This window comes from Oncorhynchus gorbuscha, linkage group LG14 (assembly GCF_021184085.1).
Source record: "Oncorhynchus gorbuscha isolate QuinsamMale2020 ecotype Even-year linkage group LG14, OgorEven_v1.0, whole genome shotgun sequence".
Taxonomy (NCBI): domain Eukaryota; kingdom Metazoa; phylum Chordata; class Actinopteri; order Salmoniformes; family Salmonidae; genus Oncorhynchus; species Oncorhynchus gorbuscha.
In genome coordinates this window covers 53423398-53564210 of record NC_060186.1, presented here as the reverse complement: position 1 = coordinate 53564210, position 140813 = coordinate 53423398, and the positions used below count along the sequence as shown (strand labels likewise).

The 140813-nt window shown below is 43.8% G+C and overlaps 1 protein-coding gene across 1 annotated transcript; it reads left to right on the top strand.

Annotated features, from left to right (window-relative positions):
- Positions 1–20946: 20946 nt before the first annotated feature.
- On the top strand, positions 20947–121189 carry LOC123995105 (transcription factor HIVEP2-like). Its single transcript, XM_046298436.1, is given in 12 exon segments — positions 20947–21084; positions 21613–21678; positions 89137–89320; positions 103048–103122; positions 103226–108343; positions 108581–108732; positions 111113–111288; positions 111574–111675; positions 112114–112628; positions 112630–112812; positions 112814–113047; positions 118640–121189. Coding segments are annotated over 8 exon segments (7068 nt in total). The 5' UTR covers positions 20947–21084; positions 21613–21678; positions 89137–89320; positions 103048–103122; positions 103226–103465; the 3' UTR covers positions 119468–121189.
- The last annotated feature ends 19624 nt before the right edge of the window (positions 121190–140813 follow it).

Here is a 140813-nt window from a genome sequence, read left to right as displayed (position 1 = left end):
TACATGTAAAAATAAATCAAAATATCCCTCCGCTGACCCCACTTTGAGAACCCCTGCTGCATGTTACAGTAAAATAGTATCATCATTTGATGTGGTAATGGATCATAAACATGGATTTACAACTGAACATAATATTAAACATTCATAATAGGATCAGTCACCCTGTTGCAACAACATAGTTTGATTTACAGTGTGCAACAACTAGTAGCACCTGCTTGGCTCATGGCCCATTATGTTTCAGTGACTAAGTCAGAGTACAAAAAACTTGATCTGTGGGAATACCCTGAGGTGTCCTTGGATTCATAAGTCAAAATGTTAGACTCATGCAGATACTCGTACCAGCAGCCCTGATTTCACCATCTAGGATCACTGTGCCAATGATGCAAGATAACTCAGCAGAGAGATGCTGTTCTAACATGCCGTTTGAGGTCAAGAGCACAGGTTCTCTCTTGTTTCTCAAGAGGAAAAATAGCTTCTGTAAGTGGGTGCAGTAGCCAACCATGATCTTTTTTTGAATAACTGCATATGATTGTGTTATAAACATGATTGCAAACACAGTCATGCATGCTAGGACAGACTGAAAAGATTTGGCATGGATCCTCAGATCCTCAAAACGTTCTACAGCTGCAGCATCGCGAGCATCCTGACTGGTTGTATCACCGCCTGGTATGGCAACTGCTCGGCCTCCGACCGCAAGGCACTACAGAGGGTAGTGCGTACAGTCTAGTACATCACCGGGGACAAGCTTCCTGCCATCCAGGACCTCTATACCAGGCGGTGTCAGAGGAAGGCCCTAAAAAGTGTCAAAGACACCAGTCACCCTAGTCATAGACTGTTCTCTCTGCTACCGCACGGTAAGCAGTACCGGCAGTACCGGCAGTAACAGCTTCTACCCCCAAGCCAAAATACCCCTGAACAGCTGATCAAATGGCTACCCAGACTATTTGCCCCCCCCCCTCCCATTCTAGGAAAGGCAGCTCTCTGTTTATTTTCTATGCGTAGTCACTTTAACTATACCTACATGTACATATTACCTTGACTAACCGGTACCCCCTGTATATGGCCTCGCTATTGTTATTTTACTGCTGCTCTTTAATTATTTGCTACCAACGATGCAGCAACAATGCAGTTTTAAGAAAAATAAGTGTTAAGGGCTTGTAAGTAAGCATTTCACTGTAAGGTCTACACATGTTGTATTCAGCATTTCACTGTAAGGTCTACACATGTTGTATTCAGCATTTCACTGTAAGGTCTACACATGTTGTATTCAGCATTTCACTGTAAGGTCTACACATGTTGTATTCGGTACATGTGACATATAACATTTGATTTGATTTGAGATACACTATATATACAAAAGTACAGTATGTGGAAACCTCTTCAAATGAGTGGCTTCGGCTATTTCAGCCAAACCCGTTGCTGACATGTGTATAATATCGAGCACACAGCCATGCAATCTCCATAGACAAACATTGGCAGTAGAATGGCTTTACTGAAGAGCCCTGTCATGTTTTGTCTTATTTTGTCTTGTCATTTTGCTTTTCCCTCTGTTCGTTTTCCCCCTGCTGGTCTTTTTAGGTTCGTTCCCCTTTTTCTCTCTCCCTTCCTCTCTCTCTTCTCTCTATCGTTCCGTTCCTGCTCCCAGCTGTTCCTATTCCCCTAATCAATCATTTAGTCTTCCCACACCTGTTCCTTATCTTTTCCCCTGATTAGAGTCCCTATTTCTTCCCTTGTTTTCCGTTCCTGTCCTGTCGGATCCTTGTCTATTGTTCACCGTGCTCTGTTTGTGTATCGCCCTGTCGTGTCGTGTTTCCCTCAGATGCTGCGTGGTGAGCAGGTGTCTGAGTCTGCTGAGTTCAAGTGCCTTCCCGAGGCAACCTGCAGTTCAAGATCGAGTCTCCAGTCGGTTCTCGTCATTACGAGTGGAGATTGTTTTATTTGATTGTATTTTTACTTTACTGGATTAAAGACTCTGTTTTCGCCAAGTCGCTTTTGGGTCCTCATTCACCTGCATAACAGAAGGATCCGACCCAGAATGGACCCAGCGACTATGGATTCTCTCTACTCTACTCTCGAGTTCCAGGGAGCGATGCTCGGCAGACACGAGCAGGAATTGTCTGCTGCTCGGCATGCCGTTGAGACCCTGGTCGCTCAGGTCTCCGACCTCTCAGGACAGTATCAGAGTCTTCGTCTCGTGTCACCAGCTACTTCCGGTTCTTCCGAGCCTCCGGAACCTAGGGTTAATAACCCACCATGTTATTCTGGGCAGCCCACTGAGTGCCGCTCCTTTCTCACCCAGTGTGATATCGTGTTCTCTCTCCAACCCAACACATACTCAAGAGAGAGAGCTCGGATTGCCTACGTCATATCACTCCTTACTGGTCGGGCTCGGCAGTGGGGCACAGCTATCTGGGAGGCAAGCGCTGAGTGTACTAACAATTATCTGAACTTTAAAGAGGAGATGATAAGGGTTTTTGATCGCTCAGTTTTTGGGAAAGAAGCTTCCTGGTCCCTGTCTTCCCTATGTCAAGGTAATCGATCCATAACGGATTACTCTATAGAGTTTCGCACTCTTGCTGCCTCCAGTAACTGGAACGAGCAGGCGTTGCTCGCTCGTTTTCTGGAGGGACTCCACGCTAAGGTTAAGGATGAGATTCTCTCTCGGGAGGTTCCATCCAGCGTGGATTCTTTGATTGAACTCGCTATTCGCATTGAACGACGGGTAGATCTTCGTCACCGAGCTCATAGAAGAGAGCTCGCGTTAACTGTGTCTCCCCTCTCTCCGACACTACCGTCTTTCCCCACTGACTCAGGTGTTGAGCCCATGCAGCTGGGGGGTATTCGCATCTTGACTAAGGAGAGGGAACGGAGAATCACCAACCGCCTCTGTCTCTATTGCGGTTCCGCTGGTCATTTTGTCATTTCATGTCCAGTTAAAGGCCAGAGCTCATCAGTAAGCGGAGGGCGACTGATAAGCGCTACTAGACGGTCCTCTCCGTCAAGTACATGTACTACTTTACCGGTCCATCTACGCTGGACCGGATCGGCAGCTTCCTGCAGTGCATTAATAGACTCTGGGGCAGAGGGCTGTTTTATGGACGAAGCCTGGGCGCGGGAACATGACATTCCTCTCAGACAGTTAGGGAGCCCACGGTCATGTTTGCCTTGGATGGTAGTCCTCTCCCCAGTATATTATGTGAAACACTACCTTTAACCCTCACTGTATCTGGTAACCATAGTGAGACCATTTCTTTTTTGATTTTTTGTTCACCTTTTACACCTGTTGTTTTGGGTCATCCCTGGCTAGTGTGTCATAATCCTTCTTTTGATTGGTCTAGTAATTCTATCCTTTCCTGGAACGTTTCTTGTCATGTGAAGTGTTTAATGTCTGCTATTTCTCCTGTTTGTTCTGTCCCCTCTTCTCAGGAGGAACCTGGTGATTTGACAGGAGTGCCGGAGGAATATCATGGTCTGCGCACGGTCTTCAGTCGGTCCAGAACCAACTCCCTTCCTCCTCACCGGTCGTATGATTGTTGTTCTGATCTCTTTAAGAAGCGTTTTGCATCCGCTCCTATCCTTGTTGCACCTGACGTCACTAAACAGTTTATTGTTGAGGTTGACGCGTCGGGGTGGGCGTGGGAGCCATTCTGTCCCAGCGCTCCGATACTGACGATGGGGTCCACCCTTGTGCGTATTTTTCTCATCGCCTGTCACCGTCGGAACGTAACTATGATGTGGCTAACCGCGAACTGCTCGCCATCCGTTTAGCCCTAGGCAAATGGCGACAGTGGTTGGAGGGGGCGACCGTTCCTTTTGTCGTTTGGACTGACCAAAGGAACCTTGAGTACATCCGTTATGCCAAACGACTCAATGAGCGTCATGCTCGTTGGGCGTTGTTTTTCGCTCGTTTCGAGTTCGTTATTTCTTATTGCCCGGGTACTAAGAACACCAAGCCTCATGCTTTATCCCGTCTCTTTAGTTCTTCTGTGGCTTCTACCGATCCCGAGGGGATCCTTCCTGTTGGGCGTGTTGTCGGGTTGACTGTCTGGGGAATTGAGAGACAGGTTAAGCAAGCACTCACGCACACTGCGTCGCCGCGCGCTTGTCCTAGTAACCTTCTTTTCGTTCCTGTTTCTACTCGTCTGGCTGTTCTTCAGTGGGCTCACTCTGCCAAGTTAGCTGGCCATCCCGGCGTTCGGGGTACGCTTGCTTCTATTCGCCAGCGGTTTTGGTGGCCTACTCAGGAGCGTGACACGCGCCGTTTCGTGGCTGCGTGTTCAGACTGCGCGCAGAAGTCTGGTAATTTTTTTTTCTGCTTCTGCTCCTGGTCTTGCTGGGTCTCAGTCTGTTCCCTGCCATCGCATCTCTCCTGTTCTTGTTCCTGCCCTTGCTGTGTCTCAGTCTGTCCCTAGTTGTTACTCTCCTGGCCTGTTTGGTCCTGTTTGCTCTAAAGCTTTCAGTTCTCTACCCGTGTCTCATTTTTTTTTTTTTTTTAGAGTAGTACCCTAGTTTCCCTTTTTATCGTTTTTCGTTACGGTCCTGAGGAGAGGAGTTGGGTTCTTTCTCGGGACGTGCTGGACCGTTTGATCTATGATTTCCTCCGTTGCCGCCAGTGTTCCTCCTCGAGAGCGCCAGGAGGCGCTCGGTGAGTGGGGGGGTACTGTCATGTTTTGTCTTATTTTGTCTTGTCATTTTGCTTTTCCCTCTGTTCGTTTTCCCCCTGCTGGTCTTTTTAGGTTCGTTCCCCTTTTTCTCTCTCCCTTCCTCTCTCTCTTCTCTCTATCGTTCCGTTCCTGCTCCCAGCTGTTCCTATTCCCCTAATCAATCATTTAGTCTTCCCACACCTGTTCCTTATCTTTTCCCCTGATTAGAGTCCCTATTTCTTCCCTTGTTTTCCGTTCCTGTCCTGTCGGATCCTTGTCTATTGTTCACCGTGCTGTGTTTGTGTATCGCCCTGTCGTGTCGTGTTTCCCTCAGATGCTGCGTGGTGAGCAGGTGTCTGAGTCTGCTGAGTTCAAGTGCCTTCCCGAGGCAACCTGCAGTTCAAGATCGAGTCTCCAGTCGGTTCTCGTCATTACGAGTGGAGATTGTTTTATTTGATTGTATTTTTACTTTACTGGATTAAAGACTCTGTTTTCGCCAAGTCGCTTTTGGGTCCTCATTCACCTGCATAACAAGCCCAGTGACTTTCAACGTGAAACCGTCATATAGGCTGCCATCTTTCCAACAAGTCAGTTCGTCAAATTTCTGCCCTGCTAGAGCTGCCCCGGTCAAATGTAAATGCTGTTATTGTGAAATGGAAACATCTAGGAGCAACAATGGCTCAGCCGCAAAGTGGTAGGCCACACAAGCTCACAGAACAGGACCACCGAGTGCTGAAGCGCTTGGCACTTAAAAAATGTCTGTCCTCGGTTGCAACACTCATTACCAAGTTCCAAACGGCCTCTGGAAGCAATGTCAGCAGAATAACTGTTCATTGGGAGCTTCATGAAATGGGCTTCCATGGCCGAGCAACCGCACACAAGCCTAAGATCCCCATGCGCAATGCCAAGCATCGGCTGGAGTGGTGTATTTATGAATCTTTTCACCTTTATTTAATCAGGTAGGCCGGTTAAGAACCAGTTCTCATTTACAACTGCGACCTGGCCAAGATAAAGCAAAGCAGTGCGACAAAAACAACAACACAGAGTTACACATAAACAAACGTAGTCAATAACACAATATAAAAATATATGTACAGTGTGTGCAAATGTAGAAGAGTGGGAAGGTAAGGCAATAAATAGGCCATAGAGGAAAAAATCATTATAATGACAATTTAGCATTAACACTGGAGTGATAGACGTGCAGATGATAATGTGCAAGTAGAGATACTGGGGTGCAAAAGAGCAAGAGGGTAAGTAATAATATGGGGATGAGATAGTTGGGTGTGCTATTTACAGATTGGCTGTGTACGGGTACAGTAAGCTGCTCTGATAGCTGATGCTTTAAGCATCTCCAATCCAAAATTAAATCTAGAATCGGCTTCCTATTTCGCAACAAAGCCTCCTTCACTCATGCTGCCAAACATACCCTCGTAAAACGGACTATCCTAACGATCCTGAACTTCGGCGATATCATTTACAAAATAGCCTCCAACACTCTACTCAGCAAACTGGATGTAGTATATCATATTGCCATCCGGTTTGTCACCAAAGCCCCATATACAACCCAACACTGCGACCTGTATGCTCTCGTTGGCTGGCCCTCACTACATATTTGTCGCCAAACCCACTGGCTCCAAGTCTTTGCTAAGTAAAGCCCCGCCTTATCTCAGCTCACTGGTCACCATAGCAACACCCACCAGTAGCACGCGCTCCAGCAGGTATATTTCGCTGGCCATCCCCAAAGCTAACACTTCCTTTGGCTGCCTTTCCTTCCAGTTCTCTGCTGCCAATGACTGGAACAAATAGCAAAAATCACTGAAGCTGGAGACTTATTTCTCCCACTAACTTAATGTGAGTCTGGAAGGAGAGTTTACAGTCTAACCAAACACCTAGGTATTAGTAGTTGTCCACATATTCTAAGTCAGAACCTTCCAGAGTAGTGATGCTGGTCAGGCGGGAGGGTATGGGCAGCAAACGGTTGAAGAGCATGCATTTAGTTTTACTAGCATTTAAGAGCAGTTGGAGGCCACGGAAGGAGTGTTGTATGGCGTTGAAGCTCTTTTGTAGGTTTGTTAGCACAGTGTCTAAAGAAGGGCCAGATGTATACAGAAGGGTGTTGTCTGTGTAGAGGTGGATCAGAGAATCACAAGCAGCAAGAGCAACATCATTGATATATAGAGAGAAAAGAGTCGCCCCGAGAATTGATCCCTGTGGTACCCCCATAGAGGCTGCAAGAGGTCCGGAACACAGATCCTCCGATTTGACACACTGAACTCTATCTGAGACGTAGTTGATGAACCAGGCAAGGCAGTCATTTGAGAAGCCATGGCTATTGTGTCTGCCAATACGTATGCGGTGATTGACAGAGTCAAAATCCTTGACCAGGTCGATGAAGATGGCTGCACAGTACTGTCTTTTATTGATGGCGGTTATGATATTGTTTACGACCTTCAGCATGGCTGAGGTGCATCCATGACCAGCTCGGAAAACAAATTGCATAGTGGAGTAGGTACGGTCGGATTCGAAATGTTCGGTGATCTCTTTGTTAACTTGGAATTTAAATATTTTAGCAAGGCAGGGCAGGATGGATATAGGTCTACAACAGTTTGGGTCTAGAGTGGCTCCCCCTTTGAAGAGGGGGATGACAGATGATATGAAAGAGAGGTTGAATAGGCTAGTAATGGGGGTTGCAACAAGTTCGGCAGATAATTTTAGAAAAAGAGGCTCCAGATTGTCTAGCTCAGCTGATTTGTAGGGATCCAGATCTTGCAGCTCTTTCAGAACATCAGTTGTCTGGATTTGGGTGAAGGAGAAGTGGGGGGGGGGCTTGGGCAAGTTGCTGCAGGGGGTGCTGAAATGTTGCCCTGGGTAGGGGTAGCCAGGTGGAAAGCATGGCCAGCCGTATAATTTTTTTTCTTGAAATGATCGATTATCATAGATTTATCGGTCGTGATAGTGTTTCCTAGCGTCAGTGCAGTGGGCAGCTGGGAGGAGGTGCTCTTATTCTCCATGGACTGTCCCAAAACCTTTTGGAATTAGTGCTACAGGATGCAAATTTCTGTTTGAAAAAGCTAGCCTTAGCTTTCCTAACTGACTGAGTATATTGCTTCCTGACTTCTCTGAAAAGTTGCACATCGCGGGGGCTATTCGATGCTCATGCAGAACGCCACAGGATGTTTTTGTGTTGGTCAAGGGCAGTCAAGTCAGGGGTGAACCAAGGGCTATATCTGTTCTTAGTTCTACATGTTTTTAATGGGACATGCTTATTTAAGATGGTGAGGAAAGCACTTTTGAAGAGCAACCAGGCTCTTCGAAAGCTACCAGGCTCTTCCTCTACTGACGGGATGAGGTTAATATCCTTCCAGGATAACCGGGCCAGGTCGATTAGAAAGGCCTTCTCGCTGAAGTGTTTTAGGGAGAGTTGACAGTGATGAGGAGTGGTTGTTGACCCATTATGTACGCAGGCAATGAGGCAGTGATCGCTGAGATCCTGGTTGAAGACAGCAGAGGTGTATTTAGAGGGCAGGTTGGTCAGGATGATATCTAATAGTGTGCCCATGGTTACGATGTATGGTTGTACCTGGTAGGTTCCGTGATAATTTGTGTGCGATTTAGCGCATCTAGCTTAGATTGTAGAACAGCCGGGGTGTTAAGAATGTCCCAGTTTAGGTCACCTAACAGTACAAATTATGAAGATAGATGGGGGACGATCAATTCACATATGGTGTCCAGGGCACAGCTGGGGGTCTATATCAAGTGGCAACGGTGAAAGACTTGTTTCTGGAAAGGTGGATTTTTAAAAGTAGAAGCTCAAAATGTTTGTGCACAGACCTGGATAGTATGACAGAGCTCTGCAGGCTATCTCTGTAGTAGATTGCAACTCCCTCCCCTTTGGCAGTTCTATCTTGTCAGAAAATGTTATAGTTAGGGATGGAAAATTCAGGATTTTTGGTGGCCTTCCTAAGCCAGGATTCAGACATGGCTAGGACATCCGGGTTGGCGGAGTGTGCTAAAGCAGTGAATAAAACAAACTTAGAGAGGAGGCTTCTTATGTTAACATGCATGAAACCAAGGCTTTTACGGTTGCAGAAGTCAACAAATGAGAGTGTCTGGGGAATGGGAGTGGAGCTAGGGTCTGCAGGGCCTGGGTTAACCTCTACATCACCAGAGGAACAGAGGAGGAGTCGTATAAGAGTACGACTAAAGGCTATAAGAACTGGTCGTCTAGTGCGTTCGGAACAGAGAGTAAAAGGAGCAGATTTCTGGGCGCGGAAGAATAGATTCAAGGCATAATGTACAGACAAGAGTATGGTAGGATGTGAGTACAGTGGAGGTAAACCTAGGCATTGAGTGACGATGAGAGAGGTTTTGTCTCTAGATGCACTATTTAAGCCAGGTGAGGTGTGGGTGGGGTGGAACAAAAGGGCAAGCTAAAGCATATTGAGCAGGGCTGGGGGCTCTACAGTGAAATAAGACAATAATCACTAACCAAAACAGCAATAGACAAGGTATATTAACATTAGGGAGAGGCATGTGTAGCCAAGTGATCATAGGGTCCAGTGAGTAGCTAGGTGAGCTGGAGACACGGCGATTCAGACAGCTATCAGGCAAGTGTGCCGGGGCTAGCAGGCTTGCAACGGAAGAGCCTGTTGAAACCCACTCGGATGGTTACATCAGCAGACCAGTCGTGATGGATCAGCGGGGCTCTGTGTCGGCAGTAAAGGGTCCAGGCTAATTGGCAAAAGAGGTATTATATCCAAGGAATTGGCTGGTGGATCTCTTCAGGGTAGCCGGGAGATGGGCCTAGCTCGGGGCTATCTCCAGGCTAACTGGTGCTTGCTTCAGGACAGAGACATTAGCCAGGAGTGGCCACTGGGATAGCAGCTAGCTAACTGCGATAATCCGGTGTTAAGGTTTAGAGCTGGCGGTAGGAATCCGGATATGTGATAGAGAAATAGCAGTCTGATATGCTCTGGGTTGATATCGCGCTGTGCAGACTGGCAGGAATTGCCCGGGCGGAGGAGGCTGGCTGATGTACGAGTTAATGGTGACGACCGCTAGCAGTGGATAACAGTGGCTCACTGACTACTAGCTAGTAGCTAGTGAGCTGGCTAGCTGCTGATGGGGGTTCCGGATCTAAAGTTTTTTTTAAACTAGCAGATCCGTATCACATTGGGTGAGGCGGGTTACAGGAGAGTATGTTCAGTCCATAGATGGAAATTGAGATAAAAATATATTAGAAATATATACGAAGAAAAATATATATACATAGGACGGGACAAGACAAGACATGTCCACATACTTTTGGTCAGGTTGTGTAGGTTAAGGTGGTTTAGTAGCAATGTTGTTTATCTTAAAATGTTTATGTTGGATAACGTTTAGCTTTTTTTTAATGTATCCTTTATTTATGCATGTGTCCCATTCAAGTATAGGTATCTCTTACCAGGGAGCCCTTGCGGAAGTATGACTATATAACTCCAAGAAGTCCAGCCATGATTTAAAGACATCAGTTAGTTTAGGTAGGGCCATGGGAGCTGATCTCCCTTGTGAATGGCTTTCTTAGAGATTATAGAGAGGAGGTATCCATGGTGTTTCCATGGGGACTCCCAGGTCATAGCTGATCTGATGTGACCATCAGCTACCAGAGACAGTAAGCCACTCATGTTCTAGCTGCTAATCCACTTAACTCTACACTGAGTGTACAAAACACCTTCCTAATATTGAGTTGCACCACCTTCTGCCCTCAGAACAGTCTCAATTCGTCAGGGTATGGACTCTACAAGGTGTCAAAAGCGTTCCACAGGGATGCTGGCTCATGTTGACCTAAATGCTTCCCACAGTTGTCAAGTTGACTGGATGTCCTTTGGGTGGAGGACCATTCTTCATACACACAGGAAACTGTTGAGCTTGAAAAACACTGCAGCTTTGCAGTTCTTGACACACTCAAACCGGTGTGCCTGGCACCTGCTACACTGAGTACACAAAACAGGCGCACCAGTTTGAGTGTGTCAAGAACTGCAATGCTGCAGTGTTTTTCACGCTCAACAGTTTCCTGTGTGTATCAAAGGCACTTAAATCATTTGTATTGCCCATTCACCCTCTGAATGGCTGTTAGGAGTGTGTATCGGAGGTGAAGTCAGGTGCATGAGAGCAGAGTGTATTGAACAGGCGCACTATTTATTCCGGTCCAAAATGACAGCACAAAGTAACATAAAATGTGCCCAAACACGGAACACAGACAAAAAGTAATGCGCAAAACAATATCCACAATTCTAAAATACACATAACACAAACAATCTTACACAAAGACGTGATGGGGAACAGAGGAATAAATACATATGGATTAATTGGGGAATGAAAACCAGGTGTGCAGAGAACAAGACAAAACAAATGGATACATGAAAGCCAGTGATGTCGACCGCCGTACGCCGCCCAAACAAGGAGAGGAGCTGACTTCGGCGCAAGTCGTGACAATGGTACACATACACAATCCATGTCTCAATTGTTTCAAGGTGTCTAAAAATCCTTCTTTAACCTGTCTCCTCCCCTTCATCTACACTGATTTGAAGTGGATTTAACAAGTGACATCAATAAGGGATCATGTCTTTCACCTCGATTCACCTGGTCAGTCTGTGTCAATGAAAGAGCAGGTGTTCTTAATGTTTTGTACGCTCCGTGTATAAACATACAACACACATGCACACACACGCCAACACATACTGGAGGAGTTACTGGCTAGCTACAAGTGGGTAGCTTAGCTAACGAACTAACTACGTCTGTGACACATCGATGACCCACCAAATGCAAACCCCATTTCTGTTAGAAAAGACAAAGAGGAGGAGTTGGACAGTTTTTTTGTGCCCAAAAAGCTAATTTCCTGAAATTCTACACATTTTAACATTGCTTACAAAGTGTTCATATGCTATTTGGGGGGCACCCGAACTCCAGGGGGGCCCCAATTGCCATTAAAAAAAATAATTATTGGGGGGGAGGAATCGATTTGTTCTTACTTTTGGGGGGGACAGGTAAGCCATTCCCTTGGTAATTTCATCTACAGCATATTGAACCATGAGAATAAAGAGAACGTTTACACTGTGGTACACAGTAATTGCACTATGGTATATTTATTAATAGGATATGCTAGAGACATATTTTTTAAAATTGGTCCTCGCATGAAATGTACCCTGGTCTGTCTGTCTGTCTGTCTGTCTGTCTGTCTGTCTGTCTGTCTGTCTGTCTGTCTGTCTGTCTGTCTGTCTGTCTGTCTGTCTGTCTGTCTGTCTGTCTGTCTGTCTGTCTGTCTGTCTGTCTGTCTGTCTGTCTGTCTGTCTGTCTGTCTGTCTGTCTGTCTGTCTGTCTGTCTGTCTGTCTGCGTGTCACGTCCCTGGGTGCGCTGCTTAGGGAGTTCCCTTTGTACAGAGCACGGAGGAGAGGGGGACGGGGCCGGATTCTCCATGTCCCTGTCCCTCTACCACCTCACACTGCCTCGCTCCACCGCTTCTTCCTCTCTCTCCCTGGGTCGCGCTGGGGGATCCGATGACGTCACGCACCAAACACACTGTCACATTCTCCTTCTCTCTCGTTCTCTCTCTCTCATCTTTTCTATTCTGGGAAGTAGTTCCACAAATAAACCCTGTGTCTCCCGATCGCAAACTCACGCTCTAAGCTTCGGCGTCTTCCTCAAAGACGGAAAAATCCTGTTGAAGAGCATTTTTTTACTGACAACTTTTCTTTATTTTAGTGGCAGCATAAGGTTCGAGAATAGTCCTGCAGAAGTCGATCTTTGCTAATTTTGCTCGTTCTTGTGTTCTCGTGACGTTTTATCCGGCAATTATCGAAGTGTCAAGAGCGTTGTCATAGGTTGTCATTTCTCTGGGATGTTAGGCTACCAGGACGTGGGGTTTTGCACGAAACTTTAAATGTGACACGGTAAGTGACTAAATATAAACTGTCAGTTGACTTCCAGTGTACAATTTCGTTATTTTGTAACGAAAAATCTATTGTCTTTGTTCCGTTTATTATAATAGCTATGTGGGGATGGGGAATACCCAGCGTTTGCGCGCAGATTAGGAATGTTGCGTAATATCCTAAGGAATTTGCACAGCCAATGCAGCGGGCAAACGGTTGGTAAACCGATTAAGATGGATTCATGGCAGGAAGCTTGTATTCTCTTTCCGCGGAATCGTCAAGACCATGCACCTTTCTCTGTCACCTATTTGTATATTATAGTCTGTTATGTGCGTGTTGACTGTCGTGGTCTGTAATTTGATGTAGCCTACAACCTATGTCTCTGTGTGCTTGAATGTGTGTGTGTCTGTGAGATGTATGGTGGGTGGTACACTAGCCCGTTCGGGGAATGTTCCATGACGTGTTCGCCGTCAAAAACGGGGCCCATTAAGGGGGTTCTCAGGCGCCTGCTTTTTTTTACCCACTTTCTGGTGAAAATAATATGATTTAATGTATATAAAAAAATCATTAAAAAAATCATTCGTAAGAGTTGACTTGTATTATCCATTACGTATGTATTAGGAATGGGTTGTTTCTGCACCGGATTACCCAACTGCAGCATATGCACAGAGCTAGTGATGTTGAAAATTCACGTTTTCTCTTTAGCTTGTATTTTTTGTTTCATTGCCTAACAGTTATTTCCTCCCAACCATTTGGTCAACATGTATTTCTATTATGTTATTTTCCTAATAGAAAGCACATTTTTCAATGGCTTTTTATAGAAAGAGAGTTTAGAGAGATCTGTGCTCTTGAACATACAGTACCAGTCATTGGGGTGATACATTTTAATGTTTAACATCCTTCCTGGTTGTCCAATGTATGTTTGACTGATTGAACCCATGTCAATAATATTTACCTGCTGGGTCCTCAATCCATATTTCAGTCTGTCATCATGACAATGACAGGTGACTAAGTGATGTGTTTTTCATCATCAAAACAGAACTAACCATCAACATGTGATATATTTTCCCATGAAACATTAATGGATGTGCTCAAAGGCTTTACATCCATGATAACAGTCTATTAACATGGTACCACAATTGAAGCCTACGTTACCCAGTGGCAGTTTTTGTCTGTTTCTCATACAGTACCTTCATTTAGATGTCCTACATTGCTTTAATGCAGATACAGCAATAACCTACTATCCCATCATTGTAATTCACCTTTGTTGAGCATGATCGGACTCTAAACGGATATCATTCAGGTTCGGCACCCACAGCCAAAGGCAGAGAGCAGTAGAGTGGCACTGTGGATAGCCAACAAACACTGGGCATGAATACTAAAAGACCAACCTACATGCTGTACCATCTGTCCCACAGCGTTGTAGGAGAGGAGTGGGATATATTATGCCATACTGCACACATATTTTAGCGTGTCTTTCGCAGTACCAGCAACCTGATTGTGAGAGGAGGACGGTGAGGTTGTGAGCCTGGAATACAGAACGTAAGCAGTATGATATTGCTCAATTTCACAATGGTCACTTAGCAGTGGATGAAACCCTCTACTCATCTCTTTGTGTGTGGACATTTTTGTATTGTGTTTCTGGTTAGGGAGCTGGTCTATTGTGAAGATTTATTTCAGATCTACAGTACCTGTCACAGTATACCGATAAGAGTCTTTCCTCTACTGACTGCACAGAGACACTGGACCATTTGACACCAGCAGGTTAATGATACAGTCAAATGTTCTGTGGTGGGGTAAATAAATAGTAGTCTAATGTCAATCTCTGCCTTTGAGCTACGGCCCTGAATACACACAGAACACGGAACACAGAACACAACACACAGCCTGGGAAGAGGAGATCTACTTTGCACCATTGTCGTTATGGAAGTTAGTTCCACTCAGTTTCAAAGACCAAACCATGCAACACATTTAATGACTTTAATTACACAGAGAGGGAATCGAGTTGGGACCGGAAGACCATGGTATCTAAAACTTGCTGTTACTAGTGGTTCTGCATGTATTATCTATAGTGGTGGCTGTAGTGTATAGATCAGGAGACTGGGATGCTAGGATATTACTGAGCATGGATCCTAAGTATCTTTGCCTTCATGTCACCCTTCAGTGATGGGAAGATGACCCTTCTAAGTCCTCTAAGCAATCTTTCTGTCTAACTCTCTAACCTTTGTTGTTGTCCCCCAGTCCCAATCCCCATGGGGGTTCCCAAATAGGACTGTGATTTAGTGAATGACCTTTGCCTCCCTCCAGGCCTGAGGGCATACACTTTCTAGTAGGTTTACATTGAATATATGGCAAATAGGAGTGGCAATATTGTCCGCTATTATCCTTAGTCATTTTCCATCCAGATTGTCAGACCCCGGTGGCTTGTCATTGTTGATAGTAAACAATCATTGTTTCACCTCTTCCACACTCACTTTACAGAATAAAAAATGACAATGCTTGTCTTTCATGATTTGACCAGATATACTTGGATGTGTAGTGTCAGCGTTTGTCGTTGGCATGTCATGCCTAAGTTTGCCAATTAAAAAATGAATTAAGTATTTGGCAATATCAGTGGGTTTTGTGATGAATGTGCCATCTGTATCAAGGCACAAGGCGAGACCCAAATTCAGACACAGGAGGCAGATGGTTGGAGTCTTACAATGTTTATTAATCCAAAAGGGTAGGCAAGAGAATGGTTGTGGACAGGCAAAAAGGTCAAAACCAGATCAGAGTGGCAGAAAGGCTCATGGTCAAGCAGGCGGGTACAAAGTCCAGAAACTGGCAAGGGTCAAAACCGGGAGGACTAGAAAAAGGAGAATGCAAAAAGCAGGAGAACGGGCAAACCGCTGGTTGACTTAGAAACATACAGGACGAACTGGCACAGAGAAACAGGAAACACAGCGATAAATACACTGGGGAAAATAAACAACACCTGGAGGGGGTGGAGACAAACACAAGGACAGGTGAAACAGATCAGGGTGTGACAATCTGTTTCAATGATTGAGCTGAGTTTTATTTTTTCTCCAAAATGTCATTTAAGATGCTCCAAAGCTTTTTACTATCATTCTTTATATAATTATCTTTGTTTCATAGTATAGTTTCTTCTTATTTTTATTCAGTTTGCTAATCGGTTGTGCTTCCAGACTTACTTGCCATACCTTTTGCCTCATGCTTCTCAACCACACAATTTTGAGTTTACTACCATTTTTATTGTTCAGAGATGTGGTGGGTACTCTCTTTGTTCGCAGGACTTTATCCTGCTAACTGTTCCAAATATCCGAACTGAATTTGGTAAAAGGGCTTTTATGTACTCTGCACCATCGTCTTGGAACGCCTTACAAAATACTTTTAATCTGGAAGAACTTGTCCCGATTGGTGTTTATAAATCAGGATTTTGAGGCTGATTCCCTGATGTTTTTAATTTGCTGTTTTATGATTTTGTTATACTCTTGTGAATTCTATGTTTTTTACTAGATTACTTGTAGTTTATCATGTTGTCTGTCTGTAATTGTGTAATGACTTTGTGCTGCCTATCTTGGCTTGGTCGCTCTTGAAAAAGATATTTCAAATCTCAATGATCCCTTCCTTGTTAAATAAAAAAATTCAATTCCTCATCAATCCAAGGGGATTTAGCAGTTTTTACAGTCATTTTCTTAATGGGTGCATGCCTCTTAGTACCTGGAATACCAAGTGCAGGATCTGGTTGCTAGTCATTACACACCACAGACCAGCAAATATTCTTTACACCTTCAACATAAGAATCACTACAAATCTTATTGTATGACCTCTTTTACACTATATTAGGCCCAGCCTTTGGAACTTTAATGAGGACACAGAGGTCCAAGCACCAGGATGACCTTCAGACTAGTCGGTCCCTTTGATCTCAGTGTGGCATTGTGGATCCAAATCATATTCAAATGTATGAGATGGTCAGAGATGAGTCAAATGGTTAGAGATGGGTCATTGTGACCGTGTAGTTGTGGCTGTTTATCCAGGGTGTACTGCAATGGGTATGTAGGTCTGTGGTGTTGCTTGCATTACGCTAGAAATGTTTTCACGTCACAATACACTCAGACACCTGTGTCCTACATCTGACGCCATGGAAATGTCTGTAACTCTGAAAACAGCACAGGATCCTGACCTTGGCTTGAAATCTTCACAATCATGTGATCACAATAACAAAAACAGTGTTGACACAGGTGGCTCGATGTTCAGGTTCCCCCCTCTACAGTATCTTTATGTAAGGTGTGTGTGTAATAGTGTGTATTCATATAAACAGTGTTTTCCGTAAGTACATGGATTAGCCAGCCAAATATAAAAATTAACCACGGGCGGGAGAACAAGCACTATTTTTGTGGCCTCTGGGTACATTCGAATGCCTTGATTCCTTATGAAATACCCATATTGGTAAAATGAGATGTGCTATTAAGTAGAAAGACATTATTTTACAATTAAAATGACTGAAAATGTATGAATTCAGTATGCTAGTTGTTTTAGGCCTATATTATCAGGACTATTAAACCTGTCTTCTCTTGAGATTAAAGTAATATTTATACCGAGCAATAAACTCAACATGTAGCAATTTCAAAGATTTAGTTACAGTTCATATAAGGAAATCAGTCAATTGAGTTAAATAAATTAGGACCTAATCTATGGATTTCACATGACTGGGACTTGGTGAGGATGACCAGCACGCAGATGAACTTCTCAGAGATGGTTTCTGACAGTTTGTGCAAAAATTATTCAGTTGTGCAAACCCACAGTTTCATCAGCTGTCCAGGTGGCTGGTCTCAGACAATCCCGCAGGTGAAGGAGCCGAATGTTGAGGTCCTGGGCTGGCATGGTTACACGTGGTCTGCGGTTGTGAGGCCGGTTGTACGTACTGCCAAATTCTCTAAAATGATGTTGGATGGAGCTTATGGTACAGAAATGAACATTCAATTATCTGTCAACAGCTCAGGTGGACATTCCTGCAGTCAGCATGCCTATTTCACACTCCCTCAAAACTTGAGACATTTGTGGCATTGTGTTGTGTAACAAAACGGCACATTTTCGAGTGGCCTTTTATTTCCCCCAGCACAAGGTGCACATGTGCAATTATCATGCTGTTTAATCACCTTATTGACATGCCACACCTGTCAGCTGGTTGGATTATCTTAATGTTGGAGAAATGCTCACTAACAAGGAGGTAAACAAATGTGTGCACAACATTTGAGAGAAATAAGCTTTTTATGTGTGTGTTTTATTTCAGCTCATTTAACACGGGTCCAACACTTCACACGTTACATTTATATTTTGAATCAGTGTACATTGTTAATGCAATATATGAATTTACACATTGATGCATGTTCTTCAAATAATGTATTGTATTGACTCTGCTGCTGTGGACCCATAGTGTAATTTGGGTGAACTATCCCTCTGACAGTTTGGCCTGTCAATCAATCACTGTCCGTGGGATTGTCAGGGGAGGTGGCAGGATGTTTATAATTCACAGAGTTAGGGTTTCAGATCCGTCAATTAGTCACTGTGGGTGGGACTTTGAGGGAAGACATTAGATTAGTAATATTGTCAGAAACACTAGTCTAGTCTACTCATTAAATTGAATGTATTGTGTAAAAAACTGAATCTAATCTACTGTTCCAATTGAGTTTGTGGCAAAACCTAAGAAAAAAGGTTGTGAGAAACAACACGTGTAAATTCAAATGGAGCTGACTGCGGCCAACTAGTACGCACAAAAAAATAACACAGTTACTGAGAGGCGGTGACAGACAGCAGACTAACAAATCTTCACTCGCTTAGTGACTGACAGGCGCCTGTCCTATCAATAGATCACTAGAAGATGTTTGGCTACCCAATGAGCAAGGGCTATTTTGTTTCCAGGTTCTGTTGGTCCCATAGTGACAAATTACATTGTTTTGATAGCAACATTGCAGCTATATTTTTATGTATTTTTTATTTAACTACGCAAGTCAGTTAAGAACAAATTCTTATTTACAAGGACTGTCTACCCTGGCCAAACATGGACGACGCTAGGCCGATTGTGCACTGCCCTATGGGACTCCCAATAACGGCCGGATGTGACACAGCCTGGATTCGAACCAGGGACTGTTGTGACACCTCTTGCACTGAGATGCAGTGGGTATGGGTAGCTACAGTGAGAGTTTGGACTTCTATCAATGTTAAGATGAGGGAAGTAGCTAGCTAGGACACCGGTAGAAAGTGTAATTCGCCACCCCGGAAATAGCTAGTTATTTTCCATTTGTTGACAGACAGTTTTCCATAACAGCTGGCTAGCTTCCTTAGCCTGCAGGAAGTCATTTGTAACTGTGGACCCCGTGCAAATTGGGTAGCATGATCACGGGCTACTCAATTCGCACGGGGTCCATTGTTAGTGAGGATTTAACAGAAATCCAATCTCCTGTGGTAGCTACCCATAGTTGACGCTAACGTAGCTATCAAAACAATGTCATTCGTCACTATGAGGCCAGCGGAACCTTGCTAACTTGCATACTGGGTGGCCCGTACTCATTGGCTAGCCACCGATGCATGTCGTTCATTCTAGCGGGAGTAGGCTATACAGACTTTTCTGACTAGTGAATTTAAACTTTTAAATGAAAGTAAGCCTAGTTAATAAATGAGGTGGAAAAAGTAGCCGGCTGACAATGAGTCTGTTATCTGCTATTTAGCCGACCGCCGTCGATTATGGAAAACATTGTGTAAAAAACCCAGCAGTGTGTATGTGTTCCTCCTCACAGCTCTCAGGCCCCAGAGGTAAGGTGATAGGGCCACCTGTGACCGGGTCCCTGAGAGGGGCCCTTTGAATTATTCACCGGCACCGTGCTCCCTGCACCGTATACAGTTAATGGGCTGACGCGGTTCAGTGGTTCACCCTGCTAAACACTCACCCTGCTCTGTGGTTTCCCCTATTAGCTGCACATGTACACCTGCAGAGCTAGGAGGCAGGGGAGGGGAGGGGAAGAAAGGGAGAAGAGGGGGGGGGGTGATATGTAGCGCTGACTACAGCTCCCCTGGAGCAGCAGTGGAACAAGGAGGAAATGGCAGTGGTAACCAAGGCGACCCCCTCCCTCTCTCTTTCTCTCTACAAGGATGCTTTGTTGAGCCAACGCTGGGCTAACAGAATGTGCCTCCTGTTGCCCTCCTCGAGTGTCGTTTGGCCCATGTTTGCGTAGGGTCTGCCGGGCCGGGCTTCCGAAGAAAATTACCCTCAGATGGCTTGATATAAGTGGTGGAGGGAAATTGCAACAGTAGGAAGCTTGATAACATCTGCACCTGTGCTCCGTGGCTGTAGCCCAGTGCAAACCCATAGCAGGCTGTTCAAGGCTAATGGAAGAGAGTAGTCCTTCAAAAGAGAAAGACAGAATTGGTGAAAAAACATGTAATTTGTACGCCTACTAGTTTTATTCTCCCTCTTGTGTATCATGACACACTTTCCTTAAAAGGGAAAAGCCTGCATACATATACTTGTAGATTCTTGGCATATTTGCTTTCCTTAAATGAACGGGTTTTCTCGGAATAAAGTGTTGATTTACAGTGTAATTGGCCCTAGCTGGGTATCAGTGCAGACAGGCATAGTGTGGCCGGATGGGGCTATTCACAGCTGAGTAATGACACTCCTCCTCAGATGCTGTCATGGACCACATTGACTATAACCGCATAATGGATCAGTGTGACACACATGCACATGCACACCCACCCACACACCGGGCTATATGTCTTCTAAATGTGAACCCCTGTCAATGGAGCAGGACATGGCCACTTAGGAAGCAGAGGGGCAGCAGTGCAGGCACATTCTGACAGAGAGTCAACACATGGAGTAGTCTTTGTGCTGTTGTCCTCCTGCTACTCCTCCTCCTCTGGGTGACTGAAAGGAGTGTATCTCCTCCGCCGGCTGTGCCGATGCCCTGGAGGAGTGTGAACGCTGTGTGACGTCCTCGCTAGTCACTCGCCCTGGCTGCACAACAGGAAACACTCATAGCCTCCTCCTTCCTGCTCTCAGAAAGAGGTAGCCTCTCTCCCTTTCCCCCGATTTCTTTCTTTTCTTTTGCTTTCTGCAGCGGTAAAACCAGCTGAGACCTACTTTTATGGCTGCACTCTGCCAGCCAGCAGCCACTGATGGTGTGTCACTGGCTCGATTTATTCCTCCTCCGCTCCCAGCCAGCCAATCAGACCACAGCTGCTTATGCTAAAGAAATATGATAATTTTTTTCTCCCGCTCTGCTCCCGCCTCTGAGCAGCGAGCAGTGCTAGAGGCAGAGAGAGAGTGAGCAGGCAAGCTAGAGAGAGAGAGAGTGAGGGAGGGAGGGAGGGAGGGCTGCAGACAGTAGAAGGGAATAGTTCTTATTCTCAGAGCCGTGTGAACGGCGCTCGTAGAGGCTTGTGCGACTTGGACTCTGTGGCTGTGATTTCTACCCCCCGCCCCTCTCCCCCAAGGCTCCCCATCGCTGAAGGGATGCAGAGGACACCGTGTCAGGTGGGCTGCTGTGAGGCTTGGCTCTGGAATACTGCTGAATAATGTCGGGAGAGAGATAGATATGAAGGAAGCGAGATAAAGAGAGAGAGAGTGATACAGAGAGAGAGAGAGAGAGTGATACAGAGAGAGAGAGAGAGAGAGGTCTTGTCAGTGTGTTTCGGTGCTGCTCTTGTCACCTGCCTCTCGTCAGCCAAGGAGGTGAGGTGACATCACAGTGACTATGTAGGACAGAGGACGGGGCACAGAGGACAGGGGTGAGAGCAGAGAGGGTCTCGCAGGGATGGTGGTAGAGGCTCCACCACACCACCTGAAGGAGAAAGAGGAGCGTAGCAGGCTGACAGGCACAGATACATAGAAGAAAAGTGTGGCGAGCAGGTTCACTATTCACTTTGTTCAGAATATACATGAATACCAATTTACACTTTCACTGTGTTTGTCTGGGATTTGGGTGGTATTTGTGCAGGGTCATGCACATTTAGCCACTAGTCTTTATATTCTGACAGCCGTTTCTCTTTCTCCTGATCACAGAGTGTGTGAAGAGGGTGTGTGCCTGGATAACTTTGCCAGGGAGAAGAAGTCTGACAAATCCCAGAGGTATGTTCCCATACTGTACTCTACTGACCGGACTGTACTGTTTTTCATCTGTATATCTCTGGTCAGCCATTTCCATCGTTCTTTACACAGGACAGGAGCTCCATCATAGAAGGGACAGCTCGCTAGAGGTGTTAACGTGTGAATTTCTGTCTAAAAGTGAGAGATCTTTAACAGAACCAATGAAGCCGTTTTTCTTTTTCGCATAATACCCATCAGTAGAGGGTAAAATGGCAGTCCCTTTGTCTGATAGACGGGTTAGAATGAGGCGTAATGTAGTTATTTTGTAGAATTATTCTCAATGTCACTGCTGAATACCATGGTAACCAAATGACTCCGTTAATAATCTTTTGCCAAGAGTATAATATCCTAAATGTAGAATGTTTTTTTTTGTGCGCGCTTTTTCACTCATTAACATATTAATGCCGCTAGACTAATTATGGTGCAATTATTTCTATGCATTGGGCTTGATAAAAGAAACAGTCGGTGTTGACGCTGTTGACAACGTGCAGCAATGTAGCCTTTGAAGGTTTAAAGAGCGTCCTTCTGTCACTCGTGTCACCGTGTCATATCCTGTTCCTTTATACGTCTCTCTCTCTCTCTCTCTCTCTCTCTCTCTCTCTCTCTCTCTCTCTCTCTCTCTCTCTCTCTCTCTCTCTCTCTCTCTCTCTCTCCCTCGCTCTCTCTCTCTCTCTCTCTCTCTCTCTCTCTCTCTCTCTCTCTCTCTCTCTCTCTCTCTCTCTCTCTCTCTCTCTCTCTCTCTCTCTCTCTACTGCTTCCCTTTATGCCTTGTTGCGGAGGTGGTGTGTATTCCAGCTGCAGCACAGTTCTTTGACTGACTGAGGCTCTCAGTGGGGCTGCAGATAGAAAAATACATGTAAAACACTGATAACCATCACACTCTGCTGAGTGTGTGTGTTTGTGTGTGTGTGTGTGTCTGTGGGTGTGCCCGCCCCACACGTCCGTCAGTGTTAGTGTGTGAATGTCAGCATCTCGTCGTCCCCGGTTCACACAGGAAGTGGGAGTGACAGTGTGGGGGTGCTTCAGTGCTACCTGTGGCTGCGAATCGGGGTGGCAAGCCTGGCAGTGCCAGTGCAGTGCACAGGCAGGGAGAAATGTCACTCATTTCACAACTTTGTGTGGCAAGTTGCTCAACAAGAGAAAAGAGAGACTTCTTCCCTTCATGTTTGAAAAGGAGAGCTTTCCAGTTCTTGAAATATATATGACTATGGTTTTATCGATACGTTATTAAATATTATATTATATATAATATATTATATATATTATAATAGAATTTGATACCGTTTATTACTTCAATATTTTTTCCTCATCATTTTGTACCATATAGTAAACTCTGGGTTGGTAACTGTTTATTTTCCCTGCAGACACAATCCAATGGTGTTAAGTGCTTAGTCGGTTAAAAGGAATTTATAATCTTGTTTCTCTCCGCCTTGGGATCTGTCATCATGCAATGTTTATGTTTCCGAGCTCTATTTTTCTAAGATGACAGGAGAGCACTGTAGTAGAGCCCTCCAGTTGTTGTTTTATCTGCTAATTGGAGATTCATGCAACCCCCTGGAAAACTGGGGGATCCAAAATGGCATCCAGTGAGTCAGCTGAGCAGCAGGAGCTGTCAACAGCTGGGAGGGGTTAGACATCGGTTCGTCAAAGTTCAATATAGCGGATATTGGGGGTGCAACTGAAGCTTTTAGTGGAGTGGGACGCATGGTGTTTTGGGAGGGAAGACGTGGGAGAAGACGTCAGCTCTCTGTATTTAGGTCATGTTCTGTCCAATGGAAAATAGTTTCCATGGGTCTTCAGTGTAGACAGACAGACAGGGAAGTAGGATTTATACAGTCTTGCCTGCGGGTGTATAGCCATAACCCCTCCCTCTCACAGAGCACCAATGGACTCTCACACAGAAGTGGGGTGAGCTTAATGTGTTATAATTTATGAATAGTGGCTTGATACATGGTAACATTCATATTATAATGCCAAATTATTATCAATACCTATGTTCATTGTCCAGTGACTTCTTGTTTCCGAAGCAGTACGTTAACCATTAAGGTATATTTACTCATAGACGGTGCTTGTATTGTACAAGTGACAGTCGTGTCTCGCAGTACCTTCCTTCTGCTGTTATCCATAGCTTCATGTTCCCAGTGGAACTGCCTGCCATGCTTACAGGTCAACCATGGCCACTCTGGCCCTGCTGTCACCCCAGCCCAGCCAGCCACGCACCCAGGAGGCTCATGCGAGGTAGGATTAGAGTTACACTGGTGCTTATTTCGTATTCAACAGGAAACACTCCCACCCCACATCCATGTCGACAAGAGTCTGTCTACTGTGAAGTTTAATCCCCATAGGAGAGTGGCTACTGTAGCCGAAGGTCAGACTACCATGCGCTGGGTCAGATAATGCTTCTCTGGTCTACTCTCTCCTTTGGTGTAGTAGTGAATGTGTGCCTGTCTCCATGTGCAGTGTCATACAGGCATACAGAGGTGGAGGTGGCCCAGCTCTGTGGCCTGTCACGCGATGCCCTTGAGTTCAGTGCTGTCACTGTTTGTCATGCGGCATCGGCCCAGCCAGCTCAACTCCCTCTGAAAGCAGCGGGGTTCTGTCAGCACCGCCATCTTCAGCCCTAAGCCCAGAGAAAGGTCAATGCTGCCAGGCGGGAGGATCGGACCAAGGTGCTGGGGCTCAGACACTCACACACCTGGCAGGGAGAGCTCGGACACAGAGAGAGATCTGCAGCCACGCTCGTCACCAGGGCTAAACCCCATAATGAGCCGTTGGCTCCCTACTAGCTCATATCAGCTCCCGTCTCCCTGAAGCAGGCACATTTAGGTACATCATGATGGGTTGGTGGGATTTAACAATCCACACACGTAGACTTTCTAGGTAAGTAGGTGTGCGTAAGGCAAATAGGGTAAGACATGAGACCTCTGGCGCAGTTGGAGTGTGTGTGTGTGTGTGTTTATGCCTGTGTGTGTGGTTATGCCTGTGTGTGTGTGTGTGTGTGTATGCCTGTGTGTATGTGTATGCCTGTGTGTGTGGTTATGCCTGTGTGTGTGGTTATGCCTGTGTGTGTGGTTATGCCTGTGTTTGTGGAAGGGCTCCAGGCGTAGAAGTGTTGTCAAGCTGCCGTGTCCCCTCCGACCGTATGGCCATGGGGAGTCCCAGCAGGAGAGGAGAGCAGGCAGCTTACCACAACCATAACGTGCTAAAGCAAACCCAGGCACAGCAACACACTTATTGAGTACTGGGCCCCCAAGGCCCTCCCTGGCCTCCACTGGACAGCCAAGCCTAGTAGGAATCTACCCGACACTATGACTGGGCTGTCTTTAGGGTTTCAGTCTACAGCATCACTGCCATAAACCACCACCAAAGACCGAAACCAAAAACCTAAACATTGATCTCCCTCGTCATCCAAAGTAAAAGGGTCCACTCCAAGAGAGACACACAGCCATATTCATAAGTGGCCAAAGAAAATGGCCGGCCACTTTATGAACCACAGCAGGCATTCCGAAAGCTTGTCATGGACTGGGGAGCTGAGGGGGGGAGGAAAATAGATGAGCGCTATTGGTCAGCCCGGCATTTGCTTTGATTCAAGCTGCCGGCATGGTAGACAATAGATAGAAAAAGAGAGCCCTAAAGTAGAAAGACACATTCTGTTACTATGGGAACCCTCAGCACGCGGCTCAGCACGTCCTTGGCAGAATCAGATTGAGAGTGTAACAGTATGGACGTACGGGGCTGAACAAGGGAGAAGAGAGGAGGGGGCGCTCAGCCTGTGAAACAGCTGTGGCCAAATATATTCACCCCCCGGGGGGGTTAAATATGGCTGCTAAGAATTAAGGCACACGTGATTGCCCTGTGTGCACACGACGTCCGCCTCTCACGTAGGTACTCACAAGCTCAACACGTCAGTTAACTAGAAAGATAACCTCCCCCCTTTCTCCTTAGCCCTCCCTCCCTCTGACTGTCTCTCTCTCTCATTCTACTTCTCTATTGATTGGATACATTAACAATTGATATCCAGGAGTCAGGAGCAGTGGCTAGACTGATGGCTGTGCTAATGTGAGGAGGTTGTTAGCTGGCTCCCGGCTGCTGCTGCTGACTAATTGTGTTGTCTGGGTTTCACCTTCATCAACACACGAGGGATAGGTGAGCAGTCGATATGTTGTAGCACAGCGCGAGCTGCTATTTTGCCTGTTCATGCTGGTGTACACAGGGGGCAGCAGCATGCCAAAGCGCTGCGTCTGCATCGGTGTGGACTTAGAACAAGAGCTCTGCTCGGCGTGTGTGCAGGAGTCTTGTCAGATCTGGAGCGGAGCTCACACACATCTATGGACATGTTCAGTTTCTAACACATGCACGTTCATAACCGTACAGAACCATGATCACGTAGACTCATATGCAGGGAATTGAACGGTGTGTGTACACATACACTTAAAAGTCACATTTATTCCCTAGCCACCACGTGAACACGATCTCTGCTTATAAGCAACTAGTCTCACACAAAAAAAAACACATCGGTACATCTCCGTGAGTCCACACCCATTCACCCCTGTTCACCCGCATGAACCCATTATTCTGAGTTGTATTGTGTTACTGTCATGTTGTCCTTTCACTCTGTGTCCATGGGGAGGAAAATACATGCATGTCACACACACACACACACACACACACACACACACACACACACACACACACACACACACACACACACACACACACACACACACACACACACACACACACACACACACACACACACACACACACACACACACACACACACACACACACACACACACACACACACACACACACACACACACACACACAGTGATCCATTTCCCTTTGGTGCTGGGGGATAGATAACAGAGCATTTTAATGGATGGATTGAAGCGTCACCAGTTTGCTTGTTCCCATTTCATGCAGCTACCCAGAAGTCCTTGGGCAGGCCTTATGTCCTTAGTCAAAGGACATGGAAAGCAGTGTTTGGGGATGAGGAAACGTACGGCGCTGCGGCTCAGTACAGTAAAGGCATAGCGAAGCACGGTTTCATTTCCTCTTCCTCTTCACCGCACATGCAAACGATGCGCTCACAAACTCACGCCTGTGCAGCCATGCATACTTCCTGTTTAGGGAAGCTGCGGAAGCGTGCAGAGTTCGCGTCGGTCCATCCTGATGAGAGAGATGGAGGGGGAGACCAAATAGGGCTGGAGTGATTGCACCCACCAAGATACACAGACCTGCCCCCTGCCTGCCCCTTACCTCCGCTCTACCTCCCCTGTCTTCCCACACATGCTGAAGGGGGTCTTGATTAGGTATGGACTGGTACGACCTGAGTGTAACCTGTGGGTCCTGAAATGCCCATACCATTGCTTACCTCAGTCTCCCAGCTATAGTGTTGATAGACAGTAAGCTGTATCACAACATTTACATGGACATTTGAGTCATTTAGCAGATGCTCTTATCTGCTACTTACAGTAAGTGCATTCATCTTAAGATAGTACATTTTTTCTCAATAAAGTAGCTACCAGCAAAGTCAGTGCTAGAAGGGAAAAATGTAAAGTGCGAGTGTTAGTTCACAAAAGGCAAGGGTGAAGATGGATCTGACAAGCTATATCCTGTGTTACTATATCATTAGTGCAGTACACTACAGTTCTACCATAACCCACCACTACAGCCAGACCAGTCTAGGTGGTATGGACTGACTGGACCAAAGAGGGATGATGAGCTACAGTAGGCTGCAGAGCTGTGCTCTCCAACCCTTAAGCCCCCCTCTGTCTGTCTCCCTGGACCCTGCCTGCCTGCCTGCCTGCCTGCCTGCCTGCCTGCCTGCCTGCCTGCCTGCCTGCCTGCCTGCCTGCCTGCCTGCCTGCCTGCCTGCCTGCCTGCCTGCTGCATAGAGGACACTCCACAAAGGGATCCTCATCTCACACCTGTTCCTCCCTGCAACCGTGAGCTTGATCCCCCTGTCTCTCTCTCTCTCTCTCTCTCTCTCTCTCTCTCTCTCTCTCTCTCTCTCTCTCTCTCTCTCTCTCTCTCTCTCTCTCTCTCTCTCTCTCTCCCTCTCCCTCTCTCTCTCTCTCTCTCTCTCTCTCTCTCTCTCTCTCTCTCTCTCTCTCTCTCTCTCTCTCTCTCTTTTTTGCCATGGCAGAACAGGTGGCGGGCTCGCAGGAAGAACCAGTTGGTCTCCCCGGAGCCCGCAGCTGTGCCAGGCGGTGACTAAAGTGCTACTTCACTACGCCCACGCTCTCTAAAGAGCAAATGGCAGGAGTGTCACTCGTTAGCTCGCTCTGCTCGCTGAGTGCCGATGGAAGTCTGGGGACCGAGAGAGGGGGTGCGGGCAGGAGAAGGAAGAGATAGAAGCGGGGAGGGTGTTAAGGGGCTTTTGGGGACTGAATGAGATACATGATTTTCTAGGAGAGAGAGAGCGAGAGATTAGTCGTTTTTTCAACAAAAAATCCCACTAATTTCAGGCACTTAACACGTGAAAGAGGAGAGAGAGAAAAAAAAACGTTTTTCCGCCCAGTGAGATTTGTATGAATGGTAAAGGTTTGCCATTGTCACCACTTCCTACTTGTGTGTCCTGCTACTGGAAGGTTGTCATTTTATTCTCAGCATGACTGAACTCCCAGTCCTTTACATGGACACATGTGAGTCTGTGTGTGCACGTGTTTGTGATTGCATGTGTCTGTGCGTGAGCCTGTGCGTGAGCCCTACAGGAGCCCTGCTGAGGAGATGGATAGAGCCCCTCTGACATTGCCATATTTGCACTTCCTCTCTCTCCATCTCTTAATCTGGCCTGTCTGCCATTAGCCGACCCCTTGCTGTTCAGCCTCATTCAGATTGCCTTTCACTGCGTTAACCAGAGGAGGGAGAGAGGAGAGAGACGTGAAAGCCGGACAGACGGTGTCTCTTCTCTTTATTGACTCCAATGATGAGATGATGGGAAGATGACGATGATACTCATCCACTCTGCAGTCAGAGGCAGGAACCATGGATGCGTCACAGTATTTGATTAGCCACAGTTGGCCACTCAGCCTGAAGCACCCCTTACACCCTTACCTCACACCAGACCAAGATGTTTGTTTTCATTTGGGGTGGGGGGGGAGTGGAAAAAGGTCAATAGCTAGGAAGATGTGACATCACGTCAAACGCCTATAAAGTGCTGACGAAGTAGCAGGCCAGTGTACAAACCCAGGAGAAGCATCCCTCTGTGCACGCAAGTGTGTGTGTGTGTGTGTGTATATGTGTGGACGTGCTCTCTCCACTATCCTCCAGCCTCCTTCTCTGGCTCTTATATAATACCCTCTTTAGCCCAGAGTGTATTGACATGTATGGGATGAGAGTGACAGGGGATTGGACTTTTCTATTAGCCCTCAGGATTAGCTAGCGCTCGCTAGCTCCCAGCTTAGCTCCCAGCTCCCATCACAGGCAGCCAGGGCATTAAAGAGAGAAATCTCTACATCACCAAAGTCGTCATGAATTTGTAAGGACCCCAGAAAAACATGTTTTGAATGCTGAATTTCAATACTGATGCTAGAACTTCAAGCAAACAGACAAACAAATTGACAAAAAACCTAAGTAGGCCAATATTATTCGTCAATTTTTTTGCGATGGGTGCTTTTGATAAGTTATATGTACGATATGTCTTTGCATGTGATTATAGCTGACTCTCCCTCTTGCCTGGAGAGGTTGCCTTTTCCGCCTGTGTGTGTGTGTGTGTGTGTGTGTGTGTGTGTGTGTGTGTGTGTGTGTGTGTGTGTGTGTGTGTGTGTGTGTGTGTGTGTGTGTGTGTGTGTGTGTGTGTGTGTGTGTGTGTGTGTGTGTGTGTGTTGCCATCCATCACAGAGCTGGGCCCTTGATCACAGGGCTGGCACTCTTCAGACGTCTTCAGCACTGAATCTACTGTGAAGCGCAGTGTCAGAGGTTCTGATGAATACAACCCCTCCCTCCCTCCCCCCCAAAGCCCTAGCGATCTGTCTGTAAACATTGATCCTCTTCCTCATCCTGTCAACGCGCAGCGACACCCCAAAGACAATATTTGCAAAGAGAAAATGGTTCCTTTTCTCCGTACGTGTCAGAATATCGAGCTCCGCTCTGAAGCTCTTCTTTGTTTGTCCTCGATCCTTTTAACTGGCGAGGCGAAGAGGCATCTAAAAGAGCCTTTTGATGTACATGTTTAAACGCTCTTTACTGTGTTCCCCTGTTTGACATAGTAAAAATAGTGGTGCTTTGTTGCCACCTGCAATACGATCAGCGCAGTCTGACTACTACGTGATGAAGCACCACTTTACAGACACAGATCCTATTCCACTGACAGCTCCAGACAACGCCATCAGCCTGATATTCAACCTCTTTGTGAACATGAAAGCCAGTCAGCTATTAGTGTATTCGGTGTCTGTGTGTTTTTAGCAGGCTTCGTTTGTCTAGTCTCGTTTACCATTTTGAAGTCGTTGGCACTTTGTTCAGTCTTGGTGGGCACCAGTCAGACAGGCATGCCACCACTCGTTTTCTGACATGTAGTGTATGTTATCTTAGCTGTCAGACCCATACATGGGGGTTTATGTTGTTCAGTGTATTTATACAGTATGTTCCCTATCCTATATCTAAATAGGTTGATGGATGCCTAGCACAAGGGACAAATTGGAACAGTTGTGGAATCATCACTTCCTCCCACTCGACACCTGCTTTCAGAGCTGCATCCTGCTCCTCTCCAAGCAGACTGTGATTTTGGGCTGAGAAGAGGAGGCGTCGCCACTGCACACTCACTCACTCACTCACTCACTCACTCACGCACGCACTCACTCACGCACGCACTCACCCACACCCACAACACGAACACTCTCACATCTTATTTAGGTGGGCTGAGGAAGGGAAGTGTGAGCTGCCTCTGTGTCATGTCTCTAGTGCTGCCAGTGACCAACACTGCATATGCTTTAGCATCCTGGCTGTGTCAACACCACGGTCTACGCACCACCTCTCCTCCTCCTCCTTCCTCTTCCCTCCTCTCCTGTCTCCTCCTTCCCTCCTCTCCTGTCTCCTCCTTCTCTCCTCTCCCCTCCTCGCTTCTCCACTCCTCTCCAGTCTGGGCCCACCGCACCACACAGCAGAATAAATCAGGGAATAAACACACCTATACCGCACCACAAAACACTTGGAGGGAAGATAAAGAGAATATTTGCGGAACCCCCAAATTAAAAATGGTGCCACCTCTCATTCGGAGCACGTCTCAAATAAAACATAGTCTTGCAAGGGCATAATCACTCAATCTACACCAGTGTGCACACACCCTACCCCCTGGACACAGAAAGCAGGTTGTGTGTGTGCCATTTCAAAACACTTCCAATGCAAGTGGCATACGTAGCTAGTAGTCCTGTAGGGGCTGTGTCTTGGCAGGCAGGTATGCACCGGTAGCCTAGTGGGAAGTTTCTCTTTTATCTGATTTCTGGCCATTTTCTCATCCCATCTGGCAGTTGGCAGATCCACAGAAGCTGACATTGTTTCTCCTCTCCTGAGTATCTAATTTAAGCATCCGATCTGTCAGAACTGCATTGGAAGCCTTCAATCTTCCAAGCTGTGGCATGCTACACACTTCCCTCACAACTAACAACTCTTATCTGTATTGCAAGCCAGTTCGTACACAACACCGACTAAAGTGGACGTGCAATAATGAGGAGTAACGTGCTTTACAGTACAGCGTCTGGGCCCGCATGCATGGAATGGATAAGAAGAATGCCCTCCATCTCTCTGTGATGTGCTCCTCCATCCTCAGTTCACCACTCTGCTCGCCATAGAATCACTAGCAAAGTCAGGGAGCTGTGTGTACAGTTAGTTCATCCATGAGAATACCTGTGTCTGTACAGAATGAGAGTTAGAGACCTGGGCAACACTGGGCCGTATCACTCAGCGCTGACAGCTACAGGAGAATTGATAGTCCTGGGATCAACTCTGTTCTAAGTCAATGAGGAGTAATTGGAGTTAAGTGAGCCCTGAGTATCCATGCCTACTGGGCAGGATACTACAGGGGAGATGCTGTTCTATGTGTGAGAGGCCCCACTGAATTTACAAGCTGCCTTCCTGTAGAGCGAGAAGTTCATACAGTATATTGGTGTACTATGCAGTATGAAATAGGCCAATGTATTATTTTACTTGCTGCAAGAATGTACTTTTTTTGCATTTGAAATATTGCGATGCAAAAAGTGCTGTAAAAGATTGTGCAGAAAGAGTTTAAAAATAAACACTGTTTTACGTCTTAAGGAGTGCATAAATATTATTTGGTGTTGAAAGGGAGTCCCTGTAGTTTCATTTGAGGTGTCTGATGTGCCACTGTATAGAAAGCTATAATTTAGGTGTTTTTTCTCTCCCAAGCAGAGATCCAAAAAGCTGCTCTGGCAGGTTTGTGGGATATATAAATATTGAAGCAGCAAATTCCGATGCTAGTCGAGACTGTAATCCTGTAAAAGATGGCTGCATATTTGCTCTGTCTTTTTTTAGGCAACATACATTTATGTGAGAGATTTTGGTCAGCCTCTCACACAGAGTAGCACTGCTGTTTAGCTACAGCCAGATGGGGGAGACCTTGTTATGGATAGCGTTGAGAGACTGAAGGTAAGTGGGGGCGGATGCTTCTCCGTCCGCCAGGTGAGTTGAGCAGTGTTTAAAGCATCATTGTTCAGCGAGACCCCCCCCAGAGAAGGATCTAGCCTGAGGCCTGGGTCCTTCTGCCTTCTTTAGTACTCCTCACAGATGCCAGTTTTCCCCAGCCTCTCTCTCTCCCTCCCTCCCCTGCCTGCTCTTGTCTGCACACAAACTGCTCTTTGTTCGTCTCAGAATAATGTTTCCGCTCCGTATGCGCCCACTCATGACATCTCCTTAATTCCTTGAATGGATAAGGAAAACGATGGTGTGTTTTGGTGGCCTTGTGAGGTGATTAAACCACATTTGAGTGTGAGGCTGATATCACAATATGCATAGGTGACTAACTGTTGGCGATGTAGATGTTAGTATTGATAACTTATTAGGTTAGCCGTACAGAACAGCAGGGGAGGAGAGAAGGATCTGCTCCAGGATACAGATGAATGAGTGCGGCTGCCTGACTGGTGTTGCCCATGTGGTCCGGTGTTTGCGGAGGACTCTGTTAAAGCTAGTAATCTGCATAAACACACAGCGGATCTGAGGAAGGCCCAGCAGCAGGCAGGGAGGCAGATTGATTTCCTCTGCTGGGACAGACCTGGGCTCTCCGCTGATGAAACCTGGGTCTGTCTGCTCTGTTTGACTGGGGACCTTATCTCTCTCTCTCTCTATCTCCCCCCACCCGCATCCTCTCCTCCCTTCTCTCCCCTGCCTTGAGCCACTCTGTTGCGGTAGCTCCGGAGCCTCCCGCTGCTTCTCAGCCTCCTGTTTCTGGGATGGGCTCGGGGAAGGACCTAAAATTAGCAGCTCCCCCTGCTCTGTTTTGCTCGGCACGGACCGCTTAATTAGCTGTAGAACACAGCATTGCTTAGCCCGGACTGGTGCCGGGGATGCATTATATAAGCGTTATATCATTTGATGCATATTTTATGCTGAACAGCGCAGAGAGAGTGTTGCTTGATGGTGGTGCCCCGCTCGCAGACCTGCGCTGTTGAGTCAGATAAGAGGCAGAAGGTGAACTCTGCTCGCAGAGTTTGACACGGAGAGAAGTTACTTCAACCAGTATACAGAGGCAGCGTCTCAGAGGCTGGGGGTGGTGTCTATAATACTGCTGTATTCTCCACGGGCAGTGTAGTTAGTGTGGTATTGGTAGAGTGTATGAATGGAGGATGATTGGCGTACACGTACTCATCCTGCTGTGAAGATAATGAGGTCACTTATTCTTTTCAGTGTGTCTATTTGTAGCGCCACTCATTCGTCGAAGACAAAATGACTTGAAACAACAGAGGTGCAAAATGAATTTTGCCTCCCATCTTATCCACGTTCACCATCTAGAACTACCTTCACTATATGAGTCAGCATGCATGCTCGTTATACAGTAGTTATACAATATCCTCTAAATACCCACTAAATTCACAGAGAAAGTAGGTTTCGTAGTGGTGTAGTTCTCTATGGGTCTCTGCTAGCTGACCTACAAGGACATTGCCAGACACAAAGTGTCCTGTGTAAAGGCCTGTCTTTGTTGATGGCTTTGAAGAGATCAAATACTCTTGATTTATTTATTACTAGTCGTTTAAAAAATATATTTTTAATAAGTGTACATTGTGACCATGGTTACAGTATATGTGTTATTGTTGTAGCATCTCGAATGTTCTTTCAGTACAGTTGATGGGATGACCCTGGTAATACAAGGGGCCTTCAACAAAGCAATGGCATCCATTTAGCGTGACAATGTTGTGAAAAGTCGCACCGTTCTTTACACTAGCTAGGATTACACACACACTACTGTTACATAAGAAACAGCAACATTCACACAGATCAAATCACAACACCAACAGAGGCATCCATAACATAACATGATATGAAGTCACAGATACAGTTGAAGTCAGAAGTTTACACACACCTTGGCAAAATACATTTAAACTCCGTTTTTCACAATTCCTGACATTTAATCCTAGTCAGTTAGGATCCCCACTTTATTTCAAGAATGTGAAATGTCAGAATAATAGTAGAGAGAATTATTTATTTCAGCTTTTATTTCTTTCATCACATTCCCAGTGGGTCAGAAGTTTATATACTCTCAATTAGTATTTGGTAGCATTGCCTTTAAATTGTTTAACTTGGGTCAAACGTTTCGGGTAGCCTTCCACAAGCTTCCCACAATAAGTTGGGTGAATTTTGGCCCATTTCTCCTGGCAAAGCTGGTGTAACTGAGTCAGGTTCAGGTTTGTAGGCCTCCTTGCTCGCACATACTTTTTCAGTTCTGCCCACAAATGTTCTATGGGATTGAGGTCAGGGCTTTGCGATGGCCACTCCAATATCTTGACTTTTTTGCCACATCATTAGAAGTATGCTTGGGGTCATTGTCCCAAATGGAAGAACCATTTGCGACCAAGCTTTAACATCCTTACTGATGTCTACGAGCCATTGCTTCAATATATCCACATAATATTTCTTCCTTATGCTGCCATCTATTTTGTGAAGTGCACCAGTCCTGCAGAAAATACCCTCACAACATGATGCTGCCACACTTCACTGTTGGGATGGTGTTCTTCGGCTTGCAAGCTTCCCCCTTTTTCCTCCAAACACAATGATGGTTATTATGGCCAAACTATTCTATTTTTGTTTCATCAGACCAGAGGACATTTCTCCAAAAAGTACGATCTCTGTCCCCATGAGCAGTTGCAAACCGTAGTCTGGCTTTTTTATGGTGGTTTTGTAGCAGTGGCTTCTTCCTTGCTGAGCGGCCTTTCAGGTTATGTTGATATAGGACTCGTTTTACTGTGGATATAGATAATTTTGTACCTGTTTCCTCCAGCATCTTCACAAGGTCCTTTGCTGTTGTTCTGGGATTGATTTGCGCTTTTCGCACCAAAGTACGTTCATCTCTAGGAGACAGAACGCGTCTCCTTCCTGAGTGGTATGACGACTGCATGGTCCCATGGTGTTTATACTTGCGTACTATTTTTTGTACAAATGAACGTGGTACCTTCAGGTATTTGGAAATTGCACCCAAGGATGAACCAGACTTGTGGAGGTCTACAATTTTTTCTGAGGTCTTGGCTAATTTCTTTTTGATTTTTCCATGGTGTCAAGCAAAGAAGCACTGAGTTTGAAGGTAGGGCTTGAAATACATCCACAGGTACCCCTCCAATTGACTCAAATGATGTATATTATCCTATCAGAAGCTTCTAAAGCCATGACGTCATTTTCTGGAATTTTCCAAGCTGTTTAAAAGCACAGTCAACTTAGTGTATGTTAACCTCTGACCCACTGGAATTGTGATACAGTGAAATAATCTGTCTGTAAACAATTGTTAGAAAAATGACTTGTGTCATGCACAAAGTAAATGTCCTAACCGACTTGGCAAAACTATAGTTTGTTAACAAGGAATTTGTGGAGTGGTTGAAAAACAAGATTTAATGACTCCAACCTAAGTGTATGTAAACGTCCGACTTCAACTGTATATAGCTGCTCCCATAGTTTAATAGAACCCTATAAAACTTCCCATTAAGATTATTGTTGTGTGTGCAAGCCAGGACAAGCTAACAAAGCTTGTTGATTTTTCGGAGAAATCCCTAAATAAATATGTGTCATGTTACTTCTGGAAACAAGACATGTTTACAACCAGGGCTAAGGGCCCAGTGACTCCCATTCTTGGCAGCACCGTACACAGGGAGCGGGAAAAAGCATGCAGGTCCTCTTTAGGAGTGAGTGTGGGAAACTAAAGTAAGGAAACAGGATCGCATTCAGGATCGGCAAGTCGTTGGCGGTCTCCAAGGTGAGAAGGTTCCCACAGAGTCTTCGTTGGCGGTCGTTGGCGGTCTCCAAGGTGAGAAGGTTCCCACAGAGTCTTCGTTGGCTGTCGTTGGCGGTCTCCAAGGTGAGAAGGTTCCCACAGAGTCTTCGTTGGCGGTCGTTGGCGGTCTCCAAGGTGAGAAGGTTCCCACAGAGTCTTCGTTGGCGGTCGTTGGCGGTCTCCAAGGTGAGAAGGTTCCCACAGAGTCTTCGTTGGCGGTCGTTGGCGGTCTCCAAGGTGAGAAGGTTCCCACAGAGTCTTCGTTGGCGGTCGTTGGCGGTCTCCAAGGTGAGAAGGTTCCCACAGAGTCTTCGTCATTGAGGATTTGGTTTGGTTGGAGGTTGATGCCATGTATTGGGATTCCATTACCTGACCAGTTACCAGACCAGTTGACTGTGTCTGCTTTCTTCAGCGTGGCACTCCATTTACGTTAGCTAACAGCTCTGTTTACACATCCATCAGGCAGCCATGGAATCAGTCACTGGGCTGGGAGCTAAGTGTTTCATTCAGTTGTATTCCAACCGGAACTAGATGGATCGACGGCACATGCATAGGTGGTGTTTCGTTCTATCCATTTGGTACTTGGGAATTCATTTCATACCGTTATTGGTCTTTCAGAATGAAATGATTGCCATTAGAATTGACCTGCTTGGTCATATATATATGTGTGTGTGTGTGTGTGTGTGTGTGTGTGTGTGTGTGTGTGTGTGTGTGTGTGTGTGTGTGTGTGTGTGTGTGTGTGTGTGTGTGTGTGTGTGTGTGTGTGTGTGTGTGTGTGTGTGTGTGTGTGTGTGTGTGTGTGTGAGAGAGGGAAAGAACATTCAAAGGGCAGTCCATTGTAACTTCAGCCTGAGCCTATCAGCCTGCATGTCCTTCAACACATGTCCATCCACAAACAACCTCTCTGTTACTCTACTCCCCAGCCAGGCCATATAATGTAAATGACAGTCTGCCCAGGCAATAAAGATGAATGGTATGTCTGTGCTTTCGCTTGGTTGTCACTGCTGGAGGGAGTTGTTTTTCGAACGCAAAAGGTAAGATTATCATCTCAGTCGAAATATGTAAAGAGACGTGTTCCTCTATAAATGTACTGTCTTCTAGAACACGCTTGCTTATTTGTGGTGTAGAGCATCGTGTATGAGGATTTAAACCCGTTTACTGGATATTCATGTCATTGAAATGCTTTTTTTTATTACATCTGTCAATATTCAAGATGCCACTTACCACCCTCTCAGAGCCTCCTACTCGGTTCCTGTGTGCATGACACAAATAGCTACAAATTGGCTGCCATTAAAACCTGTTAAAACCCAGATTATGTAAATCGTCTGTAAAACTGAAAGGTGTGATGCATCCCAATTAATATCATGTTTGATGAACATTTCATCCAGCCATCTGTGATGGAGGATTTGGGCTAACAATTGTCTTTCTTTTAAATTAAAAAAGTGGCAAATCACAAAAATGCGATTATGAGGCGATAATGCTTTTTCCAGGGCAATTATTACAAATGATCATAATAATTGAATTGTTTATTAACTCCCATCCATGGTCTTTCATGAATCACAACATTATATGACCTATTTGTTGGCTGCAACATGTGGTTTTGATTCAAGTTTGAAAAACATGCATTTTCAGTGAGCCAGCCTGAACCCAGATATCTTTTGGTTGTTTTGTTCTTGAGGCTGGCTCTTAGTGAGTCACCTGCACTTCCATGCATTGCTGTATGGAGGGGTGCTGAGGGCCATCTGACCTCAGCAGGGGTGATCTGTTTGGGAAGCCCCCGCATAAGCCAGCTGATCTGAGTTAGGGCCAAGTCTAAAATTGGTACTGCTTGTCTGGCGGATTTTGGCGTAAACTGACACTCTAGTGGGAGTAAGAAAAGGCCATGGGGGAGTGGAGGGGTGAGCGGGGGGGGCTCTCTGAGCTGTTCTGCCTGCTTTGCCTTACTGCCAGGGGCAAAAGGTGCCCCGGGCAACATAAGACCCTGTGGAATGACAGGGCCAGAGAGAGGGGCTCGGGAGAGACGTTCAGTTTTCCGTTTTCGCACCGAAAGGTTTTCATCGCCGGAATCGGGGACAGCTGTGGGATACCCACTCGGCTGACGGGGGAAAACACGCAGACAGGCAGGCGGGGTTGCGTTGTGTAACTACTAACCGGGTCCCTGATGGCTGGCTGAGAGCGAGTCACTGCCTTGCACTCCGATGAGCAATTGTGCCTTGGGTTGCATGAGAGCGTGTTTGTTTTGGAGGGGCTGCTGAGTGACTGTTTTCATGATCGCTTGCTCTCATTCTGTCAGGCTCCCTCACGCTCCCCCAAGGCTTGCTGGGGGGATCCACCTCCTGGCCAGGGAGCGTCAGGGGTCGCCAGGTCAAATATAACATTAGAGAGGCCAGGAATATGTGACACACTGTGTTTCTACTTCTCTCTCTCTGTCCCTACCTGGCTAAAAGGAGAGAATGGAAAGTGATATATAGAGTGATTAAATGTGAGGAACTCATTCGATATCTGCTTATTCAATATCTGCGTAAAGGAGCACATTTGTCAAGTTAAATGGGGAATGATGTGAGGGAATATGTTCATTGAAAAATGAACAATGTGTTGTCTGGAGGTCGTACAACCTGCACTCAATACCATAACATTAGACATACAGTGCATTCGGAAAGTATTCAGACCCCTTGACTTTTTCCACATTTTGTTACGTTACAGCCTTATTCTAAAATTGATTTTTTTTAAAAACATTCTCATCAATCTACACACCCCATAATGACAAACAAACAATGTTTTGTTGTTGAATGTATAGCAAATTGGGAATTAAAATAAAATAATGAAATATGACATTTACCCATTACTCAGACATTGTACCGAAGCCACTCCTGAATTTTCTTGGCTGTGTGCTTTGGGTTGTTGTCCTGTTGCAAGGTGAACCTTCGCCCCAGTCTAAGGTCCTGAGCGCTGAGGGATGGTGCCAGGCTTCCTCCAGATGCCAAAGAGTTCAATCTTGGTTTCATCAGATCAGAGAGTCTTGTTTCTCAGGTCTGAACTCTAGAGTTCTGTCAGAGTGACCATCAGGTTCTTGGTCACCTCCCTGACCAAGGCCCTTCTCCCCCGATCGTTCAGTTTGGCCGGGCGTCCAGCTCTAGGAATAGTCTTGGTGGTTCCAAACTTCTTTCATTTAAGAATGATGGAGGCCACTGTGTTCTTGGGGCCCTTCAAGGCTGCAGAATTTATTTGGTACCCTTCCCCAGATCAGTGCCTCAACACAATCCTGTCTCTGACCTCTACGGACAATTCTTTCGACCTCATGGCCTGGTTTTTGCTATGACATGCACTGTAATGGTGGACCTTATATAGACAGATATAGATATAGACACCTGAATTTACCACAGGTGGACTCTAGTCAAGTTGGAGAAACACCTCAAGGATGATCAATGGCAACAGGATGCACCTGAGCTCAATTTCGAGTCTCAAATTTTTTTTGCTTTGTTTTTGTGGGGTATTGTGTGTAGATTGATGCTAAACAAAACAAAATCATTTAATCAATTTTAGAATAAGAATGTAACGTAACAAAATGTGTATTGCAATTCAAAATGTAGTGTGTGTTGCATGCTGTGGGGACTTCCTGTATCCCTCTTCGTGAGCTCCAGGAGTGTATAAGTGAAACCCACTGCTCAGCTTTAAACATGAGAATACAGAGAAGGTTCCAGTTGTCCGTTTTTTCCTTCTCTCTCTCAGTGTCGCTCTCATGGCCACTTTACATTAGGCACAGATATGCAATATGTGGCTGATGAAATGTAACATCTTTAAGAGGGCCATTGTTACTTTTTCCTGTTTTACAGAAAGTTCAATATGATTCCAGGTCTCCGATCACTTGCGTTGAGGTTAACTACTCCTGAAGGCAATGGTTTTCAGAGGGATACGGTGTCGTATCTGCTTTTGGGGAAACGTATTATTTCATTCCTCTCTGCCTGCTTTAAACAAGGGATCCGCGTCGCAGTGCCGTAAAAACTTCCAAAATAATATTATTTTCAGCTCCTCAAGTATGATGCAAGCATTTCATCGAGGTAGCTATGTTGGTTAATTATGCAAGTGTTAATAGGAAATCACTCTTCTAACAGGATATCAGCGTGTGTAAAATACTTCCAGCAATACTTGAGATGAAATATTGATGCTGTAAAGGAGGGGATGTAATGGAGGGGATGAAAGTCCTCAATTAACATGGTTTGTTTGCTCTTGTCCCAGAAAGAGGCTTACTGACTTTTTCTAGAATACATTTAGGTTATATTCTTTTTAGCCATTTTGTAGCCTTTTAAAAGGGTACACTCCACTCAGAGTTTTGGGACTAATGTTGTGCAGGGTCCTGGATGGAAAAGGTTGGAATCTTGCTAGACATTTTATGGTATAGAAACCCATAAGGCAATGCATTGACCTGAGATGCTGCAAAATTATCTTCAGCTGTGTTCATAGAATTCTCCACATGAAGAACTCTACATGGTTCTCTAATACATGTACCTGGGGATACATAGTCGGTTGCACATCTGAATGCATTCAACCCAAATGTGTCTTTTCACCCCACCCCTCTGAATCAGAGAAGTGCAGGGGGCTGCCTTAATCGACGTCCACGTCATCGGTGTCCACGTCATCGGTGTCCACGTCATCGGTGTCCACGTCATCGGTGTCCGGGGAGCAGTTGTTGTTAGGGATTAAGTGCCTTGCTGAAGGGCAGAAGAGAAGATTTTTTCACCTTGCCAGTTCAGGATTTGAACCAGTGACCTTTTGGTTATTGGCCCAACGCTCTTAACCGCTAGTCTACCTGCCAAGAGATGAGAGGTGGTTGATTCTCTTATCAAGACACTGAGGTGATCTGTGTGGGCAACACCCCCCCCCTCTCCCCACACACACACACACACACACACACACACACACACACACACACACACACACACACACACACACACACACACACACACACACACACACACACACACACACACACACACACACACACACACACACACACACACACACACACACAGGATGAGTTGGGATGAAGGAGGATGGGTATTGAACATCAGAACAGAGCAACTTGGTTTGGTATTTTATACAGTTTTTGATTGAAGACAATCAAAATACAATATTCATAAAACACTATGAAAACATGTTACTACTATACCATTCTGTTGCTTGGTATCCAGGGTATGTTGTGCGTTTATATGAGCATGTGCACTTTCCACAATAAGTAGGTTCATTATTTATACTCTGAGTATGTTGAAAATACGAAAGGGCCAACATGGTAGAGAGCTGTCCTAGTTTTACACAGTTACATAACCAACATGTTTCTCAAATGAAGACAGTCAACCAGTACAGGAGAATGGGGGGACTGTCTCTTTAAGATAAAGTCTGAGAAAGTCTGGAGCTTGTTAAACACTGCCGACTGTTTTCCTTAGCGACTACCTGTTTTTCTCTCCAACCATCTGTTCATATGTTGTGTGGTGTCGTGTTATTCTCTTTCGGTTGCCTACCACTGTCAATACACGTGCAGGGTAGAAATAACCAGGCATGTCGTTGTGAACTATGTGAAATTGGGTTCTATTGATCTTGTCTCAGACATGCCTTCAACTATGCGCCTGGTACTGCTCACTGCTCAGGAGCACTGTGCTCTTAGTAAGAGGTGTCCCGCGTGGACTATTGACTTCTGTTCACAGCAGGTGTTGGTTACGTTGAATTGCCCATACGTGGCTATGGTGTCAGGTCTCCCGGGAGTCCTTGGTGTGTGTGCGTATTAGGGCCAACTATTCCCAGTTGTCTCCTGCCCACACCGGTTCCTGATTCCCCATAGAGAGGTCAACAGAGGTTAAGTTATTTTTAGACTTGTAAATTGGATTCTCCAGTAAGGGCAAAGTAACAGTGGGCTTCTTATAGATGTGTACGTTTGTCTTGCATGACAGCACGGGTGTTATTAACCAATTTATCACCAGCACGGACTGGTGTCTAACCTTGGTCGAGTTGGTCCACTTTAAACAAGTGCCATACGTGTTTGTTGTCATCCCCCGAGTGTTGAGGTGAATTCCTCTCCACAATGCCTGCTATTTTGGCCATGTGTGACCCTGAATGTATGCAATGCGGAGAATGTTACACGGTGACCCTCAAACTAGCCGCACCGCTGTCACTCGTGACATACCTGTGGCTGACACAGAACCATAAACATGCACTAATATTCACACTACAACTGCAAAGAGGGTTGTGGCTGGAGGCTTTTTCTCAACAGGGATTCTCTCCCCCCTCTCTTCCCCCCTCCTTTCGCACTCCCCCCCCCACTTTCTGTGATGCCTTGTCGCAGTGCTGACCTGTCCCAATGTCACTCTCCGTGGCCGATAATGTGGTGGTAGCCGCGTGTTGAAAGAGCAAGACAGGAGGAAATCATATCGTTGACCGGAGAGCAGAGGATGGGGCCAGAGATGGCACATCTCAGAGGATTTTACAGTATTGGCCTGGTGAGATATTTATAGAGGTGAGGAGTGGGATGGAGGAGGGGGAGAGGGGGAGTCACAGGCGGCAGGGGAAGTAAGCTGACCGGGAGGGGAGAAGGGGGGGGGGTTACCATGTTGTCTTGGCCCCCTGGCTGGTACACACTCTCTGGGACCGGACAACCCCCGGGGGCCTGCCGGGCTGCCCCGATAAGGCTGTGCTACTGTGTCATCACAACAGTAAAGAGTACAGCTGCACGATATGGGAATGTCATCTATTTGCGATTTTGTCTACCAAATATTGTGATTGCCATTTTACTTGCGATTTAAATCAAAACACTTGTTGTTGGGATCATAGAAATAAAAATGAGTATTCTGATTCTATGGTTGATGTTGTTTGGCATGACAATGACAGGTACAGTTGAAGTTATGTGACAGGTTAGGAACCAAAGTGTTGATCAGAGCTTCCCAGGGGGATTACATTCGTGGCATTTAAAACAAATTGCACCCTCTTGATTGCAAATTGCAGCGATATTGATATTGCACATGTCAATATTGCAATTTTGACTACAATTCCATTCATTATGCAGCCATAACTAAGAGAGAGCAGCATCCTGCAACAGCCATGCTCCTACCACTCCACCCCCTAACTGTTGCCTTTCACTTGACCCCTATATTTGTGCTCATGTCTTCTTTAGGAAAATGTCAACTTACTTTGTGAAAAAAGACTCGGGGGCCAGCAAAGAGAGAGAGACAGAGAGAGAAAAAAGAGCGAAAGAGAGAGCGAGAGTGTGTACAAGCCGCTGCCTGGTCTTTGGGCCAGTGGAAGTGCCTCTAAATGTAGTCTGTTGTATAATCCCTCTGGGGGCCCTATTGCTATTTCTGTTCCTAAGTATGCGTCATGACTGACTGGGTATTTTCTCTGGTGACTAGCTTACATCAGTAGGTCTCCTAACAAGCATACACTCTCTCTCTCTACCAGTGAGTGGCTATTCTGATTGATGGGAGTTTGGCCCTGCATTTTGGTTTTTCTATTGGTGACCACAGAGAATGGACAAAAGGAGTTTCACCCCAGAGGAATGCTGTCGGTGACTGGAGATGTTGTGGGACTGGGGAGCTGATATAGCTAGGTTGGTAGACCAAATGTTTCTCCCTCTCTCCTTTTTATCTGTCTCTCCCGCTGGTGTTGCTGCTGAGAAGGTGATTTCCTTGTTGTCAGTGTGTTTTGTGAACTGAATGGGGGATGACAGTGGCTGTTGGATTGCCACCGGAGTGCTAATAGTGTTACGGACAGGGCAGGGGGGCCTTCTGCTCTGTGTGTTGTGTTACCCACTGTCTGCTGTGTGTTGTTGTAGCGATTCAGCCTTCACTTTGCTTGCCTGTGTGTGTGTGTGTATGACAGATTGGGCCTGGTCTGGGCTGCAGGGGTTGTCACAGGGCTGTGTGTGTGTGCCTGCTCTGTGTTCCTTGTTTGCACAGCCTTGGCTGGCGTCTCCCAGACGGAGATAAGAGGGAAACAATGCCTGCCTGTTTACAATCCACCTTTTCTTACGTATCCCCCTTCCTCCCTCCGTCATTCCCCTGTCCTCTAGCTCTCCTCTCCAGGAGCTCTAGTTGTTTACACTGTAGGAAGCATGGCTGTAGGACCCCCGGTCACTTCCCCCTGGGCTCCACTGATGAGCTTACACAGAGCTGTCAGTTTTCTCCATTAAGGAAAGGTCTTTCCTAGTGTGGCACTGCTACTCCACCCCCTCCCCCCAAGCTGCCGTTGCAAGCTTTGAATCAAACCTCCCTCCCTCCATCGGTATTCCCCAGGGAGAGGGACAATGTTGTTGAACAAGAACGGCTTCCTTTTACAGCCTAGCACCCAGAGCCACAGAATCGCTTGCGTGTCTGTCTGTCTCTCTCACTCTGTCTGTGTGTGTGAGTGTGTGTGTGTGTGTGTGAGTGTGTGTGTGTGATCATACTGGAATAACTTGCTATGTGAGGGAATGTCCTGGTGATAAGGCAGGGAAACACCACACGTACACACACCTCTTGCCTCCCGCAGGTCTTACCCACATGCACATACACACAATTTCAAAGATGTTGCTTTCGGAAAAGCTCATCTTCCTGCCACTCTACATGCTTAATCACACACACCACCCCAGCAACAGAAACCCCAACCCCAAACTCAGTCTCTCTTCCGCACTCTTTCTAGCCCCTGTAGTCCAGGGGTGAAATTAGCACAACCTTGAAATGAACTTGAACAACATTCCCCTCTCCTCTCCTTCTCTCCTCTCCTTCTCTCCTCTCCTTCTCTCTCTCCCTGCCCACCACAGTCAGCCAGATAGATTCCTTTTATGTACTCTCTCGCTTTTCTTTTTCTCACTCTGTCTGTCTTCCTGCGGAGAAGAGAACTGTAATACCCCTGTCTGATAACCTTGGAATGAGGATTCGTGCCTATGCCAAGTGTGCTAAACCATTTTTCCATTCACAAATTCTCAGACGATTTATAATGTGTGTCACTGGTACTCGCAGTGCTTCAGGGCGTTTGCGGGAACATTTTTGCCTGGGCATGGCTGGGGGACACCCCCCCCCTCACTGTAGGCTCCTGTCTGGCCTCCTACTGCCTCTCAACTCATCTCAACCCTTTGAGAGCTTATGTCCTAACCCTAACTGCAGGAAGCTATGGGAGGGAAGACAGGGTGTGCTCATGCTAATGTTTGTCTAATGTCCTCACGTCCTGGCTCTGTGCTGTGTGTGTAGTAGTGGATGCTATAGCGCTGTACTCCTGCATCCTGACAGGGCATAGAGACTGAGCGGTGGGTACCACGCTACTGCCTCATTGTTGCGGGGTGACGGGGCGTGTTGGTCAGTTGTCTCATTATCTGTATCTGTCGGTGGGGACCAATGCAACTACCCGACAAAGTTGTATTCCAATAGGCCTCAAAGGGCGCGGGTAATGTTATGCAGGGCTACGTTAAGCAACCACTACTATGGCTGCAATGGAGCCACATCGAGAACAGCCTGATCCGGCCCCTGCTTTATCAGTTGCACTCTCTTGGCAGCGGGACAGGCCAGTAATTGTGTGCAGGTTTCGGTGCTGCATTCTTTGTTGCTTGTTGTCTGTTTGCGATTATTTGATTAGCCTCGAGCCTGTTTTTGAGTGTTCGCAAGCTATTTTTTGTGTGCGTGTGTGTGTGTGTGCACGTGTGTGTGTGTGTGTGTGTGTGTGTGTGTGTGTGTGTGTGTGTGTGTGTGTGTGTGTGTGTGTGTGTGTGTGTGTGTGTGTGTGTGTGTGTGTGTGTGTGTGTGTGTGTGTGTGTGTGTGTGTGTGTGTCTGTAATAAAGGATAATAAGGCATTTCACCCTGGAGCCCAAACAGTGGGAAGGGGGTCTCCCAACTTTATTTTTCCATCTAACTTGGTGTTTACTGCTTGCCTCCAGTCCTGTCTAAAGTGAGTCACAGTCAGTCCCACTCCCTCCACTCTACAAGGGTCTACTATGCAGAGAGGCCTTACTGCAAGCTGCGTTATTGCTCCTCCACTCCCACATCAATGACCATCGCTGTGCGTTATTCACATCCAGTATCCTACAGTATGTTCTCATTCTCAGTATTGGAGTAGGTTGGGATTTTTTTCTGCCCACGTACCTCACCCAAGGTCAGCCTAGCCTGGTAGCAGATATACATGTTTGCCCAAGCATATACAGATCTGTGACCAGGCTAGGAGCAGTTTTTGTCCATGACCTTTTCTCTGCCATTATCTCTGCTTTTCAGTCTCTCAGCTTTGATGCACCTGTTCTGACCTCGCCTTCTGGATGATAGCGGGGTGGACAGGCCATAACTCAGGTGGTTGATGTCCTGGAGGGCAGGCAGTGTGCCCCCGGTGATGCGTTGTGCAGGCCGCACCACCCTCTGGAGAGCCCTGTGGTTGGGGAGAAGGGCTGTCCTGTCCAGTGTCCTGTAGTGTACAGTAGGATCCAGGTGGATGGGCTCAGTGTCTTAACCTGAGACGTGTGATCCTCAGTGACCCTTTTTTCAAGGAGCGTTCAGCTGTCTGATTCAGTGGAGGAGGTACATCAACACGTCAACACTTTCATTACTGCTCTCCTCTCTCACGGCCTTTCTTTCTTTCTCTCTCGCTTTCTGTCTTTTCCCTTCTCTCGTTCTGTTTCCATCCCTCTCAAGTTCTTTCTTCCTTTCTCCCCCTCTCTCTCTCTCTCTCTCTCTCTCTCTCTCTCTCTCTCTCTCTCTCTCTCTCTCTCTCTCTCTCTCTCTCTCTCTCTCTCTCCCTCTCTCTCATCCTCTCTTTTGCGCTTGCTCTCTCTTTCACCCCCACCCCCCATGTCTCTCGCTCCCTTTGAAAAGTAAGTGTGTTCTAAGCAGGAGCTTGGCTCCAGTGACTGTGCATAGTATCAGTGGGGGTAATTGCCTAGCTCGGCCGTGCTCCTCTAGTATGGACATTTACCTCTATTGATGTGACCTTTATCTGGTCCCCGCTGTGTAGGAGGTAACATAACCACACAGCTAGAGTCACTCAAGCCAGCACGACTTCCTTTAAGGTTTGCATTTTCAAGTGCTAGCTGTTCAATACACTCTTCTGAATGGATGCTTCCACACAGCCACTGTACAGAAAATGCCTTGATTGAATGGAAAAAGCCATTTCGGCCTCAGCAATTCTGGAAACACACACATAGGCATTATGATAATCATTGAATCCCCGATCCATTCTATATTTAGGTCCATTGCGGCAAACATCTTTTCACTATTCTCCTTGAAGCTGCACAATGGGCTTGTCTCAGCAAAAAAATGTATTGCTCACCTTCCTATGGAGGATTATGATTCATCTGTTCCCGTGAAGAACCTGGTAAGGGCAGACAGACAGACCAGTAAGTCTAGCTGTGGAAATGTGTTTGGAGATGGGTGACTGTGTCCTGTTGGACTGTAATGTTTGTGTGTTTCGGTAAGTGTACCTCCTACTGTGAGAGTGCCTGTGCCGTGGTCTCTGACAGGGCGCGGCAAGTTCTAAGCCCCTCATACCTTCTGTCATTCTGTCCGGCAGCTGCTGGTGCCAGGTCCATGGCAGAGAGAGAGAAAGAAAGAGAGAGAGAGAGAGAGAGAGAGAGAGAGGCCCGGGCAGCAGGCACTGCCAGGCGGGCAAGCTTTCCTCTCCCTGCCTCCTACCCATTTCCTACTCAGCAGGTATCAGGCAGGCTAACACAGCCCAGCCTCTGTTCTTCTGGCAAACATGTCTTGTGCTCAACAGTAAAGAGAAAACAATGGAGGTAGTGAGAGAGGGGCGAGAGAGTTGGGAGAGAGGGGAGTGAGAGGAGAGTGAGGGGCATCTATTTCTCAGTCAAAAACATATTGTACCTTTTGAAAATACAACAGCAGGCCCACCATGCTTCATGTCCATTGCGTTCACAATCAGTATTCCTTTCCCACAGTTACCATGGGTTACTATGGCTTGTACTTCTAGGGCTAGCTTTGGCCACTTTTAGCATATCAGTGTATGTGGTCCGTGTGTCAGGTTAGATGGTGGGCTGGAGGTGCTGGTTCCTAGCCTGTATGGGAGGATTAGCACAGATGCTAATGCTAGTGTCAGTGGTTTGGCAGGGCAGAACGCCTCAGTGTCCAGGGTTAGCTGCTGGTGCTCTGTCATTACAGCCTGACTGCCAGCGCTGGAGGCCATGGCACCAGGCCTGGACAAACACGCACGGGTGCAAACAGGCAGGCAGGCAGGCACGTACACGCAAACACACAAACAGAGGAAGTGGAAAGGCAGGGCCAGGGGGACTCTCACACAGATGGCCCACTGACACGGGACACAGCGCCCATGGCAGACTGAGAGGACATGCAGAGAGAGGGAGGTGAAAGAGAGGAGAGAAGGAAAGAGAGTTAATGAATGAGAGGCTCCATGTAGAGGTGAGACAGATATTGTGAGGCAGCCAGGAAACTGGGACTGTGTTCCATGGAGTAAACACTTCAACTCTAGGTGATACCACCTGTCCACCAGGCTTATTCCAGGCCACGTCCACTCTGACCACCTCACACCAACAGCGAGGGGACTGGAGGTAGAATGGAGCTCCAATGCAGGGGCTCAATGTGGCACAGCCAGGCTACTCAACAATGGCTCAAAATAGCTAGAAGGCTAATTGCTAGCAGGCTGGCCGTTTGGTTCCTTTCTATATTTTCCACCATTGAGCCTTTTGTTGAGAGGCTTTCTGAACTACAGTAGGATCAGCTTCAACTCTCGAAGACAATGTCCCTCTGAAATGATCCAGTCTCTGTCTGGCGCGGCTGGGAAAGTTTCCTGTCTTGCAGCTCGCTCGTTCAGATTCACCAATCACCTCCCTCCCTTTCCCTCGCTTGTTCCCTTCCAGAAACGACTGCTGCTACACTGCTCATTAATGCTGGAAAAATCACCAGGCCAGTCCGCCTGCATTACTCATAGCACAGGTGGACCCAAACCCTCATAAAAATATCCGTGGACTTGTGCATACAGATGTCTTCATTTGAATGATTCCCCCCTTATTTTCCTATAAACCAGATGGATGTAAGAGATTGCAAGTCTATATAGTATTATTATCGTTTTTCCATGTCTTTTGTTCTAGCATTTTTCCATATCTACTCTTCTTTCCATGTTTGTAGGTCCAGAGTGATAGTGGAGGGAAATGCCTAGAGCCTATTATTAATCATCATGTAGGTCTGCGGTGTTACAAGCCAACCTAGAGACATGTCTGTTGTGTGCAGCAGAGAGACAAAGGGAGGGAGGGAGAGCTGGCAACCATTCAGCCAAATTGCTGTAGAGTGGGTGGCATTTTACATCCATGAATAATAACTGTAGGATTTAGCAGCTGAGACATGAGGATAGATGGAGGAAAACACACCAGCAAGAGGAGAGACAGAAACAGCAAACGTAGTGAGGGAGTGTGAATGAGTGGTGCACATGGTTACATAGAGGGAGTGTGTGAGGAAGGAGAAGTATATGGAAATAGCACACTGCCCCCGGCCTTGCAGTAGCCCAGTGTACAGCAAAACAGCACAACACACTGGCCTAACTGTTTGTTTGAACCACATGCTAACACAGTCAAGAGATCAGTTGTGATGACGACAGGTCCATAAAACAAGGCTGCTCAGGTTCAGCCCACCAGGCCCATGCTGTCGTCGGACACAAATACAGGCTCTCCCTTGCTCGCTTTACTTACAGTGCCTTTGAAAACTGTTCACACCCCTTGACTTTTTCCACATTTACAATGAATTCAAATGTCATTTTTGGTCAACGATCTAACACAAAATACTCTGTCAACTTGGAAGAAAAATTCTAACACAGCTTTGCACACCTGGACTGTACAATAAATAAACAGCCATTTTCAAGTCAAAACTGTAACTAGGCCACTCAGAAACATTCGATTTCGTCTTGGTGAGCAACTCTAGTGTATATTTGGCTTTGTGTTTTAAGTTATTGTCCTGCTAAAAGGTGAATTTGTCTCCCTGTGGCTGTTGGAATGCAGACTGAACCAGGTTTTCCTCCAGGGTTTTGCATGTGTTTAGTTCCAGTCCGTTTCTTTTTACCCTAAAAAACAGCCACTGTGGGTGTGCCGAGTAGTCGGGACAAAACGAGTATCGTAACGGATATGGGCATTTTCGGGTGCCAGCACGTGTCTTTCTCATGTCCGTCAATCATGTGCTCGGTTCTATGTGGTCTAAGTAACTCAACTGGCTGTTTGTAGCGAGAAGGGCGGGCTGTACAGTTGATCCTGCTGCTCTGATTGGATCGAGTGAAGCTGTATGTCTCCGTCCACTTGCTTCATAATTTCCCCCGATCAATTTCCCTCGCATGTTTTCGGTCTGATCGTTTAGATTGCTGCTGACTGCTACTATGATAAATCGCACGGCGAGGACATTTGCGATCGAGCTATCAATGTGCATAATATCTAACAACCGGGGCAAGTTCATTTCTTTGCCATATTTTTTGCAGTTTTACATTACTGCCCCATTGCAAACAGGATGCAATTTAAAAAAATATATTTTTATTCTGTACAGGCTTCCTTCTTTTCACTCTGTCATTTAGGTTAGTATTGTGGAGTAACTACAATGTTGAGCCATCCTCAGTTTTCTCCTGTCACAGCCATTAAACTCTGTAACTGTTTTAATGTCACCATTGGCCTCATAGTGAAATCCCTGAGTGGTTTCCTTCCTCTCCGGCAACTGAGTTAAGAAGGACGCCTGTATCTTTGTAGTGACTGGGTGTATTGATACACCATCCTTCACCATGCTTAAAAGGATATTCAATGTATGATTTTTTATTTTTACATTTACCCATCTACCAATAGGTGCCCTTCTTTGGGAGGCATTGGAAAACCTCCCTGGAATTCGTTGTTGAATCTGTGTTTGAAATTCAATGCTCGACTGAGGGAACTTACAGATAATTGTATGTGTGGGGTACAGAGATAAGGTATTAATTCATGTTAAACACTATTATTGCACCCAGTGAGTTCATGCAACTTATTATGTGACTTGTGAAGCACATTTTTACTCTTGAACTTATTTAGGCTTGCCATAACAAAGGGGTTGAATAATTATTGACTCAAGACATTTTAGCTTTTCAATTTTAATTAATTTCTAAACATTTCTAACTGTCAGCTTCATTAAATAGTACCCTCAAAACACCAGTCTCAACGTCAACCGTAAAGAGGCGACTCTGGTATGCTGGCCTTCAAGGCAGAGTTCCTCTGTCCTGTGTCTGTGTTCTTTTTCCCATCTTAATCTTTTATTTTTATTGGCCAGTCTGAGATATGGTTTTTCTTTGCAACTCTGCCTAGAAGGCCAGCATCCCGGAGTCGCTTCTTAACTGTTGACGTTGAGACTGGTGTTTTGCAGGTACTCTTTAATGAATCTGCCAGTTGAGGACTTGTGAGGCGTCTGTTTCTCAAACTAGACACTCTAATGTACTTGTCCTCTTGCTCAGTTGTGCACCAGGGCCTCCCACTCCTCTTTCTATTTTGGTTAGAGGCCGTTTGTGCTGTTCTGTAAAGGGAGTAGTACACAACGTTTTATGAGATCTTCAGTTTCTTGGCAATTTCTCGCATGGAATGGCCTTCATTTCTCAGAACAAGAATAGACTGAAGAGTTTCAGAAGAAGGTTCTTTGTTTCTGGCCATTTTGAGCCTGTAATCGAACCCACAAATGCTGTTGCTCCAGATACTCAACTAGTCTAAAGTATGCCAGTTTTATTGCTTCTTTAATCAGAGCTAACACAACGTGTCATTGGAACAAAGGAGTGATGGTTGTTGATAATGGGCCTCTGAATGCCTTTGTAGATAGTCCATCGAAAATCTGCCATTTCCAGCTACAATAGTCATTTACAACATTAACAATGTCTACATGGTATTTCTGATCAATTTGATGTTATTTTAATGGACAAAATATTTGCTTTTCTTTCAAAAACAAGGACATTTCTAAGTGACCACAAACGTTTGAAAGGTGGTGTATGCTTGTAATATTTCTACACACATAGCGATACATTCAGGGCTGTTTGGTCTAGTAATGATACTGTAAATATTAGTTTTTTTTTACACAGCCTTGTGCTACTGGTTCTTTTGTAATCAACCAAACACAGGAGGCTCTTCAAAGCAGGACAATAGGAAGAGGGGAAGTGATACAATGTCATGGGATGAACCAGATATTGTGTCTCTGTCTGTGTCACCTGGTGAAACCTCTGAGTGTAGCCAACCCTGTGGCTAGGCTGTGGTGTAACTAAGTAAAACATACTTTCGAAGTAGAACCTAAGTCATTTTTGGGGGTATCTGTTCTTTACTATTTTTTTTAAAGACAACTTTTACTTTTACTCCACTACATTCATAAAGAAAATGTGTACTTTTTACTCCCATGCAATTCACGCACCTATCAATATAACATGGGGTCATCTGATGTCTCTGATCTGGCAGACTCACTTAGCACAAATTCTGCATTTGTAAACGATGTCTGAGGGTTGGCTGTAAATACATGTTTTTTAAAACACAGTGTAAGGAATTTAATGAATGGCATTTACTTTTTACTTTTAGTCAAGTATGAAAAGTACTTTTCCCACCACTGTACTTAAATACATTTAAAACCAGATACTTTTAGACTTTTACTCAAGTAGTATTTTACTGGGTGACATTTACTTGAGTCATTTTCTATTAAGGTATCTTTACTTTGACTCAAGTATGACAATGCAATACTTTTTCAACCACTGCCAGCAGGATCAAAGGTCACCTGTGGAGAATAGAGCGGGGGAAAATCTGCTTTCTGGTTCTGCCTGATGCTCCCATTGGTGCAAAGGCCAAGTGTGTTAAGATATTCAGCCCGGAGAATTACGCAAACAGGGCACAAGCTCTGGAAACAGGCTAGAATTTCCGATGTTGTTTTTTTGACATGATAGGGAAAATAAGTAATGTTATTACTACTGTAACTAATAACTCGTGATAATGTATTGTAAAGTACAGCACAGGTCAAATTCCAATGATGATACTAGTGTAACATTCATTCTGTATGGTATTCTCCCACCCCAGACCGGTATGTCCTTTTTTGGTGTCATATTTTGTGCTGTAGTGGTAATGGAAGATGGCTGTGCATTTGACTTGTCTGGTCAGCCATTCATACATACAGTATGTGTTTAGAGTTAAGGTTTTTACGGAATCTTCAATCAGGCTGTCTGGCAGCTATACCTACAAACCTTTTGACCGGAGTCTGACTTATACGCACGCACGCACACACACACACACACACACACACACACACACACACACACACACACACACACACACACACACACACACACACACACACACACACACACACACACACACACACACACACACACACACACACACACACACACACACACACACACACACACACACACACACACGCACACGCACACGCACACGCAGACACAGACACAGACAGACAGACAGAGAGTAGTGAGATACTTCCCAGAGGTCCTCCAGCAGATGTGTGGCATTTGTGTCTGGCCCATGGAGATGGTGGAATGTGAAACCTCGTAACGTACCTCCGATTTTCCATTCCTGCTGCGTACACATCCCATTATCAATGTTATATGAAAGTAGGAAATTCCTTTAAAGCGCTAGCGAGATCTGGCTGCCGGTCCATCAGCTGAGGGGGCATTCCTGGCTGGGGGGCCTCAGGGCCCAAGGAGGAAGAGGACAGGGCTCCAGGGTGGCCCTTTCATGGCCACATTAATGGTGGTATTAAAAACTGCTATACTACTTCACCTATTCTCTCTCTCTCGCTCTCCCCCCTAAAATAGACCTGCGTCTGGTCATTTGCAGCTGACATGGAATATAAATGGGCAAAAAAGACATTTTGTGTCGGTGTGTGTAGCACGTGTTGAAACCTTTGGAAGAGGTGATTTGAAATTGTCCGGTTTTTCAAACTTATTTCACAGATTACCGCTGGCTGTAATTAAACAGAGGCTGAGGAATATGATCATGCAGTGAGGTGAGCTGAATAGGTGTAACGGTTTTCTTTAGGTGAAGTAGAGGCGGACCAAAATGCAGCGTGGTTGTTATTCATTGTACTTTAATAAAGAAACGGTACACGAATAAACTAGCAAAACAACAAACGTGTGAAAACCTAAAACAGTCCTATCTGGTGCAAAACACAGAGACAGGAACAATCACCCACAAACACACAGTGAAACCCAGGCTACCTAAATATGGTTCCCAATCAGAGACAATGACTAACACCTGCCTCTGATTGAGGCCAGAAATATCAGGCCAGAAATTTAAATAGACAAACAAGACATCCAACATAGAATGCCCATTCAGATCACACCCTGACCAACCAAAACAAAGAAACATACAAAGCAAACTATGGTCAGGGTGTGACAATAGGAGCTGTTGATAGAAAGTGCAGTATGGTTTTGCAGTGTGAGAAAACTGTTCCTAACCAAGAGGAGCTTCTATCATTCAGTAATATTGCAGCCTGACTGTTGCCCACAGATGGACGGGCTTGAAGTTTTAACATTTCCAAGAGCTGAAGTCAGTTGTGACAGCTGAACTTGTACCCTGACAATACAGACAGTGCTCCATTCAGCCTGACAATGCCTCACCTTTGTCGGGTCTCCCATGAACGCTCCACAGACGACAGATTTCTGCCGGAGCGAAAGAAACATTCTCCAAAGAACAGAACAGAAGCCTATAACATTCCCTGGTTGTTTCTGAGTGCCCTTTAAACTCACAGGAGCAGTGCTAGGTGACGAAAGAGGATGTTGACTAAGCTCACGTCAGTTTCCTGGTGCATTGATGTGGCCCGAGGAGGCTGGAGACTGTTGGTTTCCTTTTCCTGTGCGGTTAATCTTAATGTCGTAGAGGCTTTATTCTCTTTTCCTACTGTTTGTCAGTTTTGCTCTGTTTAGAGGCTGCAGACTATTCTAGCTGTATACCTTGCTTCTTCCTGGGACCTGGTAGAGTAGTAGAGTACAGTCGGGCCCAGAGTTGTCTCAGCTCCTGGCCTGGCCCACTAGAAGCCATGTTGGTAGTTATGTTCATGCCCTTCGAGAGCTCTGTCACAGCAGTGGAGCTCTGAGAGAACACATCAGGCCCAATAAGACCACCGCTCCCAGATTTCAGATAGTGGGGAAAAGGACAAGGAAATATTTCTCCCCACTCCAGGTTGGGGGAAAAAACAAACATTGCAGTTGATTATGGGGTTTGTTTACTTGTGGGTTAATCCCCTCCACTCCTCTTTCTGATCCCTCTCTAGATACACTATCTATACACAACACACACACACACACACACACACACACACACACACACGCACACACACACACACACACACACACACACACGCACACACACACACACACACACACACACACACACACACACACACACACACACACACACACACACACACACACACACACACACACACACACACACACACACACACACACAGTGTGACTCCAGTGTGTGTCCCAGAAGAGCCAGTGTAGTGTGTGGTGTGTTGCCCTCCACCCCAGTCAGAGAGCAGCTGCTAACGTTATGTAAGCAATGTGCTGCACTACTCTGCACTGCTCTATGCTGTCAGTATGCATTAACCCAGCCCAGCCCTGAGAGAGGTGAGGGATGTGGGGGTTGCCCAGAGCTCTTGAGCACACTGTGTGTGTGTGTGTGTGTGTGTGTGTGTGTGTGTGTGTGTGTGTGTGTGTGTGTGTGTGTGTGTGTGTGTGTGTGTGTGTGTGTGTGTGTGTGTGTGTGTGTGTGTGTGTGTGTGTGTGTGTGTGTGTGTGTGTGTGTGTGTGTGTGTGTGTGTGTGTGTGTGTGAGCTCAGAGTTATAATACCAAAAATCTATATCTCAGAGGTTTATGTAATGTTTCCTGGCGACCTCCATCACTGATTGGAGGGAGGGAGGGAGGGAGGTGGAATATAGAGAGGTAATATAGTAATAGTGCTGCAGAGAGAGAGAGAGGTAATATAGTAATAGTGTTGCAGAGAGAGAGAGAGAGGTAATATAGTAATAGTGTTGCAGAGAGAGAGAGAATATAGAGTGTTGCAGAGAGGTAATATAGTAATAGTGTTGCAGAGAGAGAGAATATAGTAATAGAGAGTAATATAGTAATAGTGTTGCAGAGAATATAGTAATAGTGTTGCAGAGAGAGAGAGAGAGAGAGGTAATATAGTAATAGTGTTGCAGAGAGAGAGAGAGAGGTAATATAGTAATAGTGTTGCAGAGAGAGAGAGAGGTAATATAGTAATAGTGTTGCAGAGAGAGAGAGATTAATATAGTAATAGTGTTGCAATATAGTAATAGTGTTGCAGAGAGAGAGAGGTAATATAGTAATAGTGTTGCAGAGAGAGAGAATAATATAGTAATAGTGTTGCAGAGAGAGAGAGGAGAGGTAATATAGTAATAGTGTTGCAGAGAGAGAGAGAGGTAATATAGTAATAGTGTTGCAGAGAGAGAGAGAGAGAGAGAGTAATATAGTAATAGTGTTGCAGAGAGAGAGAGTAATATAGTAATAGTGTTGCAGAGAGAGAGAGAGAGGTAATATAGTAATAGTGTTGCAGAGAGAGAGAGAGGTAATATAGTAATAGTGTTGCAGAGAGAGAGAGAGAGTAATATAGTAATAGTGTTGCAGAGAGAGAGAGTAATAGTGTTGCAGAGGTAATATAGTAATAGTGTTGCAGAGAGAGAGAGAGAGGTAATATAGTAATAGTGTTGCAGAGAGAGAGAGAGAGGTAATATAGTAATAGTGTTGCAGAGAGAGAGAGGTAATATAGTAATAGTGTTGCAGAGAGAGAGAGTAATATAGTAATAGTGTTGCAGAGAGAGAGAGAGGTAATATAGTAATAGTGTTGCAGAGAGAGAGAGAGTAATATAGTAATAGTGTTGCAGAGAGAGAGAGGTAATATAGTAATAGTGTTGCAGAGAGAGAGAGAGAGAGAGGTAATATAGTAATAGTGTTGCAGAGAGAGAGAGAGAGAGGTAATATAGTAATAGTGTTGCAGAGAGAGAGAGGTAATATAGTAATAGTGTTGCAGAGAGAGAGAGAGGTAATATAGTAATAGTGTTGCAGAGAGAGAGAATATAGTAATAGTGTTGCAGAGAGAGAGTAATATAGTAATAGTGTTGCAGAGAGAGAGAATATAGTAATAGTGTTGCAGAGAGAGAGTAATATAGTAATAGTGTTGCAGAGAGAGAGAGAGATTAATATAGTAATAGTGTTGCAGAGAGAGAGTAATATAGTAATAGTGTTGCAGAGAGAGAGAGAGGTAATATAGTAATAGTGTTGCAGAGAGAGAGAGGTAATATAGTAATAGTGTTGCAGAGAGAGAGAGGTAATATAGTAATAGTGTTGCAGAGAGAGAGAGTAATATAGTAATAGTGTTGCAGAGAGAGAGAGTAATATAGTAATAGTGTTGCAGAGAGAGAATATAGTAATAGTGTTGCAGAGAGAGAGAGAGAGTAATATAGTAATAGTGTTGCAGAGAGAGAGAGAGTAATATAGTAATAGTGTTGCAGAGAGAGAGAGAGAGGTAATATAGTAATAGTGTTGCAGAGAGAGAGAGTAATATAGTAATAGTGTTGCAGAGAGAGAGGTAATATAGTAATAGTGTTGCAGAGAGAATAGTGTTGCAGAGAGAGAGAGGTAATATAGTAATAGTGTTGCAGAGAGAGAGAGTAATATAGTAATAGTGTTGCAGAGAGAGAGAGGTAATATAGTAATAGTGTTGCAGAGAGAGAGGAGGTAATATAGTAATAGTGTTGCAGAGAGAGAGAGAGAGAGGTAATATAGTAATAGTGTTGCAGAGAGAGAGGTAATATAGTAATAGTGTTGCAGAGAGAGAGAGGTAATATAGTAATAGTGTTGCAGAGAGAGAGAGAGGTAATATAGTAATAGTGTTGCAGAGAGAGAGAGTAATATAGTAATAGTGTTGCAGAGAGAGAGAGGTAATATAGTAATAGTGTTGCAGAGAGAGAGAGAGGTAATATAGTAATAGTGTTGCAGAGAGAGAGGTAATATAGTAATAGTGTTGCAGAGAGAGAGAGAGTAATATAGTAATAGTGTTGCAGAGAGAGAGAGAGAGGTAATATAGTAATAGTGTTGCAGAGAGAGAGAGAGTAATATAGTAATAGTGTTGCAGAGAGAGAGGTAATATAGTAATAGTGTTGCAGAGAGAGAGAGGTAATATAGTAATAGTGTTGCAGAGAGAGAGGAGGTAATATAGTAATAGTGTTGCAGAGAGAGAGAGTAATATAGTAATAGTGTTGCAGAGAGAGAGAGAGGTAATATAGTAATAGTGTTGCAGAGAGAGAGTGTTGCAGAGGTAATATAGTAATAGTGTTGCAGAGAGAGAGAGGTAATATAGTAATAGTGTTGCAGAGAGAGAGGTAATATAGTAATAGTGTTGCAGAGAGAGAGAGGTAATATAGTAATAGTGTTGCAGAGAGAGTGTTGCAGAGTAATATAGTAATAGTGTTGCAGAGAGAGAGAGAGGTAATATAGTAATATAGTAATAGTGTTGCAGAGAGAGAGAGAGTAATATAGTAATAGTGTTGCAGAGAGAGTAATAGTGTTGCAGAGAGAGAGGTAATATAGTAATAGTGTTGCAGAGAGAGAGAGGTAATATAGAATAGTGTTGCAGAGAGAGAGTAATATAGTAATAGTGTTGCAGAGAGAGAGAGAGAGGGTAATATAGTAATAGTGTTGCAGAGAGAGAGGTAATATAGTAATAGTGTTGCAGAGAGAGAGTAATAGTGTTGCAGAGAGTAATATAGTAATAGTGTTGCAGAGAGAGAGGTAATATAGTAATAGTGTTGCAGAGAGAGAGAGAGAGTAATATAGTAATAGTGTTGCAGAGAGAGAGAGAGTAATATAGTAATAGTGTTGCAGAGAGAGAGAGGTAATATAGTAATAGTGTTGCAGAGAGAGAGGTAATATAGTAATAGTGTTGCAGAGAGAGAGAGTAATATAGTAATAGTGTTGCAGAGAGAGAGAGAGAGTAATATAGTAATAGTGTTGCAGAGAGAGAGAGTAATAATATAGTAATAGTGTTGCAGAGAGAGAGAGTAATATAGTAATAGTGTTGCAGAGAGAGAGGTAATAGTGTTGCAGAGAGAGAGGTAATATAGTAATAGTGTTGCAGAGAGAGAGAGAGTAATATAGTAATAGTGTTGCAGAGAGAGAGGTAATATAGTAATAGTGTTGCAGAGAGAGAGAGAGTAATATAGTAATAGTGTTGCAGAGAGAGAGAGTAATATAGTAATAGTGTTGCAGAGAGAGAGAGAGTAATATAGTAATAGTGTTGCAGAGAGAGAGGTAATATAGTAATAGTGTTGCAGAGAGAGAGGTAATATAGTAATAGTGTTGCAGAGAGAGAGAGAGTAATATAGTAATAGTGTTGCAGAGAGAGAGAGAGGTAATATAGTAATAGTGTTGCAGAGAGAGAGAGAGGTAATATAGTAATAGTGTTGCAGAGAGAGAGGTAATATAGTAATAGTGTTGCAGAGAGAGAGAATATAGTAATATAGTAATAGTGTTGCAGAGAGAGAGGTAATATAGTAATAGTGTTGCAGAGAGAGAGAGTAATATAGTAATAGTGTTGCAGAGAGAGAGTAATAGTGTTGCAATAATATAGTAATAGTGTTGCAGAGAGAGAGAGAGGTAATATAGTAATAGTGTTGCAGAGAGAGAGAGTAATATAGTAATAGTGTTGCAGAGAGAGAGGTAATATAGTAATAGTGTTGCAGAGAGAGAGGTAATATAGTAATAGTGTTGCAGAGAGAGAGAGGTAATATAGTAATAGTGTTGCAGAGAGAGAGTGTTGCAGAGAGAGTAATATAGTAATAGTGTTGCAGAGAGAGAGAGGTAATATAGTAATAGTGTTGCAGAGAGAGAGGTAATATAGTAATAGTGTTGCAGAGAGAGAGAGAGGTAATATAGTAATAGTGTTGCAGAGAGAGAGGTAATATAGTAATAGTGTTGCAGAGAGAGAGAGGTAATATAGTAATAGTGTTGCAGAGAGAGAGAGTAATATAGTAATAGTGTTGCAGAGAGAGTAGTGTTGCAGAGAGAGGTAATATAGTAATAGTGTTGCAGAGAGAGAGAGGTAATATAGTAATAGTGTTGCAGAGAGAGAGGTAATATAGTAATAGTGTTGCAGAGAGAGAGGGAATATAGTAATAGTGTTGCAGAGAGAGAGAGAGTAATATAGTAATAGTGTTGCAGAGAGAGAGAGAGGTAATATAGTAATAGTGTTGCAGAGAGAGAGAGGTAATATAGTAATAGTGTTGCAGAGAGAGAGAGAGGTAATATAGTAATAGTGTTGCAGAGAGAGAGAGAGAGGTAATATAGTAATAGTGTTGCAGAGAGAGAGAGAGGTAATATAGTAATAGTGTTGCAGAGAGAGAGAGGTAATATAGTAATAGTGTTGCAGAGAGAGAGAGGTAATATAGTAATAGTGTTGCAGAGAGAGAGAGAGTAATATAGTAATAGTGTTGCAGAGAGAGAGCAGAGAGGTAATATAGTAATAGTGTTGCAGAGAGAGAGAGGTAATATAGTAATAGTGTTGCAGAGAGAGAGGTAATATAGTAATAGTGTTGCAGAGGTAATATAGTAATAGTGTTGCAGAGAGAGAGGTAATATAGTAATAGTGTTGCAGAGAGAGAGAGAGGTAATATAGTAATAGTGTTGCAGAGAGAGAGAGAGTAATATAGTAATAGTGTTGCAGAGAGAGAGAGAGGTAATATAGTAATAGTGTTGCAGAGAGAGAGAGAGTAATATAGTAATAGTGTTGCAGAGAGAGAGAGTAATATAGTAATAGTGTTGCAGAGAGAGAGTAATAGTGTAATATAGTAATAGTGTTGCAGAGAGAGAGAGTAATATAGTAATAGTGTTGCAGAGAGAGAGAGTAATATAGTAATAGTGTTGCAGAGAGAGAGAGGTAATATAGTAATAGTGTTGCAGAGAGAGAGAGAGTAATATAGTAATAGTGTTGCAGAGAGAGAGAGAGAGGTAATATAGTAATAGTGTTGCAGAGAGAGAGAGAGTAATATAGTAATAGTGTTGCAGAGAGAGAGAGTAATATAGTAATAGTGTTGCAGAGAGAGAGGTAATATAGTAATAGTGTTGCAGAGAGAGAGAGGTAATATAGTAATAGTGTTGCAGAGAGAGAGAGAGGTAATATAGTAATAGTGTTGCAGAGAGAGAGAGGTAATATAGTAATAGTGTTGCAGAGAGAGAGAGAGGTAATATAGTAATAGTGTTGCAGAGAGAGAGAGAGGTAATATAGTAATAGTGTTGCAGAGAGAGAGAGTAGTGTTGCAGTAATATAGTAATAGTGTTGCAGAGAGAGAGAGAGGTAATATAGTAATAGTGTTGCAGAGAGAGAGAGAATATAATAATAGTGTTGCAGAGAGGTAATATAGTAATAGTGTTGCAATAGTGTTGCAGGAGAGAGAGGTAATATAGTAATAGTGTTGCAGAGAGAGAGAGTAATATAGAATAGTGTTGCAGAGAGAGAGGTAATATAGTAATAGTGTTGCAGAGAGAGAGGTAATATAGTAATAGTGTTGCAGAGAGAGAGGTAATATAGTAATAGTGTTGCAGAGAGAGAGAGAGGTAATATAGTAATAGTGTTGCAGAGAGAGAGAGAGGTAATATAGTAATAGTGTTGCAGAGAGAGAGAGAGTAATATAGTAATAGTGTTGCAGAGAGAGAGAGAGTAATATAGTAATAGTGTTGCAGAGAGAGAGAGAGTAATATAGTAATAGTGTTGCAGAGAGAGAGAGGTAATATAGTAATAGTGTTGCAGAGAGAGAGAGTAATATAGTAATAGTGTTGCAGAGAGAGAGAGGTAATATAGTAATAGTGTTGCAGAGAGAGAATATAGTAATAGTGTTGCAGAGAGAGAGTAATAGGTAATATAGTAATAGTGTAGTAATATAGTAATAGTGTTGCAGAGAGAGAGAGAGAGGTAATAATAGTAATAGTGTTGAGAGAGAGTAATATAGTAATAGTGTTGCAGAGAGAGAGAGGTAATATAGTAATAGTGTTGCAGAGAGAGAGAGTAATATAGTAATAGTGTTGCAGAGAGAGAGAGAGGTAATATAGTAATAGTGTTGCAGAGAGTAATATAGTAATAGTGTTGCAGAGAGAGAGAGAGAGAGTAATATAGTAATAGTGTTGCAGAGAGAGAGAGGTAATATAGTAATAGTGTTGCAGAGAGAGAGAGAGAGTAATATAGTAATAGTGTTGCAGAGAGAGAGAGGTAATATAGTAATAGTGTTGCAGAGAGAGAGAGTAATATAGTAATAGTGTTGCAGAGAGAGAGAGTAATATAGTAATAGTGTTGCAGAGAGAGAGAGAGTAATATAGTAATAGTGTTGCAGAGAGAGAGGAGGTAATATAGTAATAGTGTTGCAGAGAGAGAGAGAGGTAATATAGTAATAGTGTTGCAGAGAGAGAGAGAGTAATATAGTAATAGTGTTGCAGAGAGAGAGAGAGAGAGAGAGTAATATAGTAATAGTGTTGCAGAGAGAGAGGGTAATATAGTAATAGTGTTGCAGAGAGAGAGAGAGAGGTAGTAATAGTGTTGCAGAGAGAGAGGTAATATAGTAATAGTGTTGCAGAGAGAGAGAGAGTAATATAGTAATAGTGTTGCAGAGAGAGAGAGAGTAATATAGTAATAGTGTTGCAGAGAGAGAGAGTTATAGTAATAGTGTTGCAGAGAGAGAGAGGTAATATAGTAATAGTGTTGCAGAGAGAGAGAGGTAATATAGTAATAGTGTTGCAGAGAGAGAGAGTAATATAGTAATAGTGTTGCAGAGAGAGAGAGAGGTAATATAGTAATAGTGTTGCAGAGAGAGAGAGAGAGGTAATATAGTAATAGTGTTGCAGAGAGAGAGAGAGGTAATATAGTAATAGTGTTGCAGAGAGAGAGAGAGGTAATATAGTAATAGTGTTGCAGAGAGAGAGAGAGTAATATAGTAATAGTGTTGCAGAGAGAGAGAGAGAGTAATATAGTAATAGTGTTGCAGAGAGAGAGAGAGTAAATATAGTAATAGTGTTGCAGAGAGAGAGAGTAATATAGTAATAGTGTTGCAGAGAGAGAGAGAGTAATATAGTAATAGTGTTGCAGAGAGAGAGGTAATATAGTAATAGTGTTGCAGAGAGAGAGAGAGTAATATAGTAATAGTGTTGCAGAGAGAAGGTAATATAGTAATAGTGTTGCAGAGAGAGAGAGGGTAATATAGTAATAGTGGAGAGAGAGAGGTAATATAGTAATAGTGTTGCAGAGAGAGAGAGTAATATAGTAATAGTGTTGCAGAGAGAGAGAGAGAGAGAAATATAGTAATAGTGTTGCAGAGAGAGAGGTAATATAGTAATAGTGTTGCAGAGAGAGAGGTAATATAGTAATAGTGTTGCAGAGAGAGAGAGAGGTAATATAGTAATAGTGTTGCAGAGAGAGAGAGAGAGTAATATAGTAATAGTGTTGCAGAGAGAGAGGTAATATAGTAATAGTGTTGCAGAGAGAGAGAGTAATATAGTAATAGTGTTGCAGAGAATAGTGTTGCAGAGAGAGAGAATATAGTAATAGTGTTGCAGAGAGAGAGAGAGTAATATAGTAATAGTGTTGCAGAGAGAGAGAGGTAATATAGTAATAGTGTTGCAGAGAGAGAGAGAGTAATATAGTAATAGTGTTGCAGAGAGAATAGTGTTGCAGAGAGAGAGGTAATATAGTAATAGTGTTGCAGAGAGAGAGAGGTAATATAGTAATAGTGTTGCAGAGAGAGAGAGAGTAATATAGTAATAGTGTTGCAGAGAGAGAGAGGTAATATAGTAATAGTGTTGCAGAGAGAGAGAGAGTAATATAGTAATAGTGTTGCAGAGAGAGAGGTAATATAGTAATAGTGTTGCAGAGAGAGAGAGTAATATAGTAATAGTGTTGCAGAGAGAGAGAGAGGTAATATAGTAATAGTGTTGCAATAATATAGTAATAGTGTTGCAGAGAGAGAGAGAGTGTTGCAGAGAGAGGTAATATAGTAATAGTGTTGCAGAGAGAGAGAGTAATATAGTAATAGTGTTGCAGAGAGAGAGAATATAGTAATAGTGTAATATAATATAGTAATAGTGTTGCATAATATAGTAATAGTGTTGCAGAGAGAGAGAGGTAATATAGTAATAGTGTTGCAGAGAGAGAGAGGTAATATAGTAATAGTGTTGCAGAGAGAGAGAGGGTAATATAGTAATAGTGTTGCAGAGAGAGAGAGAGTAATATAGTAATAGTGTTGCAGAGAGAGAGAGAGTAATATAGTAATAGTGTTGCAATAATAGTAATAGTGTTGCAGAGAGAGAGAGAGTAATATAGTAATAGTGTTGCAGAGAGAGAGAGAGAGGTAATATAGTAATAGTGTTGCAGAGAGAGAGAGAGAGAGAGAGAGAGGTAATATAGTAATAGTGTTGCAGAGAGAGAGAGAGGTGATATAGTAATAGAGAGAGAGAGGTAATATAGTAATAGTGTTGCAGAGAGAGAGAGTAATATAGTAATAGTGTTGCAGAGAGAGAGAGAGGTAATATAGTAATAGTGTTGCAGAGAGAGAGAGTAATAGTAATATAGTAATAGTGTTGCAGAGAGAGAGAGGTAATATAGTAATAGTGTTGCAGAGAGAGAGAGAATATAGTAATAGTAATATAGTAATAGTGTTGCAGAGAGAGAGAGTAATATAGTAATAGTGTTGCAGAGAGAGAGAGGTAATATAGTAATAGTGTTGCAGAGAGAGAGAGAGGTAATATAGTAATAGTGTTGCAGAGAGAGAGAGGTAATATAGTAATAGTGTTGCAGAGAGAGGAGGTAATATAGTAATAGTGTTGCAGAGAGAGAGAGAGGTAATATAGTAATAGTGTTGCAGAGAGAGAGAGTAATAGTGTTGCAGAGAGAGAGAGTAATATAGTAATAGTGTTGCAGAGAGAGAGAGGTAATATAGTAATAGTGTTGCAGAGAGAGAGAGAGGTAATATAGTAATAGTGTTGCAGATAATATAGTAATAGTGTTGCAGAGAGAGAGAGGTAATATAGTAATAGTGTTGCAGAGAGAGAGAGAGTAATATAGTAATAGTGTTGCAGAGAGAGAGTAATATAGTAATAGTGTTGCAGAGAGAGAGAGAGGTAATATAGTAATAGTGTTGCAGAGAGAGAGAGGTAATATAGTAATAGTGTTGCAGAGAGAGAGAGGTAATATAGTAATAGTGTTGCAGAGAGAGAGAGGTAATATAGTAATAGTGTTGCAGAGAGAGAGAGGTAATATAGTAATAGTGTTGCAGAGAGAGAGAGTAATATAGTAATAGTGTTGCAGAGAGAGAGAGTGTTGCAGAGAGAGAGAGGGTAATATAGTAATAGTGTTGCAGAGAGAGAGAGGTAATATAGTAATAGTGTTGCAGAGAGAGAGAGAGTAATATAGTAATAGTGTTGCAGAGAGAGAGAGGTAATATAGTAATAGTGTTGCAGAGAGAGAGAGAGAATAATAGTAATAGTGTTGCAGAGAGAGAGATAGTAATAGTGTTGCAGAGAGAGAGAGTAATATAGTAATAGTGTTGCAGAGAGAGAGAGAGGTAATATAGTAATAGTAATAGTTGCAGAGAGAGAGAGAGGTAATATAGTAATAGTGTTGCAGAGAGAGAGAGAGGTAATATAGTAATAGTGTTGCAGAGAGAGAGAGAGAGTAATATAGTAATAGTGTTGCAGAGAGAGAGAGAGAGTAATATAGTAATAGTGTTGCAGAGAGAGAGGTAATATAGTAATAGTGTTGCAGAGAGAGAGAGAGGTAATATAGTAATAGTGTTGCAGAGAGAGAGAGAGGTAATATAGTAATAGTGTTGCAGAGAGAGAGAGTAATATAGTAATAGTGTTGCAGAGAGAGAGAGAGTAATATAGTAATAGTGTTGCAGAGAGAGAGGTAATATAGTAATAGTGTTGCAGAGAGAGAGAGAGGTAATATAGTAATAGTGTTGCAGAGAGAGAGAGGTAATATAGTAATAGTGTTGCAGAGAGAGAGAGAGTAATATAGTAATAGTGTTGCAGAGAGAGAGAGAGGTAATATAGTAATAGTGTTGCAGAGAGAGAGAGAGAGTAATATAGTAATAGTGTTGCAGAGAGAGAGAATATAGTAATAGTGTTGCAGATATATAGTAATAGTGTTGCAGAGAGAGAGAATAGGTAATATAGTAATAGTGTTGTTGCAGAGAGAGAGAGTAATATAGTAATAGTGTTGCAGAGAGAGAGAGGTAATATAGTAATAGTGTTGCAGAGAGAGAGAGTAATATAGTAATAGTGTTGCAGAGATAATATAGTAATAGTGTTGCAGAGAGAGAGAGAGAATATAGTAATAATATAGTAATAGTGTTGCAGAGAGAGAGAGTGTAATAATATAGTAATAGTGTTGCAGAGAGAGAGAGTAATATAGTAATAGTGTTGCAGAGAGAGAGAGTAATATAGTAATAGTGTTGCAGAGAGAGAGAGAGTAATATAGTAATAGTGTTGCAGAGAGAGAGAGAGAGAGAGTAATATAGTAATAGTGTTGCAGAGAGAGAGAGGTAATATAGTAATAGTGTTGCAGAGAGAGAGAGAGTAATATAGTAATAGTGTTGCAGAGAGAGAGAATAGTGTAATATAGTAATAGTGTTGCAGAGAGAGAGAGAGTAATATAGTAATAGTGTTGCAGAGAGAGAGAGAGTAATATAGTAATAGTGTTGCAGAGAGAGAGAGAGGTAATATAGTAATAGTGTTAGTAATAGTGTTGTAGAGAGAGAGAGAGTAATATAGTAATAGTGTTGCAGAGAGAGAGAGAGTAATATAGTAATAGTGTTGCAGAGAGAGAGAGAGAGGTAATATAGTAATAGTGTTGCAGAGAGAGAGAGTAATATAGTAATAGTGTTGCAGAGAGAGAGAGAGTAATATAGAGTGTTGCAGAGAGAGAGTAATATAGTAATAGTGTTGCAGAGAGAGAGAGGTAATATAGTAATAGTGTTGCAGAGAGAGAGAGAGGTAATATAGTAATAGTGTTGCAGAGAGAGAGAGAGAGAGTAATATAGTAATAGTGTTGCAGAGAGAGAGAGAGGTAATATAGTAATAGTAAGAGAGAGAGGTAATAGTAATAGTGTTGCAGAGAGAGAGGTAATATAGTAATAGTGTTGCAGAGAGAGAGAGGTAATATAGTAATAGTGTTGCAATAATATAGTAATAGTGTTGCAGAGAGAGAGAGGAGGTAATATAGTAATAGTGTTGCAGAGAGAGAGAGAGTAATATAGTAATAGTGTTGCAGAGAGAGAGAGAGAGTAATATAGTAATAGTGTTGCAGAGAGAGAGAGAGGTAATATAGTAATAGTGTTGCAGAGAGAGAGAGAGTAATATAGTAATAGTGTTGCAGAGAGAGAGAGAGGTAATATAGTAATAGTGTTGCAGAGAGAGAGAGAGTAATAGTAATAGTAATAATATAGTAATAGTGTTGCAGAGAGAGAGAGAGGTAATATAGTAATAGTGTTGCAGAGAGAGAGAGGTAATATAGTAATAGTGTTGCAGAGAGAATATAGTAATAGTGTTGCAGAGAGAGAGTAATATAGTAATAGTGTTGCAGAGAGAGAGAGTAATATAGTAATAGTGTTGCAGATATAGTAATAGTGTTGCAGAGAGAGAGGTAATATAGTAATAGTGTTGCAGAGAGAGAGAGTAATATAGTAATAGTGTTGCAGAGAGAGAGAGAGGTAATATAGTAATAGTGTTGCAGAGAGAGAGAGGTAATATAGTAATAGTGTTGCAGAGAGAGAGAGAGGTAATATAGTAATAGTGTTGCAGAGAGAGAGAGAGTAATATAGTAATAGTGTTGCAGAGAGAGAGAGAGAGAGAGGTAATATAGTAATAGTGTTGCAGAGAGAGAGAGAGTAATATAGTAATAGTGTTGCAGAGAGAGAGTAATAGTGTTGCAGAGAGAGAGGTAATATAGTAATAGTGTTGCAGAGAGAGAGAGGTAATATAGTAATAGTGTTGCAGAGAGAGAGAGTAATATAGTAATAGTGTTGCAGAGAGAGAGAGGTAATATAGTAATAGTGTTGCAGAGAGAGAGAGAGGTAATATAGTAATAGTGTTGCAGAGAGAGAGAGAGGTAATATAGTAATAGTGTTGCAGAGAGAGAGAGAGGTAATATAGTAATAGTGTTGCAGAGAGAGAGAGAGGTAATATAGTAATAGTGTTGCAGAGAGAGAGGTAATATAGTAATAGTGTTGCAGAGAGAGAGAGAATATAGTAATAGTGTTGCAGAGAGAATAGTGTTGCAGAGAGGGTAATATAGTAATAGTGTTGCAGAGAGAGAGAGAGTAATATAGTAATAGTGTTGCAATATAGTAATAGTGTTGCAGAGAGAGAGAGAGTAATATAGTAATAGTGTTGCAGAGAGAGAGAGGTAATATAGTAATAGTGTTGCAGAGAGAGAGAGAGAGGTAATATAGTAATAGTGTTGCAGAGAGAGAGGTAATATAGTAATAGTGTTGCAGAGAGAGAGGTAATATAGTAATAGTGTTGCAGAGAGAGAGAGGTAATAGCAGAGAGATAATATAGTAATAGTGTTGCAGAGAGAGAGAGGTAATATAGTAGAGAGAGAGAGTAATATAGTAATAGTGTTGCAGAGAGAGAGAGTAATATAGTAATAGTGTTTGCAGAGAGAGAGAATATAGTAATAGTAATAATAGTAATAGTGTTGCAGAGAGAGAGGTAATATAGTAATAGTGTTGCAGAGAGAGAGAGTAATATAGTAATAGTGTTGCAGAGAGAGAGAGATTAATAGTAATATAGTAATAGTGTTGCAGTTGAGAGAGAGAGGTAATATAGTAATAGTGTTGCAGAGAGAGAGAGTAATATAGTAATAGTGTTGCAGAGAGAGAGAGAGAGAGGTAATATAGTAATAGTGTTGCAGAGAGAGAGAGGTAATATAGTAATAGTGTTGCAGAGAGAGAGAGTAATATAGTAATAGTGTTGCAGAGAGAAGAGTAATATAGTAATAGTGTTGCAGAGCAGAGTGTTGCAGAGAGAGTTGCAGAGAGAGTAATATAGTAATAGTGTTGCAGAGAGAGAGAGGTAATATAGTAATAGTGTTGCAGAGAGAGAGAGGTAATATAGTAATAGTGTTGCAGAGAGAGGTAATATAGTAATAGTGTTGCAGAGAGAGAGAGAGAGTAATATAGTAATAGTGTTGCAGAGAGAGAGAGTAATATAGTAATAGTGTTGCAGAGAGAGAGAGGTAATATAGTAATAGTGTTGCAGAGAGAGAGGTAATATAGTAATAGTGTTGCAGAGAGAGAGTAATAGTGTTGCAGAGAGAGAGATGTAATATAGTAATAGTGTTGCAGAGAGAGAGGTAATATAGTAATAGTGTTGCAGAGAGAGAGAGGTAATATAGTAATAGTGTTGCAGAGAGAGAGAGGTAATATAGTAATAGTGTTGCAGAGAGAGAGGTAATATAGTAATAGTGTTGCAGAGAGAGAGTTTTTGTAATATAGTAATAGTGTTGCAGAGAGAGAGAGAGGTAATATAGTAATAGTGTTGCAGAGAGAGAGAGTAATATAGTAATAGTGTTGCAGAGAGAGAGAGAGAGGTAATATAGTAATAATATAGTTGCAGAGAGAGAGAGGTAATATAGTAATATAGTGTTGCAGTGTTGCAGAGAGAGAGAGTAATATAGTAATAGTGTTGCAGAGAGAGAGAGGTAATATAGTAATAGTGTTGCAGAGAGAGAGAGAGGTAATATAGTAATAGTGTTGCAGAGAGAGAGGTAATATAGTAATAGTGTTGCAGAGAGAGAGAGGTAATATAGTAATAGTGTTGCAGAGAGAGTAATAGTGTTGCAGAGAGAGAGGTAATATAGTAATAGTGTTGCAGAGAGAGAGAATATAGTAATAGTGTTGCAATAATAGTAATAGTGTTGCAGAGAGAGAGAGTAATATAGTAATAGTGTTGCAGAGAGAGAGAGGTAATATAGTAATAGTGTTGCAGAGAGAGAGTAATAGTGTAATATAGTAATAGTGTTGCAGAGAGAGAGAGGAATATAGTAATAGTGTTGCAGAGAGAGAGAGAGGTAATATAGTAATAGTGTTGCAGAGAGAGAGAGGTAATATAGTAATAGTGTTGCAGAGAGAGAGAGGTAATATAGTAATAGTGTTGCAGAGAGAGAGAGAGGTAATATAGTAATAGTGTTGCAGAGAGAGAGAGGTAATATAGTAATAGTGTTGCAGAGAGAGAGAGAGGTAATATAGTAATAGTGTTGCAGAGAGAGAGAGAGAGTAATAATATAGTAATAGTGTTGCAGAGAGAGAGGTAATATAGTAATAGTGTTGCAGAGAGAGAGAGAATATAGTAATAGTAATAATATAATAATAGTAATAGTGTTGCAGAGAGAGAGAGGTAATATAGTAATAGTGTTGCAGAGAGAGAGGTAATATAGTAATAGTGTTGTAATATAGTAATAGTGTTGCAGAGAGAGAGTAATATAGTAATAGTGTTGCAGAGAGAGAGTGTAATATAGTAATAGTGTTGCAGAGAGAGAGACATGGGTAATATAGTAATAGTGTTGCAGAGAGAGAGGTAATATAGTGATAGTGTTGCATAGAGAGAGAGGTAATATAGTAATAGTGTTGCACAGAGAGAGGTAATATAGTAATAGTGTTGCAGAGAGAGGGAATATAGTAATAGTGTTGCAGAGAGAGGGAATATAGTAATAGTGTTGCAGAGAGAGAGAGAGAGGTAAAATAGTAATAGTGTTGCAGAGAGAAAGAGAGGTAATATAGTAATAGTGTTGCAGAGAGAGAGAGAGGTAATATAGTAATAGTGTTGCAGAGAGAGAGTAACCACCACGCTAATTTCGGTCCGATAAGTAATAGTAGAGAGAGAGAGAGGTAATATAGTAATAGTGTTGCAGAGAGAGAGAGAGAGAGTAATATAGTAATAGTGTTGCAGAGAGAGAATAGTGTTGCAGAGAGGTAATATAATATAGTAATAGTGTTGAGAGAGAGAGGTAATATAGTAATAGTGTTGCAGAGAGAGAGAGTAATATAGTAATAGTGTTGCAGAGAGAGAGAGAGGTAATATAGTAATAGTGTTGCAGAGAGAGGTAATATAGTAATAGTGTTGCAGAGAGAGAGAGTAATATAGTAATAGTGTTGCAGAGAGAGAGAGAATAGTGTTGCAGTAATATAGTAATAGTAATTGCAGAGAGAGGTAATATAGTAATAGTGTTGCAGAGAGAGAGAGAGAAATATAGTAATAGTATATAGTAATAGTGTTGCAGAGAGAGAGGTAATATAGTAATAGTGTTGCAGAGAGAGAGAGGTAATATAGTAATAGTGTTGCAGAGAGAGAGAGGTAATATAGTAATAGTGTTGCAGAGAGAGAGAGGTAATATAGTAATAGTGTTGCAGAGAGAGTAATATAGTAATATAGATAGTGTTGCAGATAATATAGTAATAGTGTTGCAGAGAGAGAGAGAGAGTAATATAGTAATAGTGTTGCAGAGAGAGAGGTAATATAGTAATAGTGTTGCAGAGAGAGAGAGTAATATAGTAATAGTGTTGCAGAGAGAGAGAGTAATATAGTAATAGTGTTGTGTAATAGTGTTGCAGAGAGAGAGAGAGTAATATAGTAATAGTGTTGCAGAGAGAGAGAGGTAATATAGTAATAGTGTTGCAGAGAGAGAGAGAGTAATATAGTAATAGTGTTGCAGAGAGAGGTAATATAGTAATAGTGTTGCAGAGAGAGAGAGGTAATATAGTAATAGTGTTGCAATATAGTAATAGTGTTGCAGAGAGAGAGAGAGAGAGGTAATATAGTAATAGTGTTGCAGAGAGAGAGAGAGAGAGGTAATATAGTAATAGTGTTGCAGAGAGAGAGGTAATATAGTAATAGTGTTGCAGAGAGAGAGAGGTAATATAGTAATAGTGTTGCAGAGAGAGAGAGGTAATATAGTAATAGTGTTGCAGAGAGAGAGAGGTAATATAGTAATAGTGTTGCAGAGAGAGAAAGAGGTAATATAGTAATAGTGTTGCAGAGAGAGAGAGAGGTAATATAGTAATAGTGTTGCAGAGAGAGAGAGGTAATATAGTAATAGTGTTGCAGAGAGAGTGGTAATATAGTAATTGTCAGAGGTCTTAGTATATAGTAATAGTGTTGCAGAGTTTAGTTGTTTGTAGAGGGGTAATATAGTATATGTGGGAGCGGCTATAGTAGTGTTGCAGAGAGAGAGGCGGTTCTCAATATAGTAATAGTGTTGTCAGAGAGAACCGTAATTTTGCAGAGAGAGGTTTCGCTATAGTAATAGTGTTTGTTCCTGTCTCTGTAATAGTTTCAGATAGGCTGTAATATAGTAATAGTGTTGCAGAGAGAGAGAGTGTAATTAAAGTCAGGTAATATAGTAATAGTGTTGCAGAGAGAGAATATAGTAATATTAGTAATAGTGTTGAGAGAGAGAGAGAATATAGTAATAATAGTGTTGAGAGAGAGAGAGGTAATATAGTAATAGTGTTGCAGAGAGAATATAGTAATAGTGTTGCAGAGAGAGAGTAATATAGTAATAGTGTTGCAGAGAGAGAGAGGTAATATAGTAATAGTGTTGCAGAGAGAGAATATAGTAATAGTGTTGCAGAGAGAGTAATATAGTAATAGTGTTGCAGAGAGAGAGAGGTAATATAGTAATAGTGTTGCAGAGAGAGAGAGAGGTAATATAGTAATAGTGTTGCAGAGAGAGAGAGGTAATATAGTAATAGTGTTGCAGAGAGAGAGAGAGTAATATAGTAATAGTGTTGCAGAGAGAGAGAGAATAGTGTTGCAGAGAGAGAGAGAGAGAGGTAATATAGTAATAGTGTTGCAGAGAGAGGTAATATAGTAATAGTGTTGCAGAGAGAGAGAGGTAATATAGTAATAGTGTTGCAGAGAGAGAGAGAGAGAGAGGTAATATAGTAATAGTGTTGCAGAGAGAGAGAGAGGTAATATAGTAATAGTGTTGCAGAGAGAGAGAGAGTTGCAGATATAGTAATAATAGTGTTGCAGAGAGAGAGGTAATATAGTAATAGTGTTGCAGATAGAGAGAGAGGTAATATAGTAATAGTGTTGCAGAGAGAGAGAGGTAATATAGTAATAGAGTTGCAGAGAGAGAGAGAGAGAGAGAGGTAATATAGTAATAGTGTTGCAGAGAGAGAGAGAGAGGTAATATAGTAATAGTGTTGCAGTGAGAGAGAGAGAGGTAATATAGTAATAGTGTTGCAGTGAGAGAGAGAGGTAATATAGTAATAGTGTTGCAGAGAGAGAGGGAGGTAATATAGTAATAGTGCTGGAGTGGATGTCTTGTTTCTGAACTACCCCTGGCACATTTTTCACTCCTACTTCACTAGAGAATGAAGGGTATTTCCTCAGAGATACAGGCCGAGCGCAGAGAGAGAAGCCCATCTTCTGACAATTTATATCTCACTTCCGAGAAATGCTATAAGCCACTGGCTTTCTAGAAAATGGCAGAATGGAAGGAGAGTCCACCAAAGTTAGTTAACAATGATACTGTATTTTATCTCACTCTGTAAGTGTTAACACTCATCAGTTATTGATACAGGCATATTCACTTTTTGAGCTTTTAATATAGTACAGTATAGCCGCAGGCTTGGCGTAGGCTGTTGTGGATAAGTCCTGTTATCCCCAGTATGGGACTAGAGTAATACTCAGCCTGTGGGTTTACCCCGTGTTTTCCACTCCCTCCTCCCCTGTCCTTCTGATCCCAGCTGGACTGGAAAGTGTCCCAATGGTAGTGACAGGAAGTCCCATACAGGCAGGAACACCTATGCTGTTGTGAGGGTTGGTGTGGTTGCTTGGTTGGCAGCCCAGCCCAGGGCTCTGGGTCTCTCTGGGGCACTGCTCCAACACAGGGTCTATTTGTGTGGCTCCCACCCCAGTCGTGTGGCTCCCACCCCAGCCGTGTGGCTCCCGCCCCAGCCTCGTTAATCAGACCAGGGCCCTCCCTCCCCTCCCTTCTTATTGGAGCCCACAGCTGTTTTCCTTCCCACTACCATTCATTACCAACACACATGTTAAAGGCCAATCAGGAGGGACCTGCTCTGCTCTCTCTAGCCGTGAGGGTAAAGGAACAGGAAGCGTTAGCATGCTCCGTTACCGCGGGTACCATACCGCTGAGCCATGCTATCTCGCAGGAGAACTACTGAAAAAACAAGTAATTATACCCTTCAAATGTTCTTAATAAGGGAAAATTGGGTTTATCTTCTTACTTTACTGGATAAAAAAGAGGCTACGATGTTTCCTGACCATGAGTATCTCTGTCGCTCTCTGACTGTCTCCGTGATGCAGTGGAAACCTTCTCGAAAATCAACTTGTCCACGGAGTGGATTCAACATGTTAGAACAGACATGGAAAAATAAGAGACACAATTGTCTTCTTTCCTTGGGCAGGGCCAAATGACTTGGAAAAATGTGCTGTCGAATAGGGGGACTGGAAGCGGAGTGAGAGGAGAACAAGTGGAATATGCTCTGTCACAACCCCTGTGTGTTTGTGTCTGTGTGTGTTTCTGTTTTCCACGGGTGAGGTTTGGTCACGGAAAGAAAGAGAGCGAGATCAATCCAGCTCCCCCTCTCCCTCCCAGCGAAGGAACATGTTGTTGAGTGTCCCAGTAGGAATCTGACTAACTTTCCTCCTCATGTGGAACCAAGTGTTTCCAGCGCTTGCCAGTCAGAGAGTCAGTCAGTGTTTATTCCCTGAGTCCATGTCTCATAGACTGCTCCCTGTCAGGAAACCTGGCGTGGGCCCTCAAGGTGCGAGAGAGCGCTGGTATATGGTGAACATGAATGAAAATGTTTTCTTTATCCATTTCCTACTGCTTTGTCTTAAGCCCGTGTCCCGTCCTTTATGTTCTTCGCTGAGCGAAAGCTGTGTGTGACTCTCTCTCTCTCTCTCTCTCTCCCTCTCTCACGCTCTCTCTCTCTCTCTTTCTCTCTCTCTCTCTCTCTCTCTCTCTCTCTCTCTCTCTCTCTCCCTCTCTCACGCTCTCTCTCTCTCTCTTTCTCTTTCTCAGTAGTCTTGGTCTTTGTTGTCAGGGGAGTCAAGTTCACACCTCTCGTGACCACTTCCTTTAGCGTCAGCAGCTCGATTCCGGCTACACGCCTCTCTCTATCGCTCTCTCAATCTCACATCTTTTGTTGCCATTAAACACAAAAACACTTGGGCGGGAATTTATGTCGGTGTTGTGTTAAAACACAGCCACACACACTACCGTTCAAAAGTGTGGGGTCACTTAGAAATGTTTTTGTTTTTGGAAAAAAAAGCATTTTATTTTACCATTAAAATAACATTACATTGATCAGAAATACAGTGTAGACATGGTTAATGTTGTAAATGACTATTGTCGCTGGAGACAGCTGATTTTGAATGGAATATCTGCATAGGCGTACAGAGGCCCATTATCAGCAACCATCACTTCTGTTTTCCAGTGACACGTTGTGTTAGCTAATCCACGTTTATCATTTTAAAAGGCTAATCGATCATTAGAAAAACCCTTTTGCAATTATGTTAGCACAGCTGAAAACTTTTGAACTGATTAAAGAAACAATAAACCTGGCCTTCTATAGACTAGTTAAGTATCTGGAGCATCAGCATTTGTGGGTTTGATTACAGGCTCAAAATGGCCAGAAACAAATAACTTTCTTCTGAAATTTGTTAGTCTATTCTTGTTCTGAGAAATGAAGGCTGTTCCATGTGAGAAATTGCCAAGAAAATGAAGATCTCGTAAAAACTGGCCCTAACCAGAATAGAAAGAGGAGTTGGAGGCTCCGATGCACAACTGAGCGAGAGGACAAGTACATTAGTGTCTAGTTCGAGAAACAGATGACTCGCAAGTCCTCAACTGGCAGCTTCATTAAAGAGTACCTGCAAAAGACCAGTCTCAACATCAACAGTGAAGAGGCGACTCTGGGATGCTGGCCTTATAGTCAGAGTTGTAAAGAACAAGCCATCTCAGACTGGCCAATAAAAATAAAAGATTAAGATGGGCAAACGAACACAGACACTGGAGTCGCCTCTTCACTGTTGACGTTGAGACTGGTGTTTTGCGGATACTATTTAATAAAGCAGCTAAAAATCCAGCTACCCAAGTCATAGACCGTTCTCTCTGCTACCGCGCGGCAAGCGGTACCGGAGCGCCAAGTCTAGGTCCAAGAGGCTTCTAAACAGCTTCTACACCCACGCCATAAGACTCCTGAACAGCTAATCAAATGGCTACCCAGACTATGTGCAAACCCCACGCTGCTACTACTCTCTGTTACTCTCTGCACTTTAACAACCCTACCTGCATGTACATAATTGTCTCAATTACCTCGACACCGGTGCCCCCGCACATTGACACTGTACTGGCACCGCCTGTATATTTCCCCTATATTGTTATTTACTGCTGCTCTTCAATTATTTGTTTTTCATATCTCTTATGTTTTTTTAACTTTTTTTTTTTTAGGTATTTTCTTCAAACTACATTGTTGGTTAAGGGCTTGTAAGTTAACATTTCACTGTTTGGCGCATGTGACAAATAAAATGTGATTTGATATTCCATTAAAAAATCAGCCTTTTCCAGCTACAATAGTCATTTACAACATGAACAATGTCTACACTGTATTTCTGATCAATGTGACGTTATTGTAATGGGCAAAAAAATAAATAAAGTGCTTTTCTTTCAAAGACAAGGCCATTTTTAAGTGACCCCAAACGTTACGGTTACGTTACGTGAACGGTGGTGTTTATGGCTACATTCAGGCAGTGAAATAATGGCTGGGAACACAAATCAAATAAACCATCAGAACAAAACAACAATACAGACTTGAATCCACAGGGACGGCAGAATCATTTAAGTGTGGAACGTTTGTTGCTGAACAGACCCAGTATATTACTCATGGCTTTTCTCGGAGTCTCAGCAGTTCCCCGACGCTCCAAGGCCACTTGCGCAGTGTATCAGCAAGGTGTCCTTCGCCACCACACTTCCAAATCCACTCAGACAAGTCTACAGACAGATCATTTTAGATATGCAGGCAGAAATACCATCTTTTTTCCCCCTTGGAGTTTCTCCCCACATCCCTCCCTTCTCTCTACATAAAATCCTTATTATGGAAGCATCCGGAATATTGTTGCAGCTGCTCTGTTGAGAAATGTTCTTAGACTTATTTCCATCAGCAGCTTTAAGCCTTCAACTGTGAATACCCAGCTGGGATCTGGTGCCTTATTAACATAAACAGGGAAGACACTCAATGGATAGTAATGAATGTATTCATTCTATTGGGACAGGGTTACAAAACCACCTAATGTTTAGTGTACATACTACATCTTATTCAATAAAGTAGTAGTCAATGAGGGCAGTTTTAAGCGATTCAGTTATCTCCATCATGCCGAGTTTAACAATCTAGTTTGCAGTGTCTCTAAAGTCACCCACATTATGGGTCAGTATAACGTGAAATGTAACATCAGGTTTAACGTCACCCAGCTCCTACGGTAAGCATACGTTACAGTTGTCAGTCAACGAGGTATCACAAACCCACTGTGGCTTAAATCAGGTTAATGAACTTGCTCTTCCTTATTCTACTTTGCCAGGGTTCGAGAGAACGGTGTACCGTACACACTGTACTGTATGAATGGTTGGTGAAGAAAGACACGAGTGTAATGCAGTTGTTACAGTATAGCCGCGTGGTAACTGTTCATTCAAATAATATGAATAGAGGGCTCTGCGTTTTTCTTAATAAGCACTGACCCAGGATAAACCTCTGGGCCCTAATTAGAGGCCAATTCTATTGTAGGCTATAACCAAGGTTCAGTTTTTCTTTTCTTCTTCTCTCGCTTGTTGTCACATGGTCAGGAGAAATCAGGACTCTGGACACAACTCCCCCTGGATTCCCATCAAGTTCTGTCGAGGTCGAATTAATAGAGGAAGCCATTTTGAATCAAATCACATTTTATTGGTCTCACGCGCCGAATACAACGGGTGTCGGTAGACCTTACAGTGAAGTGCTTACTTACAAGCACTTAACCAACAATGCAGTTTTAAGAAGAATAGGTGTTAAAGTATTTACTCAAATAAACTGAAGTGAAAAAGGAAAAAAAAGAAGCAAATAGAAAAATAACAAATAATTAAAGAGCAAAAGTAAAATAACAGTAGCGAGGCTATAGGGGCGTAACTGGTACAGAGTTCCAGCCTGATGCATTGTCTGCAGTCAGTCAGTCAGTCAGTAGTGTGAGGTAGTGTTCCCTCTGGTCTCCCCAGTCTGCTGGACAGAATTCCTGTGCTGACCGCCACAGCTGTGAGTCCCCCCCTCCCTCCCCCCAGCTACTTCAACCAGACGCTAAACGAAACCCTCTTGTCCCGCCGACCGACACATTCCTCCAGCTTAGGGTCATAATCACGTTAAATGACTAAGTCCACTCGATACAAGGCTCTGACTGGACTGAATAACATGTGTTGTCTAAAAAACGGTGGATGGAGCAGAAGTGTTTCCCCTATGGCATGTTTGTTTAGAAGCTGTCTGTCAGTGGATATGAGGAGATACCAGCAGGCCTTCCTCTTACTTGGCCTGGCCTCCTCCTCACTGTGGCTGTGAAGAACGCAGAGCGGAGAGCAGTGGATGTCTCTCTCGGGGACGTTGCTGTGTACGGTGTTGTGTCTGTGGAGGTGTGACTGCTGGTTGTTATCAGCCTGGAGTGGTTTAACAACACTTGGCCGTGGCTGAGTGTGACCCTGTTGTCCTGTCGATGTACTGTATCTGACTGTGTGTGTCCTCCTTTCTCCTATCTGCTTATCACTGAGATTCTCTCCTTTCTCCTCTTTTGCTCTTTCTTTCGCTCCCTCCTTTGCCCTCTCTCTCCCCTCTCTCTTTCTCTCTCACCCCCCCCCCCTCTCTAAACTTGCCAAGTGCTATCATGAAAGAGAGGACCACAATGACTTTATGTCTTCATTCTCGAAGATTCTTAATCAAGTGCATAATGTGTATGTGTACCTTGCTTTTAAATGATCAAATACACTGAACTCTCTCTCTGCCTTGGCTGCAGTGACACTGTCCTTCTCTATAATTCATTCAGGCCTGGCAACCAGCTTTCTAAAGTGGGTCACTAAGCACTACTCCTGTGCTTAGTTTAGCTTGAATATGAATGGATATTGAGGCTCACTCAGGCATTGTTATTGTCACGCGTACGGGGCCGTCTTCCTCCCAGTGCGGCTGTTAAAGAGACAGACACCGCTGCTAAAATATAGACGCTCTGTCTGAAGTGGCTTTTTGAAAAAACCCAGCAGAAAGACTGACAGACAGACAGGGAGATATTCTTGGCTCTGGGTAACATCCCTGTTTCCCCCTTCCAATTAGCTCTTTATTAGGAGTGTGGACAGGCAGGCAGCCTGCTTTCCAATGACAACATTATAATAGGGGGCCCCAGAGGATGGCCATGGTCCCTGCAGCATCAGGCTTGCACAAGACGCTCCAATTCCCTACAGTCGCTCTCTAATCCCCTGGGCGGGGAGACAGGGACTCTGGTAAGGGCACTACTTTATCTCGAGGAAGCCTTTTACAGCCTATCACACCCGCCGTTATACCGAGATTAGCTGGGAAAGACTGTGCAGACAAAGCAGTTTCTGTATCGAAGTCCATAATGAATAGGACAGCCAAGGCTAGAGCATCAGCATACTAACCGCATCTAACGCCACTGTGGTGAGTCTGCAGTCAACCTGAAGCCTTGGCTTGATACCTTGAATAAGGGAAAAAGCTGGAAAACTGATGTGGGGTGTCATTTTTTTATGTTTTCCTCACCCACTGACAAATGACATCATACTTTTCAAACTGTTTGGGATGTGTTTACATTATCAGACCTTTTATCATAAACAAACCATTTTGTACACGTCTTAAGGCATCTGAAATTCCAAGTTAAAACCCAAGTTTTAAGCTGCTGATAATGTCACGTCACGATTGCAGTGCTAAAACGGTGTTGAACCCACCTTTCAGGCGGCTCTAAAAGTGTGTCCTCTCAACACCTTGAGTGAAAGGCTTTGGTGTGAGCACACCTTTGTTTATCATAGTCCCTAGGTGTTGTCAGGCAGCCTCTTGAGCAGTGACACTGCCGCTGGACTGAATGAACACAATGCTTTGGAAGCCCCCCCCCTGTCTTGACTAAGCTCTCCTTTTCGAGGAAGGTAATGCATGAAGGTCTGATCGTCTGATTGTGACCCTCCCATTTCACAATCCTCTGTCTGGGGGAGATTAGCTCCTCCGGGCCATGGGCCCGTCACCTGTAATCATTCCTGGAGGGGGTGCGGCAGTGTTGCGTCACACCGAGACTGAGTGCATGTTTGTGTGTGTGTGTGTGTGTGTGTGTGTGTGTGTGTGTGTGTGTGTGTGTGTGTGTGTGTGTGTGTGTGTGTGTGTGTGTGTGTGTGTGTGTGTGTGTGTGTGTGTGTGTGTGTGTGTGTGTGTGTGTGTGTGTGTGTGTGTGTGTGTGCGTGTGTGTGTGTGTGTGTGTGTGTGTGTGTGTGTGTGTGTGTGTGTGTGTGTGTGTGTGTGTGTGTGTGTGTGTGTGTGTGTGTGTGTGTGTGTGTGTGTGAACGGAGTGCTCTTCATTGATAACTGTGTCCGCTTTCAACAGGGTAGCCCAACCTACTTCCTGTACTGTGTGTCTCTTGTTTGGCCATACAGACATCCCCTACCAAAACCAGATACCTAGCTCTACCAAGGCCTTCCTCCCATGGCATGTTGACTGTAGGCAGTGAGGGATGTAGACTGCCTTTGTTTGATCAACATCCAGGATTTCCACAAATAGGGTCGACAGGACAACCAGAGCCAGTTACCCTCTATACCCACCCTATGAAAAACGTGGTGTGTACAAAACAATGGTGGAAGATAGACCTCTTTCCCATGCCTTGGCAGTTTCGGGTTACACTTTGTTTCCTGTGGATTTCAGGGAATTTCATCAGAAGGCAGTTGGTTCATCAGAGCGCTGTGTGAGTTGGAGGGTATGGATGAGGAAGTGACTGTCGTACCAGGGGAGGACAAAGCTAGGGGCTATTGTTCAGCTCCCTGTAGTGATAAAACAGCTGTGCCCTTAACCACACCACTGTGTAATGCAGCACACTGCAGCACACTGCGTTAACATGGGAGGGAAGCAATTAACAAGTTCTCTCTCACACTTCGGCTGGAGGAACAAGATTTATAGGAATAAGGTGGTCTGACTTGTTAATAATATATTGCCAGACATGCAGTATGTATGGTGGAATTTAATTTGCATCATAAGGAACAGTCTTGTGGTGGCAGTTGATTTGGAGTACCCTTGTGTTGTGACCACTTCTGTGTAGGCAAAGATGGCTAGTGTCTGACTGGAGAAGCTGACGCCAACAATATGAAAATGTTCACCTTCTCTGCAAACCACTTATTATTGAGTGTTTATGTGTTGAAGTGCACAGAGTCCCCTGTCTCCTCAACCTCAGTGTCAATCAGCATGTTTCCAGTGGGACCCGATAAAACGGGGGACCGGCTCGTACAGGATATGGGTATGTGCTGCTGTTGTGCTGCCCGTCCCCGAGCCCATCAATTACACAGCCATAAAGCTCTCATTTCAGCCCAGAGAATTCCGCCCCAGCACACCAGAAATCCCACCAGATGCTCCTCGGTGCTCTTAAAAACCCCAAAGCTTCATTAAAAAAAAGAGAGTGAGACAGAGAGAAAAAAAAGTGCAGGGCGGGTGTGTATTGGGAGGCGAAACTAGTGGAAACTGGACAGACGGGGCCTTGATAGGTTTAACAGGCTGACTCAGAGGAGCGCAGGGCCAGATCCCACCTCATATAACAGGAGTAGGCTTGGCGGGGATGCCGGCTGCTATTGCTGCTGCTGCTGAGACTCACAGGCAGCCCAGGCTAGTTATCATTTTTCGGGGGGGGGGGGGATGACACAGACAGACAGACAGAGGGGGAGTGGGTACGTGGACTCACCCCTAACAGACCCCACTGAACCTGGTAACCTCACAGCCCCCAGAGGGACAACGAGAGATCTTGTGAGGAGAGGGAGGATGGGAACGGATTCTCATTCCTTTGTTTTGGACATGGCAACCATAGTGGGTGTCATTGGGCCGTCAGCTCACCCCACCCACACCTCTGATGGCGTGACGCTGTCTGGGGCCTGTGTTAGTGTGAGTGTGTCGAAACATGACCCCACGCCCCCACCCCCCTCCATCACAGCCACAGAAAGACACAGTGATTTGGAGACGTGATTTGGTTGAGAAAATGCCACTGATTATCTGTTCCCGGATGCTGCGTGGACGTGCATGTTGCTCTCTCTTGCCCAGCAGTGAACGCTGAGTTCACTGTGTGATTAATGCCCATTAAAGGCCATGCGGTTCCCATTTTGGTTCAGCCCAAATCCTGTCTCCCAACACGCTGATTACAGAGCAGCGGCCCAGTGGCCCAGCTCTCTCTGCAACACCTGCTGAAGTCTGGCTCCCGGACCCTGATTGTTTCCTGGGTCTGGTCTGCTTCTGGAGCCTCTCTGGGGTTTCACACAGTGGTGTTAGTTAGTGTAACTAGTATTGATGCTTTGAACTATTGTTGTTGATTCGTTTAGGGGAAACTGTCTGTCTGAAGGCTATGGGATCTGAGGTTCTGTGAATGTATTAAGGCTGTTGAAAGGAAAGTGATGTGTTATTCTTTACTCTCAGGAATGCACACACACACACACACACACACACACACACACACACACACACACACACACACACACACACACACACACACACACACACACACACACACACACACACACACACACACACACACACACACACACACACACACACACACACACACACACAGGGGATATTGTATTGAAACCGCAGTCTTGACAAGGCCTCAGAGTGGAGGAATCCATGTGTAGGCCTGGCCAACCAACCAGCTCCCTCCGAGATCAGACGTTTGTCTGTTGTCCAGCAGCACACAGAGAGATCCTTCTCTCCTTTTGACTTCACCGCAGAACAAACACCAGCGTCACGCCCACTCAAATGAAAGATGGCTGCCGACGCCATCAGGAAATCCACTTAGGCCGATTTCCCGGCTCTTGTGAAGAGTAACGCGACACTCGACCTCAGCTGTCAGGGGAGCGCTCAGGGCCCCCACTTGAAAGAAAGTGTGACGCTGATGTCATGACCGCAGCTATTCTCCGAATTCCACGCTGATGTACTACTCATTCTTCAGTGCTGTGCTTTCCATCAGGCCTGACCTGTCAAGAACAGACTTGGGGATTGGAGTGGTGGACAGGAGGGAGGAGGGGAGGCGGGATGTGCAGCTGGAGAGGGGGAGAGAAAAACAACAGAACCCTGTGATGTGTTTTTGTGCTGGAGCGTGGAGCCCCTCTCTTTCTGTTCTCCCCTCATCACCTCTAACACAGGAACAGGGTTGAATCCTGCCCCCTTTTTGTCCATTGTGCCATTCTTCAAATGTACTTTTCAGTTTCCTCCCATAAATGTTTAAGTGTCCCCATTAAGTATACGGTAATTGCATTGTCTCTATGTAACGCCCCTGGCTACGAGACTAATTAAAGCAGAAACAGGAGTTTAGGCATATTTATTAAGACGACTTTGATTAATTATGGAAGACAGACGTGTGACTTTAAATGAGAGATATTAAGAGAGAGATGATCCTCATCCTCCAGCACCCAGACTAGTTTAGATGGCCGAAGGAGGGAGGGAGGGAGGGGGAAAAGGGAGAGAGAGAAAGGGTGAGGGAGAGAAAGAGAAAGAGAGCGACAGAGAGAAAGAGGGTACTGAAACAGGACACGCTCACACAGGGGGCCTTGTTCCCCCAGCAGCACATTTGTAGGCAGTGTATTTTTTTGTGTTTTTTTGCGGGGCTCTGCTATTCTCTCCGAGTGAAAGGCGACGCGGCAGACATGTGAGGCCGTGACTGATGCCAGAGAAATGTGTCAGAGGGGCACGTGGCGAGGCGTGGGCGGTGGGCGCTTTGTCCCCCTGCCTCCCTGCCACTTCAGCCCATTATATGGCCTTAATTGGCCCTTCATTATGGGATCTCAGTCGTGTTAGGGAGGCCGGCTGCCCTGGTTGCCCTGGTGAATAGGACTTCGGCTGAAGCAACATGCTGTGGAGGGCTGGCTGTTTCTGAGCTGGAGAGAAGGAGAAGAGAGGAGAGAAAATGGAGAAGGGAGGGGAGAGAGAAAGAGAGAGAGAGGAGGAGAAAAGAGGAGGGTCGAGGGGGGAGTTTGTCATCTAGGGCAGAGGAGGTGTCAGGCCAATGCAGGTGCACCTGACAGGGCGCTCATCTGTTTCCATGGTTTCAGACCCGTTGGCAGGGGCAGGGATTAGGGTGAGGAGGGGGAGCAGGGCAGGAGGTGAAGACAGGCCCGGTGGCCTGAGGGTGCCCCACACTGTGATACATTTAGCTTCTTAATGCCACTTCCAATGATCCCACTAACTCTCCTGTATTACTACACATGACATTTTTATCAGCTGAATAATGTTGTGGGAGCAGGAGGGTCTTTTCATCTCCACCGAGCACCCAGTTCAGATCTCTTCAGTTTAAACAGAGACAATGGTTGTCAGGCACTGTTTTGTGAGGGAGTTACTGTAAACATTGGCCTTGGTTGCTATAGATTAACACAATGCCATCCAGTGTTTGTTTTTTTCAGGCTCTGCCTTCTTCAGTTTGTCACGTACGTTTTCCTGTCGTATACCTTAGTCAAACAATGCACTTTGTATCTTCTGTTGAGTAACAGCGGTACTTTAAATAGAACATGAAAGTGTTTAAGAATCAATCGAGGGGTTACGTAAGAGGGCTGTTACGTTCAGAGTGCTGTTGTCTTTGTGGTGTATCCATCCATGCCATGTGCCGACGCTATGCTGCTACAGTGCTGCTACACGGACGAGCGTGGCAGGATTTTTTGATGTTTCGGAGAAATGGAAAGAGGGATTAAGATTAGAAAGTACCATAATGTGTGTTGTATTAAATGCTCATGCCTTGTAATCCAATTGAGACTGAGACAATAATAATGAGTGTGGCTGTGACGGCTTTCCGACAGCACCTCTGCAGTAGGCAGGAGTGAGGATGAATTAGTGCACGGATAATGCTGGGGGTATTTTTGGACTGCGGAACGTACAGGATAAACATGGAACTTGTTTTGAGTGATTATCTCAGGAAGGCCAATGGATAGGAAAGTGTGTGTGGAACTGGAAGTTCTCTAATTCTAATAGAGGGACTGCTTTTTTTGTTTCCAATTTCCAGTCAGTGCTCCCTTTTTAGGAAAGAGGACATTTCATATTTCCTCAAACTGTTTTATGACTAATAATCAACAAATGCCGTTCAAATGCTTCAGAGTTTACTGGAGAACTTACTGTTATTTGCCAGTTTGTTGCAGCTATGAGTATTTATTTGAGCCCCTCTACAGTATTAGTCATCTAAAGTCCTCTTACGTGCTCCAGAAATGAGAATGGACCCCTCCCAGATTTATCCCAGCATTGAGTAATGGGTGCCATGGACGTGTGCGTCATTCACAAGCCCCGGTAGTGATTCTTAGAGATAAAAAAGAAGAGCTTTGATCGCCCACTAGAAGTCAATAATCACAGCGCTTACTACTCCAGCTTCTCTCAGAGGAACTCCTGCTATCCGGCTGCCAACAGGCTGCCAACAGGCCCATATTGAAACAAATGGCCCACTTCTCCTCAAAAGAGGATTCATCTATGTTCTGTATAGCTACAACCCGTGGGTTTGGTATGTGGTGGAAATGTGCGGCTAGCTCAGACTTGGCAAGAGACTTGGTTTTTTGAAAAAAAAGCTTTGTATTCTATCCTAACCTTCAGCGTTGAGAGAGACAGAATAGCTCCCGCCGGCTATTTCTGTAGTTATGTTATGGTGTTTTCAAACTGGATGGAAATGTAAAATGATTTGAGGGACCTTATCAAGCATGTTTTTATCAACGTCTTATGGAGGCAGTATGGCCTTCATTTTGTTGTTCTAGCAGCAACCTTTGAGTAAGTTCTGTGGGCCAAATGCGATCAAAACAAAATTGTATTTTTCACACCGAATACAACAAACAGATGTAGACCTTCCTTTATGGACAGGGGCTGGGAGAAGAAAAAAAATAAAAGAAAAAATATATATTTAAATACAGGACAAAACACACATCACAACAAGAGAGACAACACTACATAAAGAGAGGCCTAAAGACAACAACATAGCAAGGCAGCAACACATGACAACAACATGGTAACTTTACAACATCACAAAACATGGTACAAATATTATTGGGCACAGACAACAATGCAGTTAAAGAAATAGAGTGAAGACAATATTTACTAAATAAACTAAAGTAAAATATAAAATAAAAAGTATCACAATAAAATAACAATGAGGCTATATACAGGGGGTACCGATACCGAGTCAATGTGCAGGGGTACAGGTTTGTCGAGGTCATTTGTACATGTAGGTGGGGGTAAAGTGATTATGCATAGATAAATAACAGCGAGTAGCAGCAGTGTAAAATCAAATGGTGGGGGGGGGGGTCTATGTAAATAGTCTGGTGGCCATTTGATTAATTGTTCAGCTTGGGGGAAGAAGCTGTTAATGAGCCTTATGGACCTAGACTTGGCACTCCGGTACCCCTTGCCGTGCCGTAGAAGAGAGAACAGTCTATGACTTGGATGACTGGAGTTTTTGAAAAAAATGTGGACCTTCTTCTGACACCACCTGGTATATAGGTCCTGGATGGCAGGAAGCTTGGCCCCAGTAATTCATGGCTTCTGGTTGGGATATGTACGTACAGTCACTGTGGGGAGGACGTTGTCGATGCACTTATTGATAAAGCCGGTGACTGAGGTGGTATACTCCTCAATGCTATTGGATGAATCCCGGAACCTATTCCAGTCTGTGCTAGAAAAACTGGAGGGCGAGGGAGAGCTTTGTACACATCTCTGTGTGTGGAGTAAAGGTGGTCTAGAGTTTGGAGCGCCGCCTCTGGATGAGCATTTTCTTGTTTGCTTATGGCGTCAACCAGCTCGTTGAGTGTGGTCTTAGTGCCAGCATCGGTTTGTGGTGGTAGATAGACGGCTACCAAAAATATACATGAAAACTCTCTTGGTAAATAGTGTGGTCTACAGTTTATCATGGGGTACTCTACCTCAGGCGAACAATATCTTGAGACTTCCGTAATAATAGACAACGCGCACCTGCCGTTATTGACAAATAGACACACACACCCACCCCTAATCTTACCAGACGTAGTTGTTCTGTCCTGACGATGCACAGAGAACTCAGCCAACTGTCACGCCCTGACCTTAGAGATCCTTATTCTTTTCTATGTTTGGTTAGGTCAGGGTGCGGGTGGGAAAGTCTATCTTTTCCATTTCTTTGTTTTTGGCCGTGTGTGTGTGGTTCCCAATCAGAGGCAGGTGTCTATTGTTGTCTCTGATTGGGGATCATATATAAGTTGTACTTTTCCTTTGGGGTTTTGTGGGATCTTGTTTTCTGTTTAGTATCTGAGCCTGACAGAACTGTGCGCTTTTGTTTTTTTTGTTGTCTTTATTATTTTGTTTCGGTGTCATCAATAAAAATACGATGTACGCCGACCACGCTGCGCCTTGGTCTCCTTCTACAAAAGAGAGTCGTTACACCAACTGTATATTATCCGTGTCGTCATCCAGACACTGCATTCAAACAGTTTGGGGTGGTACATTAGGCATATCAATCCGATTAGTAGAAGTACTGTCATTTTTGGACCTTGAATTACATTGTGTGAAAGAGAGGATAGTTTGCTTTATTTTAGTTTCTGGTGGAATCCTGCGTTGGAGGGGAGCATGGCATTCAACATGGCTAGATGTAAGCTAGCCTATGCTCTTTTGTTGCTGAGAGAGTCATACTGCAGATTATGATGCAACTCCATGGAAATATTCTGGATTATTTTGCCTCAGAGTTCCCCTCCCCTGCAGCCCTAGGTCAGACAGAGTGGGGTAGTACTCTACCTTACTGGAGGGGGGGGGGGGCTCTCTACCCTCTGACCTGGAAAAGCTTGCATAAACCACAGCATGCCTGGCCTGGTGGACCTCTGTCTGCCTGATTCTCAGAGAGAGTGAGTGAGTGAGAGAGTATGGCCACAGATTACTGTGACCATACTGTACTGTATTTAATCAGGGAGGAGTCCCTCTTATTGCGAAACCACAGTGATATTCTTCATGCAGCAGACCCAGCCAGTGGGTCGAGGGTCAGGGCCTTAGCACGGCCATGGAATTAAATAGGGGGGGGGGCATACAGAAGAGAGGGGGGGACAAAGAAGAGAGAGAGAGAGAAATAAATAAAAGGAGAGAGAAAGAGAGCGAGAGTGAGAGAGAGTACCGCCTCTGCTATATGTCATTGACCTTGGCTCTCTGGGTCTCTATTGATGTAATATCTGTGATTTGTCAGCACGGCTAAGGAGGTTATGAATGGATCGAGCAGAGTTTCATGCTGGCGTTTTCACGGTGGATGATAAGAAAAAAAGATCTAATTCTTTCTCACTGTCCGTTAGATTAACAACCAACCTAATTATGACCACTCCTCTTTTACGCAGATAAGATTGGTCTAATTTGTCAGGTCGGAAAGGAGAGCATCAATTCGACCTCTCCTAACAGAGGGAGATATGTAGGGTAGAAAGAGACTGGGCATAGCTAGCTCTATTGAAAAGGCTTTAACAGGCAACGTAACCATTTTGCCTGTTCCTGTATGTGCACCATACTGTACCTTTCAGATCCTATGAATTATGATCTCTATAAAACGTTTTGGCAGGAGTGCCGTTAACTATATGGAGTCAACCCAGAGCACTGAAACATTTAGTTAAATTAAAAAAGCAGATTGATAGAGCAATGCTAATTTTGGTTTGATTTATTGCCCCATTCAAAATCAGTCTATTGGATTTTTTTATGGCAGGTTTCTATTGTTGTGGGAGGTGTCTAAATGGTCTTCTTCTTGTTGTTTCTTTCCAGTGGTCTGTGTCGTCTCCTCACCCCTACCAAGGGGTCATCCTGACCTCGGTCCCCCCCTCTTGCCCCCCTCCCACAAACCTGACCCAGTGATCCCCCCAACCCCCCCACCTTGCCCCAAAGCAGACTGAAGACCCCTAAACAGTGCCAGGCTCAATCACCACTCAAGTCCCCTGAGATCACGCAGGTGAGTGTACAAACACACACACACACACATTCCACACAAGAGTCAGGAGTGCGTGCGTTTAGGGTGGAAATAATTGGAGTGTTAGGAACAGACACCTTGTATCAGTGAGCCTCACATCTGGGAAGGGGTGAGTGTTAGCTTTAGCTGCATGCTAGCAGATGGGATATAAAAGACAGGCCTAATGCTATCTGATCTATGGGTTATGGTTGACTCTTGATAAAGGTGATAAAAAATACTGCTCATGATTTACTGGCTGTTCAATAGGTAAGTATACATACTGAAGAATATCATGATTCAGCCTTGTTTTCCATTTCTAGCATTGGGACTTTGCAGTACCACCAGGAAGCATATAGGATTGTGTTTGTTTAAGCACAATTGATTATGGCTGTGTTTATCGGGTCAGTCGTGAGACGACCCTGCTGTTACAGGTCTAAAACATCAGCTCGATCTGTGACAGCCACACTCCCAACTGACTGGCCATGTAATGGTCTAAATGATTCTGTCACTTTTCATCACGCTCCATCTGTCATCCCTCCTCCAGCTCAAACCTCTCCTCTCGCCGATGCAAGACCCTCTCTTTGCTCCCGTGTCGGGCTAACCTGAATCAACTCCAAATGTCTCCGTGGTGCAGCTAGCTATTTCTTCAGGGAAGGGAAACCCATTTGACTACACACACCGTTTGTCCATTCACACCCAAACACGTTGGCTGTGGAGCTGGTGACATTTGTGCTAGACATCCCTGATGTGTACATTTCCAACAAGTCTGAACTACGGAGTATTAGCACTTTACTGGGTTTTCCATGATAGGCGGTGTCAGTGGGTCCTGTCTGTTTACTTTGCCGTAAGCGGGGGCTGTTAACCTTGGACAGTGACGAGAGTCGTTTATTTGGTCTAGGAGGGAGGCCCTAGTTGCACCATGTAGGCAGGGAGGCACATTGGTGGCAGATGTTTGAGCTTCTCCTCCTCCTCCACCTCCTCCTCCTCCACCAGTCCTACAGGATCACATCCTCCAGACGATCCCCTTCTTGTTTTGCCTTCTCTTTATAGAAACTGGATTCAAAATATTTGGAAGTTATGAGGTATACTGTTCCACTGGAGTTCCCCAGCGCCGTAGTGCAACACCCTGTTTGATACATTGGTTGTGTCCACATGGTGTGTGGTGTATATTAGGAATATAATACCCAAACTCTGAGCGCTGGGAGGGATCTGTGTGAGGGAGGAGGAGGGGGGGGGCATGGAGGGGTAGTGGATGCTGCCTTCCAGGCTTAGTTATGCCTGTGTTAGTCCTCCATCCAAGATAGCCACAGCTAAGATGTCCGTACGGAAGCAGCCTTCTTTCCTACGGTTATGTGGTTTCAAAAGTTAGCGTCGCCTATTGTCTGTTGCTCTAAAGTTTAGCCTCATGAAGTTCTAATGTCGGTGCAAAGACGGGGGGCTCGGTGTTGTAAGTGGGGGAACCAGTGAGAAAGACAATTAATCAGTACCTCTACAGCTGCTTCCTGACATTTCTGCAAAATGTTGTGGAAAATGTAATGAAGGTAATTTTTCAAGCTTACCCGGTGGAAAATATGACCGTCTTTCCATAGACAATTAAAACCAACATGAAGCACTTTTATTTATTTATTTTTATTCTCCCTCTCTTTCCTTCCATAGGGGGGATTTTATGTGTTTCGTCCAGCGCTAAATGGAAACATGTACATTAAACGGCTACAGCTGTGGAGCATGAATAAACTAGGGATAGTTAGTTCTGCTGCTTAGCTGGAGAAATCCCAGAACTGCACCTACTACAACATAAAGAGTAAGATCTGGGTCACATGGTTTATCCCACTGTGCACACAGCATGCATGTTTAGCCGTTACCACCTCCAGGAAATGATCATAAATCCAACCAGGAAGCATGCTGCTGCCGACTCTTATTTTGTTGCTCTTTCCAGCATTGCAGCAGGCAGCCTGTTGGAGCAGAGGGCTTGTACACAGACACAGGGAGATGGGTTTTTATCTATGCCGTTTTCAATTACTGAGGCCTGGTGTAATTACCCGGCTCTGTCCCACAGTCGGTCTGCCAGAGAGTCCCACAGTACCGCACTCCCCTCCCTCCCTCCCTGCCCTCAACCCTCAACCTAGCCTCCCCAGGTCCTTAGCATGGCGGCACTTACACCCTCTCCGCTTTGTCTGTGTCCGTCTGGCCACTTGTTTCATTGGTAACTGTATATCAGGCTGGGGACACTGGCGGGGCCGCCAGAGTGTCAGTTGTATTAAGCATGACCTCATGTTGAAAGGATCTGTTTCTCTCTCTCTAAATGGCTTTCAGCCTGTGGGGCCCGGTCTTTTGGCTCAACACCCCAGGCGCTATGCTCAGACCACTGTTTCTCCCTCTCTAAATGGCTTTCAGCCTGTGGGGCCCGGTCTTTTGGCTCAACACCCCAGGCGCTATGCTCAGACCACTGGAGTCTTCCTGCACCCCATGATGGGCCTCTCACTGAGAGAGGAGGAGAGAGAGAGGGACAGAGACTGAAAGACGGAGAAAGAAAGGGAGAGAGAGGGAGAGAGGGAAGGAGAGTGTGTGCGTGCATGCGTGCATGCGCGTGTGTGTGTGTGTGTGTGTGTGTGTGTGTGTGTGTGTGTGTGTGTGTGTGTGTGTGTGTGTGTGTGTGTGTGTGTGTGTGTGTGTGTGTGTGTGTGTGTGTGTGTGTGTGTGTGTGTGTGTGCGTGCGTGCGTGCGTGCGTGCGTGCGTGCGTGCGTGCGTGCGTGTGTGTGTGTCTCCACTCACACTCAGGCTCATGGACTGGCTTGTCTGGGGGAAATGATGTCACCCCCTGTTCCCCATCAACCCTGTCCAAAGTCCACAGACTGTTCTGGGCTAATTCATCTTCAAGATGAGGCGCTGGGCTGGTGGCATTGCCAAACAGGTCACACTGTACACATACCCTTTAGCATCGTCTGTACTTACAACCAAGCAATACTTTTAAACATATTATGCTGGACTCTGAGTCTCTGGAGATGGTTGATTATGAGCTGGATCTCCTCTGTACTGGGCTTTAAAAAAAATGTTTACATTGTTTTTATTTAACCTTTATTTAACAGCCTTTACCCAACACCAACAGACAGCTCTGCTCGTGTTCTCTGTAACTGGGCCTTTACCCAACACCAACAGACAGTTCTGCTCGTGTTCTCTGTAACTGGGCCTTTACCCAACACCAACAGACAGCTCTACTCGTGTTCTCTGTAACTGGGCCTTTACCCAACACCAACAGACAGCTCTGCTTGTGTTCTCTGTAACTGGGCCTTTACCCAACACCAACAGACAGCTCTGCTCGTGTTCTCTGTAACTGGGCCTTTACCCAACACCAACAGACAGCTCTGCTCCTGGTCTCTGAACTGGGCCTTTACCCAACACCAACAGACAGCTCTGCTCGTGTTCTCTGTAACTGGGCCTTTACCCAACACCAACAGACAGCTCTGCTCCTGGTCTCTGAACTGGGCCTTTACCCAACACCAACAGACAGCTCTGCTCGTGTTCTCTGTAACTGGGGCTTTACCCAACACCAACAGACAGCTCTGATCCTGGTCTCTGTACTGGGCCTTTACCCAACACCAACAGACAGCACTGCTCGTGTTCTCTGTAACTGGGCCTTTACCCAACACCAACAGACAGCTGCTCCTGGTCTCTGTACTGGGCCTTTACCCAACACCAACAGACAGCTCTGCTCGTGTTCTCTGTAACTGGGCCTTTACCCAACACCAACAGACAGCTCTGCTCGTGTTCTCTGTAACTGGGCCTTTATCCAACACCAACACCAACAGACAGCTCTGCTCCTGGTCTCTGTACTGGGCCTTTACCCAACACCAACAGACAGCACTGCCCGTGTTCTCTGTAACTGGGCCTTTACCCAACACCAACACCAACAGACAGCTCAACTCCTGTTCTCTGTACTGGGCCTTTACCCAACACCAACAGACAGCACTGCCCGTGTTCTCTGTAACTGGGCCTTTACCCAACACCAACACCAACAGACAGCTCTGCTCCTGTTCTCTGTACTGGGCCTTTACCCAACACCAACAGACAGCACTGCTCGTGTTCTCTGTAACTGGGCCTTTACCCAACACCAACAGACAGCTGCTCCTGGTCTCTGTACTGGGCCTTTACCCAACACCAACAGACAGCTCTGCTCGTGTTCTCTGTAACTGGGCCTTTACCCAACACCAACAGACAGCTCTGCTCCTGGTCTCTGTACTGAGCCTTTACCCAACACCAACAGACAGCTCTGCTCATGTTCTCTGTAACTGGGCCTTTACCCAACACCAACAGACAGCTCTGCTCGTGTTCTCTGTAACTGGGCCTTTATCCAACACCAACACCAACAGACAGCTCTGCTCCTGGTCTCTGTACTGGGCCTTTACCCAACACCAACAGACAGCACTGCCCGTGTTCTCTGTAACTGGGCCTTTACCCAACACCAACACCAACAGACAGCTCTGCTCCTGTTCTCTGTACTGGGCCTTTACCCAACACCAACAGACAGCACTGCCCGTGTTCTCTGTAACTGGGCCTTTACCCAACACCAACACCAACAGACAGCTCTGCTCCTGTTCTTTGTACTGGGCCTTTACCCAACACCAACAGACAGCTATGTTCCTGGTCTCTGTACTGGGCCTTTACCCAACACCAACAGACAGCTCTGCTCCTGGTCTCTGTACTGGGCCTTTACCCAACACCAACAGACAGCTCTGTTCCTGGTCTCTGTACTGGGCCTTTACCCAACACCAACAGACAGCTCTGCTCCTGGTCTTTGTAACTGACTAATGTGAAGCCTGAATAACTGACTAATGACTAATGTGGAGCTGAAGATTTTCACTGTAGCCTGCAATCACACCTGAAACACCTGAACCCATGACTATTAAACACTCTGAATCTCTGAATATGATTGTCTTCTTGGAGAGAGCCAGGGAGAAACCAGATCAGAAACTGATTAAGAGGATCTGGATGGACGCATCGATCAAAAGCCCATAAACAAATGAGTGAACAGCCAAACAAAGTCTCTGGGGCAACTGTCTGTGAGGCGATGTGTGTGCTGTTGGCCTGAGTGCCAGACTGTATACCTCCGCACAGCCAAGAGAGATTCTGTTTATTACCGCCGCTCGTAGGTTACGCCTCCCATAATGGCCCAGCATTCTTGGAAGAGCAGATAACATTCATCACAATCAGCAGGAACATCATCAGGCATGGGGCTGATACCCATGGCACGACCCAGTCGAGATTTGTGACACAGCGATTTGTTAAGAGACAACCCAGTGCCCAGATTAGTCCATTTTTGTAACATCAATATGTTTATAATTTGATGGATTATGTTTCCCCATTCAATGCCATATGTTTTTGCCATATCTCATAACAACAAATGCAAATAAAAGTAATAAATTCCACCTGCCTATCAGCGGGAAACGTGTAACTACTGCCATTATTGCTTGTGCTATTGCATGGCTGTGCACAGTGAACGCCTCAGCTTAAAGTGTGGTTTGCTATGCCTAGTGAACGCCTCAGCTTAAAGTGTGGTTTGCTATGCCTAGTGAACGCCTCAGCTTAAAGTGTGGTTTGCTATGCCTAGTGAACGCCTCAACTTAAAGTGTGGTTTGCTATGCCTAGTGAACGCCTCAGCTTAAAGTGTGGTTTGCTATGCCTAGTGAACGCCTCAGCTTAAGGAGTAGTATACTATGCCTAGTGAACGCCTCAGCTTAAGGAGTAGTATGCTATGCCTAGTGAACGCCTCAGCTTAAGGAGTAGTATGCTATGCCTAGTGAACGCCTCAGCTTAAGGAGTAGTATGCTATGCCTAGTGAACGCCTCAGCTTAAAGTGTGGTTTGCTATGCCTAGTGAACGCCTCAGCTTAAAGTGTGGTTTGCTATGCCTAGTGAACGCCTCAGCTTAAAGTGTGGTTTGCTATGCCTAGTGAACGCCTCAGCTTAAAGTGTGGTTTGCTATGCCTAGTGAACGCCTCAGCTTAAGGAGTAGTATACTATGCCTAGTGAACGCCTCAGCTTAAGGAGTAGTATGCTATGCCTAGTGAACGCCTCAGCTTAAGGAGTAGTATGCTATGCCTAGTGAACGCCTCAGCTTAAGGAGTAGTATACTATGCCTAGTGAACGCCTCAGCTTAAGGTGTGGTTTGCTATGCCTAGTGAACGCCTCAGTTTAAGGAGTAGTATGCTATGCCTAGTGAACGCCTCAGTTTAAGGAGTAGTATGCTATGCCTAGTGAACGCCTCAGCTTAAGGAGTAGTATGCTATGCCTAGTGAACGCCTCAGCTTAAAGTGTGGTTTGCTATGCCTAGTGAACGCCTCAGCTTAAAGTGTGGTTTGCTATGCCTAGTGAACGCCTCAGCTTAAGGAGTAGTATGCTATGCCTAGTGAACGCCTCAGCTTAAAGTGTGGTTTGCTATGCCTAGTGAACGCCTCAGCTTAAAGTGTGGTTTGCTATGCCTAGTGAACGCCTCAGCTTAAGGAGTAGTATGCTATGCCTAGTGAACGCCTCAGCTTAAAGTGTGGTTTGCTATGCCTAGTGAACGCCTCAGCTTAAGGAGTAGTATGCTATGCCTAGTGAACGCCTCAGCTTAAAGTGTGGTTTGCTATGCCTAGTGAACGCCTCAGCTTAAGGAGTAGTATGCTGTGCCTAGTGAACACCCGTCTTCCCACTTGAGCTCTCACACCGACGGCGAGAAGAGGTGGCCGAGCAGAGCGACCGACCAACCACCTAGCTGAGTTGTGCAACCAGCTCCTTTCATAATTTCAATTCATCAGCATGGTAACCCTGCTGCATGGCATTCAGGCTTGTTCTTCCCACACAGGAACTGTCACCCACACGTCCTCACCTCACCCTGTCTCAATGAGGCTGTAGCCAAGGCCTCTCACCCACACAGAGCCCAACTCTCTCTTTTCACTACTCACAACACACACACCCACCATGTTAAAAATACCACCTCCCATCTTATGCCTAGCTGTACCTCGTACTTTCTGCTTGAAATGTAGACCTGAGTATGACAGGATGTATGACAGGATGTATGACTGGATGTATGACAGGATGTATGACAGGATGCATGACAGGATGTATGACTGGATGTATGACAGGATGTATGACTGGATGTATGACAGGATGTATGACTGGATGTATGACTGGATGTATGACTGGATGTATGACTGGATGTATGACAGGATGTATGACTGGATGTATGACAGGATGTATGACTGGATGTATGACAGGATGTATGACAGGATGCATGACAGGATGTATGACAGGATGTATGACAGGATGTATGACTGGATGTATGACAGGATGTATGACAGGATGCATGACAGGATGTATGACAGGATGTATGACTGGATGTATGACAGGATGTATGACTGGATGTATGACAGCATGTATGACTGGATGTATGACAGGATGTATGACTGGATGTATGACAGGATGTATGACAGGATGTATGACTATCAAGATATGATTCTTGTCTGAATCATGTGCCTTGTAGTTTTACCAGTACTGGTCTTTACTTTTCTCATGTGTTGCTGGAGTTTGTCCCAAAACTAAATATACATCCCATCATGCCATACGCATTGCACATACACTCACCATTCTATAAATGTGTATGATGCACTACATTGTAGTTGTAATTTTAGTATTGCTTTGTGAGGGCACTGGCTCTGCTGACCACCTTGACCTGGTTTGAGCAATGGATGGTCTCTCTCTCTCTCCCTCCTCTCTCAACCTGTTGCGTGTTGTCTCTCCACAGTCTCCAGACTGCAGTATCTCCCGGCTGCAGTCTCTCCCAGCTCCAGGCTGTGCTTCATCTTTGGGCTCCTAATGAGGAGTCAATATGACACTCCCGGGGGCTGACTTGCGAACGGACTGGGTGATGCATCCACAGAACCTGCTTACAGGGGATAAAATCACACCACAAAACCTGCTGGCTGTGCAAATGGTGAATCTCTCAGGCTGTCAAGACGCAAACTATTGGTGGTATAAGTTTGAAGATGAAAATAGTTATTTCTGGGATTTCAATAAGATTCAGGAATATTTTCTGGGTGTATATTTATTGCATATTATTTTGTTTTTATTCCATTCTATTCATATTTTACAATATGTGTATTTTTTTATACATGATACAGACTGGAAAAGACAAACAAGCTACTTTTGTTGCCCATGTTACATTGAGAGGCACAGATGAACCTGTAACTGAATAGAGTAGAGAAGTGTGTCATGACTGCAGAATTAATACATTTCACTCAGTCCTTTCAGTAGCCCCAAAAAATATGTTGTGTATTCTGTGCATGCAGTCCATTTGAGAACAGAGGGTTTCTTCAACATTGCATTATGAATAACTCCCTGACACAGTTCAGGTGAAAGGCGCGTTGATCCAGACGCCCCTAAAACACATAATACTTTATTGTAGGAGCCTTGCTTCAATCTATTTTCAGAACCCTTTCAGATTTTCCCCTAGCTAGCCAGTTGATAAAGCCAGTTGGAGCTTTTAACGTTGCTTCCATCCCCAATGAGCTGGAATAGCTGGAACAAAGACCCCAGCAATCTGACCCAGCTCCCCTCTCATTCCCACTGTAAGGGAAGACACAGAGAAAGGTATAAAACTTGTATGCAGATATGTGTGTTTCTAACAAACAAACACAGATAAATAAACAAGGGTCTTGGTTGGGGGTCTCATTAGGCCCCCTGAGGCTGAGGCACTGACCATGATGCACTTCTAGGCAGGACTTTGTTACCATAAACTCTGTAATTACTGAATGGAAACAATTAGCAATGATTTGAATTATTCAGAGTCTGCCCTGGAAAGTACAAGAAACTGTGCCGGTTTCCGTTCAGGGAAATAAGAAACGGCCTGTGTGTGTGTGTGTGTCTGCCTACATCGCTGCTGTGAACGTGATGTCACCAGGAGGACAAACAAAAGGGGTAACCGGAGCTTTGAAAACACACTGGCGGATGTGTCACGGTCAACCCCACAGACAGGCCACTGAATTAGGCCACTGTGCTGATCGAATGGCCCTGTGGTTTAGGAGATATCCAAAACACACAGGCGGCTACCCATGCGACTGGCCTTTGTTTCTACAGGAATTACTCAGGTATAATTGCAGATGTCAATTTGCTTAGACCAACAGAACCGTGTGTACTACCCTCTGTAATAGAGATGGAACTGAAACTAGATGAGGTTGATTTAATTACCTTCAGCTGTTTATTGGAGTGACTATGTAACACTGATAGGTCTAAAACATCAGTCGATAATAGCAGTGTCAAAGACTGTGAATCCAAATATTTAAAGAACATAGTTTGGCAACGGAGATATTTTCCGGGTCTGTTTAAAAAAAAATTATTCCAACAATTGTATTTATTTATTTAAAGTGCTCGTGTCCTGCAAATAACTTTTGGTTGGACAGTGAGAGATATGGCGTCATGGTTCATTTTTAACTTCAGATGTTGTTATTTTATGGGAAAAGAAAACGGGATTCACTCTATTCTTTATTTCAGTGTTGAAAGGAATTCCAAGCACTTCAAATTGGTATGTGGCATCTTGGCTGTCCAAAAGGTTTAAGGATAACTACACATCACTCATTGTCGCACAAAATAACAAAACATTTTCTAATCCTCTCTCTTGAATCTGCCAGCCCAAAAACGCTTAAATACCTAATCCCTGCATTGGAAAGAGGATGTATTTTGATTGAGTGAAAGGGCCTCTTTAAGGTTTGCTCTTTCCCCAGTCACAATGGAGATGTGCGTCAGTGTGTAGGGCCTGGTACGGCCCCAGGCTACAAGCTTATCCCCCACTCCCCATAGATCTCCAGCCAGAAACCAGAACTAGGCCCGAGGTGGGCAGAGGCTCTCTATCACCGTAACGTTCTCCCCATGAAAAGAGAGCCCAAATAAAGAAGCTAACGTGGCTTATACCCACACTTTATGTATACCTCTGGGGAGGAGGGGGTTGATGGAGATATATGTACTGTAATGCTTGGAGCGGGGGGTAACTTACTGTGTGTGTGGGGGGAGTAACTTACTGTGTGTGTGGGGGGGTAACTTACTGTGGGGGGGGGTGTACTGTACATAATGAAAATGTCCGCCTCATCATGGTCCTACAGTTTTTGGCGGTGGGGCCTCCTATCAGATGAACTACTGTTAGACTATGGAGATGTTACATAAAATGGTTGAATCATCCAGTGGAGTGTGTCTGTTTATATCTTTGAGAATGTGGTCCGTCTCTATAGAGCGAGGTGTCCCTAGCACACTCTGCCTCTGTGTGTCCTACGCACACTTCCTCCAGGTACTCCACTTAAAAATGATGCCAAAGAATATTCCCACCCACGCTCAGTCAGAAAATAGGACGGCGTTTTAGTTAGGATGAAAACACTTTATATAACCCATTCAATAGTTTTTCTTTGACTTGAACAATGATAACCTTATGCAACACGGCAGAGAATAATTCATTAATGGTTTTAGGCAGATGCCTACTGAACTGTATGTCCTAAAAGAAAGATTTTAGAGAACTTCGGGCACCATGGTAGCGGATCTGTACTGATAACAAGAGATACTAGACAGATGGATTCATGGAAGGAGATGCGCCCAAACATGGAGGGGGGAGAAGGGAAGAGGAGAGGGGTGCACCAACCTGGCCACCATTAAGTGTGATATATGAAACTGACTCCAGCTTAGAAAGATGGCTCTTTTCCACTCAGTGATAGGTTTTCTCTGGCTTCATAAGGCTCATCAGCTGACACTTTTTCACAAAATACGGAGTGCGTATTGTGTGAATAGGCTAGGATGAGTTATTATGCCTCTCAGAATGTTTCTCTCTGTAACTACGTTATCTTTACAAAGCTGACAATCGAGAACATTTCATGAGGTTGGTATGCAACACCTGTTGATACAGGTGTGTTGCAATTGATACTGCATTCTGTATCTTCCAATCTCTCTAAACATAGCAACATCTGGCTGTGTTTTCACATACATATTTGGCTTTGGGTTTAATTGAAACATGTACATGTACAGTTTTTTTGAACAGGATCGCAGGTGGTATTTATCGTTGGTCAATAAGAAAGGATATCTGGCCGGTACCAAACCTCCATCCAACCACTTATTCTGAGCGCCTATGACTTTGTTCTGTTGTTTGCACACATTATTTTTGTGTAACAGCACAGAAGAAAACAAAAACCAACGAGAAGTTCATGTTTCAGGTGCTAAAAATACCAGTGTTTTCGACTGGGATATTTTTATCTATCACATTGGCCTCAAGACACCCGTGTCACATAGCTTCTATGCTCCTACCCCGGTAGCGCCAGAGCAAAGGGGCCTGTGTGTGTGTGTGTGTGTGTGTGTGTGTGTGTGTGTGTGTGTGTGTGTGTGTGTGTGTGTGTGTGTGTGTGTGTGTGTGTGTGTGTGTGTGTGTGTGTGTGTGTGTGTGTGTGTGTGTGTGTGTGTGTGTGTGTGTGTGTGTGTGTGTGTGTGTGTGTCGCAATCAGAGAGAAAAAATGAAATCAAGAAAATCACGGCAGAGACTTACATGTTCAGCGTGTTAGTCTCAGACACTGGATTCATTCTATATTCAAGTGTTGGTGTGGTTTCTGTACGTTAGCACTCTGAAATAGAATCACAAACGAATGCAGGTTTATTTGTAGCTTCTGTGTTCACTAGGCATTGCAGTATGTGTATGTATAGAAAGTGAACATCAGAGGCCAGCGAAAAGAAAAATGCTAGTGCTTGTAGTTCCTTTACGACTTGCCCTTTGGACGCCCACGCACATATGATGTCTTACGTCACCTCCATTTGGCCGGCTATTTGTACTTTTTTGTGTCTTTTTAGGAACTGCGTGGGCCGAGTTGTTACTGATGACTCACTGTAAGCACGAGGGGGTGGGTGGCCCAATCACACTCATTCAAAATATTTTAACCTCAATCTAGTTTAGCACTGTACTCCTTGTACTGCATGCAACTGTACATGAGAATATACAGTTGAAGTCGGAAGTTTACATACACTTAGGTTGGATTCATTAAAACTTGTTTTTCAACCTCTCCGTAAATGTCTTGTTAATAAACTATAGTTTTGGCAAGTCGGTTAGGACATTACTTTGTGCATGACACAAGGACATTACTTTGTGCATGACACAAGTAATTTTTCCAACAATTGTTTACAGACAAATTATTTCACTGTATCACATTTCCAGTGGGTCAGAAGTTTACATACACTAGTTGACTGTGCCTTTAAACAGCTTGGAAAATTCCAGAAAATGATGTCATGGCTTTAGAAGCTTCTGATAGGCTAATTGACATCATTTGATCAATTGGAGGTGTACCTGTGGATGTATTTCAAGGCCTACCTTCAAACTCAGTGCCTCTCTGTTTGACATCATGGGGAACATCAGAAGAAATCATCCAAGACCCCAGGAAAGAAAATTGTAGACCTCCACAAGTCTGGTTCATCCTTGGGAGCAATTTCCAAACGCCTGAAGGTACCACGTCCATCTGTACAAACAATAGTACGCAAGTAGGAACACCATGGGACCACACAGCTATCATACCGCTCAGGAAGGAGTCGTGTTCTGTCTCCTAGAGATGAATGTACTTTGGTGTGAAAAGTGAAAATCAATCCCAGAGCAACAGCAAAGGTCCTTGTGAAGATGCTGGAGGAAACCGGTACAAAAGTATCAATATCCACAGTAAAACGAGTCCGATATCGACATAACCTGAAAGGCCGCTCGGCAAGGAAGAAGCCACTGCTCCAAAACCACCATAAAAAAAGCCAGACTACGGTTTGCAACTGCACATGGGAACAAAGATCATACTTTTTGTAGCAATGTCCTGTGCTCTGATGAAACAAAAATACAACTGTTTGGCCAAAATGACGATCGTTATGTTTGGAGGAAAAAGGGGGAGGCTTTCAAGCCAAAGAACATCATCCCAACCGTGAAGCACGGGGTGGCAGCATCATGTTGTGGGGTTGCTTTGCTGCAAGAGGAAGGAAAATGATGTGGATATATTGAATCAACATCTCAAGACATCAGTCAGGAAGTTAATGCTTGGTTGTAAATGGGTCTTCCAAATGGACAATGACCCCAAGCATACTTCCAAAGTTGTGGCAAAATGGCTTGAGGACAGCAAATTCAAGGTATTGAAGTGGCCATCACAAGGCCCTGACCTCAATCCTATAGAAAATGTGTGGGCAGAACTGAAAAAGGGTGTGCGAACGAGGAGGCCTACAAACCTGACTCAGTTACACAAGCTGTCAGGAGAATGGGCCAAAATTCACCCAACTTATTTTGGGAAGCTTGTGGAAGGCTACCCGAAACATTTGACCCAAGTTAAACAATTTATAGGCAATGCTACCAAATACTAATTGAGTCTATGTGAACTTCTGACCCACTGGGAATGTGATGAAAGAAATAAAAGCTGAAATAAATAATTCTCTCTGCAATTATTCTGACATTTCACATTCTTAGAATAAAGTGTTGATCTTATCTGACCTATGACAGGGAACTTTTACATGGATTAAATGTCAGGAATTGTGAAAAACTGAGTTTAAATGTATTTGTCAAAGTTTAATGTAAGCTTTCGACTTCAACTGTAGATGACTGAACTGCGATTCATTTTTTGAAAATGGAGGAAAATCATAGAGGCATAAGTTATTAACTGACTTCACAGTAAATGCTTTGTTTCAATCATTGAATTGTTTCCCTCTCTTCTCTCCAGGTCGTACATAAAGATTCTCTTGGAAGTTGGGGAAAAAAAGGAGGGATATCAACAAAAACTTTTTTTTTCAGACTGGTAAGTGTTCAGTAATAGATATTTTATACCGAATCATGATTTTTAAAACCACGTTTTGTTTCACAGTACATGGAATTTATTCATGTTCTGTTTGAATTTTCAGATCACTCAAAGGTCTTGATACATTTAATAAACAACAAGAAAATTGAAGGGCTGATGCAAGTTCGCAAGTTTACAGTATGCTTGACAGAAAGAAAGTGTTCTGATGCCCACTATAGAGGATCTTTGTGACTCAAATGTAGAACAACCCAAAACGACTTCAGCAATGGAAGGCCCCTTCATTTGAGAACTACAGCATCTGACATTTGACCTTTGAGAAACCCAAAGGAAGTATAGTTGGACAATGGAGCCACATGAATCCGCTTCTGGTCAAAAATCCACCAAGGAGCCACGGGAGAAGCTACAAAGGAAGTGGGTCTCCGAGCCCTCAGCTGTCACAAAAAGAAGCACTTTCGCTGACCCGGAGGGAAAAAGGCACTCGCATCGCGAAAGCCTGCAAAGTGGTGCCAGTGGCAGCAATATTACTGGCTCAGCACAAAGGTATGGCTCTGGGAAGATGCTATCAACTGCAATGGATCAGCCGCATCAAGACAGTCAATACACACAGGCTTTCCCCCGTACTTACTCCTACCAGTTACCACAACAGTACCCACAGCAGCCCATGCAAGAGCGCTTCCTGTCTGGAGCCAAGCCACAGCCTGGTCTGGAGGCCCATGCCTGGCCTTTCGCTGGACAGCTCCCATCCGACGACATATTCCCTGGACACCCCCGTGCCCATGGAGTTTTCTCTCGTCAGAAATCTCCCAGTTTACCCAGTTCTTTTGGCCAGTATTCCAAATCAGTGCCAGAGCTGCCAGAGGAGGGATACAAGAAGGAGCAGAAACCCAAGAAGCCAGGAAAGTACATCTGCCACTACTGTGGAAGGGCTTGTGCGAAACCCAGCGTGCTGAAGAAGCACATTCGTTCACACACTGGGGAACGCCCCTACCCTTGTGTCCCCTGCGGGTTCTCCTTTAAAACCAAGAGTAATTTGTACAAACACCGAAAATCTCATGCCCATGCCATCAAAGCAGGACTAGTCCCATTCACCGAACTGGCAGCTTCACGCACAGACATGGATCAAGCGTCCTCAGTGGGAGAGACAGATGTACACTCAGACGGTGAACAGAGCACGGACACCGATGAGGAGACGGCAGAGGTCTCTATGTTTATGGACAAAGTCAGCCCCATCCCCCAGATATCATTTGAAATGGACAAAAGCACAATGGAGAAGGGTGGGGAGCCGGCATATGCTGACTCAGCTGAGGAACTAGCTATGGCATCCATGAAAGTGCCTATCCTAATTGTCCCAAAACAAGGGATCCCACCAACAGCAATGGAGTGCCCCCCATCCATGGAACTCAAGGCTTCTCACATCAGCTCCCAGGTGAGCCGCGTGGATGACTCTCCTACTATAAAACAGAGACTGGCTCTGAAACTGACAGATAGGAAGGGATCACAGGACTCAGACCAGCAGTCCCAGCAGTCCCTGAACCTTCTGAGTCCACACAGCAAAGGCAGCACAGATTCTGGCTACTTCTCTCTTTCAGAGAGTGCGGAGCAACAGATCAGCCCTCCCAACACAAACGCAAAGTCCTACGAGGAGATCATGTTTGGTCGGACTTGGTATTACAAACCTAACTCTCCTAGATCGAGACAATCCATTGCAGTAGGCATGGCCACTGTTGGCCAAGAAACTAACCTAATCATGGGGAAGATATCTGAAGATCATATATTCTTCCGTAATGATAACAGTGAAGCGCATCTACTAGCAGGTGTTGACCCTAAGCAGTATCCCACAAGCCCTTGCCAAAGCAACACAGGTCTATTAGAGGCTCCTGATTCAGGGCCACTCATTAGGAGTAACTCAATGCCAACATCCTCCCCGACCAACCTCAACGTCCCACCGGGGATAAGAGTGAGCCACTCCTTCGACGAGATGATGACCTCTGATGATGTCTTCTACCCGGGTGCTGCCGGTCTTAGGAGGCTTAGGAGACAGGCAGCTTTTGAGCATTCAGCACATGAAGGGCATGGCGAATCTGAAACCTATGGACACATTCCCAAGAACACAGCCCCATTTGTGGTTTTAAAGCTAGGGGAGCGTAGTCCTGTGGTGCCAGAGCATACAGCATACAGCCCTTATGGTACTAAAGTGGGAATGACAGAGATTGCCACTCGTAAACGCAGGAAGGAAAAGAGTGTAGGGGACGAGGAGGATGGCCCAGGCCAGTATGACAGTAGTGGCTCAGTAGATATGGTTGGGGATTATGATTCAAAACAAGGTAGTCAAGTAGGTTCAAGGGCAACACCTACTGGGAAAGGATGCATAGGATCCATGTACAATGCACACAGCCAATCAGACAGTTTTGAAACATGCTGTAGTAGTATGTGCTCAGAGGACGTAGTGCTAGTCCCAGACTCTGACAGAAAGGCAACTGGCAACGTGATCTCTGTCATTCAGCACACAAACTCACTCAGTAGGCCAAACTCCTTCGAGAAGTCAGAGTCCTTCGAGCATCCAGCCTACCTGCAAGACAAATCCTCTAGCCAATATTCAGAGCAGTCAGATACAGAAAACACAGAAGATGTGCAGAGCCCGGACTCTATCCTGAGGTCTGAGAGCATGGAGCAGCAGAGCGACAGTGATTTAGCTTCACCCAACCAGCCCTGTCACATACCCCCCAAACTGGTGCGGCAGCCTAACATCCAAGTGCCTGAGATCAGGGTGACGGAGGAGCCAGATAAACCTGAGAAAGAGCCTGATGTACCGACCAAGGAGCCGGAAAAGCACGTTGAAGAATTCCAGTGGCCCCAGAGGAGTGAGACACTGTCCCAGCTCCCTACGGAGAAGCTGCCTCCTAAAAAGAAGCGTTTGCGTTTGGCAGACTTGGAGCACTCCTCTGGGGATTCCAGCTTTGAGTCCTGCACCAGCCTGTCCAGGAGCCCCAGCCAGGAAAGCAACCTGTCCCACAGCTCCAACTTCTCTATGTCCTTTGACAAGGAAGAAAACCTGAAGTCTGTGTCACCGACCAAGCAGGATGACTTTGGCAAGCAGTCTGAGTACAGTGGCAACTCTCTCACCATCCCCGGCCATCACCAGCAGAGGGAGATGCGACGATCCTCATCCGAACAGGCTCCATGTGCTCTGGCCACCGAGATCCCAGAGATCCGTAGCAAGTCCTTTGACTATGGCAGTCTCTCAACATCATCCAGACAGGGAGAGATTTACTCCAGTGCATCAGCCATGAAAGAACGGAGAAGGGGCTACCTAGTAAGGCAGGCATCCCTTAGCGTTTACCCTGAGACAGTGGTGCATGATCAAGGTGGTCTCGAAATGACCATCAAGCAAGAGCACTCAGACCATGGACCTTTATCTTGGCAGAGCCCCCCATCCTCTCAAGGTTCTCATGGTGCATCAGCCAGCGAAGTAGCAAGACCCAAGAGAGGGTCACCTTATCATCTTCTGCAACAGAGAATTAGTGAGGACAGCCAGGAAGAGCCAACACTGTTCCAGAAGTCATCTTGTCTGCCAAGTCAACAGTCATCAGAGGTAGAGCATCCAAGTCATGAGCTCATCAGCCAGGAAGCCATGCAATACTCCTCACTCCAGAGCAGCTTGGCTTCACTGCCTTTCCTGCCATTTCAGCCCGGCCTGTTCTGGCATCCGGAGTCAACACAGAGACACAAGCAACATCTGGCTTTCCAGCCACACCAGTTACAGAAACTACATATCAGACAACCTAGTATACCGCACATGCTCCAGAAATCCCACCCACCTCATCATCAGCTACAGCAGATCCAGGAGCAGTGTGACATTAAGGCTGACGGTGCTATCAGTCAGAACTACCAGTATCCCTCCAGAGTCTCCCCCCAGGCCCAGCATTACAGCTCTCCACTGTCTAAAGTGGCCCTCACCGAGAGTAAAATGCTCCTGCAACAGGTCCAGCCAATCTTTGCCACTCAGAATGCAGGATCACAGCCATCACTCCCAGGTATGCTAATCCCCGTTAGGATACAGACTCACGTGCCATCTTACGGAAGTGTTATGTACACAAGTGTTTCACAGCTCATAACTAACCACAGCCAGAGCGCTTATTCAGCAAGAGTCATATGCTCAGAGAATGCATCATCCAATCCACTCACAGGCGGCAGTGTTTCAAAGCACGGAGTTTGCTTCAACTTATCTCAGATCCTTGGTCAGCCTGAGGGAGCTCCACGTTATCCACTCTGGAAAGTTCCAGATCTGAACACTGAACATGGGAGACTAAACACAGGAATTCCGCTGTCGTTGACATTGAGAACCATCTCCACCACGGATGCGTCCTCCAGTATCGGGGCGAGCAAGCGGATGTTATCACCAGCCAGTAGCCTGGAACTCTTTATAGAGACCAAACAGCAGAAACGGGTCAAGGAGGAGAAGATGTACGGGCAGATTGTAAAAGAGCTGAGTGCTGTCGAGCTGAGTGCTTCGAATGACTGCGGCAAGTTACCAAAGCATGCACCTCTAAAGAGTGAGGGTTCAATGGATGATCAGGAGAGGATGTCCTCCTCCCCACCAGCAGACTTCCCTTCCACCCAAATCCCAGTGCGTTCCAACGCACCTCACATACCCAATGTGCCACCAGCTGACAGCTTCACTCCCCCTCTGCAAATTGTGATGGACACCCCTGGGGGCAGAGAGTCCCCAGAGGAGCTGGATGTTGACGGCTCCTTCACCCCAGAGGCTAGCTCCAGCCCACAGTCCATGGTCTCCTCCAGTGACACTCCAGAGGAGGCCAAGCCACCCATGGGCAGCAAGATCCCTGTCAACATGCTGGTGCAGCTGGCTGCCAATCAGAGTGGGGGCGCTGCTGGAAGCACTCTGCTGCTCACAGATCTGGCAGACGTTCAGCAGTTCTTTCAGTTCCCCAGTCTTCGCACGGCAACCAGTGTCAGTTGGTGCTTCCTGAATTACACCAAGCCAAACAACGCTCAGACGACTCCCCTGACTTCTGTCTACGGCTCCTGGTGCGTCAGCTCCTACAACCCCAACCCTCTCAGCCTCAGCACCAAGGCTACTCTGGCCCTGCTCCGATCCAAGCAGAGGAAGAACACAGAAACCTACACGATGGCTGCTATGTATCAACCTGGAACTGGAAAACTTGTGTCCTCTCTTGCTTGGAAGCAGAAGTTTGAGCAGGTAATCAACACATCACATTTGCCTCTTGTTCACAATTTACTACATTTACATTTACTAAATAAACATTACAGATTTCATAACTCACATGTAAGTTTTAGAAAGTTTGAAATCCCCTACAATATTATAAAGGTACAGTAAATTGTTATTTTTGAGCCGACATTTCATTACATCTGCCATCAAGTGTTTTGTCTGTTTGTGAGGATTTAACTTAGTGTACTGCATGTTTTCCATTTGCAGATGAAGCCAGAGCTCATGCAGCTAGAAGTGAGCAAATATGGGAAGAAAATCAAGGGGCTGAGCTCCAGGGATCGAATCAAGGAGGACCATGGAGAGAAGGAGGCCTCCTTAAAGCAGGCTGAGCCCACTCGCATCAGAATCTTTGAAGGAGGGTATGTCAAGATGGCTGCCATTAAAATGTAATTGAAAGCCTTTTGATATCAGTGTGGAACCTTCTGGAGACGGCTGCTTAAATTGTTATATTGTTGTGACTTCTATACAAAATGTACAGGTTTGTATAGAAATAATCAGCACTTAAATATTAAATATTTTGTGGTTAAGTTGGATTTAATGCCTGGTGGCTGAAACCACTTCTTCATGGCCTATGTTATATGAGAATGATAAAACAATTACTGTGGTAACTGAAATGTAGCTATTACATGATTTTGTCAAATTACTGCTTTTCATGGACTTGAAGGCTTTTCCCACAGAAATAGGATGTATACACTGCATTCAGAATGTATTCAGACCCCTCAACTTTTTCCATATTTTGTTACGTTACAGCCTTATTCTAAAATCTAATTTAAATTAATTTTCTTATCAATTTACACACGATTACACACAGTGTTACACACGATGAGGTTTCACACAATTTACAAATAATGACAAAGCAAAATCAGGGTTTTAGAAATGTTTGCAAATGTATTAAAATACTAAACTGAAATATCATATTTACATAAGTATTCAGACCCTTTACTCAGTATTTTGTTGAAGCACCTTTGGCAGCGATTACAGCCTCGAGTCTTCTTGGGTATACAGTCTTGGCACATCTGTATTTGGGGAGTTTCTGCCATTCTTCCTTGCAGATCCTCTCAAGCTCTGTCAGGTTGGATGGGGAAAGTCGCTGCACAGATGTTTTCAGGTTTCTCCAGAGATGGGCGATCGGGTTCAAGTCCGGGCTCTGGCTGGGCCACTCAAGGACATTCAGAGACTTGTCCCGGAGCCTGCGTTGTCTTGGCTGTGTGCTTAGGGTTGTTGTCCTGTTGGAAGGTGAACCGTCACCAAAGTCTGTAGTCCTGAGCACTCTGGAGTAGGTTTTCATCAAAGATATCTCAATACTTTGCTCCGTTCATCTTTCCCTCGATCCTGACTAGTCTCCCAGTCCCTGCCACTGAATAACATCCCCACAGAATGATGCTTCCACCACCGTACTTCACCGTAGGGATGGTGTCAGGTTTCCTCCAGATGTGACACTTGGCATTGAGGCCAAAAAGTTAAATATTGGTTTCATTAGACTAGAGAATATTGTTTCTCATGGTTTGAGAGTATTTAGGTGCTTTTTGGCAAACTTAAAGCAGGCTGTCATGTGCCTTTTACTGAGGAGTGGCTTCCGTCTGGTCACTACCATAAAGGCCTGATTGGTGGAGTGCTGCAGATATGGTTGTCCTTCTGGAAGGTTCTCCCATCTCCACAGAGGAACTCTGCAGCTCTTTCAGAGTGACCATTGGGTTCACCTCCCTGACCAAGGTCCTCCTCCCCCAATTGCTCAGTTTGACTGGGCGGCCAGCTCTAGGAAGAGTCTTGGTGGTTCCAAACTTCTTCCATTTAAGAATGATGACGGCTACTGTGTTCTTGGGGACCTTCAATGCTGCAGACATTTTATTTGGTACCCTTCCCCAGATCTGTGCCTCAGCACAGTCCTGTCTCGCAGCTCCACGAAAATTCCTTTGATCTCATTGCTTGATTTTTGCTCTGATATGCACTAAATCCAATCAATTGGATTCACCACAGGTGGACTCCAATCAAGTTGTAGAAAAATCTCATGGATGGTCAATGGAAACAGGATGCACCTGAGCTCAATTTCGAGTCCCATAGCAAAGGGTTTGAATACTTATGTAAATAAGGTTTTTCTGTTTTTATTTTTCAATACATTTGCATAAATATCTTGTCATTATGTGTAGATTAATGGGGAAAAAATAAGTCTGTAAAGTAGAAATGTGGAAAATGTCAAGGGGTCTGAATACTTCCCGAATGCACAGTCTATATAAAGCAGAATGTATTTTTCAGATGGCTTTTAATTGTGGTTGAAAGGTGTTACTAGCATAGGCTACTGTTTTTATGGAAATACAGTAGAGCATAGTTTTGTTGTTTAACTGCCGTGGTATTATTGACTACTGTCCGTGAGGCTTCGGTTAACCTATTTACTTTGGTTCAAGCGATAAATAGATTTCCAAATCATTTTTGAAATCATTTTTTTTCCCTAATCACAATAACATACGGTGTCTTGAATATCCCTTTGAAGATATTACCATATACAGTTAGATTTTTTCATTATATAATTCAATTTCAGAAACGAGAACAGCTGTAAAAATGTCTGACCAATACCCAGTTGAATCTGGCACCGGAATGATTTTCTCTGAGCAGTTGCAGGCTAACTTTCCCAATGTAAAGTTAGCTGTTTGATGTATTTGATATTTGCTCCCTTAACACATGCTTCGATATACTCAAAACCCTCCAATAATGTTGAATAATCTGATCTTGTTATGATTTCAGGTACAAATCCAATGAAGACTATGTTTACGTGCGGGGCAGAGGAAGAGGGAAGTACATCTGTGAAGAGTGTGGGATCCGCTGTAAGAAGCCAAGCATGCTGAAGAAACATATCCGCACACACACCGATGTCCGGCCGTATGTCTGCAAGTTCTGCAACTTTGCTTTTAAAACCAAAGGTGGGTTTCCTTCTTCCATCCATTTCATATAACCACATGTATGCAAATGTACACCTTTCTTCTCAAGCACTTTAACCTGATAGTTCAAACAAAAACAGTGATCACATTGGAAAAGGATTTATGTACAGCATTGTGTTAGAAGGGTGGCAAGGTTCTCTCTCTCTCTCTCTCTCTCTCTCTCTCTCTCTCTCTCCTGCAGTGGAGTGTTGATGAGTGAATTGAAAGGCCAGGCGGCCTATGCTGCTTCCAGTAAGACATTTTAAAAGTCGTAAACTCTTGTTTCAGGAAACCTGACAAAACACATGAAGTCGAAAGCCCACATGAAGAAGTGCTTGGAGCTCGGGGTGTCAGTGACATCTGTGGAGGATGCAGACGCCGAAGAAGCTGGTATGAATCAGACAGACTTACTGAGCATATTTTATAGAGATGAGCCAATATTTGATCAATACTGGGCCCTGTATGTTGCACTGGTGCGGTTCTTGAGGAACAATTATTGTAATGAAAAACATGAACCGCCTCTGTCAGGTTTATGTAAAATGACCAACTTTAAAGATACACAGTTCACATTTTCCCTGCTTGTATCCCATCATGTGGCATAAAGTGGGAAAGGACACCAGTGACCCATTCAATCCAAAATAAGTCAATTGCAGTTGCTGTAAAAGATTTGTAAACGCCTAAATAGAAAAGCACTACGGTGTTTGTATGTCTCATTTCCTGCACTAAATTCTGTTTATTTGTCTTGCAGAACAAAGTAGGCTACTGTTACTGCATTTGCATAGGGTTTGACTGGATCAACGGTTGGATAAACCATATGTTTCTTTTTAGACAATGTCGAGGATGGCCAGAGGGAGACTGGGAAGATGTCAGGCATCACGGCAGACCACCAGTTCTCAGACGCCGATGATTCTGATGGTGGCGAGGATGACGGGGATGAGGTGGATGACGATGAAGATGATGACGACGATTACGATGGCGAATCCACGCCGAAGACTCGCTCCAGAAGCACCAGCCCTCAGCCCTATGGCATACCATCTCTGTCCGTCACGGACTCTCAGGGCGCCTGCTCCTCAGACCTGCTGGGCCACTGCTCCAAACCACCCCTCTTCAGCTACTTCACCAGCCTGCCCAGCATTCAGATCACCCAGCTCATGGTGCCCAGTGAGGGTGCAGGCCAGGGCCAGATGACAGAGTACCAGCAGCTGCTTCAGGGCGCCCTGGGGGAGGATTATAAGAGCAGGCTAGATGTACCCAGCTCCATGGACGAGGACTTTGGCCTTTCCCCAGCTCACAGCTCCTCATCATTCGACCTGTCCCTGTCTCGCCTCTCTTCCCCAGGCCTGGGAGTCCTCCCCTCTCCGAGAGCCATCCCCCACCTCCACTTCACGCAAGTATCTCTTCCCCCGACGGGACCTGTCCCCCCATGGCCGCCTGTCACCCCACAGAGAGGTGTCCCCTCTCAGGCACCACTCCCCCAAGAGGGATATCTCCTTCAGAAGGGACCTCTCGCCCCGCAGGGACCTTTCCCCCCAGGAGTCACATCTCACCCCTGTCCCACGCCGGACGACCCATGTCACCGGGCAGAGAACTGGTGGGCAGGAGGGAGCTGTCTCCACGGAGTCGCCACCGGGGCATGATCAGACCTGTCTCCCCCAGGAGGGGCATGCACCATCACAGTGCCCCCTGGAGTCTGGGCCAGCACCTACACTCAGAGATGGTGCCAATGGGCCAGCGTAGCAGAAGCCACTCAGAGATGGAGACAGTAAGTGTTCCAGAATGTATTCAACATTTATATTCTATTCTATAAACATTGCACATCAGCCTTCATGAACAGCTCCTTACTGGCATAATATACACTGAGTATACCAAACATTAGGAACACATTCATAATATTGAGTTGCACCCCCCACACCTTTTGCCCTCAGAACAGCCTCAGTTCGTCGGGGCATGGACTCCAGAAAATTATGTCATGGCTTTAGAAGCTTCTGATAGGCTAATTGACATCATTTGAGTCAATTGGAGGTGTACCTGTGGATGTATTTCAAGGCCTACCTTCATACTCAGTGCCTCTTTGCTTGACATCATGGGAAAATCAAAAGAAATCAGAAAAAAATGTAGTTGCATTGAGTTGCACCCCCCCTACACCTTTCGCCCTCAGAACAGCCTCAGTTCGTCGGGGCATGGACTCTACAAGGTGTTGAAAGCGTTCTACAGGGTCCTGTCCCCCCATGTTGACTCCAATGCTTCCCACAGTTGTGTCAAGTTGGCTGGATGTCCTTTGGGTGGTTGACCATTCTTGATACACACGGGAAACTATTGAGCGTAAAAAAACAGCAGCGTTGCAGTTCTTGACACAAACCGGTGCTCCCATTCAAAGGCACTTGCATTTTTTTTCTTGCCCATTCACTCTCTGAATGTCACACATATACAATCTATGTTTCCATTGTCTCAATACTTAAAAATCCTCCTTTAACCTGTCTCCTCCCCTTCATTAAAGTGGATTTAACAAGTGACATCAATACGAGATCAGAGCTTTCACCTGGATTCACCTAGTCAATCTATGTCATGGAATGACATCATTAAATAGTAACCGCAAAACACCAGTCTCAACTTCAACAGTGAAGAGGCGACTCCGGGATGCTGGCCTTTTAGGCAGAGTTGCAAAGAAAAAGACATATGTCAGACTGGCCAATAAAAAAAAGATTAAGATGGGCAAACGAACACAGACACTGGACAGAGGAACTCTGACTATAAGGCTTTCATTTCTCAGAACAATAATAGACTGAAGAGTTTCAGAAGAAAGTCTTTGTTTCTGTCCATTTTGAGCCTATAATCAAACCCACAAATGCTGTTGCTCCAGATACTCAACTAGTCTAAAGAAGGCCAGTTGTATTGCTTCTTTAATCAGGACAGTAGTTTTCAGCTGTGCTAACATACTGTAATTGCAAAAGGGTTTTCTAATGATCAATTAGCCTTTTAAAATGATAAACTTGGATTAGCTAACACAATGTGCCATTGGAACACAGGAGTGATGGTTGCTGATAATATGCCTATGTACAGTTGAAGTTGGAAGTTGACAAACACTTACGTTGGAGTCATTAAAACTCGTTTTTCAACCACTCCACAAATTTCTTGTTGACAAACTATAGTTTTGGCAAGTCGGTTAGGACATCTAATGTGTGCATGACACAAGTACTGTTTCCAACAATTGTTTACAGACAGATTATTTCAAGGTATCACAATTCCAGTGGATCAGACGTTTACATATGCTAAATTGACTGTGCCTTTAAACAGCTTGAAAAATTCCAGAAAATTATATCATGGCTTTAGAAGCTTCTGATAGGCTAATTGACATAATTTGAGTCAATTGGAGGTGTACCTGTGGATGTATTTCAAGGCCTACCTTCAAACTCAGTGCCTCTTTGCTTGACATCAGGGGAAAATCAAAAGAAATCAGCCAAGACCTCAGAAAAAGAATTGCGGACCACCACAAGTCTGGTTCATGCTTGAGAGCAATTTGCAAACACCTGAAGGTACCATGTTCATCTGTACAAATAGTGATCAAGTATAAACACAATGTGACCACAGAGCCGTCATACCGCTCAGGAAGGAGATGCATTCTGTCTCCTAGAGATGAATGTACTTTGGTGCGAAAAGTGCAAATCAATCCCATCTCCTGTGGCCTGATGAAACAAAATAGAACTGTTTGGCCGTAATGACCATTGTTATGTTTGGAGGAAACAGGGGGATGCTTGCAAGCCGAAGAACACCATCCCAACCGTGAAGCACGAGTGTGACAGCAGCATCATTTTGTGGGTGTACTTTGCTGCCTGAGGGACTGGTGCACTTCACAAAATAGATGACATCATGAGGGAGAAAAATTATGTGGATATATTGAGCAACATCTCAAGACATCAGTCAGGAAGTTAAAGCTTGGTTGCAAATGGGTCTTCCAAATGGACAATGACCCCAAGCATACTTCCAAAGTGGTGGCAAAATGGCTTGAGGACAGCAAAGTCAAGTTATTGGAGTGGCCATCACAAAGCCCTGACCTCAATCCTATAGAAAATGTGTGGGCAGAATTGAAAAAGCGTGTGCGAGCAAGGAGGCCTACAAACCTGACTCAGTTACACCAGCTCTGTCAGGAGGAATGGGCCAAAATTCACCCAATTTATTGTGGGAAGCTTGTGGAAGGCTACCGGAAACGTTTGACCCAAGTTAAACCATTTAAAGGTAATGCCTTCAAATACTAATTGAGTGTATGAAAACTTCTGACCCACTGGGAATGTGATGAAAGAAATAAAAGCTAAAATAAATCATTTTCTCTACTATTATTCTGACATTTCACATGTATTAAAATAAAGTGGGATCCTATCTGACCTATGACAGGGAATTATTTCTAAGATTCAATGTCAGGAATGATGAAAAACTGAGTTGAAATGTATTTGGCAAAGGTTTATGTAAACTTCCAACTTCAACTGTAGATATTCCATAAAAAAATCAGCCGTTTCCAGCTACAATAGTCATTTACAACATTAAAAATGTCTACACTGTATTTCAATTTGATGTTCAATTAATGGACAAAAAATTTGCTTTTCTTTCAAAAACAAGGACATTTTTAAGTGACCATGAACTTTTGAATGGTAGTGTGTATATACTGAAGAAAAATATAAATGCAACATGTGTTGGTCCCATGTTTCATGTGCTGAAATAAAAGATCCCTGAATCTTTCCATATGCACAACATTCTTATTTCTCGAATGTTGTGCACACATTTGTTTAATTCCCTGTTCGTGAACATTTTGCCAAGACAATCCATCCACCTGACAGGTGTGGCATATCAAGAAGCTGATTAAAACAGCATGATCATAACACAGGTGCACCTTGTGCTGGGGACAATAAAGGCCACTCTAAAATGTGCAGTTTTATCACACAACACAGTCCCACAGATGTCTCAAGTTTTGAGGGAGTGTGAAATAGGCATGTTGACTGCAGTAATGTCCACCTGAGCTGTTGCCAGAGAATTTAAGGTTAATTTCTCTACCATAAGCTGCCTCCAACGTCATTTTAGAGAATTTGTCAGTACTTCGAACCAGCCTCAAAACCGCAGACCATGTGTAACCTCTCCAGCCTCAGACTTCCACATCCGGCTTCTTTACCTGTGGGATCGTCTGAGACCAGCCAACTGGATTACTGATGAAACTGAGGAGTATTTCTGTCTGTAATAAAGCCCTTTTGTGGGGAAAAACTCATTCTGATTTGCTGGGACTGGCTTCCCAGTGGGTGGGCCTGGCTCCTAAATGCGTGGGCCTATGCCATCCCAGGTCCACCCATGGATGCGCCCCTGCCCAGTCATGTGAAATCCATAGATTGTGGCCTAACTTATTTATTTCAATTGACTGATATCCTTATATGAACTGTAACAGAGTAAAATTGTTTAAATTGTTATATGTTGAGTTTACATTTTTGTTCAGTGTATTATTAGTGCCTGCTTTTATAGGATGATAAATGGAGAGTCTAACTTAAAGTTATGGCACAATGGAACCGGGCAGGCCCACTATAGAGTGCTCTTACAGTCTCTGCGGTCGTTTCTATTTATATATGTGGCTAATTAAGAATCCCTGGGGAAAGGGGAAAAATGCAGTATTCTTGCACTGTGGAGTCATTCTTGACTTCTCCCCACCATCTGGTTGGTTTCCGTGGTAGTGAGGGATAAAAAGATAAGCCAGCCGTAGCCATAATGTACTGTAGGCTTGGCTCATCACTCAGTGGTTAGTAACTGTTTTTTCTTCTTTCTTAAGATTCTTTTTAAATCCGGACAGTTTAAATGAAGCGTGAAATGGAGCCTGCTTCAGCTGTATAATAAATATATATTTTTTAATATTCATATTTGACTTCTTTTTAGCTGGTAATAGTTTTGTCGTATTTGAGCTGATTTTTCCTACCATCTCAAGATCCATTAAAATCCAAAGTAACACTTCATTTGGATAGTCCATCTGTAGAAGCTCTACAGATTATCACTAACCTTTCAACTACATGTGTACTAACCCTAACCCTAGCCCTTATCCTAATGCTAAACTTAACCCTAACCTTAACCCTTACCCTAATCCATATTTTAAAACTAACCTTAACCATAACCAGCATTTGCTTATCAACCGATAGTTTGTTGATAGTATGAAGAAGCACAGGGCAGAGTTCTATTTCCAATGACATACAATTCCTAAAAACGATAGGCGATGTACATTGAATGTAAATAAATGTTGTTTCATGCATTTGCCTATTTTCATACAGTGCATTTGGAAAAAAATCCGACCCATTGACTGTTACCACATTTTGTCAAATTACAGCATTATTCTAAAATGGATTTAAAAAATTAAAAAATAACCTCCTCAATCTACACACAATAGAATAATAGTGAAGACATCAAAACGATGAAATAAAACATATGCAATCATTTAGTATCCAAAAGAGTGTTAAACAAATCAAAACACATTTTATATTTGAAAGTATCCACCCTTTGCCTTGGCCCTTGAAACCTGTTTTTGCTTTGTATTGAATCCATTTTTGAATAAGTCTGTAAGGTAACAAAATGTGGAAAGCCTGTTACTTGCGAGGCACATCATGGGCATTAAAATACTCGTTTGTTTTTTATATCACTGGACTGATGGTTCGATTTTGTATCAGTTATTAAGAAATACATATTTTTTCAACATTAAAATGCACCATGCATTATGTGGGTTGAATGCTGTAACAGCACAGAATAAAACAATGAATAAAGTCCCACGAGGGTAGTGACTGCCCATTACTGCCTATCACTTATTAACCATTATTTATTAACATTACTTCACTTTAATAAATATTTCTAATGTTGCGTATATTACGTTTATTTTATTTGATGACTTTATTATGTCTTTAAGTTAATAATTATTTGACTAATTCTCACCTTGTGAGCAAAACATTTTAGCGGCCCCCCTCATGACAGTGAAGAGAGACATTTTTTGTTTAAATGTTCATTTCATGCAATTCCACACATTTTGCCATAGGTTGGACGCAAATGTCGTCCTTTTTTATATGATAACTGATGATCAATGGGACCCACCCCGTTTGGAACACTGACAAGTAATAATAATAATAAAAACATTATACAATAAAAAGATGTTATTGGGGGAATGCTCAATCTGATTGGGTGGGCCTGGCTCCCCAGTGGGTGTGTCTGCGCCCACCAGTGCCTACGCCCCTGACTTAAATTGAGAAAATGCGTAGTACTTTCTGCATATTCTATAGTCGAAGATCCACAGACCCTATTTATCTTTGGCCACTATATTTTGTACTGAATTCATCTTGTATTGTTTCAGGATCAGAGGAAGGGTTCCCCTCCCCACAGCAGCCAGGAGTCCACACGGCCACACCAGGGCCTGTTCAGCCACCTCCCCCTGCACTCCCAGCAGCAGGTCCGCATCCCCTTCCCCATGATCCCTATCGGGGGCATCCAGATGGTGCACTCCGTGGCCACCTCAGTCACCGGCCTGGCCCACCCTGCCCGCCTCCCTCTGCAGAAGAGCACGTCCGAGGAGTCTAGCACCAGTGACGTGTCCTTCCCGCTGGCCAGGGGGTCCACCAGTTCCACAGATTCGCCCCAGTGCCATGAAAGAATGGAGAGGACCCCGGTTCCTTCCTCCGGCCCGTCTTTACCCAGGTCAGGAAGTCACCGGGACAGCGCAGACATGCCTGACAACAAGGACAATCAGCAGCAGGAGGAGAGCGTACAGACATGTACCAAAGCTATCGCCTCTCTCCGCATCGCTACGGAACATGACACTCTGGAGAAAGGCGTGGTGTCGTGCTCTTTAGAGCCCCACCAGAGACGCCTCTCCCTGCTGCCTCACCCCTGCCATCCCCCTCACCCCATCCCTCAGGAGAGCGCTCCCAGCAGGATTCAGCACTTTAGTGGCCTAGAGGTTAGGCAGACCCCGGCCGGCCGCTCGGCCTCCCCTCTTCCCCTACCCTCCAGCTCCAGCTCAGAGACCTCCCTGCCGGCCACATCAAAGGGCCCGGCGGGTCCCGCGGCAGGGCCAGGCCACCATGTCAAGGAGAGGTCACCAGGTCGACAGGGCCCAGGGGAAAGGGCAGCAAGCACAAAGAGAGGTAAAGATATATTAAAGGACTCCACAGAGAACAGGTGAACAATGTTTAAAAAGGGAGGGGCGTGCAACGTAAAGACATCATACCCATACTATTGCACACACAACACAAGAACACAGAGAGACAGACATTCAAACACACACACACGCAAACACAAGCAAATTAAGTAGATACTCTGCAGTTTCAATGTATGTGTATAGCATGCCTTTTATAACCTGGTTTGCTATTTTAACAATGTATTTCTTATTTAAAGTTTCAGAGAATATACATACAATATATGTTAACTTATCCATGAGCCTGACCAAATTGCTTATGGACTCCAGTCTGGTACTTTTAAATGTACAAATGTGTGTGCCTTTTCTTTACTTTCTGCTTATATTCTTATAAGCATATTAAGCAGGAAGAGATGTAAATATATAAAGTTTATCAGCTTTGTAATAAATGCAATTTCCCGTCTTTTTTGGACACTTGAGTCTGAATGATGTGAAGTATCAATATATGTAAGGTTGCACTAAAACATATTTTTATATGAGTGAAATTAAATGGCTTTTGTGTACAGCAGCAATTCTATAATACTATTTATTGTATCATGTTTTATAAATTGTACATTTTTCTTAATGTTGTGTATGCCTTTTCTATGTAAAGCATGGGTTTTGCTATGGCGTAATTAGAGCAAAAAATATGTACACTGTAAAATGGCTTTATATGTTAGTGAATACACTTTACTTGGAAGTATATACATATAATAAAATTTACAACAATATATACTTATTGTATAAATATATATATATATATTCTATATATATATATATGCACTTACATTTTGGATTGACACCCACATACAGTATGGTAGTTAGTTCTAAATGCTTGTAGCTTTTTCTCTCCTGCTGGATTGGCTACACTAGTTGTGATTTTGTCATTTTTTTACAAAAAAGTAGAACTTCTTATTTTTTTGTTCAACATGTGCACTTGTGCATTTTCTTTCTTTTTGTTGTTGTTCATCGCTTACTGAAGTAGTAGTGAAATATTAAAAATAGTTTGATCTTCTGTGAATCATGTTGCTTGAAGTACTTGATTTAATGAGTAGTATGGGGAACATTCCAGCAGATGTAATTGAATGCCCATTAATCTGTGTGTGTATATATATATATATATATATATATATATATATATATATATATATATATATATAGTCATACACATTTATACATGGAAAGAGTTGATTCTGGGCGATGCCGTCAGTTCATCCCCAAAACATTTTTAAAGGCTTGTACACACAGATATCAAGAACTCTGAAGAAATGCACCTTATGTTCCCTAGATTTTGGGGGTACAATCTCATAATATATACATTTTGGAACTGGGATTTGGAATCCCCAGTTGCTTGTAAAAAGCTGTGCAAATAAACATTCTAAATGAATGGGAGCATTCAGCCAGTCACTCTTATGTATATCTGTATTTTGTATGGTGTGTATAAGATCGGTGTATTTTACTCTTTGGACATTTTTGTCAGTAGTCCCTGGTATTCACTTAACTGTATTAACATGTCTTTCAAATCTAAGGTATCAAAGCACAAATCATTGTATAGGAAAAAAAGAGGAAAAAAAGCTAAACATACATAAAAAAGGGTAACTTTGTGATGTTCAGTGGAAAGTACAATATCATGTAAGACCCCAGTTTTAATAATGAATCACAGTACAGGTGGGAAAAAAAGTTTTTTTTGTTAAAAAAATAAATAAATATGACTACAATAATATGCATGTCCTCGATGCTTTCATTCTTTGTCTCCCTCAAGTGCTTCATATGTACGTACAGTGCCAGTCAAAAGTTTGGACACCTACTATTTACAGGGTTTTTACTTAATATTGAATATTTTCTACATTGTAGAATAATAGTGAAGACGTCAGAACTATGAAATAACACATATGGAATCATGTAGTAACCAAAAATGTGTAAACAAATCAAAATATATTTTATATTTGAGAATCTTCAAAGTAGCCACCATTTGCATTGATGACTAAAGTTCATTTGTGGAATTTATTTCCTTCTTAACTTGAGGTATAGGGGGGCAGCATTTTCACTTTTGGATAAATAGCGTGCCCAATTTCAACTTCCTGCTACTCAAGCCAAGAATATAAGATATGCATATTATTAGTAGATTTGGATAGACAACACTCTGAAGTTTCTAAAACTGTTTGTTTGAATCATGTCTATGAGTATAACAGAACTTATGTAGCAGGCAAAACCCCGAGGACTAACGGTTCAGAATTTCTTTTTTGACGTCTCTGTCTGTTCAGTGAGTCTCATTGGGAAACTATATTTCTTAGGAACTTGTTTTCAGTTCCTACCGCTTCCACTGGATGTCACCAGTCTTTGGAATTTGGTTGAGGTTAGTCCTTTGTGCAATGAAGAAGTATGGCCATCTAGGAACTGTGTAACACTGTTGAGAGTTGCGCAAGACTTGAAAAGTAGCTTGGATTGTTGTCTTCCTGTATTGAACACAGATAGACCCATCTTTAATTTGATCGATTATTAACGTTGAAAAATACCTAAAGTTGTATTACAAAAGTAGTTTGAAATGTTTTGGCAAAGTTTACAGGCAACTTTTGAAATATTTTGTAGTGACGTTGCGCAATTTGGAAGCAGTTTTTTTCTGGATCAAACGCTCCAAATAAATGGACATTTTGGATATATATGGACGGAATTAATCGAACAAAAGGACCAATTGTGATGTTTATGGGACATATTGGAGTGCCAACAAAAAAAGCTTATCAAAGGTAAGGCATGTTTTATATTTTATTTCTTCGTTTTGTGTAGCGCCTGCAGGGTTGAAATATGCTACCCTCTTTGTTTACTGTTGTGCTATCATCAGATAATAGCTTCTTATGCTTTCGCCAAAAAACCTTTTAAAAATCTGACATGTTGGCTGGATTCACAACGAGTGTAGCTTTAATTTAGCATCTTACCTGTGTGATTTAATGAAAGTTTGATTTTTATATAATTTTATTTGAATTTGCCGCGCTGCATTTTCCCTGGCGTTTGGCCAAGTATGACGCAAGCTCCCCCTATACCATAAGAAGTTAATGCATTTGAGCCAATCAGTTGTGTTGTGACAAGGTAGGGATGGTACACAGCAGATAGCCCTATTTGATAAAAGTCTGTATTATGGCAAGGACAGCTCAAATAAGCAAAGAGAAACGACAGTCCATCATTACTTTAAGACATGAAGGTCAGTCAAGCCTGAAAATGTTAAGAACTTTGAAAGTTTCAAGTGCAGTCGCAAAAACCTTCAAGCTCTATAATGAAACTGGCTTTCATGAAGAACGCCACAGGAAAGGAAGACCCAAGAGTTACATCTGGTGCAGAGAATAAGTTCATTGGTGTAAACTGCACCTCAGATTGCAACCCCAATAAATGCTTCACAGAGTTCAAGTAACAGACGCATCTCAACATCAACTGTTCAGAGGAGACTGCGTGAATCAGGCCTTCATGTTTGAATTGCTGCAAAGAAACCACTACTAAAGGACACCAATAAGAATAATTGACTTGCTTGTGCCAAGAAACACGAGTAATGAACATTAGACTGGTGGGAATCTGTCCTTTGGTCTGATTTGAGTCCAAATTTGAGATTTTTGATTCCAACCACCATGTCTTTGTGAGACGCAGAGTACTGTAGGTGATCGGAGGATCTCTGCTTGTGTGGTTCACACCATAAAGCATGGAGGAGGAGGAGGAGGAGGTGTGATGGTGTGTGGGTGCTTTGCTGGTGACAGTCAGTGACATATTTAGAAGGCACACTTAACCAGCAAGGCTACCACAGCATTCTGTAGTGATAGCCATCCCACCTGGTCTGTGCTTAGTGGGGTTATCATTTGTTTTTCAACAGGACAATGACGCAAAATACACCTCCATACTGTGTAAGGGCTATTTGACCAAGAAGGAGAGTGATGGAGTGCTGCATCAGATAACCTGGCCTCCACAATCACCCGACCTCAACCCAATTGAGATGGTTTGGGATGAGTTGGACTGCTGAGTGAAGTTAAAACAGCCAATGAGTGCTCAGCATATGTGGGAACTCCACTCAAGACTGTTGGGAAAGCATTCCTCATGAAGCTGGTTGAGAGACTGCCAAGAGTGTGCAAAGCTGTCATCAAGGCAAAGGGTGGCTGCTTTGAAGAATCTCAAATATAAAATATATTTAGATTTGTTTAACACTTTTTTGGTTACTACATGATTCCATATGTGTTATTTCATAGTTTTGATGTCTTCACTATTATTCTACAATGTAGAAAATAGTCAAAATTTGTATGAGTAGGTGAGTCCAAACTTTTGACTGGTACGGTATGTGGACTTTATATTTGCAATATCATGTAGGCCAACACTACATTTCACACTTTACAGTACCGTAGGCACAACAGGAGTCAATGCATACAAACCATGTACAGTATAGGGGCTGGATTCAAACCGTATCTCAGAAGATCCACATTAAAGTGTTAAAACCAAATGCATGCTTTTCAACCGTTCGCTGCCTGCACCCGCACGCCCGACTAGCATCACCACCCTGGATGGTTCCGACCTGGAATATGTGGACATCTATAAGTACCTAGGTGTCTGGCTAGACTGCAAACTCTCCTTCCAGACTCATATCAAACCTCTCCAATCCAAAATCAAATCTAGAGACGGCTTTCTATTTTGCAACAAAGCCTCCTTCACTCACGCCGCAAAACTTACCCTAGTAAAACTGACTATCCTACCCATGTCATCTACAAAATAGTTTCCAATACTCTACTCAGCAAACTGGATGCAGTTTATCCATTTTGTTACTAAAGCACCTTATACCACCGAACACTGCGACCTATATGCTCTAGTCGGCTGGCCCTCGCTACATGTTCGTCGCCAGACCCACTGGCTCCAGGTCATCTACAAGTCTATGCTAGGTAAAGCTCCGCCTTATCTCAGTTCACTGGTCACGATGGCAACACCCACCCGTAGCACGCGTTCCAGCAGGTGTATCTCACATCCCTAAAGCCAAAACCTAATTTGTCCGCCTTTCCTTCCAGTTCTCTGCTGCCTGCGACTGGAATGAATTGCAAAAATCTCGGAAGTTGGAGACTTTTATCTCCCTCTCCAACTTTAAACATCTGCTATCTGAGTAGCTAACCGATCGCTGCAGCTGTACATAGTCCATCGGTATATAGCCCACCCAATTTACCTACCTCATCCCCATACGGTTTTTTTTTTTTATTTACTTTTCTGCTCTTTTGCACACCAATATCTCTACCTGCACATGTTCATCTGATCATTTATCACTCGTGTTAATCTGCTAAATTGTAATTATTCACTCCTATGGCCTATTTATTGCCTACCTCCTCATGCCTTTTGCACACACTGTATATAGATTATTTTTTTTCTACTATGTTATTGACTTGTTTATTGTTTATTGTTTACTCCATGTGTAACTCTGTGTTGTTGTTTGTGTTGCACTGCTATGCTTTATCCTGGCCAGGTCGCAGTTGCAAATGAGAACTTGTTCTCAACTATCCTACCTGGTTAAATAAAGGTGAAATAGAATTAATTAATTAATTAATTAAAATGTAAAGGTCATTTCCGATTGAGCCAACACATCACGTTATAAATTGGATCTTCACCACTATGGATTGAATAGAGCCCTAGGCCTTTGGATGGTCTACACTTTATCAACTGCATCAGTTATACCTCTTATATAAAACCTTAAAGATCTCATCTCCAGCTGCTAATTTTTGTCAATCACTGCGTGCAGATACTTTTACTTCCCTTTGGTTTAATCCACTCTGACACATCTAGGTTGGTTATTCTCACTAATGTGCTTTGTCTTTCAGATCACTTTGAACAATACTTTGATCTTAGAGTATTTTAAACCTGATGAGTTTATATGTTTCTACTTCCACATGGGAATTCTCCCTTCAGATCTTCAGTAACTCAGAGGCCTATTTTGGATTGTCAGATTGTCAGCCTCATGAATACTGCATCTGACAACTTGTTCTTACCGTATGTCGGTATTCAGGTAGAATATACAATACAGCCAGCAAATGACTAGCCTATTGGTTATCTTGTATCCAGGCGTGTGGGTGCAGTGGCCTGGTGCTGTCACAGCTGTGAGTGAGCACGCTAGATGTATTATTTTCCTTACATCTCCATCAGTGTGGCAGGCAGGCCGCCGGTTGAGTGTCCTCCCCTAGGACATGGCTGTGTCACCCAGACACCTGCCATCCGTCTGGCCTTGTCCTGTCTTTTCATGTCCAACCCTCTCTAATGAACGGCTACCACAGACAGATCAGGACGGCAGGACGTGCTGCTGGAGCCAGCCTCTGAATATTAAGCACAGCCCAGAGATTTCTCCTGGCCCTAAAGATAGCCTACCTACTCTCTATTGTTCTCTTACAGACATTTACAGTTGTCGTTGGTTTAAGGGTGAGGCACGTATAGTAAATAAACATTTTGATTTGTTTGAAAAAAGGAGGAGTGGCCATCCCTATAATGCCACAATCACCCACTTCACACTGTGTACTGAGTGGCTATTGTGAAATGTTATAGAGCAAGAGCAACATTAGTTATGGGTTTAGAGGGCGTGCTGTAGCATGCCACTAAGGATATAGTTGGATGTCATTGATCATAACCTATTGCTGAGAAAACATAGCTGTTATGGATTTGCATCCTCTGCCTTATTATGGGCAGCCGGCTAGGGACATTACTGTTTTCTGTTTTTACAAATGACCTTCCACTGCTCTTGAATAAAGACTGTGTCTATGTACGCTGACGACTCAAAAGTATTCACATTGGCTGCAACATTAAAATAAACAACTGAGAAATGTAACATAGAGCTCCAATCAGTTTCAGAATGGGTAACTAGATATCTCTAAAACTAAAAGCATAATTTGTGGGACAAATCACTCAATCTATTATTGAATAATGTGCAAGTTGAGGAGACTAAACTGCTTGGTGTAACCCTAGATAGCAAGCTGTCATGGTCAAAACATATAGACTCAATGGTTGCTAAAATGGGAAGAGGTCTGTCCATGATAGGGCGTTGCTCTGCCTTCTTGACATTTCAGTCGATCAGACAGGCCCAATTTTTTCCCCAGCTGTGTGGTCATGTGCAGCAAAGAAGGACATAGATCAATTGCAGATGGACCAGAACAAAGAATTTATCACACTTAGATGTGCATGGGAAAGCATCAGTAACATGCATGCCAGTCTCTCTTTCTCAAAGTTGAGGAGAGATTGACTGCATCACTTTTGGTCTTTGTGCGAGGTATTGATGTGTTGAAGGTACCGAACTGTCTGTTCAACCAGTTGGCATACAGTTCGGACACTCTTCGGTACAACACAAGACATGCAACCAGAGGTCTCGTCACAGTCCCCAGATTCAGAACAAAGGCTGGGAAACACACAGTATTAAATAGAGCCATGACTACATGGAACTCTCTGCCACCCCAGGTAGCTCAAGCTAGCAATAAAAGCAGTTTAAACCGGATAAAAGAACAAATTACTGCACAAAGGGGACACAACCATTTGACATATATTGTATTGTAATTTGCGCTGTACTATGTATTAGGCCTAGATATTGTGTGTATGTACTGATATGTCGGCTATGTGTGACGTTTTAAATTGATGCATTTCAGTCCTTAACTAATATTGTTCTGTAATATGTATTATGTCATGTTTTGTGTGGACCCCAGGAAGAATGCTTTTGCAGTGGCTAATGGGGATCCTAATAAACACCCACAATGACAGGAAATAATCTCTTTATGTTTTTGCTGTGCTGTGTATGCACTGTATTGTGTATGATCAATGCATTATTTTTTATTGAAGTGCCATCTTGGCCAGGTCGTAAATGATCAATGGGACTTTTCTGGATAAAGCAAATGCATGCTAGATATAAATGATGACTCGTCAAGCCGTGCAGTTTGTTCAATGTGCAGTTAACAAGCTGTCTAAAAGCGGTCTTATTTTGCCAAATGAGTTACTTCTCTCATTTCAAATTGGTCATTTGGAATCACTAGGACGTCGTACTAGCATAATGGAAGACTGCAATGTGTCGTTAAGATTGAACTCACAGGTTCCAAGGAAGTAGTGAGTGTTTGGTTTGGGGGGAACCCTCATAGTGTGTGTGCCTGTTTTCCTGGAGAGGAATCTGTTTGGAGGAGGAAATAGTTGTCCATTTTTGGGTGTCAGGAAAAAAAATGTATCAATTAAAACCATAATGTTCTCTCTCATGTCCATGTTTCCAGGACCGGGAAGGTTCATCTGAGCACTTGACAGAAACAACTGGTGACGTTAACAAGCTCTGATGATATCCCTCAGACGGAAACCCACTTGCATGGGAAATCATTTAATGTCAATTATTTTTACGAAAATTTGGGGCAGCAGGTAGCCTACTGTTGGACCAGTAACTGAAAGGTTAATAGATTGAATCCCTGAGCTGACAAGGTAAAAAATCTGCTGTTCTGCCCCCGAACAAGGCAGTTAACCCACTGTTCCTAGGCCGTCATTGTAAATTAGAATTTGTTCTTAACTGGCTTGCCTAGTTAAATAAAGGTTAAATAATTAAAATGTACTCTACCTATGCATGATGGCTTGACAAAAATTATATAGAGGAAGGTGTGTGCCAGGAACATTGGAATATGAACCAAAATTTGTGTTTACCAGAAAATTGTATTCTGTAAATGTCAATGACAGGATTATATACACAGTAAGCATAAAGCAGTGTAGTGCACACAACAACCCATATGTCCTACATAAAGACTGGATAGACTCTACCCTAAGTAAAAGTCAGCACTGACCTAGAATATAATCTATGAATGTAGATGCTTTTATTTTTGTATTTTTTTTGAGTCGAGTAGTCATTTTCATTATTATTATTTTTTTTAAATTAACAAATATCCACAAATAAAAGAGGAATAGTCGCATGCAAACAAGCATACATACAACTTATTTAAATTGCCAGGAATCCTAAACAAAGAGATCATATTCATTAATAATACAACAAGTTCTAATTGCCATTCCCCCCTTCATTTTAGTTAAAGTAGTGCCATGTTGTTTAAATTCATTAATAAAGTGAAAAAAGTTGAATTAGACCATTTGCATTTGTGAATATGAAACTTACCTAGTATTATAAACCGTTGAATTAAATATACGAACGACTCTAGGCTAAGCGGCTTCAATAACATTCATTGTAGACATGTCATAGAGATATACTGCCACCTGTAGGTAAAACATAGTAGTACAGCTGTGTTGAAAGCCTGTTGAAATGTGAACTGCATGCATGTAGACGGATGACTGTTCTGCATTAGTCGCCACCTCTCATGTATTTAGTTTTATCCACTTACTTTACACTTTATGGTTTTCATTTCATGATACTTCATCAAGCGTTTTAAATCATTTTTGCATCACTCCTAACTAGATTATAATCCCCCAAAATGACTGCTGTTTAATTACACATTTAAACAATACATCCTCAATGTTGCTGTTCAAAACAGCCCAAGGCAAGACAATGTCTCCAGAGAAAAATCCCTCCCATGTCCCTGATAAGATAACAGCCACTGTACTTACATGAACAGTCCTATTATATGTGCAGTATTAATTCAGTAGGACTCTGGTTGGGATAAACTCTCTTTTTTACAAAATAGGGAGGTGTTTTTATTGTCCAGGCTGAGTTTGGCTGCCTGCCGGATGGATGAAGTTCACTCTCTCTCTGGCCCCGAGATCCAGGCAAAGTAGCTTGGGGACTGGAGCCACATATGGTCGGCATGGGAACTCATAAACAGAACCAGATGTGAAGCAGATAACAACAGTCTCAGAGTCAGACTAATGTTATTGTTTACTGTAATCTCACATTGGTGGTGATATGAGAGCCCAACGAAATTGATAAGCAATCAATATATGTAGACTAAGAGAGCAGTTTTGGGGGAATTATTGTAAAATCTGCAACATGTCCTAAAAAATGATTTTAACATGAAATGTATTTCATGGAGACATGGTTACAGCACGTTTTCCGGCTTCTGTTTCCTAAAAATGTGGTCCCCTGTGTATGATTACGGCAGATAGATCGTATCTTTGGTTCTACATGTACTTCCTCAGATCCTGCTAATTTATATGGTTCATATCAGCTATCCAATGTTTCTCATATAGGATACTGTATGTTCCTTTGTAAATATGTTTTAATTTTTTAATATATATATTTTCACCTTTATATAACCAGGTAGGCAAGTTCTCATTTACAATTGCGACCTGGCCAAGATAAAGCAAAGCAGTTCGACACATACAACGACACAGAGTTACACATGGAGTAAAACAAACATACAGTCAATAATACAATAGAAAAATATGTCTATATACAGTGTGAGCAAATGAGGTGAGATAAGGGAGGTAAAGGAAATACCTAGGCCATGGTGGTGAAGTAAATGCAATATAGCTAGTAAAACACTGGAATGGTAGATTTGCAGTGGAAGAATGTGCAAAGTAGAAAAAAAAAAAATGGGGTGCAAAGGAGCAAAATAAATACAGTAGGGGAAGAGGTAGTTGTTTGGGCTAAATTATAGGACTATGTACAGGTGAAGTAATATGTGAGCTGCTCTGATAGCTGGTGCTCAAAGCTAGTGGGGGAGGTGGTGGGCAGGTGCAGGCAGCGATCGGTTGAAGAGCATGCATTTCGTTTTACTTGTATTTAAGAGCAGTTGGAGGCCACGGAAGGAGAGTTGTATGGTATTGAAGCTCGTCTGGAGGGTTGTTAACACAGTGTCCACAGAAGGGCCAGAAGTATACAGAATGGTGTCATCTGCGTAGAGGTGGATCAGAGACTCACCAGTAGCAAGAGCAACATCATTGATGTACACAGAGAAGAGAGTCGGCCCAAGAATTGAACCCTGTGGCACCCCCATAGAGACTCCCAGAGGCCCGGACAACAGGCCCTCCGATTTGACACACTGAACTCTATCAGAGAAGCAGTTGGTGAACCAGGCGAGGAAATCATTTGAGAAACCAAGGCTATCTAGTCTGCCGATGATGATGTGGTGATTGACAGAGTCGAAAGCTTTGGCCAGGTCAATGAATATGGCTGCACAGTATTGTTTCTTATTGATGGCAGTTAAGATATTGTTTAGGACCTTGAGCGTGGCTGAGGTGCACCCATGACCAGCTCTGAAACCAGTTTGCATAGCGGAGAAGGTGCGGTGGGATTCGAAATGGTCGGTAATCTGTTTGTTGACTTGGCTTTCGAAGACCTTAGAAAGGCAGGGTAGGATAGATATAGGTCTGGTAGCAGTTTGGGTCAAGAGTGTCCCCCACTTTGAAGAGGGGGATGACCGCAGCTGCTTTCCAATCTTTGGGAATCTCAGACGACACGAAAGAGAGTTTGAACAGACTAGTAATAGGGGTTGCAACAATTTCGGCAGATAATTTTAGAAAGAAAGGGTCCAGATTGTCTAGCCCAGCTGATTTGTAGGGGTCCAGATTTTGCAGCTCTTTCAGAACATCAGCTGACTGGATTTGGGAGAAGGAGAAATGGGGAAGGCTTGGGCTAGTTGCTGTGGGGGGTACAGTGCAGTTGACCAGGGTAGCCATGTGGAAAGCATGGCCAGCCGTAGAAAAATACTTATTCAAATTCTCAATTATAGTGGATTTATCGGTGGTGAGAATGATTCCTATCCTCAGTGCAGTGGGCAGCTGGGAGGAGGTGTTCTTATTCTCCATGGACTTTAGAGTGTCACAGAACTTTTTTGAGTTGCAGGAAGCAAATTTCTGTTTGATAAAGCTAGCCTTGGCTTTTCTAACTGCCTGTGTATATTGGTTTCTAACTTCCCTGAAAAGTTGCATATCACGGGGGCTGTTTGATGCTAATGCAGAACACCATAGGATGTTTTTGTGTTGGTTAAGGGCAGTCAGGTCTGGAGAGAACCAAGGGCTATATCTGTTCCTGGTTCTAAATTTCTTGAATGGGGCATGCTTATTTGAGATTGTGAGGAAGGCATTTAAAAAAGACAGGCATCCTCTACTGACGGGATGAGGTCAATATCCTTCCAGGATACCCGGGCCAGGACGATTAGAAAGACCTGCTCGCTGAAGTGTTTCAGGAAGCTTTTGACAGTGATGAATGGAGGTCGCTTAACCGCTGACCCATTACGGATGCAGGCAATGAGGCAGTGATCGCTGAGATCTTGGTTGAAAACAGCAGAGGTGTATTTAGAGGGCAAGTTGGTTAGGATGATATCTATGATGTTGTATGTTCCTCTGTAAATATGATGCTGTGTGATCCTGTGTAAATAGGATACTGTATGTTCCTCTGTAAATAGGATGCTGTATGTTCCTCTGTATATGTCAATAATCAACTGACTGGATATCTTGATGTCTATAGTATTGTCTCTGGTATGCAATCTAGTTTCCGCTAAGGTTATGGATGTGTCACTGCAACCTTAAATGTCCTCAATGATGTCACCATTGACCTTGATTCTAAGCAATGTTGTGCTGCTATATTTATTGAATTGGCCAAAGCTTTTGATACAGGAGTCCATTCCATTTATCTGGGCCAGCTAAGGAATATTGGTGTTCCTCTGAAAGAGTGCAGAGTATAAAGTCAGAAAATCTGCTGTCTCAGCTAGTGCCTGTCAACAAGGGAGTACCCCAAGTTTCAATCATAGGACCCACGCTCTTCTCAATTTACATCAACAACATAGCTTACAGTTGAAGTCGGAAGTTTACATACACCTTAGCCAAATACACTTAAACTCAGTTTTTCACAATTCCTGACATTTAATCCTAGTACAAAATCCCTGTCTTAGTTCAGTTAGGATCACCATTTTATTTTAAGAATGTGAAATGTCAGAATAATAATAGAGATAATGATTTATTTCAGCTTTTATTTCTTTCATCACATCCCAGTGGGTCAGAAGTTTATATACACTCAATTAGTATTTGGTAATATTGCCAATTAATTGTTTAACTTGGGTGAAATGTTTCAGGTAGCCTTCCACAAGCTTCCCAAAATAAGTTGGATGAATTTTGGCACATTCCTGGTGTAACTGAGTCAGGTTTGTAGGCCTCCTTGCTCGCTCACGCTTTTTCAGTTCTGCCCACACATTTTCTACAGGATTGAGGTCAGGGCATTGTGATGGCCACTCCAATTACCATGACTTTGTTGTCCTCAAGCCATTTTGCCACAACTTTGGAAGTATGATTGGGGTCATTGTCCATTTGGAAGACACATTTGCGACCAAGCTTTAACTTCCTGACTGATGTCTTAAGATGTTGCTTAAATATATCCACAGAATTTTCCTTCCTCATATGATGCCATCTGTTTTGTGAAGTGCACCAGTCCCTCCTGCAGTAAAGGACCCCCACAACATGATGCTGCCACCCCCGTGCTTCACGGTTGGGATGGTGTTCTTTGGCTTGCAAGCCTCCCCCATTTTCCTCCAAACATTACTATGGTCATTATGGCCAAACAGTTATGTTTTTGTTTCATCACACCAAAGGACATTTCTCCAAAAAGTACGATCTTTGTCCTCATGTGCAGTTGCAAACCGTAGTCTGGATTTTTTATGGCGGTTTTGGAGCAGTGGCCTTTTCCTTGCTGTGCGGCCTTTCAGGATATGTCGATATAGGACTTGTTTTACTGTGGATATAGATACTTTTGTACCTGTTTCCTCCAGCATCTTCACAGGGTCCTTTGCTGTTTTTCTGGGATTGATTTGCAATTCTCGCACCAAAGTACGTTCATCTCTAGAAGACAGAACGCGTCTCCTTCCTGAGCGGTATGACGGCTGCGTGGTCCCATGGTGTTTATACTTGTGAATTATTGTTTGTAGAGATGAACGTGGTACCTTCAGGCGTTTGGAAATTGCTCCCAAGGATGAACCAGACTTGTGGAGGTCTACAATTGTTTTTCTGAGGTCGTAGCTGATTTCTTTAGATTTTTTCATAATGTCAAGCAAAGAAGCACTGAGTTTGGATGTATGCCTTGAATACATCCACAGGTTCACCTCCAATTGACTGTCAGTTATCCTATCAGAAGCTTCTAAAGCCATGACATAATGTTCTGGAATTTTCCAAGCTTAGTGTATGTAAACTTCTGACCCACTGGAATTGTGATACAGGGAATTATAAGTGAAATAATCTGTCTGTAAACAGTTGTTGGAAAAAGTAGATGTCCAAATTATAGTTTGTTAACAAGACATTTGTGGAGTGGTTGAAAAACGAGTATTAATAACTTCAACCTAAGTGTATGTAAACTTCCGACATCAACTGTATATGCAGATGATACTGTCTTATACTCAACTGTCCGCTCCCCAGATTTTGTGTTAAATGCTCTACAAAAAGCTTTCTCTACCCTTAACCTTGTTCTGAACACCTCCAAAACAAAGGTAATGTGGTTTGGTAAGAAGAATGCCCCTCTCCCCACAGGTGTGATTACCACCTCTGAGGGTTTAGAGCTTGAGGTGGTCACCTCATACAAGTACTTTGGAGTATTGCTAGACAGTACACTGGCCTTCTCTCAGCACATATCAAAGCTGCAGGCTAAAGTTAAATCTAGACTTGGTCTCCTCTATCGTAATCACTCCACTTTCACCCCTATTGCCAAACTAACCCTGATTCAGATGACCATCCTACACATGCTAGATTACGGAGACATCATTTATAGATCAGCAGGTAAGGGTGCTCTCGAGCAGCTAGATGTTCTTTACCATTCGGCCATTAGATTAGCCACCAATGCTTCTTATAGGACTCATCACTGCACTCTATACCTCTCTGTAAACTGGTCACCTCTGTATATCCGTCGCAAGACCCACTGGTTGCTTATTTATAAAAGGCCTCACTCCCCCCTATCTTAGACCTCACTCCCCCTATCTTAGACCTCACTCCCCCTATCTTAGACCTCACTCCCCCTATCTTAGACCTCACTCCCCCTATCTTAGACCTCACTCCCCCTATCTTAGACCTCACTTCCCCCTATCTTAGACCTCACTCCCCCTATCTTAGACCTCACTCCCCCCTATCTTAGACCTCACTCCCCACTATCTTAGACCTCACTTCCCCCTATCTTAGACCTCACTTCCCCCTATCTGAGATATCTACTGCAGCCCTCATCCTCCACATACAACACCCGTTCTGCCAGTCACATTCTGTTAAAGGTCCCCAAAGCACACACATCCCTGGGTCACTCATCTTTTCAGTTCGCTGTAGCTAGCGACTTGGAACGAGCTGAAACAAACACTCAAACGGGAGAGTTTTATCTAAATATCTTCATTCAAAGACTCAATAACGGACACTCTTACTGACAGTTGTGGCTGCTTTGCGTGATGTATTGTTGTTTCTACCTTCTTGCCCTTTGTGCTGTTGTCTGTGCTCAATAACGTTTGTACCATGTTTAGTGCTGCTACCATGTTGTGTTGTTACCATGTTGTTGTCATGTTGTGTTGCTACCATGCTGTGATGTCGTGTTTTGCTGCCTTGTTATGTTGTTGTCTTAGGCCTCTCTTTATGTAGTGTTGTCTCTCTTGTCGTGATGTGTGTTTTGTCCTATATTTATGTTATTTATCTATTTTTCATCCCAGCCTCAGTCCCCGCAGGGGGTCTTTGCCTTTTGGTAGGCCGACATTGTAAATAAGAATTTGTTTTTAACTGACTTGTCTAGTTAAATAAAATAATATTCCTCTGTATATAGGATGCTGTATGTTCCTCTGTAAATAGGATGCTGTATGTTCCTCTGTAAATAGGATGCTGTATGTTCCTCTGTAAATAGGATGCTGTATGTTCCTCTGTAAATAGGATGCTGTATGTTCCTCTGTAAATAGGATGCTGTATGTTCCTCTGTAAATAGGATGCTATATGTTCCTCTCTATGTAGGATACTGTATGTTCCGCTGTATATAGGATGCTGTATGTTCTTCTGTAAATAGGATGCTGTATGTTCCTCTGTATATAGGATGCTGTATGTTCTTCTGTAAATAGGATGCTGTATGTTCCTCTGTATATAGGATGCTGTATGTTCTTCTGTAAATAGGATGCTGTATGTTCCTCTGTATATAGGATGCTGTATGTTCTTCTGTAAACAGGATGCTGTATGTTCCTCTGTATCTCATCATTATTCATACCTTATACAAACCCTCACAGATTATTAATTTCGTTCCTACCGGTGGATGATTCATTTCGTACCTACCAACTGTGTGTTTCGTCACGTGTTCCAGCACCTCGACCACACACAGCCGTTGACGATCACTCCTCTAAAAAAAAAGTAGATGTCCAAATTATAGTTTGTTAACAAGACATTTGTGGAGTGGTTGAAAAACGAGTATTAATAACTTCAACCTAAGTGTATGTAAACTTCCGACATCAACTGTATATGCAGATGATACTGTCTTATACTCAACTGTCCGCTCCCCAGATTTTGTGTTAAATGCTCTACAAAAAGCTTTCTCTACCCTTAACCTTGTTCTGAACACCTCCAAAACAAAGGTAATGTGGTTTGGTAAGAAGAATGCCCCTCTCCCCACAGGTGTGATTACCACCTCTGAGGGTTTAGAGCTTGAGGTGGTCACCTCATACAAGTACTTTGGAGTATTGCTAGACAGTACACTGGCCTTCTCTCAGCACATATCAAAGCTGCAGGCTAAAGTTAAATCTAGACTTGGTCTCCTCTATCGTAATCACTCCACTTTCACCCCTATTGCCAAACTAACCCTGATTCAGATGACCATCCTACACATGCTAGATTACGGAGACATCATTTATAGATCAGCAGGTAAGGGTGCTCTCGAGCAGCTAGATGTTCTTTACCATTCGGCCATTAGATTAGCCACCAATGCTTCTTATAGGACTCATCACTGCACTCTATACCTCTCTGTAAACTGGTCACCTCTGTATATCCGTCGCAAGACCCACTGGTTGCTTATTTATAAAAGGCCTCACTCCCCCCTATCTTAGACCTCACTCCCCCCTATCTTAGACCTCACTCTCCCCTATCTTAGACCTCACTCCCCCCTATCTTAGACCTCACTCCCCCCTATCTTAGACCTCACTCCCCCTATCTTAGACCTCACTCCCCCTATCTTAGACCTCACTTCCCCTATCTTAGACCTCATCTTATCTTAGACCTCACTCCCCCTATCTTAGACCTCACTCCCCCTATCTTAGACCTCACTCCCCACTATCTTAGACCTCACCCCACTTCCTTAGACCTCACTTCCCCCTATCTTAGACCTCACTTCCCCCTATCTGAGATATCTACTGCAGCCCTCATCCTCCACATACAACACCCGTTCTGCCAGTCACATTCTGTTAAAGGTCCCCAAAGCACACACATCCCTGGGTCACTCATCTTTTCAGTTCGCTGTAGCTAGCGACTTGGAACGAGCTGAAACAAACACTCAAACGGGAGAGTTTTATCTAAATATCTTCATTCAAAGACTCAATAACGGACACTCTTACTGACAGTTGTGGCTGCTTTGCGTGATGTATTGTTGTTTCTACCTTCTTGCCCTTTGTGCTGTTGTCTGTGCTCAATAACGTTTGTACCATGTTTAGTACTGCTACCATGTTGTGTTGTTACCATGTTGTTGTCATGTTGTGTTGCTACCATGCTGTGATGTCGTGTTTTGCTGCCTTGTTATGTTGTTGTCTTAGGCCTCTCTTTATGTAGTGTTGTCTCTCTTGTCGTGATGTGTGTTTTGTCCTATATTTATGTTATTTATCTATTTTTCATCCCAGCCTCAGTCCCCGCAGGGGTCTTTGCCTTTTGGTAGGCCGACATTGTAAATAAGAATTTGTTTTTAACTGACTTGTCTAGTTAAATAAAATAATATTCCTCTGTATATAGGATGCTGTATGTTCCTCTGTAAATAGGATGCTGTATGTTCCTCTGTAAATAGGATGCTGTATGTTCCTCTGTAAATAGGATGCTGTATGTTCCTCTGTAAATAGGATGCTGTATGTTCCTCTGTAAATAGGATGCTGTATGTTCCTCTGTAAATAGGATGCTGTATGTTCCTCTGTAAATAGGATGCTATATGTTCCTCTCTATGTAGGATACTGTATGTTCCGCTGTATATAGGATGCTGTATGTTCTTCTGTAAATAGGATGCTGTATGTTCCTCTGTATATAGGATGCTGTATGTTCTTCTGTAAATATGATGCTGTATGTTCCTCTGTATATAGGATGCTGTATGTTCTTCCGTAAATAGGATGCTGTATGTTCCTCTGTATATAGGATGCTGTATGTTCTTCTGTAAACAGGATGCTGTATGTTCCTCTGTATCTCATCATTATTCATACCTTATACAAACCCTCACAGATTATTAATTTAGTTCCTACCGGTGGATGATTCATTTCGTACCTACCAACTGTGTGTTTCGTCACGTGTTCCAGCACCTCGACCACACACAGCCGTTGACGATCACTCCTCTAAAAAAAAAAGCTCCCTGAGAGCAAGGTATGTACGTAGATTCCAACTTCCATAATGTGAATATTTTAGGTTCATTTGGGTATGGGATGGAGATATTTAATGGTTATTTGGGAGAAGGAGAGCTGGTTTTTGGTCCCACTCGGTATTGTGGGACCCGGTTCTAGAGAAAATGCTGTGCGGTAATGAGTTAATTACTCTGTAATTAGGAAATGGTAGTACAGAGTAATGATGGGTTTGGAGTGATGGCCTCTCCCTTGGGCACAGGCTTGTAATGTTGAGTTTGTGCTCATCCTCTCCATACCCTGATATCCTCCAGTCACGCCAGATGACGTTCTCTCTCTCTGTCTCTGATAGTTACACCCCCCCCCTCTTGGGCCTGGGAAGACTCCTTGGCTAGTACTTTGCCAGGCTGGCTTTTCACCATAACCCACCGCACTGACTAAGCACATGCAAAAGATATTTAAGGACAACAAGATGGCCTAGAATGCCTTGAGTTTGAGTCAGGCCCTGTTAAATTGTGATTACAGCTGCCACCATTAGGAAGATTTATTTGGAAACATTGGGGGAAAGAACAACATCAATTCTGCCGTGATGGGCATGAGAAAGGGCAAGGGCATACTGAGAGGTTACTTTTCCATCAGATGGAGGGAGGTTGTGGAGGACAGGGCTGTGTCTGCTCCACGCCGGGATAACCCTCGCTCCATTAATCCAGCCCTATAAATCAGTCACCAGCACCACACCATCACCATGCTGTCTGCCTCTCTCTCCCCCACAGCCACCGCTCCAGGTCACACATTAATGACACGGCTCTCTGAGGAAATCTGGATAGTAAACATTTCCTTCTCTCCTGTGACAGGTCCATGCTGGGGTGTTTATTTGGAAAATTGGATATGTTTAAAAGTGAAAAGGGTGTTGCAGCAAAACTTACATTTAGCAGACACTCTTATTCAGGGCAACTTACAGGAGCAATTAGAGTTAAGTGCTTTGCTCAAGGGCACATTGACATTTTTTTTTAACCTAGATGGCTTGGGGATTCGAACCAGCGACCTTTTGGTTACTGGCCCAACGCTCTTAACCGCCTTTGCAAGACCTTATCTTCTTCTCTGTAGTCTGCTACAGTATTACAGGATGGGATTCCTGGAGCTCTGTCAGTTGGGTCCGAAAGGAGGGAGGGGAGGGCAGACCAGCGGTTAACCTCAAGAGAGGTGGCCAGAACACCCCACATCTCTGAAGATAGACATAACACATAGGAAACAACAGTGCCAACACATAGATGGGCAAGTAATATGAGCTGACCAGAGCGGGATGGAGGGAAAGGAGGAGAGGGAGAGGTGGGAGGAATGGCGGGATGGATGGAGGAGGAGGAGGGGGGTGTAGGCAAGAGATGAAGCAGCGGGAAAGATGGAGCTCAGTGAGACAGAGAGGACATATGGTTGAAAAATCTGTTCCTCAGGCCACTTTTGGCCGAAGTATTTCCAGCGAGCGAAGGAGGAGGGAGGGGGGTGTTAGAGAGAAAGGGAAAAAGACATGGTAGGTCTCATGTCATTGACGTGTGTTTGGGCTGGGGTACAGGGTGGAATTGGCCCGCGTCTGTTTGTTTGTTATTCTTAGAGCCACGTTGTCGTCATCCGCTCCACGTTTCTGGCGTTTTAAAATGTCACACTGTTGCAAACTGTAGACCGTCAGCATACTGACTGAGGCCACCTCCAAACAATGATCTGATCTCAATGAGAGAACTGGATAAAACAAGAATGAGAGGGTGCAATACATTGTGAATGAGGAATGGCGCTATGGATTATTAGCAATAACACAACATTTAAAACCATTTGCTTATTCTGACACATCAGTGAAACTGGGTGAAATAAAAACATTGTTTTATGCACTTGTGCCAATATTATTTTGATGTACAGTACCAGTCAAAAGTTTGGACAGCTGCTCATTCAAGGGTTTTACATTGTAGAATAATAGTGAAGACATCACAACTGTGAAATAACACATATGGAATCATGTAGTAACCAAAAAAGTGTTAAACAAATCAAAATACATTTTATATTTGAGATTCTTCAAAGTAGCCACCCTTTGCTTGATGACAACTTTTCACACTCTTGGCATTCTCTCAATCATGAGGGGAATGCTTTTCCAACAGTCTTGAAGGAGTTCCCACATATGTTGAGCACTTGTTGGCTGCTTTTCCTTCACACTGCGGTCCAACTCATCCCAAACCATCTCAATTGGGTTGAGGTCGGTGATTGTGGAGGCCAGGTCATCTGATGCAGCACTCCATCACTCTCCTTCTTGGTCAAAAGGAATGACTATTTAATAGCCCTTACACAGCCTGGAGGTGTGTTTTGGGTCATTGTCCGGATGAAAACAAATGATAGTTCCACTAAGTTCAAACCAGATGGGATGGCTTATCGACCATGCAGGTTAAGTGTGCCTTGAATTCTGAATAAATCACAGACAGTGTAAGCAGCAAAGCACTGGCACACCATCACACCTCCTCCTCCATGCTTCACGGTGGAACCACACATGCGGAAATTATCCGTTCATCCACTCTGTCTCACAAAGACACAGCGGTTAGAACCAAAAATCTTACATTTGGACTCATCAGACCAAAGGACAGATTTCCACCGGTCTAATGTCCATTGATGTGTTTCTTGGCACAAGCAAGTCTCTTCTTATTATTGGTGTCCTTTCGTAAAGTTTTCTTTGCAGCAATTCGACCATGAAAGCCTGATTCATGAAGTTTCCTCCGAACATTTGATTTTGAGATGTGTCTGTTACTTGAACTCTTGTGAAGCTTTTATTTGGGCTGCAATCTGAGGTGCAGATAACTCTAATGAACTTATCCTCTGCAGCAGAGGTAACTCTGGGTCTTCCTTTTCTGTGGCGGTCCTCAAGAGAGCCAGTTTCATAATAGCGCTTGATGGTTTTTACGAAGACACTTTGAAAGTTC